The sequence below is a fragment of the Balaenoptera musculus genome, chromosome 3, assembly GCF_009873245.2.
Source record: "Balaenoptera musculus isolate JJ_BM4_2016_0621 chromosome 3, mBalMus1.pri.v3, whole genome shotgun sequence".
Lineage (NCBI taxonomy): Eukaryota > Metazoa > Chordata > Mammalia > Artiodactyla > Balaenopteridae > Balaenoptera > Balaenoptera musculus.
In genome coordinates this window covers 152,629,092-152,763,301 of record NC_045787.1, presented here as the reverse complement: position 1 = coordinate 152,763,301, position 134,210 = coordinate 152,629,092, and the positions used below count along the sequence as shown (strand labels likewise).

The 134,210-nt window shown below is 42.0% G+C and overlaps 3 protein-coding genes and 1 non-coding gene across 20 annotated transcripts; 2 read left to right on the top strand and 2 right to left on the bottom strand.

Moving 5' to 3' along the window:
* Positions 1–6,413: 6,413 nt before the first annotated feature.
* Positions 6,414–6,520, bottom strand: LOC118893680. Its single transcript, XR_005019538.1, has one exon. It is a non-coding gene; the product is annotated as a U6 spliceosomal RNA (small nuclear RNA).
* A 15,730-nt stretch (positions 6,521–22,250) lies between these two features.
* Positions 22,251–23,240, top strand: LOC118892713 (acidic leucine-rich nuclear phosphoprotein 32 family member A-like). Its single transcript, XM_036847549.1, has one exon. The coding sequence runs from the start codon at positions 22,301–22,303 to the stop codon at positions 23,048–23,050; it is 750 nt and encodes a 249-aa protein (XP_036703444.1). The 5' UTR covers positions 22,251–22,300; the 3' UTR covers positions 23,051–23,240.
* Positions 23,241–63,571: 40,331 nt separating this feature from the next.
* RUFY1 (RUN and FYVE domain containing 1) lies at positions 63,572–123,530 on the top strand. Of its 7 annotated transcripts, none has more exons than XM_036845399.1 (18): positions 63,572–64,342; positions 73,477–73,650; positions 75,023–75,140; positions 79,887–80,012; positions 81,452–81,575; positions 86,620–86,681; positions 89,754–89,819; positions 92,012–92,081; positions 95,983–96,084; positions 96,831–96,947; positions 97,349–97,516; positions 106,800–106,897; positions 112,036–112,155; positions 112,842–112,971; positions 114,671–114,765; positions 117,801–117,849; positions 119,583–119,660; positions 121,482–123,530. In XM_036845399.1, exons 1-18 carry the CDS (start codon positions 64,069–64,071, stop codon positions 121,623–121,625), a joined length of 2,115 nt encoding a protein of 704 aa, XP_036701294.1. In that variant the 5' UTR covers positions 63,572–64,068; the 3' UTR covers positions 121,626–123,530. The 7 variants fall into 7 exon arrangements, with proteins under 7 accessions (XP_036701294.1, XP_036701296.1, XP_036701293.1 ...); XM_036845398.1 differs by lacking the exon at positions 121,482–123,530 and adding an exon at positions 120,762–121,438 and having other exon boundaries at positions 63,575–64,342; XM_036845400.1 differs by lacking the exon at positions 121,482–123,530 and adding an exon at positions 120,762–121,395 and having other exon boundaries at positions 63,576–64,342; positions 79,911–80,012.
* HNRNPH1 (heterogeneous nuclear ribonucleoprotein H1) lies at positions 123,110–132,260 on the bottom strand. Of its 11 annotated transcripts, none has more exons than XM_036845413.1 (14): positions 132,180–132,259; positions 131,566–131,694; positions 130,111–130,266; positions 129,758–129,901; positions 128,131–128,269; positions 126,996–127,174; positions 126,845–126,916; positions 126,656–126,789; positions 126,375–126,510; positions 125,913–125,972; positions 125,762–125,821; positions 124,971–125,063; positions 124,460–124,509; positions 123,110–123,862 (listed from the first exon to the last, which is right to left on the bottom strand). In XM_036845413.1, the coding sequence occupies exons 2-13, from the start codon at positions 131,660–131,662 to the stop codon at positions 124,460–124,462; spliced, it is 1,320 nt and encodes a 439-aa protein (XP_036701308.1). In that variant the 5' UTR covers positions 131,663–131,694; positions 132,180–132,259; the 3' UTR covers positions 123,110–123,862. The 11 variants fall into 11 exon arrangements, with proteins under 11 accessions (XP_036701308.1, XP_036701307.1, XP_036701301.1 ...); XM_036845412.1 differs by having other exon boundaries at positions 125,732–125,821; positions 126,656–126,768; XM_036845410.1 differs by having other exon boundaries at positions 123,112–123,862; positions 125,732–125,821; positions 132,180–132,260.
* Between the last annotated feature and the right edge of the window lie 1,950 nt (positions 132,261–134,210).

The following is a 134,210-nucleotide window of genomic DNA, read 5'->3' as shown; positions in this document are numbered from 1 at the left end:
ATAAGCCCTAAATTCCAATCAGAATGAAAATGCTAAATTCTATGTTGGGGCTTGATTTAAAGGGCAAGGACACCCAGACTCCTAAGGTTTGTCATTAATCCATCACTACCCAGAGGAACAACCCCTCTCCCTGTCCTTGGAATGACAAGGCCAACAACCCAAGGCCACTGCCCACTCCAGAAATTTGAGGCTATTATCACAACATACCACCTTCTTGCTCTGGACAATTTGGGGTGCTTTTAATGGGCAGTTGGAATATAGTTCAGAAACTCACTGGGCCACACAAGGTCAGGAGACTGGGTGAGCAGAGCCCCCAGCCCTGCTCCAGGCTCAGTCCCAAGACCATGGTGACAACTAGCTGCCACCTCTGCCCAGGATCCCAGGGTCCCAAACAGGATCCAAGTGACTGGGGGCGGGGGGGGAGGCTCCTCGCTTTCTGCCAGATCTCTGCTCTCAGGCTCTCCTATCCTGGGACCCTGGCCTTTCAGCCACCCACACAGGCCTCCTCCCCAGTCCCTCCCAGGTCCCCAGGAGGGAGCCCGCGTGGAAAGGAAACACTGTGAGTGCAGTAGTCCTCTTCTGTCTGTGCAGGCCAGGCAGTGCATTCCTGATCAGGAAGGCTTTGAACCCTGTCTGAAATGTGGGCCCCAAGCACACTTTGCCTTCATGCCTTTGCAGTGCTGCTGTTGGACCAAAATGCCCCTCCCCATCTGCCCCTAGACCAGGACTGCACCCCTCACGGTGGCTTCCCTCACCTGCACCCCAGCAACCAAAGAAGATCAACTACCTCCATTCTGGGGTCCCCCACATCTCTGGTGTAGACAGCCCTGATGGGCTAGTCGTGCTCCCATGGTCAGCCGTTGCCTGTCCCCTCATGTAGGGAAGGCAATAATGGCTCACGGGGTGGGGCTGGGGTCAGGAACACAAGGAGAAATCTGCCCCGGAGGTTAGCTAGACCCATCACCTGCCTCTTGGTCACATCAGGCCCAGGGAACAGGAGGAGCTGGGCTGTCTTCTCAGGTGGAAGAGCAGTTTAAGGAAACGCTGTCTTTGTTCTTCCTTCCTCTAGGAGACTGCCAGAGAATGCAGTTTTTACAGGAGACAGAGTCAAAGGATAAAGGGAAGAGTGAGAGAATGAGGCAGAAGATAACTGCAAAGGAAAGGGACACTGGGACAGCAGCCCTGAGACAGCCAGTGATGCTCACTCCAAATAAGCTGCTTCCTGCTCCAAGCTCTGTGTCCCATCTGTAACCCAGCACCAAGGTTTTTGGTTTGGTTTGGTTAACAATACAAATGTATTACCTATTCACAAAATTAAATTTATCTTAAAAATATGTGTGGAAGCTTGAGGCTGGAACATACCAGGCCGGCCGCCAAAGCCCTTTGTTGCCCTTGGGCCCGGCAGGCATGTCTGGTGAGGGTGAGTGGTCTAGGTATGATTGGAGATGCCCCTGCTGGGTCAACGCCACCAGCTGCAACTAGGGGAAAGCAGGATGAAGTGGTCCAGCTTTTAGGATAGTCACTGCAGGGCAGCTTCCTACACCCTCTACTTCAGGGATCCCCAACCCCCATACCGGCCCGCAGCCTGTTAGAAACTGGCTGCGCAGCAGGAGGTGAGCGGTGGGCGAGTGAGCGAAGCTTCATCTGCCGCTCTCCATCACTCGCATTACCGCCTGAACCATCATATCCCCCCGCCACCAGGTCCGTGGAAAAATTGTCTTCCACGAAACCGGTCCCTGGCGCCAAAAAGGTTGGGGACCGCTGCTCTACTTAATATTCTCTTTAACTCAAGACATTCTGACTCTATCTTGGAGGCTGGTACCAGAAAATCCCACAGCAGAAGACTGTGTCTGAGGTGACAGCCCCAGGCTCCACCTTTTCTCTCCTCCATTGCCATGCTTGGGTTGGACCCAAGGCTGTTGGAACTGTGACATTTAAAAGCTCCTTGCAAAATATTTGTTGACTTTATTGTTAACCACCCCATATTTTTGTTGCCTTAGTAGATTTATTCATTTTCATTGTTTTTTGGAGTATATACAAAGGCAATTGATTTTTGTTTATTGATTATATATCCAGCAGCTTGCTAAACTACCTTATTAATTCCAGTCTTCTGTCTGTCAATGGAGGGAGGGGGTCTATTTATACAAGCATATCGTCAGACAATAATTACTATTTGGTTTCCTTTTTCTAATCCTTTATGTTGAATTTCTTTTTCTTCTTTGTCTGCACTGTCTGGGACCTATAGGACAATACTGGATGGAAAGAGCACACTGGGTATCCAATCTTATTCCTGATTGGCTAAGAACTACGTCTAGCATTTCACCCTGGAGTGTAATGTTTGCCACATAGTATATAGCTTCTTCTATTTCTAATTTGCCAGAAGTTCATTAGGGTTTTTTTTTTTAATCTATTTATTTATTTATTAATTTTTGGCTGTGTTGGGTCTTCGTTGCTGTGCATGGGCTTTCTCTAGTTGCCGAGCGGGGGCTACCCCTCGTTGTGGTGCACAGGCCCCTCACCACCGCGGCCTCTCCTGTTGCAGAGCACGGGCTCTAGGCGTATGGGCTTCAGTAGTTGTGGCTCACGGGCTTAGTTGCTCTGTGGCATGTGGGATCTCCCTGGACCAGGGCTCAAACCCGTGTCCCCTGCATTGGCAGGTGGATTCTTAACCACCGTGCCACCAGGAAAGCCCAGGTTTTTTTTTTTAATCATGAGCAGCTTTTGAATTTTATCAAATTCTTTGTCTGCATCTATTGAGAATATCATTTGCTATTTTCTCCCTCAGCCTATTAATGTGTTGAATTCACTAGTAGACTTTCTAATTCAACATTGAGTTTCTGGAATATTACAACCTAGACATGCTTATATTTTTATATATATTGCTTTGATTCAGTTTGCTGATATTTTACTTAGAAGGGTTTTGCACCCATGTTCAGGAGTAGATAGGCCTATGATTTACTTTTCTTCTAATTTTGTCTAGTTTTAGTATCTCCGTTATTTTAGTATTAAAATTTGAATTGGAGAGTATTTTTTTCCAGATTTTATATAACCCTGAAATGATCTTCTCCTTCAAAGTTTTCTTAAACTTACCTCAGTCTGTTGTTTCATTTACAAAGTATTGTTTACTAATAATTTAGTTTCTTTAAGTATTATTAGGTTTTTTTCTTCCTCCTTGAGCCAGCGTTGTTTAATTGTATTTTCTAGATGTTTTTAGAAAGTTCTGGATTTAAGGGCATCAAATCTTCCATGTTATTTTCCTATTGTCTTTGCTTTATCTTCTCTTCATTACTGAAATTTTTGGTGTGCATGTGTGCCTTTTTTTTCCAACTTTATCAGGATATATTTCATATAGCATAAAATTCACCATTTAAAGTGTAGAGTTCTGTGGTTTTAGCATATTCACAGAGTTGTGCAACCATCTCCACCATCTAATTTTAGAACATTTTCAATATCATTAAGAGAAACCCCATTCACATCAACAGTCATTCCCCATTCCCACTCCCTCCTTACCACCTGAATTGGCTTTTAATATGTTGAATGTTTACATTGGTTCAAAAGTCAAAAAACATTAAGTGGTATAAACTAAGTATAAAAATATACACAGAGAATTCTAACTCCCACCCCCTCTTTATAGGTAATCATTTCATTAGTTTTCTATTTATTTTTTCTGTATTTCTTTATGCAAACATAAGGAAATGCAAATACATTTATTCCTGTTTTCCATACTTTCCTTACAGAAAGATAACATAATTTACACACTATCTTGCACCTTGTTTTTTCACTTAGTAGCTAGAACTGCTGGTACTATGTTGAATAGCAGTGGTGAGAGCAGACATCTTTGCCTTGTTCCTGATCTTAAGGGGAAAGGATCTAATCTTTCACCATTAAGTACAATGTTAGCTACAGGTTTTTTGTAAATGTTCTCTTTCAAGTTGAAGAAGTTCTCCTCTATTCCTAGTTACCTAGGAGTTTTTATCATGAATAGATGTTGAAATGTGTCAAATGCTTTTCTATATCAATTGATACAATCTTGTGATTTTATTGATATAACAGATTACATTAATTGATTTTTGAATGTTGAACCAACCTTGCATCCTTAGAACAAACTTTATATGATCATGGTGTATAATTGTTTTTATATATTGTTGAAATCTGTTTGCTAATATTTTGTTAAGAATTTTTGAAATATCTTACAATTCTATATGTCAGTTATACCTCAATTAAACTGAAATTGTAAAATAAAACTAAATTAGCAGAGAAAAAAGAATTTTTGCATCTATATGCATGAGGGATATATACATTATGTCTATACGCATGAAGGATATATACACTAGTCTGTAGGTTTTTCTTTTTCTTTTTCATTTTCTTTTCCATTTTTTTTGGCATTGTTTTTGTTTTCTAAGTTTTGAGTGAAAACTTAGACTATTGATCTGAGACTTTCCCTCTTTTCTAATGTAAGCATTTGGTGCTACAAATTTCCTTTTCAGCACTGCTTTAGCAGCATCCCATGAATGTTGATGCTATATTTTCATTTTCAATGTATTTTTTTAATTTGCTTTAAGATTCCCTCTTTAATCCATGGATTATTTACAAGTGTGTTGTTTAGTTTCTAAGTGTTTGGAGATTTTCCTGTTATTTTTCTGTTACTGATCTCTAGTTTGATTCCAGCATAGTTGGAGAACATACTCTGTATGATTTCAGTTATTTTACATTTGTTGAGGTTTATTTTATGACACAAGATATGGTCTATCTTGGTATATAATCTGTGGGTGCTTGAGAAGAACGTGTATTCTGCTGTTGTTGTGTGGAAGGTTGTATAAATGTCAATTAGATCTTATTTGTTGATGGTATTACTGAATTCTTCTATATCTTTAATGCTTTTCTGTCTAACTGTTCTATTAATTGTTCAGAAGGGGTGTTGATGTCTCTAACTGTAATTGGGGTGTTGTCTATTCTTTCCATTTTTTCAGTTTTTGCTATGCATGTTTTACAGTTCTGTTATTTGATGCATACACATTTAGGACTGATATGTCTTCTTGACAGATTGGTCCTTTTGTTTGGTGGATTGGCTTTATTATCATTATGTGATTTCTCTCTCTGTCCCTGGTAATTTTATTTGCTCTGAACTCTACTTTATTTAATGTAAATATAGCCACTCTTGCTTTTTTTTAAATTAATGTTTGCATGGTATATATTTTTCTACACTTTTACTTTCAACTATATCATTATAGCTGAAGTGAGTTTCTTGTAAATAGATATAGTTGGGTCATGTTTTTTAATCCACTTTGCCAATCTCTGCCTTGTAGTTGGTATATTTAGACCATTTATATTTAATGTAACTATTTACATGTTAGGGCTTAGGTCCGTCATTTTATTTTTTCTGTTTATTCTCTCTTTTTCATTTCTGTTTTCCTGTTCCCATTTTCCTTTGGGTTACCAGGACTTTTTTTGTTTTTTGTTTTTTAGAATTCCATTTTGATATATCTCTGATGTTTTTGAATGTATATTTTTATAGAGCCCTTTGGTGGTTGCTGTAAGTATTACATTATATATACATAATTTATCACAGTCTAATGGTATTGCCATTTTACCAGTTTGAGTGAAAGAAACCTTACCTCCTTTAAAGTTCCTTTACCCTCCACCATTTATAGTTGTCTTAAATGTTACCTCTATATATATTGAGACCCACATTAGACAGTGTTATAATTTTTACTTCAACCATCAAAACTAATTTGGAAAACTCAAGAAGGAAAGTCTATTGTATTTATCTATATTTTTGTTCTTTCCATTGTTCTTGTTTTTCAATGTTCCAAGATTCCATCATTTTTAATTTCCTTTCTGTTTGGGGAACTTCCTTAGCCATTCTTTTATGTTAGGTCTGCTGGCAACAAATTCTCTTAGTTTTCCTTCATCTGAGAATATCTTGATTATCCCTCTATTCCTGAAGCATATTTTCATTGGGTTGACAGAATTCTGGGTTAACAGTCATTTTTTTTCAGCTCTTGAAAAATATTGTACCACTTTCTTCTAGTCTCCATGGTTTCTGGTGAGAAATCTGCTGTAATTTGAATTGTTTTTCTCCACAGGTAATACGTTGTTTCTCTCCAGCTGCTTTCAAGATTTTTTATTTGTCTTTATTTTTCAGATGTTTGACTCTAATGTGTATTGACATGGCTTTCTTCAGGTTTATCTTATTTAGAGTTGTTTCTTACATCTAGATGTATGTTTTTTGCCAAGTATGGGGATTTTTCAGCCATTATTTCTTCAAATACTTTTCAGTCCCATTCCTTCTCCTCTCCTGGGACTCTGATGTTATAGTCCCACATGTCCCTGAAGCTCTGTTCTTTTTTTTCCTTCTGTATTTTCTCTCTGTTATTTCAATTGGGTAATATATGTCATTCTATCTTTTTTTTTTTAATATGGAGCACTTGAGGAATTTGCACGTCATCCTTGCACAGGGGCCATGCTAATCTTCCCTGTATCATTCCAATTTTAGTATATGTGTTGCTGAAGTGAGCATTATATCATTCTATCTTTAAGTCAACTGATTTAATTGATTCTTTCCCCTATCCTCTCCAATCTGCTATTAAGCCCATCCATTGAGGTTTTTGTTGCTATTGTTATTGTATATTTTAGTTATAAAATTTTGCACTTAGTTCTCCTTTATATCTTCTATTTCTTTGCTGAGGCTTCCTATTTTCTCATTTGTTTCAAGCATATTCATAATTTGCACACTGCAGCATTTTTATGAAGGCTGCTTTAAATTTCTTGTCAGATAATTCTAACATCCATGTCATCTTGGTGTCGGTGTCCGTTGATTGGCTTTTCTCACTCGTGTTGAGATTTTATTGTTTCTTGGTGTGATGAATGATTTTCTGTTGAAACTTGGATGTTTTGGTGATTATGCTATAGGGCTCTGGATCTTATCTAAATATTGTATTTTAGCAGATTGCCTCTGACACTACTCCAGTGGGGAAGGGAATGCTGCCTCATTAATACCAAGTGGGGTAAAAGTTCAGGTTCTCCACTCAGCCTCCACTGACACCCAGGTTGGAGAAGGGGCTCCTTGTTACTGCTGGGCAGGGATGGGAGTTCAAGCTCCTTACTAAGCCTCCAATGAACCACCCTGCCAGGAGGGCAAGGATTACCTCATTACTGCAACCCACATCTGATCCCTTGAGGAGGCGGCCTCATTACTGCTGAGCAGTTGTTAAATTCCTGACCCTCCCTCAGGCCTCCTCTGACAACACCCCAACAAGGAGGCAAAGGTGTGCCCTGTTACTGCTGAAATGGAGGTGGAAGTCCAGGCTCCCCATGTGGTCTCCACTGACAAGCAGGGTGTTGGGGTGGCAATGCTTTGTTTTCACCCAACAAGGATAGAAGTCCTGGCTCCTCACTTGGTCTTCTCTGCCACGAAGCTTCTGATGGGGGCATAGATCGAGCTATCTCATTACAGTCTGGCAAGAATGAAGTCTAGGCTTTCTTCACAGCCTTTAATGATGGAGGTGGGGGTGAGGCCATCATTTTTTTTCTGTGGAGTTTGGCTGAAGTAAGGGGTTATTGTCTAAAAGTTTTCTGTCTTGCTAGGCTGTCTCTTTCTGGTCCTTTGGCCACAGAGAGCAGGCTTTGTTTAGTCTTTTAGTCGGTCTGCTTTTATCTCTCCACCTTTCAGAGTCTTCTTACATCTGTTTTATAAATAACTTCCAGGAGTTTTAGTTGTACTTAGCAGGAGGAGTAGGGAAAATTATATCTACTCCATCTTTCCAGAAGCAGACTGGAAGACTGTTTTAATATTGTCAAATGTATTTTACATTCCTACCAGCAATGTACAGGGTTGCATTTTTCTCCATGTCCATACTAACACTTGTTTTCTGTTTTTTCGATCATAGCCATTCTAATAGGTGTAAAGTGATATCTCATTGTGATTTTTATTTGCATTTCCCTTATGATTACTGATATTAAGCATCTTTCCATGTGCTTACTGGTCATTTATATATCTTCTTTGGATAAATGTCTATTCAAGTCTTTTGCTTATTTTTGAATTGGGTTGTTTGGGGGTTTTGTTATTGAATTTTAGGAGTTCTCCATACGTTCTGGATATCAATCTTTTATCAAACCAGTGCTTGCAAATATTTTCTCCCATCCCATTACTTTTTTACTTTGTTGGTGGTATCCTTTGATGCATAAAAGTTTTTAATTCTGATGAAATCTAATTTGTCCATTTTTTTCTTTTGTTGCCTGTTCCTTTGGTCTCATATCCAAGAAATCATTACCAAATCCCATGTCATGAAAATTCTCCCTATGTTTTCATCTAAGAGTTTTATAGTTGGGAGTTCCCTGGTGGTCTAGTGGTTAGGAATCTTTGCTTCCACTGCTGTGACCCAGGTTCAATTCCTGGTCAGGGAACTGAGATCCCACAAGCCATGCAGCCAAAAAAATAAATAAGAGTTTTACAGTTTTAGTTCTTACATTTAGGTCTTTTATCCATTTTGACTTAATTTTTGCCTATGTTAAGTAAGGGTAGAGTTCATTCTTTTTCATGTTGATATCCAATTTTCCCAGCACCATTTCACAACACTACTGAAAAGACTGCCCTTTCCCCAATTGAATGGTCTTGGCAACATTGTCAAAAATAACTTTTTTAAAAGACTGAAATCATGAATTCATAAAAATATAAAATAAATACATTTAAAATATTTAATTTAACTCATTGACTAATGATAAAATAGATAAGATGTTACAACCAGTTTAAAGGAGAATTCAAAGGACAGAGACATACATAGAGCATGAAATGAATCTACAAATAGATATAAAATTGACCTTTTTTAGGGGTGTATGTATTAGTTTCTTACTGCTGCTGTCACAAATTTACTGGCTTAAAACAACAAATTTATTATCTTACAATTCCAGAGGTCAAGAAGTCTAAAATGGGTGGGCAGGTCTTTTTCCCTCTGGAGGCTCTAGGGGAGAATCTATTTCCTGCCTTTTCCGCTTAGGCAGGTTGCCTTCATTCTTTGGCTCATGCCTGTGCATCACTCCAACCTCAGCTTCCATTGTCATGTCTCCTTCTCTAACACTGACCCTACCAGTCAAAAGGACCCTTATGATTACATTGGGCCCTCCTGGATAATTCAGGAGACTCTCCTCATCTCAAGATCATTAACTTATCACATCTGCAAAACCGCTTCGGCTATGGAAAGTAACACATTCACAGGTTACAAGGATTAGGACATGAACATTTGGGGGGGCATTATTCTGCCTACCAAAATGGGGAGTCAATTGTTCCTTCCATCATAAAGAATTAATTTGCATATGTACAGATTAAAATCATTTGCATTGCTATTGGTTATCTTTAATTTACAAAATTATAAAATAGCACAAAGACAATGAAAGGCGCAGACACAGGAGGTAATAATCCAGAAGGTAGTGCTTAGTTTTCTATCCCACTCCAAAGCATAGTTTTCCATTGAAGATACCCAATAATTCTTTTGGCCCATTTCAAAGTCTTTCACAGTTTGTACTGATTCTCTAATCTGTTTTATCACTTTATTTCTGTTTCAAGTTCTTTCCTCATTGATAACCTCTATATGCCTTATCATGCTTTCTGCTCTATTCTCCTTTGAGCTCCTTTTAATTTTGTGTTCATTTCTGATTTTGTATTTTCTTCTGCTTCTCTCCTAACTTCTACCAGGCCCTAATGTCCACTGACTATCGGCCCATCTCTTCCTCTTGTCTGGCTTTTTCTTTCCTAAGGTCTTAAATTTCTGCTTTTCTGTCTTTCTTCAAAGCTGCAAATACTTCATTGAGGTATTGTTATTATTATTAATATATGTTGTAAGGTTAGGGTACAATTTTCCCCCTCCTTCAGCAGCATTTTTTCTGATGTATTTTCTTCATCTGCAGAATAATTCTGTTGTCCCTTTTCAGGATTTTCCTTATGGTATTCTTATGAATGTGCTGCAATACCTATTATGTTGCTGATATTTAGGTGAGTTCTATTTTCTTGGACTAGCTATTAGCAGGGGAGTCCTGGGTGTTAGTGGGATTGGGGGGACATGGCTCCAGGGCTCCCTCCTCTGTGACTACAAAGGACAGTTTCTTTCACCTATATCTCTGCAGAGCCAGGCCACCAGACTAGAAGGGCTCCCCCAAGCTCACAAATACAACTAAACAACACACTCCCAGATAACCAATGGGTCAAAGAAGGAATTGAAAGTAAAATCAGAAAGTACTTCGAGATGAATAAAAATGAAGACACAACATACCACAACTTATGGTATGCAGCTAAAGCATGCTTAGAGGGAAATGTATACCTATTACTGCCTATATTAAGAAAGAAGAAAGATCTAAAATCAATAACCTAATGGTTTACATTAAGACACTGGAAAAAGGAGAGCAAACCATCCTAAGGAAGGGTGTCTTCCCAGCCTCTGAGCTCCTTCAGTTCCTTCACCAGCAGCTGCTGTTTCCAAGGGATACTGAGCCTGCCTTCCAGAGATCTACTCTTTCTCCAAAGCAGTTATCCCTAGGTTGGCCACATCTGGGCCTCCTCCAGGCCCATCCACATCTTCTCTCAACCTCCTCCAGCTGATTTTCAATCTTTATCACAGCAGCTTCTCCTCAGGGTGAGGCCTTCTCTTTCTAGGACCTGCTCGTTAGACTCTTCCCCACTCCCCCTGCTTCTCTGTCAGTCCTAGTGCTCCACTGTGAGAGCTTTTGGTCACAGTTAAATGCAGTTTGAGGCTTGGCGCTTTCTTCTTGTTCTTGGAGGGACAGTGGTCTTGAAGAAGGATCTTACTTCCCTGTTCAGGGATTGAACCTAGCTGCCAGTCTACCAGGGGCTAGAGGCTAGAAACAAAGTTCCCTGATTCTTACCCCATTTGAAAGCAAAAATGTTTCAAGGAGGCAAAAACTGAAAAACAGGTACAAAGTTTATTATTTAGAGACAGAGCACAACATATGGGAGAGCACACAGAGAAACAGTTTATTTATTTAAAGCAGAAATACACACCCGGAGAGGAGTGCGAGCGTCCTGAATGAAGAGTGCGTATGAAGAGGTGATTTAAATCACTTATATAGGACAGCTCTTCTGGGTCTTTTTTTACATTTGGCCAATTATCTTGTTTCTTTTTTTCACACCTGACTAGTCTTAGGACCCTCTCCAAGATGCCTGCACAACTCTTTTCTAAGATGGATCCCACTGCAGAGGCCTATGGGTGTATGTCCATACATATTATGGGGTGGCACCACCTCCCTTTCTGATCCCCAAGGAGCCTTCCTGCACATGTGCAGACAGGGAAGTTTTCCTTGACCCCAGGGGTGGGCACCTTATCTCTTTACTTTAGCAGAGCTCAGCTTCTGCCACTAGCTTTGTCCTTGGAGAGTCTGGGTGAGAACAAAGCTTCAATTTTACTCCACCTGACAAACACCAGCTGTCTGGCCCAGGGGCCCATCTATCTCCTACCTCACTCAGTCTCCTAGATTCACCGAAGGTGGAGCTTTGTTTTGTTATTGGGGGATGGGGGAAAGTTCAGGGTCTACACTGTTCTGCATGGTTTTTAGGACAAAAAGTGTGAAGGTCTGAACCCTCAGAATGGGAGAAAATATTTGCAAACGAATCAACGGACGAAGGATTAATCTCCAAAAAATATAAATAGCTCATGCAGCTCAATATTAAGAAAACAAAAAACCCAATCCAAAAATGGGCAGAAGACCTAAATAGACATTTCTCCAAAGAAATTATACAGATTATACCAACAAACACATGAAAGAATGCTCAACATCACTAATCATGAGAGAAATGCAAATCAAAACTACAATGAGGTATCACCTCACACCAGTTAGAATGGGCATCATCAGAAAATCTACAAACAACAAATGCTGGAGAGGGTGTGGAGAAAAGGGAACCCTCTTGCACTGTTGGTGGGAATGTAAATTGATACAGCCACTATGGAGAACAGTATGGAGGTTCCTTAAAAAACTAAAAATAGAATTACCATATGATCCAGCAATCCCACTACTGGGCATATACCCAGAGAAAACCATAATCAAAAAGACACATGCACCCCAATGTTCATTGCAGCACTATTTACAATAGCCAGGTCATGGAAGCAACCTAAATGCCCATCGACAGACGAATGGATAAAGAAGATGTGGTACATATATACAATGGAATATTACTCAGCCATAAAAAAAGAATAAAATTGAGTCATTTGTTGAAATGTGGATGGACCTAGAGTCTGTCATACAGAGTGAAGTAAGTCAGAAAGAGAAAAACAAATATCGTATATTAACGCATGTATGTGGAACCTAGAAAAATGGTACAGATGAACCGGTTTGCAGGGCAGAAGTTGAGACACAGACGTAGAGAACAAACGTATGGACACCAAGGGGGGGAAACCACGGTGGGGTGGGGATGGTGGTGTGCTGAATTGGGCAATTGGGATTGACATGTATACACTGATGTGTATAAAATTGATGACTAATTAGAACCTGCAGTATAAAAAACAAAACAAAACAAAAAAAAACCTGGGCCCTGCAGTGAAAGCACCAAGTCCTAATCTCTGGACCACCAGAGAATTCCCTATAACCTCTCATTTATTTATGGCAAATCAAGGTTTTTTCTTTTTTTTCTTTTTTTTTAATTTTAAAAGTCCACTAAGTGTATACTCATAAAAGAAATCATTTCTGGAGTAATAAATGTTCTGAACAGCTCAAAATAAATAAATAAAGCTAAAGTGAGCCCCCCCCCAAAAAAAAAGTGTGAAGGTCTGGAACTAAGCTGCTGCCAAACTCCTGCCTGAGCCCCTGCAGGTGTTCCAAGGAGCTTTATCACCACATAACTCAGTCTTGACCACAGCTCATGTGAGAGGGAACAGGGGGCTGTCCCAGCCCATGGTATTGGGGGTACCCTAGGTTACACTAACATGGCTCCCACACCAAGGAACAGAGGCTACTGTCCCCCTGCATGCTCAATGCCACATTTTTACTGGGATTATTGAGCCAGAGTGCAATACTTCAGTTAAGTTCTGATGCCAACCACCAAGAACTAGCATCAGATTCCACAAGCCTTTCCTTACTTCAGACACAAGCTGGCTACAAATTTGGGGGTTCTCATGACCCCCTCAGTTTCAGTAATTTACTAGAATGACTCAGATCTCAGGAAAGCACTAGACTTATAGCTTTATTATAAAGGATACAAATCAGGATCAGCCAAATGAAGAGACACATAAAACAAGGTCTGGGAGAGGCTCAAATGCAGAGCTTCCATAGCCTTTCTCCTGGAATCAGGACATATTACCCTCCTGTCACATCAAGGTGTTCACCAACCAGGAAGTTCACCTGAACTTCAGCGTCCAGAGTTTTTACTGGGGTTTCATTACATAGGGATGGTTGACTGAATCATTGGCCATGTGATTAAACTCAGTCTCCAGCCCCTCTTCCATCCCCGGAGGTTGGGAGTTTGGGCTAATATCCCATGGCTCAAAGCCCCAATTCCATGGTCTTCCTGCCATGACCAGCCCATCCTGAGTCATCTTTTTTTTTTTTACGTTTTTGTTTGTTTGTTTTTTATTTTGGCTGCATTGGGTCTTCGTTGCTGCACGCGGGCTTTCTCTAGTTGCGGCAAGCAGGGGCTACTCTTCATTTCAGTGCCCAGGCTTCTCATTGTGGTGGCTTCTCTTGTTGCAGAGCACAGGCTCTAGGTGCGCAGGCTTCAGTAGTTGCAAAGTGTGGGCTCAGTAGTTGCGGCGCACGAGCTTAGTTGCTCCACGGCATGTGGGATCTTCCCGGACCAAGGCTCAAACCCATGTCCCCTGCATTGGCAGGCAGATTCTTAACCACTGTGCCACCAGGGAAGTCCCCTGAGTCATCTTATTAGCATAAACTCAGGTGTGGTTCAAGGGTCACCATTAATAACAAAGACTCTCCTGTCATTTGGAAAATTTCAAGAGTTTAGAAGCTTCATCCCAGAAACCCAAGACAAAAACCAGACAAATTCTTTATCATAGAACATAAGGGCTACCAGATAAGTGTGCCCAAGACAGTGAGAAACTGAAACCTGTCTTCAGAGCAGTCAAGGGGACCAAGAAAGAAGGCCTGGGAAAGAGAGGATGGCAGACCAGAGAGCTGTGTCCATAAGAAGCTACAAGGGACTTATTCCTCTGGGCTCAGAAGAACAGGCAATTCCAGGCCCAGGAAACAGGCTGGTCACTAGGAGAAAATGTCCCTCCTACTTGAACCCCTCTGAGACAACAGTGGACTAGCATGTAAGCCAGTGGCTGCCATCTCTGGGCTCCCATGTGATGGGAGGCTAGAAAAGACCCTTCTTTAGGAAAGGAACCAGGTGACCTCTAAGGATCACTGAAACTCACAGGGGTCCCGCACAGTGCCCAGACCTCAATGCACACTCAGTAAACGTTTTGTTAGTCTGTGCTAACCTGCCCCTCCAGCTTTTGGAGTAATGGGGGAGGGTGGAGTAATGAGGGAGCCACTGTTGTATACAACAGGATGCAGCATCAAAATTGCATTATCTGCAAAAGCCCCTCTGAGCAGAGCTCACTGGCCATCTTTCCTCCTCACACCTCCTCTTGCCATGGTCTGGGTCTACTCTCTTCTTCTCCCACAGTATCAGCCTCTTATCCTCAAATTCCTGTACACAACCCCAAATGAGGCTCCAGGACAACCTCTACTCAACTATGAACTCACTAAGCTGAACCGTAAGCAAAACACCAAGGACCCTTAGTCTCTGCCCTCAGCAGCACAGAAAGGAAGATTTGACCCCTCCTCTTTCAACACACCTGGGTCTGTTCTTAGCAGGGCCCCCACTGCAAGGGTGGGCTAGGGTGAGGTGTTTCCTCCCACTTTACCAGCCAGACCAGAGACAAATAACACCATCCTCCCAGGGGCTCTTCTGTCTGTCCTTCTGCTGCTCACCCGGCCTGGTTTCTTGGGTACTTGCTCTGGACTTGCTCGCCGTGCACAAGCTGATTGGAATTCTGCTCCACGATGCCCCCTCTCTTGGTCCCCTGCCTGTCAAGTCCCCACCTGTGGTATCCTCAGAGTCTGTCCTTCTCTTCCTGTGTCTATGATTTTCACACTCTCCTTAGGTGCTCCTACCCAGTCCTATGGCTTCGCATCCTACCCAAATGCTAAAGACCTCTATTTTCTGCCCAGGTCCCTCTCCCATCTGTAGATGGACATACAGGAACTTTTAACTGTGGTTTCCTCTGGGGAGAAGTTCCAGGAGTTTGGGATGGGAAGAACATCCTTTTTACTTTACTCATTCCCTACTACTTGAATATTTCACGATTCTGTGGTTTGCCATCTATGAAGGTTAGTGTTATGTATCAACTTGGCTAAGCTGTAGTATCCAGTTATTCAACCCAACACTAATTGAGATATTGCTGTGAAAATATTTTGCAGATATGATTCACTTCTACAAGCAAGTGACTTTAAGTAAAGGGGATTATCCTTGATAACCTGGACGGGCCTCATCCAATCGGATGGAAGTCTTTAGAGTAAAACTGAAGTTTCCCTGAGGAAGAAATTCTGCCTGTGGATGCGGTGTCAGCTCCTCCCTGATGGTTGCAGCCTGCCGTTCCTCACAGCCTGCCCTACAGATTTCAGACTTGCCTAGGCAGCTCTACATGTAAGCCTTGCAATAAATCGACCTCTCTCTCTCTCTCTCTTTAATATCTTGCTGATTCTGTTTCTCTGGCAGAACCCTGACTGGTACACTGTTTAATACCATTAATTAAACTCAAACTCATTATTCTCGCTCCCTCTGCCCCACCACTGCTCCCACCCAGGTGCGCTCCCACGGTCCTATCCTGATGGACTGCACGGCCTGCTTGGCAGCTCCCCAAGTCAGAAGCCCTGGGGTGAGACCTGACTCCTCCCTCCCGCCCCTCATATACCCAGTCAGCCGGGCAGAGGGAGGGGGTGAGGGAGCGCGGTTCTCTCGAATCTGTGCCCACCCCTCCACCCCTACCCCAACCTCTTTTCCCTCTGGCTCTAGCAGTAGCCGTCTCACTGGGCTCCCTGCCCCCATGACAGCTTCACCCTCCCCATCCACCCACCAGCCACAGTGGCCTCTGAGAAACCCACTTTCCCTGTTCAAAGACACCTCCCTTGCACAGCATGGAGTCCACACCCCTAAGCCAGTGAGCTCTGCCCATCTCTCACCACACCTCCTACTTCAGCCACTGCCCGCTTCAGTTCCGTGCCTGGAATGGGCCTCCCTCTCTCACCTCTGCACCTTTTCTTCAACTTTCCCGCCTCCCCAACTGCTCCACGGATCTAAGCCCAAGTTGTCAGGCCTTGGGCTATCACCTGGCTGGTTGCTTACTTCCCTGAATCCCCAGCAAACTCAGCCCCTGGTGGCAAGGGCTTGGGTTGGCTTCACTCAGTTCCTACTTCAGAGCCAAGAACCACAGTAAGGGCTCAAAAAATGTCTACCCAAGGAGTCATCAAATGGACTAATTTACTCGCTCTTCCCTTCTCTCATTTTCCTTTTACTGGTCATGATACAGAACCAAAGAAATGTGTTTAATTAGTTTAGGGGGTTACCAAAGGGAATTTCATTGTCTCTCTTCATGACCTAACTGCAGATGATTTAGGATGAAGAATATTTTGTCCCTGAAGAAAACTAAATAAATTGCTTTGACTCATATATGGGCTTAAAATGAGTTTAATTTTTTGTTTCCCAGTGGCACTTGATACTAAAATACGTTCCACTCTGTTCAGTGATTCTTCAGTATGTCCAAGGAGAATATGTGGCTTCAGGGCCACTTCTTTAGGGTCTTAAGCAGTTGAGAAGAGCTTTGTTCTGCTCCATGTCCTGAAGGCCCCTGCTGTTTGTGCCACCGTGACTGTTTTGGATGGAACCCACTCCATCTTCATTTCCCAAGCCAAAGTCTTGTCCCTTACCTCAAGCCTTTGTCTCCATCCCCATCATGGAATTCTTTTAAGCATTAACTCATCAGATAAAGCCTGGTCCACCAGAACTTACCCCAAGGGCAGAGCGCTGAGCCTGGTGTCCTTGCTGGGCAGAGCCCACAGGGTCCCATGCCTGCAGAGCTGGCTGGTCCCAGACACCACAGGGCTGAAAACATAGCAACTGCAGCCTGCCAACGTGGAAACCAGAAGCACTTGCTGAAAAAGCGTTGGGGAACCGGGACCTGACTTTGACATCCTTCTCCATTTGAGATCCTTCATTTCCCTTGCATGACCCTGAGTTCCTAGTAATCCTGTGATAATGTGTCCTCACTGGAAAATTATGGACAATGATTGAACTGACATTTCTGTCAGCAAGTAACTGCAACACATACAATCTTCTGAAGTTAAATTTTTTTTTTTTTTTGCCTTGCCTTGCCTTGCCTTGCCTTGCCTTACCTTGCCTTGCCGCGGGGCCTGACGGATCCCAGTTCCCTGACCAGAGATCTAACTCAGGCCCCCTGCAGTGGAAGCACGGGGTCCTAACCACTGGACCGCCAGGGAATTCCCTGAAGTTAATTAAATGAAGAGATCCTATGAAACAAAGATGGCCAGACTCTTAATTCTAACAGCCCACGTGCCAATGACATCTGTGAAGAGAATCCCGTGGCCCTTTGGGGGCGACCCTGTCTTTCCTGCCACCCTTTGCTGGAAGCTCAGCCCTCAGAATCGGCCTCACCTCGGAGTTCCAGCCTCCATTCAGAGAGACGTGCTATCTTCCGGTACTTTTCCACCCTCGCATTCTGAATTCCTGCCATTCAATCGCTTAAAGTCGCACTTTTTATAAGCTCAGAACTTGAAGGTTCTCTCACACAGAGACCAGACTTATAAAAGGAGTAACAAAAGAAATTCTAAAGCTCCAGGAACTAAGAGGAGCGAAGAGGGCGGCTACCAACCGCAAAGCAGGTGAGCCAGCTCCGAGCGGAACGAGCCAGCCACCTGGCCTGTCCCCGCGGGCCTCCGCAGCCCAGTGCCATGGAAACCGCACACAGCATCGCGGCTTCTCGCACCCTCATGGAGCAGGCGACAGTGTTTGGCAAGGCCACTCGGTGGATAGAAAAGAGCTGAGCGAAACCTTGGGAAGCCGGCCTTCTTTTCTCCGGTCTGACACCCTCTCTTCTTATGTCTGGAACGAGGGATTGCCCCATCAGGAGGACCGCCTCTCCCTGGAGGATGGGAAATAATATCAAAAGAAGAGCGGATAAGAAATCCTGATTCAAAGGCACCAGCTGCTCCGTGAGCTTAAAGGGACTCAGTGTTTCGATTATTATGCATTGAATGACAATGATGAGGCCAACCCTTGAGGGGCCAAGTGGGAAAGTGGCCCCTTGCCCCTTCCAATCAGAAAGCATAATAGAGAAATTACCCCTCCTGACTAATGAATTCTCCCCGAACCCCCTGCACGTGATGTAACAGACAACTGCTAAATAGCAATATTACACATTTCTTACCATAGCAAGCCACAGCAGGTACATGTAAGAATTAAGAATTGCAGTCTTTAGTCTCTTCCCCCATTCTGAGGCCACTGGAATTAAAATCTGCCTTGACATGGCTCTAACCGTCTCCTCCCTCTACTGTGAAACCTTCCATGACTGCCTGTTGCCTGCAGGAAAAATCCAAAGCTTTTGGTGTCTGGCAGCCCAGGTTCTCCACAATCTGTCCCTGAGCTTCCTTCTCACTACTCAGCAGCTTGAACATGGACCCCAGCCACCCTGAACTCCACATCATCCCTTAAATATTCTGAGTTCAACAATTCCTCATCTGGCGTACCACAAAGCAAATATAACACATTGTCTACTTATGAGCAGCTATAAGAAACTTGTACTAAAAGAAACCCGGACAATACTGGAGAACAAAGACAACACTGCGAAGAAAAGGGGAAAAGGTATTATTTGGTACTAGATGACAAGAAAGGATTAGAAATATTCTCACCCAGGAGAAAGAGGTGCTGTCAGACATTGCTGGGAGAGGGGAAGATGTAAAGGGACAGCTCTGAAGGGACAGCTGGCAAAACCTGCCAAAGTATAGACGCAAGTACATTTTAATGCACCAATCCCACTTCCGGAAATCAATTCTGCAATTACCCCTGCACACATACAAATGACAGACACAAGATTATTCATTGGGGTGTTCACTGTAATTGCAAAAGATTGGAAACATCCCAAGTGGCCCTCAATAGGGGGCTGGTTAATGATACATCCACCGAGGGGACTACTAAGAGCTGTGAAAGACAACAAGGGAGATCTCTGTGGACCAATATGAAAAGATCTGCAGGGTATTTTGGTAAGTATATTGCATGTCACCCTTGTTAGGAAGGGAAAATTAAAATACGTTTCCATATATTATGCATAAGGAAATATTAGAAGTAGAAATAAGAATCTAATAAAAATGGTTAGCTAGAGGGAGTGGAAGATGAGGAAAGAGTGGATGGGGATAACTTTTCATGTCATTTTGATTTTTGAACCCTGTAAGGTACCTCCCATTTGAAAATTAAACATAATTTTTAAAGGATTATACCTACACAAACAAAACATTTTTAAATTCAGGAACCACAAAAATGTGTCAAGCTGGGCTGCACTTGCTGATGATCAATGGAATCTACGCATTTTGCATTTTCTTCCCTTGAGGGAAAGCATTTTGTCCTATTGATCTTTGTGTCTCTCGGTCCAAGCACATAGTAGGCATTCAACAAGTATTTATTGGTTAGATGGCAGTTGTTTTGTGGAAACTGACAGCCACAGATAAAATGCCAAATAAGGGCCATTCACATGATTAGGACTGTTCACTTTATTTAATGAGAATCTCCATAGTGATGAGAGACAAGTGAGACAAATGGCTCTGTGGTTGCTAACAGCAGCAGCCTGAGGCCGGCAGGCCCTCTGAGGCAAAACCTGGACAGCATTCGAATGAGGGGCTAATCGCTGGCTAGAACTTATGCTTTGGGGGGATTTTATTGTAAAGTTTTATTCATTTTAACAGCAAATGCTGAAAATGTTTAAATATGTATATCCTTAAAATGTGTAGCTAAAATATAGGAGCTTTGGTTTTCTTGCCATTTTTCCTTTGCTGATTAAAAAAAAAAAAAACAGGAAATGAAATCTGGTTTATATATAATTTGTCACACATGTAATATATCCAACTTTGTAAGCACTCCAAGTTTTCATTAACTCTGCTGAAATATATTTACATTAAGAAATCTCTCAGCCCTAGTGTCGTTAGTTTCAACCTTCCAAACTTAGTTGTTTTGCTAAAAATGCAGATCAGACCCAGATGGAGGACCAAGCACCCCCATTTGACCTCCTTCCTAATCAAAATCCCATAAATGATAGAAAAGACTTGTTTAATTAAAAGAAGCAAAAAAAAGGGGGGGGGGGAAGAAAAGGAAAGGAAAAAGAAATACATAATGGTAACCAAGAATCTCCAAACATTTGAGAAAAATCAACACCATGATAAAAAGATATCAAATATAACATAGAAGAACTACAACCAGTCAATAGGGAAAGTAAAGACATTATAATAACTATAATTTCTATCTTCAGAGAGATAAGAGAGGATATTTTACCCATAAAAATTAATTGCAAATAGTAAAAACTGAAGATTAAGTTCAAAAATAGGGTGTTGGGACTTCCCTGGCGGTGAAGTGGTTAAGAATCCTCCTGCCGATCCTTTTTGACCCACTTCATAGAGAAATGGAAATAAAAACAAAAATAAACAAATGGCACATAATGAAACTTAAAAGCTTTTGCACAGCAAAGGAAACCATAAACAAGACGAAAAGACAACCCACAGAATGGGAGAAAATATTTGCAAGTGAAGCAACTGACAAAGGATTAATCTCCAAATTTTACAAGCAGCTCATGCAGTTCAATATCAAAAAAACAAACAACCCAATCCAAAAATGGGCAGACCTAAATAGACATTTCTCCAAAGAAGATATACAGATTGCCAACAAACACGTAAAAGGATGCTCAACGTCACTAATCATTAGAGAAATGCAAATCAAAACTACAATGAGGTATCACCTCACACCAGTCAGAATGGCCCTCATCAAAAAATCTAGAAACAATAAATGCTGGAGAGGGTGTAGAGAAAAGGGAACCCTCTTGCACTGTTGGTGAGGAAGTAAATTGATACAGCCACTATGGAGAACAGTATGGAGGTTCCTTAGAAAACTAAAAATAGAACTACCATACGACCCAGCAATCCCACTACTGGGCATATACCTTGAGAAAATCATAATTCAAAAAGAGTCATGTACCACAATGTTCATTGCAGCTCTATTTACAATAGCCAGGACATGGAAGCAATCTAAGTGTCCATTGACAGATGAATGGATAAAGAAGATGTGGCACATATATACAATGGAATATTACTCAGCCATAAAAAGAAACGAAATTGAGTTATTTGTAGTGAGGTGGATGGACCTAGAGTCTGTCATACAGAGTGAAGTCAGAAAGAGAAACATAAGTACTGTATGCTAACACATATATATGGAATCTAAAAAAAAAAAGATTCTGAGGAACCCAGGGGTAGGACAGGAATAAAGACGCAGACGTAGAAAATGGACTTGAGGACACAGGGAGGGGGAAGCGTAAGCTAGGACGAAGTGAGAGAGTGGCATGGACATATATACACTATCAAATGTAAAATCGATAGCTAGTGGGAAGCAGCCACATAGCACAGGGAGATCAGCTCAGTGCTTTGTGACCACCTAGAGGGGTGGGATAGGGAGGGTGGGAGGGAGACACAAGAGGGAGGAGATATGGGGACATATGTATACGTATGGCTGATTCACTTTGTTATAAAACAGAAACTAACACACCATTGTAGAGCAATTATACTCCAATAAAGATGTTAAAAAAAAAAAGAATCCACCTGCCAATGCAGGGGACATGGGTTTGAGCCCTGGTCCGGGAAGATCCCACATGTCGCAGAGCAACTAAGCCCCGTGCGCCACAACTACTGAGCCTGCACTCTAAAGCCCACAGGCCACAACTACTGAGCCTGCACTCTAAAGCCCGCATGCTACAACTACTGAAGCCTGCTTGCCTAGAGCCCATGCTCTGCAACAAGAGAAGCCACCACCATGAGAAACCCATGCACTGCAACGAAGAGTAACCCCTGCTCTCCGCAACTAGAGAAAGCCCGCACACAGCAACGAAGACCCAATGCAGCCAAAAATAAATAAATTAAATAAATAAATTTTGAAAAATAGGCAAACTGAATTATACCTTTAAAAAAAAAAATAGGGTGATTGATTGAATTCCGCCGGCGCGGGAGCCTCTGCAGAGAGAGAGCGCGAGAGATGGACATGGACAAACGGATTCATTTAGAGCTGCGGAACAGGACGCCCTCTGATGTGAAAGAGCTTGTCCTGGACAACTGTCGGTCAAATGAAGGCAAAATCGAAGGCCTCACAGATGAATTTGAAGAACTGGAGTTCTTGAGTACAATCAACGTAGGCCTCACCTCAGTCGCAAACTTACCAAAGTTAAACAAACTTAAGAAGCTTGAACTAAGCGATAACAGAATCTCAGGGGGCCTGGAAGTATTGGCAGAAAAGTGTCCGAACCTCACGCATCTAAATTTAAGTGGCAACAAAATTAAAGACCTCAGCACAATAGAGACACTGAAAAAGTTAGAAAACCTCAAGAGCTTAGACCTTTTCAATTGCGAGGTGACCAACCTGAACGACTACCGAGAAAACGTGTTCAAGCTCCTTCCTCAGCTCACGTATCTCGATGGCTACGATCGGGACGACAAGGAGGCCCCCGACTCGGACGCCGAGGGCTACGTGGAGGGCCTGGAGGATGACGAGGAGGATGAGGATGAGGAAGAGTACGATGAAGATGCTCAGGTAGTGGAAGATGAGGAGGACGAGGAGGAGGAGGAGGAAGGTGAAGAGGAGGATGTGAGTGGAGAGGAAGAGGAGGATGAGGAGGGTTATAACGACGGGGAAGTAGACGATGAGGAAGATGAAGAGGAGCTTGGTGAAGAAGAAAGGGGTCAGAAGCGAAAACGAGAACCTGAAGATGAGGGAGAAGACGATGACTAAGTGGAATAACCTATTTTGAAAAATTCCTATTGTGATTTGACTGTTTTTACCCGTACCCCCCCCCAAATCCCGCTCCCCGAAACTTATTTTTTTCTGATTGTAACGTTGCTGTGGGAACGAGAGGGGGAAAGTGTACTGGGGGTTGTGGGGGGAGGGAGGGGGGAGGGGGTGGAATAAAATACTATTTTTACTGCCAAAAAAAAAAAAAAGGGTGTTACCAGAATACCACAGCTCAGAAGAAACTAGTGACATGAAGATCAAACAAAGGAATTCTCCTAAAGCTAAGTTTGAAGGATAAAAAAAATAGAAAATATGAGTTAAAAGTCATGAGATATGAACAGTAGACCCAGAAATTCCAGTATGTGTGTAACAGGAGTACCAAAAGGAAAGAACAGGTAAAATGGAAGTGAAGAAATACTCAAAGAAATAATGGGATGATGGGTGACAATTCAACAGCTGAAGAAAGACATCCATCTTCAGACTAATAGGGTTCATTGAGTGCTAAGCAGAGTGAATGAAAAGTAAAATAGAATTCCAAAAATCTAGACATATTGTGGTAAAATTTTGGAACACCAAGGGTGGAAGGAAAATCCTACTAGCTTTCAAAGAGAGAAAATAGGTTATCCCAATAGAATGAAAATCTGCTTGACATCAGACATCTCCATTATCAACCCTGAATGCTAGAAGATGGTAGGGCAATTTCTCTAATAATCTGAAGGAAAAATCATTTTTAACCTAGAATCTAATACCCAGCCAAACTAGCATTCAAGTGGGGATGCTAAATAAAGACATCTTCAAGCATGTGTCAGTTCATACTATTTAAAGCTTGCCCCAAAGAATCAAAGAAAGTGGAAGATATAGAATCCAATAAATAGTGGAGGGGGAAGTAAAGTAAAAACTTAGAGTTGGTGCACTAGGTTTAACAAAAAGTTAAATTTCAATCTGGAATTAAAATCTCAAATGAGCTCACTGTGGTAGGGAACTGGTTGCAGGGTTAATGGGAGCAGCTAGGAGGGAAAGAAGTGAAATCATTCTCAAAGTTCATATGATACTGACCAACTGCAAGAACAAATCTTTTACAAAGCATCCAATTATAACTGCCATGCTCTGTAAAAACTCAATTTTTGATTTTCAATAAATTGTTCTGATTTACTAAATAATTGGACTAGTAAACCAGGTTTGCTCTTTTAAGCTAATGAACATGTTTATAAATTTTGTCTTTGAACTCACTCAAGGCCAGAAGTAAGGTGGGGAGTACATCTAAGAATTCATTTAAATTATCACATTTCCTTTTCAGTAAATCAGATCATGCTAGGTGGAGAGCTGCCTGGGATGGAAGAGAGATCATATATGATCAGGAACTGTATAGGAAAAGTTGTATCCTGACAGGTTCTCCTAAAGAGAGTGTTGAATTGCTGACGTATGAAAAACTTCTAAAATAACTAATATATATTATATATATTACTAATATATCAACATATTAAGCTTAAAAGAAATCTATCCTTTATCCTTTTAAATCCAATAAAGAAGTTTCTTTTAACTTACAACAACAGGAAGCAGGGAGTGGTAAATTGAACTACTGGCCCCAGTTCTTCATCCTCCCTGCATCCACACCCTTGCCACAGTCTCCTTGTGAGTGAGATCCACTTTCCCACCACTTGACTTTGGGCTCAGCCAATGAGATATTAGCAGCTATGACACAAGCAAAAATTTCATATGTGTTTGAGTGGTCAGGTGTGCCCTCTCTCAGGTGCCTGTGATGAGTATGTCCCTGTTAGTCCCAGGAGGAGGGTGAGAGTCCCAGGAAGAATGAAACGGAGACACACAAGCCAATTTGCAAACTAATCAGTAGGAAATACTTATTACTGTATGTCATTGACATGTAGGGATGTTTTGTTAAGCAGCTTAACTGTGGCAATAGCTAACTGATACTGAACAGGTGTCAGGTGTCACTGCAGAAGATGTAGGGAGTAATTCCTGAGTCACTGCCTATTAACATGACTTCTCCCACTGTAGATAGAACATTCCACTATGGTAAAAAGTCAACACTTCTAGGAATGTTGTGGTGACAAAGACACTCTCATATGCTGCTGGTGGGAGGGTAAATGGGTTCCTTTTAGAGAGCAATTTGGGCATAGATATCAAGATTCTTAAAAATGCTCACATCTACTGACCCAGTAATCTCACTTTTGAATATTGATCCTAAAGGAGTAATCTTAAATAAGGGGAAAAGCTTTGTGCACAGGGTAATGTGGGTTATAACAGAAAGAATTTACTGCACATTACTCCACTAAGGTTTTCACATGCATTTTCTTATTCTATGCTCACAACATGCTCTCTGTAGAGGCTCAGAGAGATTGAGTCACTTTCCCTTCAAACCCAGACTGCTGCTTCCAGGGCCCATTGTTCTAACCTCCACGCATACTGCCTAAAACAGCCAAAAGAAAGTATACTATTCACTCATATTCTGGATTATTATGCAACCATTTAAAAATGCACAATAATTTTGTTCTTTTTGATGCAATGGTAAATGAGATTGTTTCCTTAATTTCTCTTTCTGATAGTTCGTTGTTAGTGTATAGAAACGCAACAAATTTCAGTATGTTAATTTTGTAACCTGCAACTTTACCAAATTTATTGATGAGCTCTAGTAGTTTTCTGGTGGCATCTTTAGGATTTTCTATGTACAGTATCATGTCATCTGCAAAGAGTGACAGTTTTGCTTCTTCCTTTCCCACTTAGATTCCTTTTATTTCTTTTTCTTCTCTGATTGCTGTGGCTAGGACTTCCAGAACTATGTTGAATAAAAGTGGTGAGAATAGGCATCGTTGTCCTATTCCTGATCTTAGAGGAAATGCTTTCAGCTTTTCACCACTGAGTATGATGTTAGCTGTGGGTTTGTTATCTGTGGCCTTTATTATGTTGAGGTATGTTTCCTCTATGCTCACTTTCTGGAGAGTTTTTATCATAAATGGACTTTGAATTTTGTCAAAATCAAAAGCTTTTTCTGCATATATTGTGATGATCATATGGTTTTTATTCTTCAATTTGTTAATGTGGTGTATCACATTAATTGATTTGTGGATATTAAAAATTCCTTGCATCCCTGGGAATACCTAAGAATAGACCTACCTAAGGAGGTAAAGGACCTGTACTCGGAAAAGTATAAGACACTGATGAAATAAATTGACACAAACAGATGGAAGGATAAACCATGTTCTTGGATTAGAAGAATTAATATTGTTAAAATGACCATACTACCCAAGGCAATCTACAGATTCAATGCAATTCCTATCAAAATACCAATGGCATTTTTCACAAAACTAGAACAAATAATTTTAAAATTTGTATGGAAGCACAAAAAACCCTGAATAGCCAAAACATCTTGAGAAAGAAGAACAGAGCTAGAGGAATCACACTCCCTGACTTCAGACTATACTACAACACTACAGTAAGCAAAACAGAATGGTACTGGCACAAAAACAGACCCACAGATCAATGGAACAGAATAGAGACCCCAGAAATAAATCCACACACTTATGGTCAATTAATCTACAACAAAGAAGGCAAAAATATACAATGGAGAAAAGACAGTCTCTTCAATAAGTGGTGCTCGGGACTTCCCTGGTGGCGCAGTGGTTGAGAATCTGCCTGCTAATGCAGGGGACACGGGTTCGAGCCCTGGTCTGGGAAGATCCCACATGCTGTGGAGCAACTAAGCCCGTGCGCCACAACTACTGAGCCTGTGCTCTAGAGCCCGTGAGCCACAACTACTGAAGCCTGAGCACCTAGAGCCTGTGCTCCGCAACAAGAGAAGCCACCGCAATGAGAAGCCCACGCACCACAATGAAGAGTAGCCCCCGCTCGCCACAACTAGAAAAAGCCCGCATGCAGCAACAAAGACCCAACACAGCCAAAAATAAATAAATAAATTTATCAAAAAAAAAAAATAGGGACTTCCCTGGTGGCACAGTGGTTAACAATCCACATGCCAATGCAGGGGACACAGGTTTGAGCCCTGGTCTGGGAAGATCCCACATGCTGCGGAGCAACTAAGCCTGTGCGTCACAACTACTGAGCCTGCGCTCTAGAGCCTGTGAGCCTCAACTACTGAGCCCACGTGCCACAACTACTGAAGCCCACATGCCTAGAGCCCGTGCTCCGCAACAAGAGAAGCCACCACAATGAGAATCCCGCACACTGCAAAGAAGAGTAGCCCCTGCTCACCACAACTAGAGAAAGCCTGCGCTCAGCAACAAAGACCCAATGCAGACAAAAAAAAAAATAAAATATAAAATAAATAAATAAATCTTAAAAAAAAGATAAGTGGTGCTGGAAAAACTGGACAGCCACATGTAAAAGAATAAAATTAGAACATTCTCTAATACCATATAAAATATGAACTCACAATGGATTAAAGACCTAAATATAAGGCCAAATACTATAAAACTCCTAGAAGAAAACATAGGCAGAACACTTTTTGACATAAATTGTAGGAATATTTTTTTGGATCTGTCTCCTAAAGCAAAGGAAATAAAAGCAAAAATAAACAAATGGGACCTAATTAAACTTAAAAGCTTTTGCACAGCAAAGGAAACCACCAACAAAATGAAAAGATAACCTAATGAATGGGAGAAAATATTTGCAAATGATATGACCTATAAGGGGTTAATATCCAACATATTAACCCCTAATACAACAGCTCATAAAACTCAACATCAAAAAAAAAACTGATTTTAAAATGGACTGAAGAACTGAATAGACATTTTTCCAAAGAGGAAATGCAGATGGCCAACAGGCACATGAAAAGATCCTCAACATCGCTAATCATCAGGGAAATGTAAATCAAAACCACAATGATATATCACCTCACACCTGTCAGAATGGCTATCATCAAAAAGACCAAAGATAACAAATGTCGCCGAGGATGTGGAGAAAAGGGAACCCTTGTACACTGTTGGTGGGAGTGTAAAGTGGTGCAGCCACTGTGAAAAACAGTATGGAGGTTTCTCAAGAAACTAAAAATAGAAATACCATATGACCCAGCAATTCTACTCCTGGGTATATATATGAAAAAAAACACTAATTCAAAAAGATACATGCACCACAATGTTCATAGCAGCATTATTTACAATTGCAAAGATATGGAAGCAACCTAAGTGTCCATCAACAGATGAATGGATCAAGAAGATGTGGCGTATATATGCAATGGAATACTACTCAGCCGTTAAAAAGGAATGAAATATTACCATTTGCAGCAAAATGGATGGACTTGGACGTTCTTATGCTAGGTGAAATAAGTCAGACAGAGAAAGACAAATACTGTATGATATCACTTATATGTGGAATCTAAAAAATACAATAAACTAGTGAATATAACAAAAAAGAAGTAGACTCACAAATATAGAGAACATACTAGTGGTTACCATTGGGAAGAGGGAAGAGGGGAGGAGCATTACAGGGGATTAAGAGGTACAAACTGTTCTAAAAAGTACACAATCATTTTTTAAATACTTTGAAAATACATTATGATATAAGGCAGTATATTATAGAAAAAATATAGAAAGCAAATTAACTGCCTGAAATCCTTCTTAGAATAAGGCAGAGTTTAAATACACTAATAAGTAAAATATATATATATAAAATTGAACATATGTGTAAATTAAAACTATTGGATATTACTACACACACACTAAGATGTTCACATTAAAAAGATGTATAGGGGCTTCCCTGGTGGCACAGTGGTTGAGAATCTGCCTGCCAATGAAGGGGACGCGGGTTCGAGCTCTGGTCTGGGAAGATCCCACATGCCGCGGAGCAACTAGGCCCGTGAGCCACAATTACTGAGCCTGCGCGTCTGGAGCCTGTGCTCCGCAACGAGAGGCCGTGATAGTGAGAGCCCCGCGCACCGCGATGAAGAGTGGCCCCCGCTTGCCGCAACTAGAGAAAGCCCTCGCACAGAAACGAAGACCCAACACAGCCATACATACATACATAAATAAAAGAATGTAAGCAGACAAGAATCTCATTAAAAATATTTTTTTAAAAAGATGTATAAATTGATACAAGTATTGTGGAAAAGTTTGACAGCTTCTTATACTGTTAAACATTCTCTTACCTTATGACCCAGCAATTCCACCCCTAGGTATTGACCCAAGAGAAATGAAAACATGTGTCCACACAAATCCTGTACAAGAATGTTGATTGCAACTTTATTCATAATAGAAAAAATTGAAAACAACTCAAATGCTCCTCAACAAGAAAATGGATAAACAAATTGTGGTATATTCATACGATGGAACACTACTTGACAATTTTAAAAAGGAATGGTTTACTGATACAAGCAAAAACAAGGAAGAACCTAAAAAAAACAGTGTTTTGAGCTAAAGGAGTCAGATCCAAAAGAGTACATACTTTATGATACATTAATATGAAGTTCAAACCAGGAAAAAAAAAAACTAATCTTTTGGAATAGAAATCAGAATAGTGGTTGCTTGGGGAGCAGGATGGGGGCAGGGGGGAGATGGATACACTGGAAAGGGGCTGATGGAAATTTTTCTAGAGTGATGACGATGTTCTGTATCTTGATTGGGGAGTTGGCTACACAGATATATAAAAATTTGTCAAAAATCATCTATCTATACACTTAAGATCTGTGCATTTGACTGAACTATACCTCAATTTTAAAATGTATATGTGTGGAGTTGGATATGGTATCCGGCTGAAGCTGAGGGACAGACAGGCCCATCTGTGGAGCTGGACAGCCCCCAACACACAGCGGGCTCTCAGCAGACAAAGCTCGGTGCTCTCGTGAAGAGTCTGGAACACTTTTCGTGGGGTTCAGGGTCTGGGCCCATCTCTAGGTTTTTCTGAGGGCCCAGACGAATCATAGGAAAGAACTTCCACTGGGCTCACAATCACATTGAAACATGTCTGCTGCGTGGGAGGGAAGGAGGCTGAAGAAGGCAGGTGAGCAGAGGGAGCAACAGGGCATGTGCTGGCGAGCAGAGTATCAGTAGCAGGAGGTTGGCCCTGAACCCTCCTGGGCAGCCCTGCCTGGAGTCCCATGGGCCCTGGGGAGGCAGGGTGGAGTCCCCCTTCACTGGCTGCTCTGTTCAAGGAACCTCCTTCCCACCTTGGCTCGCCAAGAGTCTTATGTAACTCTGCAGTTCCAGCAATCTATACCTTCTGAGAGGTGAACGTGGGCCAGGCAGGCTTTTCTCAGCTCTGTCATAGAAGAGAGATGCATGGGAAGGTCCTGGGAGCTGGCCCTGCCACAGGTGCTAAAGAGGTGGACACCATGGGGCCCACAGAGAGCCTGAAAATAGCATCAGTGGAGCAGCAGGTCATGGCAGGGGCCCCGACCCGGGAGGGCAGAGTGAGCAGAGGCCAGAGGAGCAGGAACAGGGCACCACAAGGCCATGGCCCCCTCACAGGATGGTAGACACCCTCCACACCCCACAGAGGCCAAGAGGGACAAAGGCAGGGGGCCTGAGGGCTGCTGCCTGCAGGTAAAAACACCTGGGGACACGCCTTAGCCAGAACGCACAGGTGACAACCTAGAGGCAACTAGGGTTATTCAAGTAAGACCCATTGAAGGCCATTAAAATACTGAGGGGCATGGCCCGCCTAGGATCCTGGGCTGCAGCTTGAGCAGGTGAAGGCTCCAAGCCGCCACATGCACATGTCAACATCAACAAGATCGGACTTGGCTGATGCAACCTGGGACTCTGAGCTTATATCCAGAACACCTGAGCTGTGCAGAAATATGTGCAGAAACACTGGGTCAAAACATGGCAAAACATCAGTAGCAATTGTCTCTCGTCTCTTGGCCATACCCTGGAACCAGTCCACCCCTGTGTGTCTTCCCATGAACAGGAGACCTTCCCAAGTGGCCTCCAAATGGGTAGGCAAGTCACAGCCATCATAGCAAATAACTCATATTAGTTTTGCATACGATCTTAATTTGTATATTTTTGTGATTTATTTTGGCATTGTTATGAGTTTGATTCTCAGGGAGTTTTGTTGTTACAACCCTTGTGTCTTTTGTCACAAAACAATGATAATATTTGCTAGACAATATATGGAATTTATTTTTGATTGGTAATAATGAAATATGTATTTTTTAAAAGCGATTTTCCCTTTCTCTGTAATGTGTTGGTACTTTATAAATTTATAATAAAAGAAAAACCTTGAAATGTATCTATGGACGTGTGATTACATATAGAACAGTGACTGTCAAATGTTTTTGCCTCAGGATACATTTATACTCTTAAAAAAATATATTGCAGACCCCCTAAATAACTTTTGTTTATGTGAGTTATATCTATCAATTTTAACTGTATTAGTAAAACTGAGGAGATTTTGAAATATTTATTTATTTATTTTAAAATATCAATAATAAACCCGGTACATGTTAATATAAATAACACTTTTATGAAAAATAACTATGTCTTCTAAAAATGTAGTGAGAAGGGTGGCATTGTTTTACATTTACAAACCTCTTTAATGTCTGGCTTAGTAGAAGACAGCTGGATTCTCAGATCTGCCTCAGCCTTCAATCTGTTGCAATGTCACACAACATGGAGTCTCTGGAAAATTCCACTGTATACTCCTGGGAGAAACAGTGAAAAAAGGCAAATGGCATCTTAGTGTTATTAGGAAAATAGTTTTGGCCACATTTGAGAACTAATAGAGAGTATAATCACAACTATATAAAAACAGACAAGTAAAAATGCCTGATTAAAAGTGTCATGATGCCACTTGGTGGTATCTCTAATTATTGCAATTCCTGGTTACCACACTTGTGTGTATGCATGGAGTGTATGGAGTGTATGTACGTGTGTGTGGTGGAGTATGTGCATGTGTGTGTGTTCACATAGGTCATATGTGTGATGTGTATTGTGTGTGCATGTGATACAAGTGTGTGGGTGGGTGGTATGTGACATATGTGAGGTTGTGGCATGTGTGCATGTGTTGCATGTGTGTGGTGTGTGTGCATGTATTGTATATCTAGGTGTCTGTGTGTGCATGCATGTATGTGGTGTCTGTGTATGCACATGCACCATGTCTATAGTATGCATGTTTGTGGTATGTGTGCCTGCAGTGTGTACTGCTGGGGTGCATGTGTTGTGTGTATGTGGTGTGTGTGCATGTGGTGTGTGTGTTGTGTGTGTACATGGGAGAACAGAATTACTCTTTCACTGTCTTCTGCATGTGTTCCTGGTCCTATGCTAGTTGCTCTACTGTTTAAAAAACTCCTATTAAATTGCCAAGCACAGCTCCAGGTAGGTAGGTATAAGCAATCAAGAGACATTCATTGCTGTCCACCAGCTTCGTGAATCAGGCATTATCTCCATTGACAAGGAAGCCTTTTGGAGATAAAGTACTTGCTCAAGGTTCCACACCTAGTGAGTGGTGAGCCCAGGATTCAGACCTAGGTCTTCTGATCAACTAGGAATTTAATCATCTGTACTAATGATTACCTCTAAGTTATAAAAATCATCTACACGGTATGATCCAAAATGTGCTAAAAGGCAAACAAATTTCTGAGTGAAAATAGTATGACAGGGGCTTCCCTGGTGGCGCAGTGGTTAAGAATCTGCCTGCCAATGCAAGGGACACGGGTTTGAGCCTTGGTCCAGGAAGATCCCACATGCCGCGGAACAACTAAGCCCGTGCGCCACAACTACTGAGCCTGTGCTCCAGAGCCCGTGAGCCACAACTACTGAGCCCGCGTGCCACAACTACTGAAGCCCGCATGCCTAGAGTCCGTGCTCCACAACAAGAGAAGCCATCGCAATGGGAAGCCCGCGCACCACAACAAAGAGTGGCCCCCGCTCACCACAACTAGAGAAAGCCTGTGCACAGCAACAAAAGACCCAACGCAGCCAAAATAAATAAATAAATAAATAATAAAATAAATAAATTTATTTTTAAAAAAATAGTATGACAGCATCACCTGGGCATTTTCTCTGCTCCATTACCCTTTCCACTGATGTGTGGGCACATATCTAGGCTCTGTGCATAAATGAAAAGACATTAACGAGTACCTACTGGGCACCAATTGTATGCACGATATTTTCACATTCAAGTATAAATGTAACAAGTACAAATTCTCAGTCTCAAAGTTACATGTTCAAAACCTAATGCTCTATTCTTCATAATGCAATCTGAATTTCTGATTCCAGTTTCTGTACACCTCATCTAGTCCCCTGAAGGAAAACTCAGTCCCATCTAAGGTTACTCAGACATTTCAGGCAGATTCATCCCACCCTGTCCCCCTTTCCTCAGGTGGAGCCCCGGCTGCAAGGAGATGGATGCCTGGTCCCAGCTCCACCAGCATCCTCCAAGGCAGCACAAGATGGACTGGTATCTGTGCCCACTGCCTCCACTGAAGCTCACCCCCAGCCATGGCCACCTGCTGGGGAAGCACTCTTCGTGTTTTGTCACCACTGAGAACGTCCCTGAGGTTCTCTCTCAAGAGACCCAGGCTGTTCAGCTGCTCTCCCTGTCCCCAGCCCTTGGGGTGCTGGAGTGCTGGGACCCTGCAGCCAGCAGGCTTTCCAGGCTCATGGCACTTCTTGCACACACTCACAGCCCACACACAGTCCCGCCAGGCTCCCAGCCAGTGGACTTATCTCTCAGCTCCTACATCAGCCTGCAATCTTCCCCACTCAGTTCTTCACACAGAAAAATGTTTAGACAAGAGTCCTTCAGGATTAGCCTAAGCAAATCAAAAAAAAAAAAAACAACTTGATTTTCAAATTAGTCTTTCCTCGGTTGTAAGTTCTTTTTTTTTTTTTTAATTTATTTTATCTATTTATTTTGGCTGCGTTGGGTCTTCATTGCTGCGCGCAGGCTTTCTCTAGTTGCAGCGAGTGGGGGCTACTCTTCGTTGCGGTGCGGGGGCTTCTCATTGCGGTGGCTTCTCTTGTTGTGGAGCATGGGCTCTAGGCACCTGGGCTTCAGTAGTTGTGGCACGTGGCTCAGTAGTTGTGGCTCGTGGGCTCTAGAGTACAGGCTCAGTAGTTGTGGCGCATGGGCTTAGTTGCTCCGAGGCATGTGGGATCTTTCCGGACCAGGGCTCGAACCCATGTCCCCTACATTGGCAGGCGGATTCTTAACCACTGCGCCACCAGGGAAGCCCGTAAGTTCTTTACATCCATTTTGAAACTCAGCTGACTTTGTGTTATATCTGGCTCTGAGACCTCAGTGTCCTACCTTTGTTGGGCCAGGAAGAGGCCCGAGAAAGCCCTCAAGGATCACAGTGAGAACAGTGAGGTAAGAACAGTAATTAACATGCACAGGGCTGGCTGGGTGCCAACTCAACCCAAAACATACACATGGAGAAGTGGAGAAATGGGGAGCCAGACCTTTGTTGGCCAGCTCACTCACCATTCTCTTGTCCCCACACCCCTAACAGAAGGAAGGACTTGCTTCCATGCCTCATGCCAGCTCCCCAGTGCAGATGGCCAAGAGCCCCCGATCCTCACTAGTGCAGGTCTGGAGGGGCCCACATTCCTCACATGAGTAGGAGAGTAAAGGCCACAGGGATATAAGCAGCAGTTCTCAACAGAATCCCTGGGGAGCTAGTAAATATGCACATTCCTGGGCCCTGCCCCCAGAGATTTGATTCAGGGGGTCTCCAGCGGAGCCTGAGCATCTGCATTCCCAACAAGCTCCCAAGTGATGCTAATGTCCCGGTCCAGGACCACAGCGAGAGCACTGATACAAAGGACCCAGTGGCTTGAGGGAAGGGGACAGAGGCCCACCATCAGAGCAGGTGGCTCCAGGAGAGGCAGACTTCAGAGAGGAAACAAAAATAGCTTTGAGAGAAACACGAGAAATACTGTAATGAGAACCCTTAAGAAGATAGTTATGTCTATATAAGTAGATAGAGATAGAGACAGAAATTAGATATAGATTTGGAATAGATATATTCCAAAATCTTTGTTTTTTCTTATTGTTTCTTTGTGATATCTTCTTGACTCTCCTTAAGAGTTCTCATTACAATTATTTTTTAGATTTTTGTTACAATTTTAACTTTATTTATACATTTTTATATATTTGTATACTTTATATTTTATTTTATTTTATTTTATTCATTTTTATTTTTGGCTGCCTTGGGTCTTCGTTTATGTGCGAGGGCTTTCTCTAGCTGCAGCAAGCAGGGGCCTCTCTTCATCGCGGTGCGCGGGCCTCTCACTATCGCGGCCTCTCTTGTTGCGGAGCACAGGCTCCAGACGCGCAGGCTCAGTAGTTGTGGCTCACGGGCCTAGTTGCTCCGCGGCATGTGGGATCTTCCCAGACCAGGGCTCGAACCCGTGTCCCCTGCATTGGCAGGCAGATTCTCAACCACTGCGCCACCAGGGAAGCCCTATATTTTATTTTTAATACAGTTTTTATTCTATATACATACATACATAACATATATACATACATTCAAATTATAAAATTCAGTAGAGGTAATGTAAAATAAAATGGATGCGGCTGGCAACATAATTCATGATCCAAAGGTCAAAAAGAAGAGCTAACATTATCATGATTATCACTCCCTTGCATACACCCCAAACTCCTGCCCCTCCTCACTTCCTTGAACTCTCTTGATGAAACCTTAACCATGTTAAATCCAACTCTCCAGCAGAAGATGGCTGGGAAAATCACAAGCCACATGGACCTGACGGGCTTCACTCCAATTCCAGACCATGAACCTCAAGAGGCAATTTGTCCTGCCCAGGTCACGCTGCATTTCCCTGGTCTGTCCAATCCCCAGTCTCCAGAGGCTGTTTCACACTTTCCCCTCTCTTCCCAAACCCCCAATATTCTGCCTTTGCCAGCCCCCTTCCACCAGAGTCTGTCCAACTTTTCTACCTTCCACCCACTCCCTGAGATGGACTGTCCAGGCTGCCACCCACAGACAGTCCCTCCTTATCTATTCAAGTGCCCTGTTCCAACAACATTGCTCTCTCTCTGCTACATCATCAGTTCTCATTCTTTCATTCTACTAGATCTTCTTCAACAGTATATAAAAATGCTGTTACCTCTCCCAGCTGAAAAGAACCAGCAAAAACACCCTAGTCTTTTTTGTTTGTTTTGTTTTGTTTTTCGGGGTTTTTATTTTGGCCACGCAGCACAGCATGAGGGATCTTAGTTCCCCGACCAGGGATCGAACCCACACCCACTGCAGTGGAAGCGAGGAGTCTTAACCACTGGACCACCAGGGAAGTCCCCAAAACACCCTAGTCTTGAACTTACTTCTGCTGCCAACATCTGTCCCATTTCTTGTCTATACTTGTCTCAAACTCCTCCCCACCCACCATCTCTCTTTAACTCACTTCAACCAGGCTTTTGCACACGGCAGTAATAAATTTCTCTCCTCAAGGTTACAGATCATTTCCACCTAGATCCAATGGCCTGTCCTCATCTTACTGTCCCATCTTGGTCACCCCCTCCTCCTTGTAACATTTTCATCCTTGGGTTCCAGGATACCATCTCCTGGAACTCCTTCCACCCCCTGAACATTTCTTCTCTGTCTCCTTTGCTGGTTCCTCTTCCTCTCCATGACCTTCTTTTCCCTCTATCTACTTGCCTTCCCTGGGGATATCCACATCTCCTCCCACATCTTCCCAGCAAATAGAAAACCATATGGGACTGGTTCTGGCCAATAGACTGAGCATAAGAGATGGGTCACTTCCCAGCAAAGCCTGGCATACAACTCTCCAGCTGTCTTTTCTCCTGCTGCAGCTATATAGAGAAATCCTCATGTTGACGTGTGGGACCAAATAACCAAAGCAGCCTGATCACTGAGTCACTCTATAAGACAGATGTCCTGGAAGTGAGCCCAGACCTGCATCAAGCTTCATATCATTGAGCAATAAACATCTGTGTGTCAGCCACTGGGATTTGGGAGCTATTTGTTACCAAGGCAGAAGCCTAGCCTATCCTGAGCAATAAAGTTACCTCATCCAGCTTTATAGCTTTAAATACTATCTCTATGCCAATAACTCCCAAATTTGTAGATTCAGCCAAATTTGTCTCCTGGATTCTAGACTCAAATATCCAACTACCTACTCAACATCTCCACTTGGGATGTTAGACTTCTCAAACTTAACATATTCAAAACCAAATTCTTGGGCTTCCCTGGTGGCGCAGTGGTTAAGAATCCGCCTGCCAACACAGGGAACATAGGTTCAAGCCCTGGTCCGGGATGATCCCACATGCCTTTGAACAACTAAGCCCATGTGCCACAGCTACTGAGCCTGCACTCTGAAGCCCACATGCCACAACTACTGAGCCCACGTGCCACAACTACTGAAGCCCGCACGCCTAGAGCCCATGCTCCGCAACAAGAGAAGCCACCGCAATGAGAAGCACGTGCACCACAGCGAAGAGTAACCCCCACTCGCTGCAACTAGAGAAAGCCCGCGCACAGCAACAAAGACCCAACGCAGCCAAAAATTAAATAAATAAATTTATTTATTTTTTAATTATAGATTTACTCTCATAGCATTCCGCATTTCAGCTGGTGGCAACTCTACTAACCATTAGAGTCCACTGCTACCAACCTCCACAGCTACCACCCTGATCCCAGCCCCTATCACCTATTGTTAAAGAAGCACTTCCTATTAGGTCTCCTGCTTCTACCTTTACAATCTATTCCTATACAATCTATACTTGTACAGTCTATGCCTAATATGTTAGCCAGAGAGATCCTCTGATTTTTTTATGAATCTATACTACAAAGTTTTTTTTACTGAAGTGTAGTTGATTTACAATGTTGTGTTAATTTCTGCTGTACAGCAAAGTGACTCAGTTATACACATATATGCATTCTTTTTTTATATTCTTTTCCATTATGGTTTATCATAGGATACTGAATATAGTTTTCTGTGCTATACAGTAGGACCTTGTTGTTTATCCATTCTATATATAATAGCTTACATCTGCTAACCCCTACCTCCCACTCCATCCCTCCCCTAATCTCCTCCCCCTTTTATAATAAGTCAGATCAAGTTATTCTTCTGTCTCAAAACACTACAATGGCTTCCCATTTTAGCAGGAGTAAATGCAAAGTCTTTACTGTGGCCTACAAGACCCTACAGGTTCTGTTACCCATCAGAACCCCCATACCCACTCTGTATCAGTCACACCAGCATCCTTGCTCTTCATCCAACACACAAGGTACACTCCCTTCTTAGGGCCTTTGCACTAGCTGCCTCATAGAACGTTCTTCCCCCAGGTCCTGCAAGGCTCACTCCCTCACCTTGTTTTATTAACTCTCACCTTCTCAAGAGGCCTACCCTGAACACCCCATTTTAAATTGCAGATCATCCCTATATCACCAATCCCAACCATCCTTACCCTCCCCTACTTGTCTCTTTCTTCCTTAGTACTCATCATCTTCAAATATTTAATATATTATGGAATCTACTTCTTTACTTATCATCTGTCTCTTCCCACTAAAATGTAAGTTCCGTGAAGGCAGGGTTCTCTGTATTGTTCATGATATAACCCAAGTGCCTGAATTTGGGCAAAGAGGAGGTGCTCAAAAATGTTTGTTAAGTAAATACATAAATAAATAACTCCACAAACACAATAAAAGGTAAAGAAATCATTCATGAAAAGAAAAGAAACACGGAGAACAAACAATGAATAATAGTAGTTCCAAAATGAAAGAAAGGAACAGTAGAGAAAATAATAAGATATAATACATGAAAACTTCCCTTATCTGAAAAAAAGGCTTGAATTTTTTGATTGAAAATGCCAAGCTAAGTACCAAGCAGAGTTAATTTTTAAAGTCATAAGTATAGACATTTCCTGTAAAATTTTTGAACTATGATTGTCAAAAGAAAGTCTTAGGAGTTTCCAGGAAGAAAGAACAGGATACTTGCCAAAGATAATCACACACTTCCAACATATTTCTCATAAAGTCCACCATAAATATGCCCTTTCTGAGGAAATAACTCAAGAATAGTCCAATGAACATGAAAATTAAATCAGAACAATGACCTCAAGATAGGAGAAGCCAAACTATACAAGAAATATCAGTGAATGATAAATCTAATTAAAAATATAACCTCTTTATGAAATAATTTTACCAAACTGCCCATTAGGAACTGGGTGCTATCTGACCCACCAAATCATAAAACTGGGTGTTCCCAGAAGCATTCCATTATAACATGGAAGTGGTACATACTAGACAGGTCTGAGTGGCTCCAGAAGTCCCAAATAAACTACCTATGGGTCACATCCCACAGGACCTGTCCCTACTGCTTTGCTGCCATGCCTGCAGCTATTCCATGATCTCATGGGGACTCCCTGTGACCATAAAATGAAGAGGAAAAAAGCACAATATGCCAGCACCAGCCTGAAGTGGACAGCCACTCAGGGAAAACTCTGAAAGACAGTAGGGAGGGGAGATCTTCCCAAAGGCAGAATTTCAGACAAGGCATCTGGTGGTCCATGTTGTATGGAAGGAAAGATGGCCTATGATATGGGTCTACAGTGGTTCATGGGCAGTGGCTAACAGACTGGTCAGCTGGTCAGGGACTTGGAACGAAGCAGACTACGTAGAAGACGGCACCCATCCCCTGAAGAGAATGTTCTCATAACCCTTCTATGGATGTCAGTCAGCCTCTTCCCCAGCCACCCAGTGCTTGTTCATTAGGTCTAAGTACAAAGTGGCCATGGAAGCAAGGTGCAGGCTCTTGTGTAGACTTTCCTTCATAGAGACTGCTCTGGCCACAGCCACTGCTGAGTGCCTACCCTGCCAAAGGCAGATGCAATGATGGCACCACTTCCCAGGGAGACCACTCAGCCCACGCCAGGTGATTACACTGGGCACTTCTATCATGGAGGGGACAGAGATTTGTCCTAACAGAGACAGACACATATTTGGGGTATAAATTTGCCTTCCCTGACCACAAGATTCTTGGAGGCTGCCATAATCATGACACCAAAACTAGACAAACAAAGATGTTTTTTAAAAGGAAGTAAGATGGACAGAGGGAAGAAAAGAAAGAGAAGAAGGAAGGAGGGAAGGAAGGAAGAAAGGGAAGACAGGAAGAAGGGAGGAAGAAAGGAAAAGGAGGAAAAACAAATCTCCTTACAAACCAAATGCAAAATTTCTAAATAAAATATTAGTTAATAGAATCCAGCATTCTATTAAAAGAATAATAGTAATAACCAAGTGGAACTTATTTCAAGAATATAAGCATGGGGCTTCCCTGGTGGTGCAGTGGTTAAGAATCCACCTGCCAATGCAGGGGACATGGGTTCAAGCCCTGGTCCGGGAAGATCCCACATGCCGTGGAGCAACTAAGCCCGTGCGCCACAACTACTGAGCCCGCATGCCACAACCATTGAAGCTCGCGCGCCTAGAGCCTGTGCTCTGCAACAAGAGAAGCCACCAAGATGAGAAGCCCACGCACCGCAACGAAGAGTAGCCCCACTTGCCTCAACTAGAGAAAGCCCAGGCACAGCAACAAAGACCCAACGCAGCCAAAAATAAATTAATTTTTTTAAAAAAAAGGAATATAAGAATGGTTCAAGAGTTAAAAATCTCTTCTTACCACATTAACAGATCAGTGAGAAAAATTCCATTACTATCTTGATAAACACAGGTTTCTCCTACTATCCAAAAGTAGAGCATTCCTATGAAACCTTTCGTAAAACAAAAAAAGGGGGCAATAAAGCTAGGAAGCGATTACCTTAGGATACATCTTGCTAAAGGACGCACAGAATAAATCGAGATAAAGCACAGATGCTGGGCTTCCCTGGTGGCGCAGTGGTTGGGAATCTGCCTGCCAATGCAGGGGACACGGGTCGGGCCCTGGTCTGGGAAGATCCCACATGCCGCGGTGCAACTGGGCCTGTGAGCCACAACTACTGAGCCTGCGCGTCTGGAGCTTGTGCTCCACAACAAGAGAGGCCGCGACAGTGAGAGGCCCGTGCACCGTGATGAAGAGTGGCCCCGGCTTGCTGCAACTAGAGAAAGCCCTCGCACAGAAACGAAGACCCAACACAGCCAAAAATAAATAAATAAATATTTTTTTTTTAAAAAAGCACAGATGCTCACAGACATGGTTCACAGCTTCAGCAGCTCCATGCTGAGGTGCTGAGTATCTTTCCCAGGGAGGGAGCTTGGTGGGGCCGTTCTATGCTCAGGGAAGCGGCTGCCTCTATACCAGCTCATCTGGCTGCAAAACAAATGCTGAATGCTAGTTTCGATTCTTGCCTGTTTTGTAAAAGCAAAAATCCTCTTCAGATTTCTTTCAGTTCAAAGCAAAAACAGATCATTGTAATGCAAGTCTTTGTAAAAGTGAAGTGGTGTAAAGCGGGGGATACCTGTGTCTATAAGGCATTTTATACCGGTTGATCCCATTCCTGATTTTATTTTAAAGTTGAAGAATAGAAAGAAGCTTGTTTAACTTCATAAAATTAAAAAATGTCTCGGGGCTTCCCTGGTGGCTCGGTGGTTGAGAATCTGCCTGCCGAGGCAGGGGACACGGGTTCGAGCCCTGGTCTGGGAAGATCCCACATGCCGCGGAGCAACTAGGCCCGTGAGCCACAACTACTGAGCCTGCGCATCTGGAGCCTGTGTTCCACAACAAGAGAGGCCCCGATAGTGAGAGGCCTGCGCACCGCGATGAAGAGTGGCCCCCGCTTGCCGCAACTGGAGAAAGCCCTCACACAGAAACGAAGACCCACACAGCCATAAGTAAATAAATAAATAAATAAATAAATAATTTAAAAAAAAAAAAAAAAAAAAAATGTCTCCCCACAAACCTATAGCAAGAAACAAATGCCATAGCCTGAAGTATTCAATCAGCAAAAGACAAAGATATAAATGTTGGAAAAGAAAAAAAAACTGACAATATTTTGCAAAAGATGTGATTGCCTGCCTAGAAAGTTCAAGAGAATCAATTGGTAAGTGAAGAATTAATAAAAGAATAAAATAGAGAGCTATAATCTCAACATACAAAATATCAATATTTTGCATTTCAAGTAAGTGGAAGAAAGATGGACTATTGAACAAATGTTTTGAATAAATGGCTAACATTTGGGGGAGAAGTTTATATCTTGTATCATATCAGACACAAAAATAAATTTCAGACAGATCAATATATCAATATAAAGGATAAAACTATAATAGTACTAAAGCAAAATATAGGAGTGTTTAGAATCTTGAGATGGTGGGGCAGGGGGATGGATTTTAAGAAAACCCCAAAGACATAAAATAAAAGAATAATATAAATTCCAGAAACAGAAATCCAAGAAAACTAAGCAGGCAGGATTATCAAAGATATAATCTGAAACCAGTCCCAGAAAAGCAGGATACGAGTTTCCAGATTAAAAGTGTCCACTAGATGGAAGAAAGGCCTTTCAAACCATAATTCAAAATCCACTGGGGATGAAATATACAACATGATGACTATAGTTTACACTGCTGTATAGTCTATTTGAAAGCTAAGATAAGAGAGTAGATCCTAAAGTTTTCATCACAAGAAAAAAAATTTTTTTTCTCTTTTTTTCTTCTATCTATATGAGATGATGGATGTTAAGTAAACTTATTATTTTGCAATATATGTAAGTCAAGTTATCACATTGTATACCTTAAACTTATACAATGCAGTATGTCAATTATATCTCAATAAAACTGAAATTAAAAAAATAAAATAAAATTGGAATTTTAAAGATAAAGAAAAAATCCAGAGGCCACAATGGCCCTGCTTCCTGCCAACTTGGCAAGCCAAAGCTGCAGACTTGCTCCCAAGAATGGAGAAGGAAGCATGAATACCAGGAACTAACCATCCCCCTCTCCCAAAAAAATCTCTGAGAAAGCTCTGAAAAGACAAAAACTTAAGTAAAGCCAGAAGTTGCAATGAGAAGGCAGGTTGGAGAGAGCTTTTTACTTCATCCCCCAGCCCCCAACCCACCCATTTTCTTGGGACACCACGTCCTCCCTAGAAACCCGTGGTAACTGCCTGGACCATGGGTGCTACAGATCGTGAGGTGGTGTCAGGGCAGTGTAAAACTCTGCTGAGATAAAAGCTGACGGAGAAATACTATTCCACCATAAAAAGGAATGAAAATTTTCCAGCAGTATTGAAACATTACTGATATATAACATTGTATTAGTTTAAGGTGTATAACATAATGGCTTGAAATACATATATATTGCAAAATGATTGCCACAATCAATTTAGTTAAATTTTGACATGGATGGATCTTGAAAATATGCTTAGTGAAATACGCCAGACACAGAAGGACAAATATTATCTGATTCCACTTACATCAGGTACCTAGAATAGGCAAATTCATAGAGACAGAAAGTGGAATAGAGGTTATCAGCGGCTGTGGGGAGGGGGAAAGGGAAACTAGTGTTTAATGGGTACAGAGTTTATGTTGGCGATGATGAAAAAATTTGTGGTATAGATACTGGTGCTGGATATACAACATTGTGAATGTATTTAATTATTTAAGGCCACTGAATTCTATGCTTACAAAGGGTTAAAATGGTAACTGTTATCACATTATAAAATATTGTGTATATTTTATCACAATAAGAAACATATTGCTAGGAAAAAAAGTTGATGAAGAGAGGTGTAGGCTCACAGGGCATCACTCCTCCACTTTTCCGCTCCAGTCCTCATGGCTAGAGGATTACAACCTATAGAAACTGCCTCTTCTTGGTGCTGCCTTTAAACACGGGGATTCGAAGGTAAAATTCAGAGCTGAGGAGATGCCCGGTGGTGGCAGCAAACAAGGAGTGATCAGTGGTGGTTCTGTGGTATCTCAGAGTCCATCTTGGGGCCCATCCCCTTTCACTCCTTAATCACCAATCTAGAACCTCACCTTCATCCAGCCCTTCTTCAATCTCATGGCCAGCTTAAGTGTCCGATACCCTCAAAATAGCTAGACATGCAAGGAGTACAACCAGCTCAAAAGGCACCAACATGTACTAGAGAGAGAGAGAGAGAGACGGATAACATATATCATCTGAAGCAAAAGTGTTAGAGAGGACAAACAGAGACTTTAAATAAGCTTAAGGAAACTTCAGGGGACTATATTAGCAACAGGAAATGAGAACAAAAAGTACTATAAAACATAAGTGGAAATATTAGGTATCAAAAATGTAATAGTAGAAATAAAGATCACAATAGATGGTGTAAATAATACAAGAGGTAGTACTGAAAAGAGAATTGGTCATTTGGAATATCAGATAAAGGAGTTCTCCCAGAAGGAAGCTGGAAAGGGTAATGGGTTAGAAAATATTAAAAGGAACAGAAAGAGATTTAGAGGATAGAGGTAGAAATGTCAATATTTAGATGATAACAGACCCACAAAAGAAAGATAAGAAGGAATCAGAAGAAATTCCTGAAAACAAAAATGGATATAAATTTCCCAGAATCAAAGCAAGATGGAAGTTCTTGAATTGAAAAAGTCACAGGGTGACACAGAGGAGATGTAAGGAAAAACACCACGCTAGATACAGTATAATGACATTTAAGCAGATCAAAGACAATGAGAATATTTGAAAACTTCTAAACAAAAGAACAGTTCACCTACTACTGAATAAGAATCTGATTGACATCAGACTTTTCAATAGAACACTGAGTGACACAAAACGAGCAAGTCAAATTTTTCAAAGTAAAAGAAACTTGAACCTAGCCAAATATCCAGGCAAATTTTCACTCCAGTATGAGAGCGTAACAAAAAAAAGAAATCATTTCAGGCAAAGGTCCTCAGAGGTTTTCTCACACAATGATTCCCATCTGAAACAAAATTCTGATTTCCTAAATATGACTCAAAATCCAAAACCAATAAGGACAAAGACGTATATATTTGATTACATTAAAGTATGAATTGCATGGCAAAAACCACCACAAAGTGAAAAGATAAATGAGAAAAAAAATTGAAACTTATAATACAAGGGATTATTATGGTTAATATATGAGGATCTTCTAAATGTTGAAAAGAAAAAATATCAACAACCCAATAGAGAAATGGACAAAAGAACTGAAGAGACAGGTCACAGAAAAAGAAATGGAAATGCCACTCAAATCTATGAAAAAAACTCAACTTAGCTTATAATAAGAGGAGTGCAACTTAAAACTACATTGAGATATAATTTCTCATCCATCACGGTAACAAAAATCTAAAAACTTAACCATACACCCTATTGCAAGGTTTTGGGGAAACTGTCACTCTCGTATACTTTGGGTAGGAGCCCACATTTTATAACCCTGTGGAGCAGAAATTGACAATATCTAGCAAAATTACATATACATTTACCCTAATAGAAAAAAATATATCCACACAGACATATTTGGCCCAAACTTAGAATCTTGAGTTATGGAAAGCCACAACTGGAAGAATTTTTGAGAGAAATAATAAGTCAATAATGCTAGCATACATTCTCAGAAACTGAGAGAACGGTAGGAAGTAATAGAATCAATAATTTTAACACACCTCTCTCAGAAACCAATAAACCCAGCAGATAAAAAAAATAAGCAGAGATATGAAAGACCTGCACAATGCTTTTTAAATGTATATGTGTGTATGTGTCTAGAGCCACAATAAACCGAATCTTATAATTTTCAAGCACATTCAGAACACTTATAAGAATTAAACATATGATTGCACCGTAAAGGACACTTTAATAATTCCAAAAATTCAATATCATACCAACTGTGTTCTCCAACTCTAATGGAAATGGAAAGAAAGAAAGAGAGAGAAGAAGGAAGGGAGAGAGAGAAGGAGGAGGAAGGGAGCTGAGAGGGAAAAAAGAAAAGGAAAAACAAAGAAAGAAAGAAAGTAAATAATGTATTACTAAATAACTCTTAGCAGAAAGCAAACTAAGAAATATTTAAAACTGAACCATAGAGATGTTAAAATTTGTGGGACTCAACTAACACAGTACTTGAAGGAAAATATATATCTCTAGATACATTTATTGGGAAACAAGTAATGTTAAAAATAAATGAGATGAGCATTCAACTCAAAAAGTTGGAAAAAGAACAATAGACCAAATCCAAAGAAATGAGAGGGGGAATACAATAGAGATAATTGTAGATTAAAAGATAATAGGAAAGATTAGTAAAGGAACAGATATTTATAGCTTATAAAATGCTAATAATTTTTAAACCTAAACAAAATGGATAAATCCAGAGACAAAATTTAAGATACCAAAACTGCACAAGAGGAAAGATAATTTGAATAAATTGGTAATTATTTTTTAATTGAAATGGTCATCAAAGACCTCCTCCAACTCAAGACTAGACCAAAAAAAACCAAAACCTATTTTATAGGTGAGTCCTTCCAAATTTGCAAGGCAGAACTGGTTCTTCTCCTTATACTAGTTGTTCTAGAACTGCATTTCTAATACAGTAGCCACTAGCCACCTGTGGTTATGGGCCCTTGAAATGTGGCTAGTATGACTGGGGAACTGAATTTTTTAGTTTTATTTCACTTTAATTAATTTTAAGTTCAAACTGAACAACTGATACTCAATTCCATTATAGGAAAACTTTTTTTAATGTTGTTAACTTCAGCATTTATTAAACTTATTCAGTTGTGGAGTCTTTTTTATTTTTTTTTAATTTACATGAAGTTAATTAAAATTTACTGCCTTTGGTGTACAGTTCTGTGAGTTTTGATACATGCACAGAGCAGTAAAACCGACACCACAATTCCAATACAAAACAGTTCTCTTGCCCCAAAACTGTCCCTCATACATCTCCTTTTTAGTTAAACCCTTCCTCCACCCCTCACCTCCAGCAACCACTAATCTGTTCTCTGTTCTCATAGTTTTGCCTTTTCCAGAATGTCCTGTAAGTGGAATAATAAGCATGTAACCTATGGATGTACCTATTAGAAAGCTTTTACGGACGTCTGAAATAACTCAGGTATGTGGATCTACTTTTTCAATTATAAATTTATGAAATCTAAATACAGATCATATATTTCTTATAAAAATATACAAATTAATTACATTTGTTCACACTAGCTTAAACCAACACAAAATTAATGTAAATAAGATATCACACACAATGGCAAAGATATATGTGGATATAAAAATTATTTATAAATTAACCAAGTGGTACAAGTATGTACAAGACCACTATGAAGGAAATTTAAACACTCTTTTAAAAGACATAAAAGATCATCTGGGGCTTCCCTGGTGGCGCAGTGGTTGAGAATCTGCCTGCCAATGCAGGGGACACGGGTTCGAGCCCTGGTCTGGGAAGATCCCACATGCCGCGGAGCAACTAGGCCCGTGAGCCACAATTGCTGAGCCTGCGCGTCTGGAGCCTGTGCTCCGCAACAGGAGAGGCCGTGATGGTGAGAGGCCCGCGCACCGCGATGAAGAGTGGCCCCCACTTGCCGCAACTAGAGAAAGCCCTCGCACAGAAACGAAGACCCAACACAGCCAAAAATAAATAAATTAATTAAATAAAATAAAAAAAATAATAATAATAATAGCTTTAAAAAAAAAAAAAAAAAAAAAAAGATCATCTGAAGAAGTGAAGAAACACACCAACGTCTCCTTCATATTAATCTATAAATTTAATGCAATTCCATTATAATTTCAGTTGAATTTATTACAGAACTTAAACTTACTCTGAAATATTTTGATACTAGTAATGGCAGTTTATTCAAACAAAGCTTCCCACCAGGAAAAATTATAATGCAACTTCAAATGTTTCTTAAATCTTCTTTAAAACAATTGAGAGATTCTGATTCCAAGTAAGATAGAGTCAGCACAGCCCTCTCTGTCTCTCCCACTGAATGAAGCTAAAAACTCTGGATACAATCTGTGGGGCGGCTCTCTGAGGGTCTGAAAAATAAGTGGTGATGGACAGATTGAAGAATCCAGAACTCAAGTACAAATGATCTGGAGGTGGATTGCCTGGGGTTCTTGGCCTCCATAGCTCCTGGTCTGGATTCAAAGGCAGCACAAATCCTGGAACTGGATACTGGGCACCAACAGAAATTGCTCCAAGAGAAGCCCTCCCTTTCTTGTCTGAGGAGCAGGAAGAGAATCCCTAATGGAAAGAGAGAATGGAGAGTACGCCCAGGTTGGTTGGTTGGTTTTCTATCATGGCCCTGGCCCCAAGTGATTTCAGTCTTGAAGCTGCAGTCCTGTGCTTTTTTATTCCTCTCTCTCCTTCCACCACTTAACCATGAAGACAGACTTCTTCACAGAAAGTGTGCAGAGAAGGGAGACTGCAGTCCTGATATTCTAGCCAGAGGACAAGGAAGGGGGCTCCTAGGAGTGAGAGAGTGTAGAGGAGATTGTGAATAGGGGTCCCCTAAAGTGGTATATGAACTCCTAGGCTCACCCTCCAAGTCGCACATGCGTGGATCTGACCCCAAACAGGATACCAAAGGCTTTGAGAACTGAATTACAAGTTAGGTCAGTGACCAGGGCTCAAGTCAGCTATGAAAACTGAACAGATATCAGAACCCACAGAGGGCAGGTTGGAACTTGTAGTCTAAACCTAACCAAGTGAATTGCCTGCTAAGAAAAAACAAATCTCCACAAGATTTAAATAATACTCAGAGTCTCATAGGATATTATACTCGAAATGCCCAGGATACAATCCAAAATTGTTTAACACACAAAGAACCAGCAAGTTGTGATCAATTTTCCAAAAAAAGGGCAATTAACACACCAATTCATGATGACCCAGGTGCTGGAATTATCAGATCTTAAAACAGTTATTATAACCAGGTTCCAAGATGTAAGGGCAAGCATTCTTGAAACAAGTAGAACACAGACTATCTCAGCAGATAAACAGAAGCTTAAAGAAAAGAAGCCAAGTAAAATTTTTATAACGAAAAGTATAATCACTGAAATGAAAATTTACTGGATGAGCTCAAGAGCAGACTGTAGAAGAAAGTGGAAAGAATCAGTGAACTTAACGACAGACCAATAGATGTTACCCAATCTGAAGAGAGAAACTAAAAAAGATTGATATAAATGAACAGAGCCTCAGGGACCTGTGAGACAATAAGACAATACCTAGTGGTCTAAAATCCATGTCATTGGAATTACAGGAGAGGCAAAAGGATGCACTACTGAAAAAATATTTGAATAAATAATGATTGAAAATTTCCCAAATTTGGTGAAAGACCTAAATCTACAGATTCAGGAACCTCAGTGAAGACCCAAGCTGAATAAACCCAAAGAAATCCATGCTCAGAAATATAAAAATCAAACTGCTAAAAATCAAAGACAAAAAATTTTAAAGCAGCCATAAAAAAGACACACAATGTAAAGGGAAACAATTATCCAAATGACTGGAATTTCTCATAGCAGATTTATTTGGAAAAACTGGAAATAATCCAAGTGTCCATCAAGAGGGTGAATAGGTAAATTTTGGTGTATTCATACAATGGAAAACTGCTCAGCAATAATAAGGAAGGAACTGTTGATGCACACAACAACAAAGATAAATCTCAGAATAATTATGCCGAGTGAAAAAAGCCAGACATAAAAGTGTACATAGTGGGGCTTCCCTGGTGGCGCAGTGGTTGAGAATCTGCCTGCCAATGCAGGGGACACGGGTTCGAGCCCTGGTCTGGGAAGATCCCACATGCCGCGGAGCAACTAGGCCCGTGAGTCACAACTACTGAGCCTGCGCGTCTGGAGCCTGTGCTCCACAACAGGAGAGGCCGCGATAGTGAGAGGCCCGCGCAGCGCGATGAGGAGTGGCCCCCGCTTGCCACAACTAGAGAAAGCCCTCGCACAGAAACGAAGACCCAACACAGCCATAAATAAAATAAATAAATAAATAAATATTTTTTTTAAAAAAAATCTGTGAGGCAGAGAAAGGTGACTGCCTACTTCCAAAGTTTAAAAAAAAAAAAAAAAGTGTACATAGTGTATGATTCCATTTATATAAAAATCTAGAAAATGCAAACTACCTATAGTGACAGAAAGCCAGGGCTGGGAGGATTATGCAGGAATGACTGGAGAAAGGGATTATAATGAGGCATGGGGAAAATATGGGGGGGTGATGTTCGTTATCTTGATCATGGTGATAGTTTCAAAGGTATTTGCATTATGTCAAAATTTAAAGTAATTACTAGTTCATTCATATGGATGAATCTCAAAAATATCATGCTGAGTGAAAGAAGCCACATATAAAAGAATACATGCTGTATGATTCCATTTACACAACATTCTAGAACAGGAAAAACTGATCTATAGGACCTCCCTCGTGGTGAGGTGGTTAAGAATCTGCCTGCCAATGCAGGGGACACAGGTTCGATCCCTGGTTCAAGAAGATCGCCACTGCAATGAGAAGTCTGCACACTGCAACTAAGAGTAGCCCCCGTTCACTGCAACTAGAGAAAGCCTGCACAGAGCAACAAAGACCCAACACAGCCAAAAAACAAAAACTGATCTATACTAATAAGAAGGAGGAGGAGAGAATGGTTGCCTGCCCCTGGAGTGTGGGGACAGAAATTGACCAGAAAGGGGCATGAAGGTGATGATAATGTTCTTGATACAGGTTTAGGTTACATGAGTATATTCATTTGTCAAAACTTACAGAATGGAAACTCTAGATTGGTGCAATTCACTGTATGCTAAAGTGTTTACAAATGAAGTGTCCTGATATCAAAAACTTACTTTAAAATATACTTTTTAAAAAAAGATGAATTGATGGATGAATAAGGGGAAATAAGGATAAATGGATCAACATGTGATAAAGCGATATAGCAAAATGTAAATTCTAGAATCTGGGTGGTTTGAGGGTGTTGATTCTATAATTCTCTCAACTTTTCTGTACATTGAAATTTTTCATAATAAAATGTTGGGAGGAAACACCAAAAACAAAACTATTTGTGTATCTCAGTCTATACACATATAAGTAAATGCAAAGGAAACAGTCTATATGGACACCCAGAAAGCTTTTAAGAGTGGTTATTGCTGGAGAAGGGAAGGATGGGGGGAGACAAAAAGTGGAACTTTTTTCTTTTTTGTGTTTTGATTTTTACAGTGAACATATAGACATGTAACCATGTGTAATTTTTTAAGAAAAAAATCACCATGTGAGCTTCCCATAAACTCACATTGCAGGTATCATTCTGGCACAGAAGAGCAAATCTAGGGCTAGATGGATGTAGTGGTCCATGCAAGGTTCCCAGAGAGACTGGGAGATCAGGAACGAGAACCCGTCCTGTGATCCCGCAGGTAAAGAGACCTTGATGGAAAGGCCTCAAGTGGGTTCATCACATCTCCCACAGCCCCCTCCTTCACAAATAGCTGGAGTTAACATTTAACACCAGCATTCCTTCGCTACTATTCACATGGCAGGAGACACACTCGGCCAGGCTCTCTGAGCTCTGGGCCACACGTCCTACCCCATTCTGGACTGCTCCACCTGAACATTTCTTCTCTCCCACTCCACCACACATCCACTCACCTGGGTCAGAAAGCTGAGCATATCCTTCAATTCTCCCTCCCCCTCACCCCCATGTCTCACCAATATCCAAGTCCTCTAGACCCTCCTTCTCAAACATCTCTGACGTTAGACTGCTTTTTGTAATCCCCACTGTTTCTGTCTCATTTCAGATCTCCTCATCTCTCACCTGGATGACCATGAATGGTCTTCCAACTGGCCTACCTGTCTTTGATCTCATATGCCCTCAAACCACGCTGCCTGCCATCATACTTTAATTTCTAGAGCACAATCCTGAACAAGTCACTCCCCTGCTTTACAAGCATCACTGTCCCTGTTACTCACAGGATAACATCAGCATCCTCCAAGGTCTGCACTCAGGCATTTTTCCACACCCACTATTACCCATTCCATCAGTCAAAGCCCACATCCCATTCTGCACAAGTTGCAGGTCTTAGAGCTATTTCAGGCCTCTGTGCTTTACTCTGACTGCTTCCTCTGCCTACCCCCAGCTCTGATGGAGGTGAGCAACTGCTCGTCTTTCAAGACTCAGGCCACATTAGCTCCCTGTGCATCCTTTTTGGCACTTCCCCACCACCGCCCAAGAGGGTGACCACTGCTCCTCTGTGGATCAGGAGGTATTGTGCTCTGCTACCCCTTCTAGCAGAGCCCCTCATGGCACTTTTTGTTTGTGTCTATCTCACTAAGGTGGAAATCATCAGTCTTGGTCACCTCCAGTTCTGGTTCTTCTAGAACCATGGCATGCATCCACTCTCACAGATGAAATATGAGCAGAAGAGCATATGGGTCACTTCTGTGAGGAAGCCTTTAGGAGCAGGTCACTTGGTCACTTTTCTCTCTGTTCCCTTCCTCCTGCGGAGGTAATAAAGGAAGTTCCAGAGTCAGGGGCACTCAGCCAACTGGGAGAACTCTAAGTGAGAAGAACAGAGGACAACTCTGCCAATCAAGGTGGCTGTGTGATGTAAGCATGAAATAACAATAATTTTTGTTGTTTAAAATCACTAACATATGGGGGTAGTTTGTTCTGAGCACTGGTGATACAGCAGTGAACAAGAGAAATAAGCTTCCCTCGGAGCTACATTCCAGTGAGGGGAGGAAACAATACCAAAAAAAAACAATACCGAAAAACAGGAAGATGTCTGAAAATGTCGTAAGTATTAATGTTATGAAGGAAGTAAAACTGTGTGAAGTGACAAAGAAGGCCTGGAGGCTGGAAGGGTGTATATATTTTAGAGTGATTAGGAAAGGTCTCTCTGAAAAGCTGAATTGAGCTTGGATATGAAGGATGATGATCAAAAGTCAGTAAGGCTAAGCCTGGGAGAAAAATCATTCCAAGCAGAGGGAGAAAAGCATATGCAAAGAATAAGCCTGATGTGTTTAAGGAACAAAAAATTCATGTATAACTTAACAAATCCACATATAATGATACAAAATGGGATCAGAAAGATTCGCAAGTATCAGATCACATAGGGCCTTGTAGACTGTGATGGCTACATGGATGGAAAAATGCATATGAATGGATTGAAGGTTGGATGGGAGGATGAATGGATGGATGGGTGGGAAGATGGATATGGATGAATGGAGGATGGATAAAGATAAATGGGTGGGTAAGAATGGATGGATGGATGCAAACTGTCAAATCCTGGATTGTTAGAAACCCAGATCCATTTTAGACCTCTAGATGGAGCCAAACATTGATATTTGTTACATAGTCGTGTGTGTCTTTCTTTTGGCATAAATTTTAAAGTATTCATGATATTTCTCACTGGGAAGTAGAAAAGCCTTCACCTCTCCTTAGAGCAGAGCAGAGCTTCCAGACTAGTGAAGCTATTGGGCAAGTAGCTGTTCAGAGATGCTGATGTTTTTGGCCCAGGGGTGACCCAGTGAAGTCTGGAGAAGCCAGACTCCCCAAGTGCTACTTCTGCAGCAAAAAGCCCTCCATCCATCTACAATGCTGTGTTGTACAACAAACATTATCATGTTCTAAGTGAGTCATGATATGAAAAAGATTAGGAGGCACAGCCTTAGAGAATGAGAATCTCTCATACTGATAAAGGAGTAAAAAGACCAAAGAGTTTGAGAATACTGGTTCAGGAAATGACCTGGAGGAGCCATCTATCCTAACAAGTAAATATCCATCCTGGACTCTCCATTTTAAAAATAATTTGCATATGGGGGACTTCCCTCGTGGCCCAGTGGTTAAGAATCTGCCTTCCAATGCAGGGGACGGGGGTTTGATCCCTGGTCGGGGAACTAAGATCCCACATGCTGCAGGGCAACTAAGCCCATGCACGGCAACTACTGAGCCCACGTGCTCTAGAGCCCATGCGTCACAACTAGAGAGCCTGCACACCACAACGAAAGATCCCACATGCCACAATGAAGATCCTGCATGCTGCAACTAAGACCCAATGCAGCCAAATAAATAAAAAAATAATCATTTTTAAAAATAAAAATAATTTGCATATGGAATTAAATGATATCATTCATTCCTTCAAGACACACTTAATAAGCACTCAATCTGTGTCTGCTCTGTCATAAGAGTGAGTGTTATTGTCAGGTGGTCGCTTTTCTCAAGGAGCTCCCACTATAGAGAGGAGCCAGACAGGCAAACCAAGGATTATCATACAGCAGTAAACAAACTGTGCAACTAGCACACAAAATGAAGTTCAGGTTCACTAGGTATACATCATTTAGAAATACTTGCAGCTGCAAGTAAGAGATTTACTGTGGCTTAAACAAATAGAGTTATTTACTTGACTATTCCCTCATGCTTGTCACATTATGATGCCAAAATAGCTGCCATAGCTCCAGGCATCATGTCTACATTCAAGGCAGGAAAAAAAGAGAAAGGAAGTGGATCATCAGCTGATGAATACATAGACAGACATGGTAAATGTTATAGGTTTTTCCCACTTATCAGGAAAAGCAAAAGACTTCCCAAAAGCCCCAATACATTAGTTACAGTTCATTGGTCAGAACTATGCCGCATGGCACCCCTGGCTACCAGGGAGGTAATAAACATGAGTATCCCGTGTAGGGCTTAGTCTACTAACAAAATCAGCATTCAATTAGCAAAAAAGAAGAGGGAATTGATATTGGGCGTGCAATTAACAGTGCATCTATACTTAATAATCAAAGAAATGCAACTTAAGATGAGACATCTTTCTCATTTATCAAATTGGCCCACTTTTCTAAAGGTTGATAAATATCTAGTGTTGGAAAGATGGAGGAAAGTGAACATTTTCATAACTCCTTGGTAGCAGTGTACAGTCTTCATTTGACAATCTACTGCAAATCAAGATTTTTTTTAATGTTAATATTTTGACCCAAAATTCCATTCCCAGAAAGTTATCTAGGAGATAAGTACGCAAAGATAGAGTGGTATTTAAATATTGAAAATTAGGAAACTATCCACATATCCAACAGTAGGGAATTGATAAAATAAATGAAGATACCTCCATGTAACTGAGCTGGAACTTATGGGGACAGACCCCCTCCCCCATATCCTCTGCTTTAGCTCCTCTCTGAAGTACCCAGATAATAGTATCTGATGCACATGATGAATATTTCCTGAGTTTTTCAGATGCTAAAGCCACCAGGGAATGGAAGCAATTAATTACTTGATGATCATGAGCACAGAGCAGCCCCCAGAACTTCAGGAGCCTAAGGATTGATAACATTAACCACCTTTTTACATCAACCAATCAGAGGATTGTACACGATCTGATCACGTACCCTGGGATGCCCCTCCCTCACCTTGCCTTTAAAAATGCTTTGCTGAGGACTTCCCTGGTGGTGCAGTGGCTAAGAATCCGCCTGCCAATGCAGGGGGCACGGGCTCGAGCCCTGATCAGGGAAGATCCCACATGCCGCGGAGCAACTAAGACCATGCGCCACCACTACTAAGGCTGCGCTCTAGAGCCTGGGAGCCACAACTACTGAAGCCCGCGCGCCTAGGGCCCGTGCTCTGCAACAAGAGAAGCCACCGCAACGAGAAGCCCGTGCACCGCAACGAAGAGTAGCCCCCCGTTCGCCGCAACTAGAAGAAGCCTGCCCTCAGCAACAAAGACCCAGCACAGCCAAAAATAAATAAATAAAATAAAATTAATTAATTTAAAAAAAAATGCTTTGCTGAAACACTTTGAGGAGTTTAGGAGTAACCCATTCTCCTTGCTCAGGCCTGCAATAAACCTTTCTCTGCTCCAAACGCCAACATTTCAGTTTGTTTGGCCTCACTGTGCGTCGGGCACACAAACTTTCATTCAATAACATCCATACCATGTTGTGTGATCAATTTTTTTAATTAATTAATTAATTAATCTGGCTACATCGGGTTGCCTGCATGTGGGATCGTTTTTTTGTTGCTGCACACGGACTCTTCATTGCAGTGCGGATGCTTAGTTTTCACGCAGCATATGGGATCTTAGTTCCCCAACCAGGGATCGAACCCGCGCCCCCTGCATTGGAAGGCAGACTCTTAACCACTGGACCACCAGGGAAGTCCCTGTACAATCATTTTTTTAAGTTAGGATTTGATATAAATGTTCAGTGTTAAATATGATAACTTTACCATGGTTATGTAAGAGAATATCCCAGTTTTTAAGAAATATATCCTGAAGGATTTAAGTGTAACAGGTCATAATTGTACGTAATATACCCCCAAAAAAGTTCAGGGTAAAAATGTACATATATAAATACAGATAGAGAGACAGCACATGCAAATGATAACACATATAGAGTGAAATGTTAACCACAGGTGAATCTGGGTAAAGGGTATACAGTTGTACTCTGTGCCATCTTTATTCTTTGCAACTTTTCTTAAGATTGAAATTATTTCTAGATAAAAAGGTTTTTTAAGTATTAGGATCTGGAATCTCCTTTAAAGTACATCAAAAAATAAGATGGATTAATGGATGGACACAGGGATAAATACATAGACATGGTAAGTGTTATACGTACTCTGTTTAAATTTTTTCATAATAAAATGTGGGGCAGGGGAGAGTACTAGGTAAATTTATATGATCTGTTATGGAAAAATGTTACCAAAACAGAAAGTCCATTGTTTTTGAAGTCCCTGGCAGGCGCTTTAAAGCCCACCTTTCTGGCCCTTGGTATTTCCTCCGAAAGCATGAGCTGGGCTGCACTCAAGATTCTCTCCACTGTTCCATGGTGACTGCAAGGTGCTAAGCAGGGAAAGGACAGGTCACTCATTGACATAATGAGGGCTCTCTCCCTTAGGGACACATTATGCAAATTCATTATGCAAATTCATTATGCAAATGCTCAGGTTAACTTTTTTATAAGTGAGCTATCTATTTTTAATTAATACAAGATTATTTTCATAAAATAATTGTGATACATAATAAGAAAGTTATATTTGATCTCTGCTCCTGGTTCCCAGCACAGAGCACTTAAAACTCGTGTAATTTCCTGAATGAAAGAGAGATGGGAGCATCTTTTGTTATTCCTAATAAGCCCCTTTCAAACATACCTGAGTTTATGTTAATGAGGTGACCCTTAGAGGATAAGGGCTGGTTGCCAGAAGAACCAACCCTGTGATTAGAGAGTTGGAACTTTCATGCCCACCCCACCCCCGCCTCCTGGGAGGGGGAAGGAGCTGGAGATTGAGTTCAGTCACCTATGGTCAATAATCAATCATGTAATTGAACCTTCATTAAAACCCTAAACAATAGGGTTCACATCAAGGTGCTGACAGGGTAATGCACCCAGAGAGGGCGTGGAAGCTCCAAACCCCTTCCCACATACCTTGCCCTATGCATCACTTCCATTTGGCTGTTTCTGAGTTATATCTTTACCATAAACAGTAATTAAGTTAGGCATTTTCCTCAGTTCCGTCATTCTAGCAAGTTATGAAACCTGAGGAGGGGGTTGTGGGAACTGCCTATTTATAGCCAGTCAGTCAGAAGTACCTGTGTCACTAAGCAAGGGCTCTTATGCCCTCAGCACAGAAAGCCAAACTCCGACAGCAGGTGTTTGCAGCAAAGTAAGGGTTATTTGCAGGCATCAAGCAAGGGAGTGGGAGACAAGCCTCAGATCCACTCCAACCTTACCTTTGAGTTGGGGGTGTTTTTGAAGGGAAGAACAAGAAGCTGGGATTAATCATCGTCTCTGTGACATTTCTTAATCGTAATTCAGGGGTCAGGACTGTCTCCAGTTTGAAATTCTCTAGCCAGGTGGTCCATGGCTTGGGGGTCTGTTAGCTCATCTTGCCCTGGAGAACAACCTGAGTTTGTACATTAATGATGATATCAGTCTTAGGGGGACTCAGTCACTGGAGGCCTAGATTGGCATCTGAATTGAGGGAACAGTCTTGTAGGACTGAGCCCTTACCCTGTGGGATCTGCACTAACTCTGGGCAGTTAGCGTCAGAAGTATGTGAGTAGGAAAACTGAGTTTCCTTTCAGCTGGTTACCCTTTCAACTGCCATACTTTGACGCCATCTCAGCAACAGCACCTACATCCCATTCAGTTATAACCAACCACCACAACAAGTTCTACAGTCCTAAACTCATCATCTTGAGGATATTTTACCCAAGTCCCTGCAGTACGAGGCCATTCAGAGAAGCAGAAGTCTCGGTAATGTTAAAATATTCACTAATGAGTATATTAATATTATCACTTATAAAATATATTACCACTTATAAAATCCATCCCTACTCAAAGCTCATTTCCTGCTGAACCCCAAAGCATCATACCTCATGTACTGGGCCAATGGCTAGCCAGTCTCTAGCTGAATGTCAGATGTCCACAATGCAAATCAATTGTACAGTGAAGCCGTAAATCTGCACACAATGCAAGAATTCAACAGAAGGTAAACAAAAGTGATGCTCAAGTCCCACCCAATCCCACACAAAGCCACTGACCCGTAAGATCGGCAGAAAAGAAAACCAATGCTGCTGATCCAACAGGAGCTTCAACACAGAATGGTTGAAAACAATAGTAAATTTAGAACATATTAAAAGTGAAGAGTGAGCTTAGATGGGCTCAAACATAGAGTAATAATATTGCAAAATAGCTTGTTTGTTCCTATGAGACATCCCACAAAAATATCTAGAAGGACGATAGCATGGTGAATGGGATAATTACTTTTCCACTTTGGGCCAACTAGCTTGAGTACTAGCTACATGAAAAGAGATACAAATAAAATGAAAAGGTAGCCAAAATAAGGTATGGTTTATCTATCGCAGGATTAAAGAGGCCTTGAGAAAAAATATGAAGCCTAAATATTTTTGGACCCTCTTTCTGACTCCACTGTGAGTCAGATGTGAAATGAATAAAGCTATATAATGTGATTTTCTTCAGAAAAATTGTGCAAAAAAAATTAGCACTTATTCATTCTTTACTCATTATAAAAATAGTACATGGCTGCAAACACATTCTAAATTTTGATAAATATATGATAAAGGTAACATATTTTTGTTTTCATTATTCAAAATAAAATCTCAATCAAGCCTTTTGTGAGGATTTTTCAGTCTTTTTGTTTTGTGGCCACACTGTGCGGCTTGCGGGATCTTATTACCCCGACCAGGGATTGAACCCGGCTCCTCGGCAGTGAAAGCACTGAGTCCTAACCACTGGACCACCAGGGAACTCCCTAGGATTTTTCAGTCTTTATGAAACATTGGCTTCTATTTCATATGGATTCACTTTTTTATATATCTTTTTCCTTTTTATTATGAAAAGTCAGACATTCAGAAAAGTAGAGAGAGTACATAATAACTCTCCTACACTCATTACCTAGATTTCAAAACTGTCAAGATCTTGCCATGTTTGCAACAAATATTTTCTTGTGCTGAAGTATTTTAAAGTAAATTACAGACATCATGAGGTGTTACCACTTGATACTCTAAATCAGCTCTAAAAACTAAAGGCGTTTTCGGGCATACCCACAACCCATTATCACATTGAACAAAATTAACAATAATTCCATAATATCTAATATGCAATCTGTATTCAAATGTTCCCAACTGACAAAAAGAAGTCTTTCCAGCAGGTAGTTCCAGTCTCATCAGGGTTGCCTGTTCCACCAGGTGCAGGGGGTGCTGCCCCTTCCGGGAGTGTCTCACTGTTTACTACAGGTGCTGTCTCCCTTCTTCCTTTCTCCCCTAGGTTTCCTAAAACCCAGTCACACGCGCTTCATTGCAAGTGCTCAGTGGCCACCTGTGGCTCCTGGCCACCGTACAGAACAGCACAGATCTAGAACATTTACATCCAAGGGTTCTATCAGACAGTGCTGTTCTAAAAGCTTGTTTTGTTTATAGGTAAACACTTATGGCAGAAGACCATAGCCAATTGTGTGTGCTTCATATTGCATTGTTCAGAAAAATGATTTGACCTTAATTGGCCATTCTTGGCTCCAGGGTACCAACTATGTCCAGATAGTGAAACTCTCCTAGATTATGAAATGCAAGTCAAAGTGTACAAAATATATACATGTGAGACAAAATTAGTAAAGTACTCCCTACTGATAGGCCAACTCACAATCCCAATGAAGCCACGAGGATCCATCTCTTTGGCTACCACTTCGGTCTCAAGCAAGTCACCCAAACATCCTGGGATGCTGCATAACTCAACCTCTAGTCCACACCAAGGAGAAAATGAGCAATCTGCAACTGCAGCACAAAGACAAGACAAAGCCTCCTGCCACAGAGAAGCAAAGGGAGACTTGAAAGCAGGAAGGTGAAAGGATCAGCCCTGGGTCTTGGAAGTCCTTGGCTGAGGTGTCTAGAACAGATGGAGGAGGTAAAGCTGCAAGGCACAAGGAGGTGTCCTGGAGAGTGACTACAAACCAGGCAAGAATCCACTCAGGCAGTGGTACTGGGCATAGACGGGCAGGGCCTGATTTGAGAGATGGAGTCTGAGAATCCTCCAAAAGATTTTTTTTTTTTTCAGAAGATTTTTTTTTAAGTGAGAGTGATGGCAATGGGCAGAGGAAGGAATCACACTCAGCAGGAGGCAGCAGACCAATGAAATCCAAGACACGACAAACAAGTCTGAGAAGGGAGGAGAAAAGGACTAGGTCCAACCACACAGAAGGCATTTGTTAAAATGCTCTTCTGGGCATATATCCAGAACAGACAAAAACTCTAATCTGAAAAGATACGTGCACCCCATATTCATAGCAGGACTGTTCACAATAGCCAAGTCATGGAAGCAACCTAAGTGTCCATCAACAGATGAATGGATAAAGAAGATGTGAGATAGATAGATAGATAGATAGACAGATAGATAGATAGATATGAAATAGAATATTACTCAGCCATAAAAATGAGTGAAATATTGCCATTTGCAGCAACATGGATGGACCTAGAGATTATCATACTAAGTGAAGTAAGTCAGACAAAGACAAATACTATATGATACCACTTATACGTGGAATCTAAAAAATAGTACAAATGAACTTATGTACAAACAAATACAGACTCACAGACATAGAAAACAAAACTTACGGTTACCAAAGGAGAAGCAGAGGGGGAGGATAAATTAGGAGTATGGGATAACAGATACACACTACCATATATAAAACAGATAAATACAATGATTTTACTGTATAGCACAGCAACTATATTCAATATCTCGATAAGAAAAGGACTTCTGTTATGTTAAACCACGAAGATTTGGGGGTTATTTGTTACAGCAGCATAACCTAGCCTGACAGAATATTAAAACTACTCCCCAAAAAAAGTTTACGTTTTTATGCAAAATGGAATTAGGTTCCAGCCTCTGATCATTATAAACAAGCTTTTCACCTACATGATTGTCCGGCGACACTGGAAAGTAATGAAGGATGCAGACAGTTCTTCCAGACTACCCAATACCCCGTCTACCCTATTCCAGTAAAGACCAGTAGCATCCCCTCAAACATTGTGAAATTCAAACAGCAAGCCCACAAATTCCTCAGTCACTCCCCACCCCACTCTCCCCACAGAAAGCAACTGGCCTCCAGGGACCAGACAGATAATAAAAACTAGTTAAAGGAGCTAGACCAAGATGCCAGAAGAACCTGGCTTCTAAAAGGGCAGCCATCTACAAACAATAAATGCTGGAGAGAGTGTGGAGAAAAGGGAACCCCCTCCTACACTGTTGGTGGGAATGTAAATTGGTACAGCCACTACGGAGAACAGTATGGAGGTTCCTTAAAAAACTAAAAATAGAGCTATTGGGTTGGCCAAAATGTTCTTTCAGTTTTTTCTGTAAGATGGCTCTAGTAGCACTTAGTTGTCTTTAACTTCATTCGAAACAATCGAACATGTCAAAAGTGGTTTGCGAAGTATCATGATGGAGATTTCTCACTGGATGATGCGCCACGGTCAGGTAGACCAGTTGAAGTTGATAGCGATCAAATCGAGACATTAATTGAGATCAACATTATACCACGCGGGAGATAGCCTACCTACTCAAAATATCCAAATCAAGCATTGAAAATCATTTGCACCAGCTTGGTTATGTTAATCACAATGTCATCTTTGATGACCAGGCAAAAACTGTCACAGTTCTGATCCATCCGCTGTATTCACCAGACATTGCACCTTTGGATTTACATTTATTTCGGTCTTTACAAAATTCTCTTAATGGAAAAAATTTCAATTCCCTGGAAGACTGTAAACGGTGCCTGGAACAGTTCTTTGCTCAAAAAGATAAAAGTTTTGGGAAGATGGAATTACGAAGTTGCCTGAAAAATGGCAGAGGGTAGTGGAACAAACGGGTGAATATTGTTCAATAAAGTTCTTGGTGAAAATGAAAAAAGTGTCTTTTATTTTTACTTAAAAACCGAAGGCACTTTTTGGCCAACCCAATACCATATTATCCAGCAATCCCACTCCTGGGCATATACCTGGAGAAAACCATACTTCAAAAAGATACATGTACCCCAATGTTCATTGCAGCCCTATTTACAACAGCCAAGACATAGAAGCAACCTAAATGCCCATCAACAGATGAATGGATAAAGAAGATGTGGTACATATATACAATGGACTATTACTCAGCCATAAAAATAAAATAATGCCATTTGCAGCAAGATGGAATGACCTAGAGATTATCATACTAATTGAAGTAAAACAAAGACAAATATCATATGATATCACTTATATGTGAAATCTAAAAAAATGATACAAATGAACTTATTTACGAAATAGAAACAGACTCACAGACTCAGAAAACAAACTTATGGGGACTTCTCTGGTGGCGCAATGGTTAAGACTCTGCCTGCCAATGCAGGGAACACGGGTTCGACCCCTAGACCAGGAAGATCCCATATGCCACAGAGCAACTAAGCCCATGAGCCACAACTACTGAGCCGGTGTGCTGCGACTACAGAAGCCCCACGTGCCGAGAGGTGCTCTGCAACAAGAGAAGCCACCGCAATGCAACGCCCACACACCACAACAAAGAGTATCCTCCACTCGTGCAACTAGAGAAAGCCCACATGCAGCAACAAAGACCCAATGCAGCCAAAATAAATTAACATATATACACGATACTATATATAAAATAGATAATCAATAAGGACCTACTGCATAGCACAGGGAAGTCTACTCAATACTCTGTAATAACCTAAATTGGAAAAGAATCTGAAGAAGAATACATATATGTATAACGAAATCACTTTGTTGTACACTTGAAACTAACACAACATTGCAAATCAACTACACTCTGATAAAAAACAATTTTTTAATTAAAAAAAAAAAAAAAAAGGGCAGCCAACATCCAATCCACCAGTTTGTTGCCATCAGAGAGTATACTGAGTTGCAAAAGACTTCTTATGTCTCAAGAGAAGGCCAATATCCAAATTTTAATGTAAAAATTTTTTGATTTCTAAATATCTGCAACTTAAATTCTTTTTTTTTTAATTTTATTTATTTATTTTTATTTTTGGCTGTGTTGGGTCCTCACTGCTGCGCGCGGGCTTTCTCTAGTTGCTGGGAGCGTCTGGCCCAAGCCACATAGTTGAGTAACAGATAATCATCACAATTATTCACGTCTGCCATGTGCTCCTTATTTAATTGGTTTTATTATTTTTATTATTATCACCATTTAACTAATTAATAGCAGAGTCCGGATCTTCTGATTCCCAGTCCACCACAGTGTGCTCGTTCCTGCCAAGCTGTAGATTTGTTATTTTTTTTAAAAAGTCCTGCTTTCCTGCCTCACCTGTCCCACAGTTTCCTTACCCGCTCTTTTAGGGCTTATTCTGAAAACTGCTGCAGAAAAATCACTAAGTAGAAGTAAAGCATGAAATGAAAATGAAAAAGAGGAAATAGTGTCACAAAAAAAACTACGGCCATGTGGGCTGTGCCCAAGCCAGGTTGGATGCACCACAACAAAAGGAGAAAGCCCAAGAATAACTTCCACGAAAACAAGTCGTCCCAGGTGATGAGAACGTGGGTGCTTCTTATGATTTGCACTTTCCCGAGCTTTTTTAAAATGAAAGAAAAGAAAGGAGGGCGGTAATAAGGAAGTCCCGTCGCGAACACGAAAAACTAGTAGCAAGGGCGCAAAAGCGCCCGCCCGCGCCGAGTCCGCTGCCTGCTGGGGCCACGTGACAAGACCAAGATGGCCGACGGGGAAGACCGCTGCCGGGCGGGGCAGGAGCCGGGGCCGGAGCCGGGAGAAGAGTTTGAGATCGTGGACCGGAGCCAGCTGCCGGGCCCAGGCGAACTGCGGAGGGCGGCGAAGCCGCGTGCGGCGGCGGAAGGCTGGTCGGCGCCCATCCTGACCCTGGCGCGGAAGGCCACTGGCAACCTGTCGGCGAGCTGCGGAAGCGCGCTGCGCGCAGCCGCTGGGCTGGGCGGTGCGGACGGCGGCGCGGAGGGCGCGGCGCGCGCAGGTAGGCTCCGGCCGGGCGCGACCCACGATGTTTCCGTGGGACGGGTGGCCGTTTTACGGTGGGAGCCAGGCTGGCAAGGGTGCTTAACCGACTCAGCCTGTTAGACAGGTTGTTAAAAAAACAGCCTGTTAACTCGCGTAACTACTCGTCTGTTTTCTTTATACCGTGTGTCCATGCCAAGATAAATACGTGGGCGTGGGTGGCCTGAGATTGGGGCGACTTCACTACTAGTTGTGTTCCCCAGGCAGCATTCTTATTCTCACTGGTGAACTTTATACTTTAAAATGTACGAGTTTAAGCTTAGGTAGTCCTTATTAATTTTTAAAGGACTTACTTAAGAAATGAAACCGTACTGTTCTCTGCTTTAAATCTCAAAATGCCATCCTGGCTCACACCTCCAGTTGTTGACGGCGCATCTCGACTCACAGGGGAGTCAAAGCACCAATGCGGAAGTAAGGGGGTGAGGGTTCCAGGTGAGCTCTACAACCAACTAGCTGTGTCATGCAGAAAAGTCACCACATTTCCCAGCCTGTTAAATAGGAACTTTGTGGTTCACCCAATGATCTCTTATAGTCCTTTTAAGCCTTTGTCATCTATAATAGAGTTTCAGCAAATGAGTGAGAATGGAAACATTAAATGATTATGATATTTAGAGTGTGACTTAGCCCTGTAAAGCCAAATATTTAGAGCTGTGCCAACCAATACAGTAGCCACTACCCACATGTGATGTTTAAATGTTAAAAGTTCAGTTCCTCAGTCACAACAGCCACATTTGAAGTGCTCAGTAGTCTACACGTGGCTAGTGGCTACTGTATTGGATTGTGCAGTGAGAACATTTTCATCACACAAAGTGCTGTGGGGCAGAGTTCACTAAAGACTGTGGAGTGCTCTCTAAGAAGCATTACATTATAGTGTGCCTTTGAGGTTCCTTTTTTTTTTTTTTAACAAGTACTCTTTTTTAATATTTATTTAATTTATTTTTTTGGCTGCGTCAGGTCTTAGTTGCAGCACTTGAGATCTTCATTGAGGCGCACACGATTCTCTCTAGTTGTGGCGCGCAGACTCCAGGGCACCTGGGCTTAGTGGTTTGCAGCATGGGGGCTCTCTCATTGAGGCATACGGGCTTAGTTGCCCCGCAGCATGTGGGATCTTAGTTCCCCAGCCAGGGATCCAACCAGCGTCCCCTGCGTTGGAAGGCGGATTCTTTACCGCTGGACCACCAGGGAAGTCCCTGCCTTTGAGGTTTCTTGATTCCATCCTGTCCAATGTATATTTGATGTAGAAGTCAGCACTGGCACCAGGATAGTGAATTGTGAGAGTTTCATTGGTTAAGAAAGATTAATGAGTAAAGTTTAAAATCTGACTTGAGATAGAAAACAATATTTCTTTGGCGATGGAAACTAGGACTAGAAGGTAATGAAGGAGCCTGTTTAACTCAGGAATCTAGTTCCCACTAGCTCGCTACCTTTACACACATCAATGGGTGTTTGACTCTATGCCCACCATTGGTGGTCAGTCCTGAGAGTCAAGGCATGGGGTCTTCTGGAGGCTTCTTAGTAAGCAAATAATACATGTTAGCTGTTTGGTGATAAATAAAATGTGCCAGTGCCTAGAACTGTGCCTAGCACAGAATAATAAATATTTGTTGAACAAATGCATATTTGAAAAATACTTGTTTTCTATTTATGGTAATGCTATAAATAATACCCAGCACTTATATTGTGCTTCCTAGGTGCCAGATATTAGTCTTAGGTCTGTACATACATTAGTTCATTTAATCTTCACAATAATCCTAGGTGATCGCTGAACTGGCTTCATGATGTGCAATCAATGCAGGCTTTAATCAGTGTGATTGTGCAGGGCCAGGTACTCAGAAGTGCCCCATGATAGAAATTCTTACTAATTTTATCTTTGAATTTGCATTAAGTGAAGTCTGATGGGACAAAGGAGCATGTGTGGGGGCCTTGGAGCCGGGCTTTTGTGTGGTCCCATCTTCCACTGTCTTCCTGGGACAGGTTCTCTGCCTCTCTGGTCCACTTGAACTGCCCTGGGGCTTCTCCCTACCCCTCCCTGACCACACTGCATGACCAGTGCTGCCCCAGGGAGGGTTGGGGTTATGCTGTCTGACTCTCAGGGCGGGGCCAGGTATGCACTGGCCTGCCCCAGGCTGGCAGCGGCACAGCACATTAGGCAGGCACTGGGCAGCAGCCTCTCACCCACCCAACCAGATAGGGACTGCATCCCTGCAGGAAATTGCTGTCACTTACGGCCATGGGAGGGAGAGGTTGACTTCATGCCTCCGCCCACGTAGCCTGCCCCACGTGGTAGGTACCGTTATTATCCCCTATTTATAAAGAGGGAAACTGCATTAAAGAGAAGTAATTTGACAAAGTTACTTAGAAATGGCAGAGCCAGGACTTGAACCAAGACAGGCTGCCTCTCAAGCCTGTGCTCTTAGTCACATCACCTCAATGCCTTGATGCCTTTAAATAATTTTATAAGTAAAATGCTGTAATATATACATACGGATTTTTAATTAGTCAATTTAAAGAAAATATTAAGTAAATAACTGCCACTCAAATCTGGCGAAAATTGTGAACATGGCTTACTGAGGGCAGAAGTGTGGGGAACAGCTGGGATGAGCTGTGTGGCTGGTCTCCGAGAGTAACCCAGATTTGAAGCCATCAGGTAGGACAGGAGTGGGGATGGGGAAAAGGAACTGAGCCCTGGGTAGCATGCTCTGCAGAGGCCTCAGAAAAGCAGGTCAGGAGAAGATGGCGGCCACCACTCCAGTCAGGGCTGGCTCATTTCATCTCTTTTCCATTGATCTGCGTATCTGCTTACAAAAGCAGTGAGAACAGAGATTATTCAGAGGGAGTGGTGAAGGAGCGGAGACTGAATGTGAGCAGCACTATTGCCAGATAAAATTTTTTTTTGGTGATACAAGTTTAAGGAAAATGCTGTGGAATGTCGTGGAATGTGGAACGCTTTGAATACTTGCTTTAAAATGTTATCCCACGTGGGGTCTGGTAGCACAACTTGCCACAATGATTGCATTCTCTGTAGTTATCTTGTTTGGTTTTTTGGTATTTTTTCTAAAGGTAATACACATGGTAAAACAAAAACAAAAAGCAAACTGTACTAAAGGACACTCAGTGTAGAATAAGTCCTCCTTCCCAGAAACTGTCCCCAATCCTATTGTATTTCAGAGTGTCTGTGCATGTAACATGTGCTTTCATCTCTATACACACAGTTTTCACACAAACCACAGTATACACACACAGGGTTCTACATCGTGCTTTTTAAAGTAATGCCTCCTCCTAAAGCAGCGGTCCCCAACCTTTTTGGCACCAGGGACCGGTTTCATGGAAGACAATTTTTCCACAGACTTGGTCAGGGGGCAAGGTGGGGGGAATGGTTTCGGGATGATTCAAGCACATTACATTTATTGGGCACTTTATTTCTATTATTATTACATTGTAATATACAATGAAATAATTATACAACTCACCATAATGCAGAATCAGTGGGAGCCCTGAGCTTGTCTTCACTTGCCACTCACTGATACGGTTTTGATATGAGTCTGCAAGCAATTGATTATGGTCTCTGTGCAGTCAAACCTCTCTGCTAATGATAATCTGTATTTGCAGCCACTCCACAGCACTAGCATCACTGCCTCAGATCATCAGGCATTAGATTCTCATAAGGAGCACACAACCTAGATCCCACGCATACACAGTTCACAGTAGGGTTCGTGCTCCTATGAGAGAATCCAATGCCGCCGCTGATCTGACAGGAGGCAGGGCTCAGGTGGTAATGCGAGCGATGGGGAGCAGCTGTAAATACAGATGAAACTTCGCTCGTTCACCCGCCACTCACCTCCTGCTGTGTGGCCCACTTCCTAACAGGCCACAGACCAGTACCGGTCCGTGGCCCGGGGGATAGGGACCCCTGTCCTAAAGGATGAATAACAAAACTCACTGAAGAAGTCATTCTTTAATTTTAAAAGTATTTAGATATATATTTGGCATTAGGTAGGTGATATGTATTATGCCTTTCTCTGTTGTCTTCCATGGCAAATTTTTTTTCCATGTGTCAGAGCACCTCTGCACAAGTGATATTGCTCCTTCCAAAATGAAGTACAATGACTTTTTCATTTCACATTGCTGAACTCCTTAAGCTAGCCATTGAGATAAGTGAAAATTCCGGAAAATTAGGAAAGTGTAAAATGGTTTTCTTCATTGTCAGTACAGGGTAACACCATACTGTATTATAAGATCTTTCAAGACACCAAAGGGCTAATCAAAACTAAAACTCAAATTTATAAAGAATCTAGTTAATTCTCTATAATTCAGAACCCGATCAAAAAAAAAAAAAATCTGTAGAATCCACTCCCTGAAGTGAATACTTATTCTCTACACCAAAGGTATAGAGCAGCCCTTTGAGATGTTTGTGGCTGGTAGTTGCATTTTTTTCCATCCTGCATAGTTTATACTTAAATGCTTTTATAAGCATTTAAAATTTTTTTAGCCAATTACCAGGTTTTCCATAAAAATCCAGATCACCAGCTTCTCCTGAAAACTCCCATCTGGCACATATGATCAGTCAGCATTCCTCCAGCAAGAAGGTGGCTGCACGTTCTCTCCAGCTTGTCCTCTCACTGCGTCACTCTTTTATGTTACAGGCCCAGCCCCTCTACAACAGTCAAGGTTGAGATCCCTGATCAGACCATTTACTTAGCAATTCAATAAGTATAGAATTTTGTGACATTCTGTGTGTTGTGTTGAACTATTATTAACAAAGCTTAGAGATGTGAATAGCTTAGCCAAGGTCACAAAGCTAATAAAATTGAGAGATGAAACAGCTTAAAGATCCTTCCAGCTCCAATTTTCCATGACCCTAAATTGAGCTCAAATGGGAATAGGTGACTAACCCAACCAGGGGATGGACACTGCTGTGTTCCCAGGAACGATGGTAGGAGCCACTGCCTTAAGCACTAGTCTTCACATTTTTTGTTCACATGACCCCCTAAAAAAAAATCTTCAGCTTTTAAAGTTGATACATAAAATTCTTCATCATAATTTTAAAGTTTAGAATACATTTTCTGGTTTATTGTAAAATTGACTTTTTAAAATAAAACCATGATATCATTCTTTTAAGTGTATCAAGTGGTATATAATTACCTTAATGATTTGATAACACTACCATCCATCTTACAAATAAATAACAAGTTAATTAATATTTGAAAATTTTACATTTTTCCCTTTTATTCCTTGGACTTGAATTTCCAATCCACTTATGTACGTTTTAAATTTTTTTTATTGGTCATCCTATCATACATCTCAGAAAAAATATGTAAATTAATTAAAATGTAATAAACTTTTCTTGTGACTAAAGCTGAGTGTATAAAATATTTTTTCTTGGGCTTCCCTGGTGGCGCAGTGGTTAAGACTCCGCCTGCCAAGGCAGGGGACACGGGTTCGAGCCCTGGTCCGGGAAGATCCTACATGCCACGAGCAACTAAGCCCGTGCACCACAACTACTGAGCCTGCGCTCTAGAGCCTGTGAGCCACAACTACTGAAGCCCGCGGGCCTAGACCCCATGCTCTGCAACAAGAGAAGCCACCACAATGAGAAGCTCACGCACCGCAACGAAGAGTAGCCCCCTCTCGCCACAACTAGAGAAAGCCTGTGCTCAGCAACAAGGATCCAATGCAGCCAAAAATACATAAATAAAATAAATAAATTTAAAAAAAATTTTTTTTTCTTCTGGAACGAATTACCATTAGAATTATTAGTAATGCTAAGTTGATTAAAGGAATATAAATATAATTTTATAAGTAATTATACATAAATTTTTCTTGGAATTACTTCTCTTCATGAGCTGGTGTTGGTTTTTTAATTAGCATGTACTTGTAGATGAATATATATATTTACTGATAAAATGTGATAAGACTCAATCAATTTTATTCCTCTTTTTTGATTTTCTATAGATGTGATCCTTGAGAAATCTGGCTCATATAAATAAGAAATAGAAATGGACAGGTTTTTTTTTCCCATTGGTAAATTCTACCAAACTTTTTTTTAAGTTTTATTGAAGTATAGTTGATTTACAATGTTGTGTTCATTTCTGCTGTACAGCAAAGTGACTCAGGTATGAAATGGACAGTTTTGTTATAGTAATGTTGTTCAAGTCTTTGAACTCCTTCTAAGTTATATGCCCCAAATCACATTGATCTAATGTCAAAAAAAATTTTTGCTCATTTTTGTTCAAATGAAAATCACCTTACTTGCAAAAGGATGCAACCTAGTCACATTAAAGAAATTTCTCTACCTCTGGGAAGTTCCCCAAAAAAGGCTTTATCAAGACTTATCAGATGATAATTATGCCTTATAATTCTTTCACTTTAACTCAGAACACTCAAAATGGTTGGGGATATCTAAACATTGCTTATTTCATTACACCTTGCCAATACAATATTTTTTGACAAAAAGAGTTAGTTTAGGGAATTCCCTGGCTGTCCAGTGGTTGGGACTGCACACTTCCACTGGAGGGGACACAGGTTTGATCCCTAGTCAGGGAACTAAGTCTAAGTCCCATATGGCCAAAATTAATTAATTAATTTTTAAAAAGTTAGTTTACATGTACTTGAAATCCATTTTCATTAAAAACTTGTAGCTGCAGTTTGGCTCATTTAATTTATTGAACGTGTCCATCAAGTTAATGGCATATCCAGGGGATGAGTATTGAGACTGACTGAAAACAATTAAATATATTCATATTTGTGGGGGAAAATTTTTTTTAACTCTCTAAATTCAGGATACCCAGCAGAGGGCTGGAGACCAACCCTCTCTCCCAAGACCAAGTTTAACTAAGTTCAACAAAACAATGAGAGACTGGAAGCTCTTCATGTTTTGGGTGACTTGATTAATCATCAAAGGAGGTTTCACCTCCATTTGGTGTGTGAGACTTTCTGCACCCCAGGTCAGTGCATCAAGAGGAAGATATGGGGGCTTCCCTGGTGGCGCAGTGGTTAAGAATCCGCCTGCCAATGCAGGGGACACGGGTTCGCGCCCTGGTCCGGGAAGATCCCACATGCTACGGAGCAACTAAGCCCGTGTGCCACAACTACTGAGCCTGCGCTCTAGAGCCCATGAGCCATAACTACTGAAGCCCGTGTGCCACACCTACTGAAGCCCGCGTGCCTAGAGCCCATGCTACGCAACAAGAGAAGCCACTGCAATGAGAAGCCCGCACACCGCAACAAAGAGTAGCCCCCACTCTCAGCAACTAGAGAAAACCCGCGTGCAGCAGCGAAGACACAATGCAGCCAAAAATTAAATAAATGAATAAATAAATAAGTTTATTTTTTTAAAAAAGAGGAAGATATGGGACAAGGAGTGAATTGCGGTTCTTCTGTAGAGTGGAAGAAGAAAGAGTGCCTGTGAAACTTGAGGATCTAGAAATCGACTTCCTTAAAATATCTGGGCCTGCCTAGCCCTCCGTAGGACTTGCTGCGTACGTATTCCCATTCGAACAACACTAGACTTCGTTTTTAGACCGGGGATTGGTATCTTCTCTAAGAATAAATCTTTACAAATTGCTTCTGTGGTTATTGGTCTATTCAGGATTTCCCCCTCTTCTTGATGGGGTTTTACATTTTCTATTCCCTTTGCCTATCATCCATTTCATTAAACTTTTCAAATTTATAAATGTAATACATAGGATTCTCTCAAAATTTAAAAATAATTATACCACTCCCACCCAAATGCTTTACTTAAAGTCCATTTTTCTTTTTCCACACCAAGATGAAAGGTTTAGACCGATTTTTTTTTCCCAGCAGCTGTCCTCTTGGGTTTTGATGAGAATTTAGAATTTTCAGTCCCAGGCTGTCTCTAGTCGCAACCATATTTACTTAATACCTGTATTATGAATTCACAGTCATAATATCATTCATTTCGATTTAGCTACACATACATATGCTCTTTTAACTATTTATATGTCCATATTATTTACTGCCCATGAAATAAAGCAGGTAGACAAAGGATTAATATCCAGAATATACGGACCAATAAAACAAAGGCAAACAAATCAAGAAAGTTGAAAGATTTAACAGGCAATTCATAGAAGGAATACTAGGAGACAAACATGAAAAGCTGCTTAACATCTGTAATGAACAACTGCAAACTAAAACAGTAAGATCCCCACCCCACCCCAATCCATTTAAAAGACCGAACGATGGCGCAGGTGCGGAGAGAGGGGCGCGCTGGCCCGGGGTATTTTTCCTGCCGGGAGTAGGTTATAGTTTGGGGTCTATGTTTTTAATTTCTCGAGTGACAGTTTCCTGGGCTTGAGATGACACTTGGTAAGAATTTGTCATGGATAGCTGATATTGACTACAAACTTTTACTCTCAAAGTGACAAGGTTAATGGAGTTGAAAAGCAGCTGAGTTCATTTTATTCTAACGGTTTTATTTACAAAAGAAGTGTAAAACTCGTAATTGTCCACTAATTGTGGACGAAAGATGGGTAACAACGAAAATTTGAGTCCATTACTGAGGAACTGATGCTTCCCCGAGGGCTCCGGCTGGCACTCTCAGGCAAAACAACCGGCTCAGAAAGCCCTGTGGCCGGTGGGCGGACCAACCCAACCAAGCCCGGAAGCCGCTACCTCCGTCCTGGCGGAAAAGTCAAAATGGCGCCCGTGCGCTCCATGGGCGTGGCCTCGAGCTGGACTCCTCCAATAGGAACGAGAGGGGGTGGAGCACTTTCCCAGCAAGCCTTCTAGCTTGGGGCAGGGCTTCCTGGAGTTTGCGCCCTTCCATTAGTCAAAAATGGAATGGGGGTGTGGGAGAAGCCGTTCGCGGTGAGTCTTGGAAGGGTCGTCGCCGTAGCAACGCGCTGAGCTACCAGGGAGAGGCCTCTAGAGTCTGACCCTCGGCCCCCGCCGCCCACATGCGGCTGTGACCTCCCGGGGTCAGGGCCCAGTTGGCTGCGATCTCCACTTAACCCGCACGTCCGCGCTCCGAGCAGACCGCCTGGCCGGTCTTCCCTCCATTGTTCCGCGTCCAGCCTCCTCACCCCGGGCTACTCTCAGTCCACTAACGAAGCTGTACCCGCTTCTGTCCTCCAGCTTCCAAGTGCCAGATGATGGAGGAGCGTGTCAACCTGATGCACATGATGAAACTCAGCATCAAGGTCTTACTCCAGTCTGCCCTGAGCCTGGGCCGCAGCCTGGATGCAGACCATGCCCCCTTGCAGCAGTTCTTTGTAGTGATGGAGCACTGCCTCAAACATGGGCTGAAAGGTGAGCCTGAGGGCGGGGTCGGGGGCTTGAAAAATTCGGGCTAGCTGTTTCCCAGCATCATCAATGCCAAACGTTCTGGGTGCTGGTGTTGTTCTTGTGCACACAAGACAAACAAGGTCCCTGCCCACAAGACGCGACATTCTAGAGCAGCGCTGTCCAATAGAAATGCCATGCAAGCCACATGTGTAATTTCTAATGTTCTAGTAGACACGTTTAAAAAAACCGAAAAGAAACAGATGAAATTACTTTTAGTAATTTATCCCAATATAGCCAAAATATTATCATTTTGACACATATAATCAGTATAAACCTTACTAATGAGATATTTTGCATTCTTTTTTACACTGAGGCTTAAAGATCCACTGTGTGTTTTACACTTACAGCACATCTCAATTGCACTGGCTACATTTCAGTAGCACTTGTGGCTAGTGACTACCTTGGACAGCACAGTTCTAGAAGAGGAGACAGACAACAAACTCAGAAGCAAACATAATTACAAAATGCTACAAATTCAGGGACGCAAAATAGGTTAAATGATAGAGAATCAAGGGAAAAACCTTTCAACTAGGGTGAGAGGTAAAGGTCTTTCTGGGGAGGTGAAATGTGAGCTGAGACCTAAAAGAGAAGAAGGAGTCAACCTTGCAAATGTTTGGGGCAAGAGCCTTCCTAGAAAGACAGAACAAAACAGGTGCAAAGTCCTGAGTGGGACCAACCTTGGTTTCAGGAAGACACCAGGTAACTGAGGCATGCTGAGAAGGAGGAGGTGAGGTCAGGGCAGTTGGGATGGGCTGGATCATGTAGGCCTTTATAGGTCAGGTGAGGAGCTGGATTTTATTCTAAGAGTATTTAGAGGATTTTCAGCAAGGGAAAAACAAGATCTAACTTACATTTTTAAAAGAAGTTCCAGCTATGTGGAGGACAGATTAGAAAGGTGGGGAGGTGATGGTATTAGGAGCAGGGAAACCCATTAGGAGATTATTGCAGCAGTTCAGATGAGAGATGGTGGTGGTGATTTGAAATCAAGAATTGACTTTGGCATCATGGTGGTGATGATTTGAAATCAAGAATTGACTTTGGCATAGGAGGGAGAAAGGGCAAGTATTTCACAGGTGATCATTTGAGCACTTGTTTTATTTCATGGTCAATAAATACTTGAAAGAAAGAGCCTAGTGGGTATATCAGAGAAACCCTTTCATTAGAGGAAGGGAGAGCTCATTTGGTACCTGGCCTCTCCCAGTCCCCAAGACTGAATCAGAATGAGTAAGCAGTGCAGCTCCACAGCATTCATTCGGCTTTTGGGAGAGAGACTGTGGGACCCTGAAGACATTTTGCAACCTGTTCTTATGAATAACACTTCTGTTTTCCCTTTTAGTTAAGAAGAGTTTTATTGGCCAAAATAAATCTTTCTTTGGTCCTTTGGAGCTGGTGGAGAAACTTTGTCCAGAAGCGTCAGATATAGCCACTAGTGTCAGAAATCTGCCAGAATTAAAGTGAGTGAGAAGTAGTTACATCGATTTGATGTTTTAAGAAAACTTCCTTGTATTTATCAATTTCTCTATTTCTTGCTGATAAAGCGTTTTCTAATTTAGAACAAATTGTAGCAAAAGCTACACTCTACTTAGACTTTAGTCCCAGCTCTGCTGCTCATTCTCCACATAAGCTTGAGAAAATTTGCCCCTCTCTGAGCCTCAGTTTCCTTTTCTTTAAAATGGGGACAATGATTTCTGCTTGTCATACAAGGTCAAATAGTGGAAAGGTGTTGTCACCCAAAGAGCAGTTACAGGAGGAAAAGGAGTTGTTACACTCCTGGAATTGCTGCTTCAGATGCATGTGGGTGCTCTGTGACCACCTAGAGGGGTGGGATAGGGAGGGTGGGAGGGAGACGCAAGAGGGAGGAGATATGGGGATATATGTATATGTAGAGCTGATTCACTTTGTTATAAAGCAGAGACTAACACACCATTATAAAGCAATTATACTCCAATAAAGATGTTAAAAAAAAAAAAAAAAAAGACTCACAGATGCACCTGGGCAGTTTTCTGAATAATACAGTTTGGAACAGATTTTAGATTCCAGGACAAAAGACATTTGTGGAAAGGCTGGCACTAATGAATCGTTTGCCTTATCTGTGTTTGCCCTTGGGATCCCTACGTATAGGGGTCATATGTTTATCTGCCTAACAGTTTAGGGAACAATTTGGCAATTTTGTGGATTTTGAGATTATCGTTCTCTTAAAGTGCCAGTGTTTTAAAATAGCGTTCTTGTAATTTTACACGCTTTTGTGATGGAGTGCTGTTTTGTTATATAATTTTGACTTGGATTCTTTCCATTTGCATTTGTTTTATGTAATTTCAGGAAGAATACTGAACGTCTGAGTCCTGGATGATACTAATAAACTAATAATTGCAGAGATTTAAAAAAAAAAAAACTGAATGGAACACAAAAAGGCGTATCATGGAATCTGCATTTAGAAAGGGCCCTGGAGATCCTTAGGCCAATGCAAAAGTTCTCCCGGCAGAGTCTTTCACAGGGGACTCAACTGTCCAGCCTCTGTTTGACCTTCTCCTGCAGAGCCAGCTTATTCCATTTTCAGATAATAATAATAGCCACCACCATTAACTAAGGGCCTGCCATGTGCCAGGCATTGTGCTAAGGACATTTCATTATCTCATTTTATCCTCCACAAATCCCTAGGAACTAAGCTGTTGGTGTCCCCATCTACAAGTGCAGAAACTGAGACTCAGAGTAGTTAAGTAACTTCCTCAAGGTCCCTCAGCAAGGGAGTGGTGGAACCAGGAAGAAAACACAGGTCTGATGTCCTCTGAAACCCTCTAAATCCCACTAAACTCCATCGTTGCTGAGCCCTGTGCATTCATAGGACTTAAGCCTTCTGTCTCTGTCCCTGGTTCATCCCTTTGGGCCTATACCACCTAAGGTGAAAACCTTTAGCAGGTGACAACCTTTCATATATTTATTTGGTGACCCCTCATGAGCCTCCTTCTGCCTTGTTTCTTCAGTTCTTTTTTTTTAAATTTATTTATTTATTTTTGGCGGCTTTGGGTCTTCATTGCAGTGTGCGGGCTCCTCACTGCAGTGGCTTCTCTTGTTGCAGAGCACGGGCTCTAGGCACGCAGGCTTCAGTAACTGTGGCTCGCGAGTTCTAGAGCGCGGGCTCAGTAGTTGTGGCGCACAGGCTTTGTTGCTCCGTGGCATGTGGGATCTTCCCGGACCAGGGATCGAACCCGTGTCCCCTGCATTGGCAGGCGGATTCTTAACCGCTGCGCCACCAGGGAAGTCCCTCCACTTGTTCTTTATGTGGTCCTATTGTCCATCCCCTTCCAGTGAGCTCACTCCCTCAGGAGTGCAGCACTAGACCGTGTCCCTGGGCGGCCTGGTTGGATGGAGCAGGGCTCTCCCTCCTCCTGCACTCAGGCTGTTTCCACTTAGGCACGGGAGGCATTTTTGAAGTCTTGTTGTGCTAACAAAGAGCTTATTGTCAGCTAAACTCACTGCTTCTGTTCCCTGTGGATGCTAAACAAGTAAGTAGCTTAAGTACCAGAATCCTCCCTCTGTCTGCCAAAAAGGAGATACACAGTAGCTCCCTCCTCTTGATGCCTCTGGAGGACTAGCCTTGTTGGGAGCCACGTGAGAAAAGGCTACTGCTTTGCTCTATAAAGAGCTGCAGTGTTTTTACTATTTCATTAAATAGTAACAAAAGTTCTAAAATTTCTGCAGTTATTTTGGAACTTATGACCAGAATTTTTTTTGAGGGTAGAGACTATTTGCTCTAAGGTGGTTTGAAACTTGCAGGACGAACTTTGCATCCTGAGAGACATCCCTCTAGAGTTTAATGTCCTTGTCTAATTGAGATAAAAATATCTTTTACAATATGGCCTATCACCCAAAATATTTCATTGTTTTCATGTCATGGTTTATTATTAAACATACTGTTACACACTGAATAAGATTACACTTAAGATTGGCACTTAAACCCAGACAACAGACAAAGCTTGTCTCTCTCTTTTTTGAAAATTAAAAACAACCTCTTTGGGGACTTCCCTGGTGGCGCAGTGGTTAAGAATCCGCCTGCCAATGCAGGAAACATGGGTTCGATCCCTGGTCTGGGAAGATCCCACATGCCGCGGAGCAACGAAGCCTGTGCTCTAGAGCCCGTGTGCCACAACTACTGAAGCACACATGCCTAGAGCCCAGGCTCTGCAACAAGAGAAGCCACCACAATGAGAAGCACGCACACTGCAACGAAGAGTAACCCCCGTTCACCGCAACTAGAGAAAGCCCGCGCGCAGCAACAAGGACCCAACACAGCCAAAAATAAATAAATTCTAAAAAAACAAAATAACAAAAAAAACAACCTTTTTTTCTTATTACATAACTTTTAATTAAGAAACAAAAAAGGTGCTTCTGTTAGCTTACTACTCAGAAAAAAAAAACTACAATTACTATCTTGGTCAGTATCCTTCTAGATCCTTTCAGTGCATAGTCGGACAGACAAATAGATAAGATTCTATTTTTATGCCCCTCCACCTCCCCCAGTGACCTCATTATTGCACTGCTTCTCATGGAAGACAGTTTGGCACTATCCACGAAAACCACCAATACATCTACCCTTTGACCCAGCAATTCCACTTCTAGGAGTTTTATCTCGTAGATCTAACACATGAAAATGACACATGTACAGAAATACCTGTTGCAGCATTATTTGTAACAGCGGAAGATTAGAAACAGCCTAGATAAAAACCAGCTAAATAAATTATAGTGCAGTCCAATACTGAAACACTCTAAAGCTATGAAAAAATGAACGAAAAATTCCGTGTCTGGAAAGAATTTCAAAATGACAGATATTCAGTGAAATAAGCAAGTTGCAGAACGGCATATATAGCATACTAATTCTTTTGTGAAAAGGAGAGAAAAATAGAATTTACATTTATTTTCACATGCATAAAAATGTTTTGGAAGTGAGCCTAAACTAAGAGCAGTATATTGTACAGAGGTGGGGAACTGGGGGAAAAAAAATCAAGTATTAAATTGTACGTACTGTTTTGTAGCTTTTTTTCCCATTTAATATTAGATTTTAAACCTTTTGCCATGATAGTCATCCACATCATTTTTGTATAGCTCCTCCCACTTTGCGCTTTGTGGTTGTCTTCAAATTCTCATTATCCAAACAGTGCAGTGGTGACCATCCCCAAACATACGTCCTTGTGTACCTCCTAAATTATTTCCTTATATTACTAGATGTAGAATTTTGATAACCTGCTGTCATTAAATTGCCTGCTAGAAGAATTGTACCAGTTTGCACTCCCACCAAGTAGCACATGTCAGTGTCCATTTTTCCTATCATGCCAACATCAGATATCTTTTTTTTTTTCCTACTTTATTTCCTTTCTTTTTTACTCTGGCTTTACATCATTTATTGAAGGGAGAAGAGGGGAATCCAGTCTTTTGTATTGATTAAGTTGGGTGCCCTCTGACCCTTTGAGGCTGATATTGATTACAGCAGTACCTCTAATACTCTCTTGGGTGTTACAAATGCAGTTACTCTGCTTAGAACAGGATCTTTTTTTCCTTGAATAATGTTAGGTCTACAACTGGGAGGCCTTTTTTTTTCTTTTAATGTTTAAATCAGATCTTTTCAAAATCACACCTTTGAGATTGGTTGCACAACAACGTGAATGTACCTAACAGTACCTAACAGTTAAAAATGGGTAAGGTGGTAAACTTTATGTTATGTGTATTTTACCACATCAGAAATAAAATTGTACCTTTGAGCTAACGCCCTAGAAATCTTGTGAGACTTCAGCCCTTTAACAACTACGTTCTATATTCGTCTTTTGAAAGAGAATTTATCCATTATACAATCTAACCTGGTATTTCCTGGCTACCTGTGAAATTTTATGAATACATGCAAAGTTTTATCTAATTGTATTTGTTCCAGAAATCAGATGTTTGTGGCTTAAATTTTTTTTCCTATTTTTTTTGGGGGGGGGGTTGCAGAATACATGCCCATGATACAGACTTAAAACAGTACCCAAAAGAATGCAGTGAGCCATTTCCTCAGCCTTCCCAGGCAGTGCGCTCCCCCAGCCCCCAGGGCAGCTCTATTACAGCGTTCTCTGCATTCACAAGCATGTGTCTGCGTGAACATGTGTTTCTCCTTGGCTAAGTTGGTTTTTTTCCCTTTGTTTTTTGTTGTTATTATTGTTATGCCATAATAGTTTGATTCTCTGTTTGAATTCCAGGACAGCTGTGGGAAGGGGCAGAGCTTGGCTTTATCTTGCACTCATGCAGAAGAAACTGGCAGATTATCTGAAAGTGCTTATAGACAATAAACATCTCTTAAGGTATTTCATCACCTATCTTGGCTTAGCTTTTGCTTCGTAATTAGAACACAGTTCTGTAGATCATTCGGCATTAAAACAAGAATGTATAATGTACAGTTTTTATTCAAATTATTATTAAGTGTAACTATTCTGTGGCTTAGTTTTAAAATAGCAGTATTTTATTTTTTGATAGTTTTAAAATAGCAGTATTTTATTTTTTGAGCACTGATGTCTGGAAGTCTTTATGAATGAAGATGTATATTTTCATTTTGAAAAGTCATTTTGAAGATAGTTCTTCAAAAATACCTAAGATTAGGTACCCTGACAGCATACTACATTAAGTTTCAACAAAATGGTATTTGATTGGATGATAATAGGGGAAAAATGACTTGAACTAGATTCAGTGGGCAATCTTAAAGTATAAAAACCCTGCTTTTTGTAAAAGAACATATCTAGATTACCTGTTTTAGGATTCCACATTCAGTTTGTAAACTTTTATATCTCTTGGCATCAGTAAAGACGAACTGTCTATCTCTGAAATTTATGACTGGGTTCATTTTTTATATTTATAACTCTATAAACAAAAGTAACCATTATAAGAGGAATTTTCTCCAGGATATGAGCATTTACAAGGAACAGATCTCTCCAGAGATAATTCTCTTATGTAACTGAAATAAAAATGTCTTTTACAGTATGGCCTGTCACCCAAAATTTTCCATTGTTTTCAAGTCATGGCTTATTATTGAACATATCTTTTCATGATAAATACTGATTTCAAATAGTTCACGTACTTTGTACTCTTCTTTGAGTGCCGCTATACTGAGTAACACTGAGGTACACATTTTGTTCTAAACAACTAATTCTTAGGATAATAAGTTCTCATGTACTCACACACACGATGGTACATTAGCTGATCGCTGGTGACCAGAGCAGTCATGGGCGGAGCCTCACTGTAATGGCTGAGGTGACTTGGAGGTAAGGAAGTAAAAGCAGCCAGTGTTGTTCCATGGGACACAGGGAAGAGGGAAGAGTTTTATCCTTGGATGGGTGGTGGGGGAGGCTGTGGGATCCCACTTTATGCTGACATGAATGTAAGTGTAGAAGTAGTTCATAGCAACACAAAAGAAGGAGCCAGGGTGGACAGGAGGGGCAGAGTGATGTTCAGGAACACAGGAGCCAAGCGATGAGAAGGACTGGGGTCCAGGGTCCAAACAGAGGAGTTAACCCTAGACCAGAGGTAGGAGGAGTCCATTTTAAGCCACGGGAAGAGAGGAGAGGCCAGAGAAGAGATAGCAGCACTTAAAGTGGGAGAGGAAATAGAAGGAAGAAGGGAATTCACACAAGGGAGCCTCTGGCTCCTGATGAAGTTGGCAGCCAGGCCATGAGCTAAGAGGTGAAAAGGCAGAGTAGGTCCAAGAGAAGGGTGGTGAAGGTGTTGCTGTTGTATCAATCTCTTTCAGTGAGTTCTATGAGCCTGAGGCATTAATGATGGAGGAAGAAGGGATGGTGATTGTTGGTCTGCTGGTGGGACTCAATGTGCTTGATGCCAACCTCTGTTTAAAAGGAGAAGACTTGGATTCTCAGGTAAAATGGGAATTTTGACGCCAGATCGAATGCCTTGTTTGGGCCAGGGATTTTACATAGGCTCTGGAGGCATATGCTGAACCTAAGGAAGGGGCAGATGGCAGGGGGCATCTGGCACAGGGCCGTGCAAGGTGCTGTGCTGGACCAGAGCGGGGAGCAGCTGGCAAAGGTCTTGGGGAAGGGTGAAAAATAGCTTGGGCAAAGGCACAGAGGCACACACAGAGAGCATGGCATGTTTGGGAACGGGAAACAGTTCTCCATGGCTAGAACACAGGATGCTCGATGAGTGAAGTGAAGGTGGAGGCTGGCCCAGTTGTTAGGCCATCAGTGCCATGTTAGAGGCTTCAGTTTTTGTCCCTGGAACTTTGGAACTTAAAAACCTTTGGAGGTATTTAAGCAGTACACTGAAATGATCAGGCCTGGGATTGAGAAAGATCAAGCTAGCAACCATCCAGTTCCTGAGTTAGAAGCAGCCAAGAATAGGGAAAGCACAAACATTGAGCAGACAAGTCTGGAAGCCCCAGGTTGCATGGGGAGTGGGAAAATAGACTCAGGAGAGATTTGGGAAGTCAGATGGTAAAACGGAGCACAAATGAAAGTAGGCAGTAAGATGCAGAGTGCCCCATGGGGTGGGACAGCCCTCTTGCCATGGGCTTTCCTCTTGCACGGGAGCTGGTGACCAGGGCTGAGGCCTAAACTCGTGGTGGCAGGGACTGTAAATCAGGACACCCTGCCCCACCGTCACCTCCACCTCTTCAGGGCATCTGTAACTGGGCAGTGGCCCAGGCTTCTTCCCACTACATGTTTGGGCATGACTCTAAAGTTTCCCCAATCTCTGCATGACCAGGTCAGCTTTTTTTTTTTTTTTTTTTTCTTCCCAGTAGTTTTCTTGTTTTTGCCTGTTAAATATTTCTCAAAAAATACAAAGAAGTTTTTTTGAAAAGAAACAAAATATCACATATAATCCCATTACACAGAAAGAGCTAATTCAGTGTTACATTTCAGGATACATCCTTGCAGCACATGAAGAAAGGTGTATGTGTGTATTTATGTTTCAGAGACAGATGTTTGGAGTTTTCTTTTTTCATTAAACCAAAATATGATTATTCCAAGCACACCATTTTGCAATTTTTTTATTTAATAATATGGTCCACATAGCTCTTGATGTCAAGAGATATAAACGATTTTAAACAACTGCATAGTAATCCATTTTATGAATGTACCATAATTTATTTAACCAATACTTATTAATGTAAGTTGTTTCCATGTTATAACAATGATGTTATAAACATCCTCATACTTCTTTTTACTCATGTCTGTTTATTTTTTTAGGATAAGTTTTGAGGTTGCTGTGTCAGAGTGTACACATTCTGCATGAGTGTTGTGATGATATGTGAGCATTCTTGGTCTTTTTTAATCTGAGAGAAAAACAACTCTTCATCTCAAATTTATATTTTTGAGAACTAGGAAGATGAAGTATTTTTTTCATGTTTTGTTTGCCGTTGGTGGTTCACCTGTTCATATCCTTTGCCCATTTTTTTAAGTTTTCCACCTTTTTCCACTCCTTTATTATAGATAAAGGATATTTACCATTTGTCAGAATATTTGTTATAAATTTTTTTTTTCTGCTGTCTCGGGGCTTGTTTTCCCTGTAGACTTTTTTTTTTTTTTTTTTTTTTTTGGCGGTCATATTTAATGTACTTTTCCTTTATACCTTATAAGGTATTGTGCTTAGAAGGTCCTTCCACGTCTAAAAATTAACCTAATTTTTTAAATCACATGTATATTTTTTACACTTAAATAATCTGCCTGTTATTCGTTTTTGTTTTTTTTTTTTTAATTTTTATTTATTTATTTGGTTGCACCGGGTCTTATTTATTTATTTATTTTTATATTTATTTTTGGCTGTGTTGGGTCTTCGTTTCTGTGCGAGGGCCTTCTCCAGCTGCGGCAAGCGGGGACCACTCTTCATCGCAGTGCGTGGGCCTCTTCACTATCGCGGCCTCTCTTGTTGCGGAGCACAGGCTCCAGACGCGCAGGCTCAGTAGCTGTGGCTCACGGGCCCAGTTGCTCCGCGGCATGTGGGATCTTCCCAGACCAGGGCTCGAACCCGTGTCCCCTGCACTAGCAGGCAGATTCTCAACCACTGCGCCACCAGGGAAGCCCCTGTTATTCGTTTTGACATAGTATGAAGTAGAAGTCTAGACTTCTTATATAAGTACAGTAGTAAACCAGTTTTCTCAATATCATGTATCAAATATTATTTTCCTACTAATTTAAAATTCCACCTTTATCATGTGTTGAAATATCCATTATGCTCTGAGGCTTATTTCTGGACTCTCTATTTAGTCTCTGGATCTTTTTATTTCTGCCAGTAATGTAGTGTTTTAATTACCAAAACCACATAGTGTGTTTTATGCTCTGGCAGTTCACCTCTTGCCTACTTTGTTGTACTTCTTTTTCAGATATAGTTGAGGCTGTCCATTCTGCCAGATGACCTTGAACATCATTTTGTCAGATTCCAAAATAAAAATTTAATTGGGATTTTTGTTAAGCGATAGATGTGATTGAGCCCCCTGGCCTATTCTTATCTTTAATACCTCTCGTATGTCACCATAAAGTATGAGTATTTGCTACTGCACCCTGAGGGATCCTCTTTCTCATGTTTAGGAAGTACTGTTCTATTCTAACTTACTTTATATTTTTATTTAAAAATGAACATTGAATGCTATCAAATACCTTTTTTGGCATCTATTGAGATGTCATATCCATTTTTAACCCATAGTTTTAATTGAATTAATTCTTAGGTTTCCTATTGTGATATCATAAAATAAACCTTACTTGGTCATCGTGCATTATTCTTTTAGTATACTCCTAGATTTAATATGTCTGGGGTTTATTTGGAAATTTTGTATTTCTACTTAAAAGTGACACTGGTCTGAATTTTCCTTTTCTATACTGTTTTTGTCACTTTTCAGTGTCAGGATTGTATGACCTCATAAAATAAACTGGATGATATTCTTTTCTTTCTTGTTTTCCACAACAGTTTATTAGAGCAGGAATTATTTTTCTTTAAAGGTTTGTTAAAACTTGCTGGTATGACAGTTTCAGCTTTATGCAAAAGCTTTATGGTCCTCATGCTTTGACCACTTTAATTTTTGCATAGCTTTGGTCAATTTATTGGTTTCCTAAGTCTTAGAAAAATTTTTAGTCATTTATATTTTTCCAGAAATCATTTGTTTCATTCAGATCTATTAGTTGCATGAGAGTATTTTCTTACAGCTTTTTAAAATCTCACTTTTCTAAATTGTAATATTGTGCACTTGGTAGAGATTTGTCTACTGTGTTGAGCTCGAAGAACCAGGTCTTGCTTTTACCCATCACTTCTGCTTTGAGAGGAGAGCTTTATCTGTTTTCTAGTCCATTAATTTCTACTTTGGATATTCTTTCTCATTCCCTCTATTGTTGCTTTTTTTTCCAGTCAAATATATATTTCTTTTTAAATTATTTTTGTATTACAAAAGAAATGCATGCTTGTTGAAAAAAAGTTAAGCAATTACAGAAGCATGTAAAGTGAAAAGTGAAATTCAAGCTCCCCTTCTCCTCTCCCCCTTCAGTCCCACTCTTGTCCCCACAGATAATGGTAAAAATTTGAGGGACTTTTTCTACTTTTCCTATGCATTTATGTATACATAGGTTTTGTTTTTAATTAAATCTTTTCTGGTTTTCTGTTGCAGTGTAACAAATTAACAGTCACATAAATGATTACAGTCCCTCATATTTGAGGGATGGCTGAGCTCAGCACGGCGACTCTTAAGCACGCCTGTGATCACAGGCAGTTGGTGGCTGGGGCTGGAGTGGCTGAAGGCATATGCACTCTCACTCTGTCCTCTGGGCTGAGAAGGCTCAGGGAGCTGAGGCTGGAGCAGCAGGGGCTTCTTGGGCATCTCTGTCTACACGTGGTCTCTCCACGTGGCCTCCAGCGTGGTGCCTCAAGGTTAGCCAGACTTTTCCCATGGAAGCTCAGAACTTCAAAGGTTCTGGCCCAAGGGAAAGAGCCAGGAGGAAGCTTGTACTGCCTTTGTTAACCTAGCTGCAGAAGTCACAGCATCCTTTCTGCTGCTTTCTGCTCATAAAGACAGGCCTTACTAGCCACCCAGGTTCAAGGGTCAGGAATATAGATTGGTGGGAGGCGCAACAGAGGAGTTGCAGAAAACATCATGTATAGCTTTGGTTTTAACATAAGTGAGGTTACTATAAGGGGTTAATGCTGTACATAGTATTCTTTGAGTTAAAATTTTATCCTGGAGCTTTCTTCATTTCATTACATATTCATTCCCTGCATTCTTTGTTATGGTTGCATAGGGTTCTGCAATATGGCTATAACGTGACTGATTTAAATATTTCTCTATTGATGGACCCAATTTTCCTATATTTCAAAGGAATGGCTGCACTTACTCACATTAGAGTGGATGGTGGCAGACTAGGGCTCTCATTCACTCTCTCTGAAGTGCTTTATTTCTGGACAAAGCCCCTGACTTTGAGATGTTGAGGGGTCTTGGAGCCCCTAGTTCCCCACAACAGCAGAGAATTTTCCCTGAAATACTGACTGGACCTTTTCACCCCAGTTTGGGGGAAGAAGGAGTCAGAGTTATCAGTTAAGGTCACCACTTTAGAGATCCAGGTCTCTTTTTTTTTATTACTTTGTACCCAAAGAACTTTGTTGATCTTTGTCAACAATTTGATTGTTGAATAAATGCAAGAAACAAATCATAACTAGGTGGTAAAATTTCAGAATATTCCCTTAAATTCTGATTTTTAGTAAGTTTTTCTTCTAGAAAGTGATGGGGTTATTTTTCTTTTGGTTTGTTTGACTGATTGCTGCTTTAAGCTGGTTAACCTAACTGATTGTCAGGTTATCCTAACAATCCTATTGTTTTATCCTGAGATAGGAAGGTAAATACCCTGAATTTTAGACTGTAAGGTTTGTGGAAAGTACGAAAAGTTATTTTTCATTTAAACTGGTACATTTTATTTCTATCAGGTTGGAGTGATCGATTTTTCTCTCTACATTAAAGATGTGCAGGATCTTGATGGTGGCAAAGAGTAAGTTCTGTATTGTATGCTGTTCTTCACGTTTTTAATGAAATTCTGGCAAAGAATGCTACTTTTTAAAATTGAGGTATAATTAACATATAACATTATATTAGTTTCAAGTGTACAACATAATGATCTGATATTTGTATATATTGCAAAATGATCACCACAATAAGTCTAGTTAACATCCATCACCATACATAGTTACAAAAAATTTATTTTCTTGTGATAAGAATTTTTAGGATCCACTCTCTTAGCAACTTTCAAATATGCAATACAGTATTATTAACTACAGTCACCATGCTGTACATTACATCCCCAGGACTTACTTATTTTATAACTGGAAGTTTGTGCCTTATGGCCCCATTCACCCACTCCCCCACCCCCCCACCTCTGGCAACCACCAGTCCCTGTATCTGTGAGTTTGGTTTTGTGTTTATTTTAGATTCCACATATAAGTAAGATCATAAGGTATTTGTCTTTTACTGTTTTACATATTTCACTTAGCATAATGCCCTCAAAGTCCATTCATGTTGTCAGAAATGGTAGGATTTCCTTCTTTTTTATGGATGAATATAGTATTTTATTATATGAATATACCACATCCATTGATGGACAGTTAGGTTGTTTCCATATCTCGACTGTTATAAATAATGCTACAATGAACATGGGGGTGCATATACATTTTCAAGTTAGTTTTCATTTTCTTTGGCTAAATACCCAGAAGTGGAATTGCTGGATCATTTAGTAACTCTATTTTTTAATTTTTTGAGGAATTGCCATACTGTTTTCCATAGTGGCTGCACCAATTTACATTCCCACCAACAGTGCACAAGTGTTCCCTTTTCTCTGCATCCTGGCCTACACTTATTACTTCTTGTCTTTTCGGTGATAGCCATTCTAATGGGTATGACATGATAGTATATTGTGGTTTTTGATTTGCATTCCCCTGATGATTAGTGATGTTGCATCTTTTCAGGTAACTATTGACAAAGAATGCTACTTTTGTTTTTGCGTTGTTTGAATTTTTATTTTTTATTTAGCTATTTTTAATTACAGTGGCAATACATTCCTATTCCCATTGTTTAAGGAATTAGGCTCTGTGGAAGAATAGAGAGTACAAGGCAAATTTCCCCATTAACACTATCCCCTCGTCTCCATCTCAATCCCACTCCCCCTGCTTCTTCAGAGGAAGCTACTCATGCATGACTCCTTCCAAGCCTTTCTTTACTGCCTTGCAGGTATATATTTGTTGGTAGTGTAATTTGCTTTATGGTTTGGATGTAAATGGAAAGGTACTATTATATATTTAAGTTGCCACTAGACTTATTCTTTGATCCTACTGTGTCTTGGATGTCTTTTCATGCCACATTGTAGCTCTACCTCATCCTTGTTAACAAGAGCATTAAAAGAAGTTATCCTGGGAAAAAAAAAGCAAACAATGTATATAACATGCTACCATTTATGTTATAACAAAAAAGACATACAACCATATTTATATGTTGTACTTCCATATACATGGATCATTTCTAGAGAGGCGCATCGACCTGAAAACACGACCACCTGTGGGGAAGAGGTCAGGAGGCAGGCATGGGAGGGAGTTTCACTGTAAACCCTTGCACTGTGTTTGAATATTTTACCACATACATCTGTTACCTGTCTTTCACACGTCTTTGTAATGAGAACTCTTCCTTCTCAGTGCCCTGGCAGTGCACCTTACCAAGGAAGGGACCAGCGGGAATCCCATTAATGCTTCATGCACCCACAGTACAAGGATTCACTCACTTGAAATTTAAAATATATTCTTAATGTCAAAAAGAACTGGAAATAAACTGATTATCCACTATTAAAGGAATACAGTCAGCCCTTCAACCTGCAGATGTGGAACCCACAGATATAGAGGGTCAGCTGTGCTATGCCATTTGTATAAGGGACTTGAGCATCTGCAGATTTTGGTATCCACAGAGGTTCTGGAACTAGTCCCCCGTGGATATCTAGGGACATCTGCAATTGAATGAATTGTAGAACATCTGAAGTATTCCACACTGTGTATTATACAGACATGAAAGAAAAGAAATTTGACCTACTGTGTAGTAGATTTAGAGGGATTTCCACAGGTATTATTGAGTGAGAAAAGTATAATACTGAGAAGTATATATATCCCATTTTTTAAAACCCCAAAATTCTCTAACATATATTTTATATTTTAATTGCATATACTATATGTAAAAACATACGTAGATATTATGATTATATACACAAAGGATACTCAACAAGCTGTCAGTATGTGTTACCTGGGAGAGCTATGTAAAGGGCAGAAAGGTAAAAGAAAAAAAATGACTGCACTGACCAGCAGATCCAGCACCTGTGGCATGAACCTGGGTCAGATGATCCCATTTATGTACATATGTATGTAAAGAAATTGGTGGGGGGAGCCGAACTTTAAAATGATGAAGTCTTTTTTGCTTTTTTTATAAAGATGTATGAAGTTTTGTCTTGTTGTGTTTTGTTTTTTGCTTTTTGCTTTTTTTTTTTTTTTTTTTTCATGCTGCACAGCTTGCAGGATCTTAGTTCCTTGACCAGGGATTGAACCTACCCCCTTGGCAGTGAAAGCGCGTAGTCCTAACCACTGGACCGCCAGAGTTCCCAGAGTCTTTTTTTTTAACCCAGACTAATCAGCTTTGTGTTTTGAAGAGTCTTGTGGTCTTCTTTTCTGAGGCAGCTTCTTTTCCTTCAGTATAACAAGGGCTGCTTCATCTCCTAACTCGAGAGCCATTTACATGTGGCTTTTGGTGTTTCTACCTTGCATGCCAGTGGCTTTCTCAAATGCTAGGGGAGAGGTGGGAGGAGCGTCTGCAGGGAGGTTCCTCTCCAGGCAGCCTGTTTCCAGTGTGTCCCATGTCTTCCCAGCCCACCTTGCTGGTTCACTCAGGACTGTGCAGATATTACTAAGCTCTAACCATCTCTTGGTTTCCTGATGACATTTGTACTCCTACAAGGTGACTGGAAGGTTGGGGGACAGTTACAAAGTATTAACCCTGAGTAAAAAGAATTTCTCTCTTTTTATGTTCTTTTTAAAAGACATGAAAGAATTACTGATGTCCTTGATCAAAAAAATTATGTGGAAGAACTTAACCGGCACTTAAGGTAGGACTTCCTCCTTTTTCCAGTGTTGCGGTTCATTCTCAGTGCCCGATAATTGCCTCATGGAACCTTTTTGAGTTGCCATATATTTATAACTAACTTTTTTCCAAACCAAGAAAAAAGGTTGTCGTTCAGTGCTCATGTGTACAGACTGTAGAAGTATGATTTCTTGATAGAGAGCTTTGGGGAATCCTTTGATCTTTTGTTCTGTGTAGTTATGCAAATTAGGGAGTAATAAATGAAACCTCTCCACCCCTTAGCCCACCGCAACTTAGTTGGAAATCACTGCATGGGAAGCATTATTGCTGCTGGGAATCAACACACATCCCTCCAACGTTCTGGGCAGGAAAAAGGGGTTGAAAACCACTGGGCTAGACCTTTGAGACCAATTCAATAGTGATAGCAGGTATCTTTATCTTGAATTTTCATTTTAATTGGAAAGCTGCTCCTGTGTTTCATGAAACACTAGTTGTCGCGGGTGTTGATGGAGAATGGATGGAGATTCTCAGCCTAACGTGTTTGGGAAATATAATTCTCTCTCTGAACCCTCTTTAGAGAGTACACTGTGCACATTAGCAGTTCTCTGCGGGAGCAGCCTGTCTGGCCCCCGAAGCCAATGAAACAGGCAAAGGAGCTAGTGTGTTCTTCAGAACATACCTAGGGTAGTGCTGCTCTGAGCTTTCCTGAGGTGTGACGCTGGCTTTTATTTTGAGAGTGAGATTCTTAATCCATTCTTAGTTTATTGAGAACTTTTATAAGGAATAGATGTTGAATTTTATCAAATGCCTTTTAGCATCCATTAAGTTAATCATGACTTTTATCCCTTAATCTATTGATGTAATATAGTTTATTAATGGATTTCTTCGTAGGGATAAACTCTACTTGATCATAGCTTTAATAATTTAATCATTCTCTTAACATGTAACCTAACATAGTTGTTCCATAGTTTCCCCTCTGGCATGGTATCAGGGTTATGCAGCTTCACAAAATGAATCAGGAAGCTTTGCCTTGTTTCTGTGCCTGGGAACACCTTCTAGTTCATGAGCATTATTTGCTCCTTAAAAATTTGAAGCTTAAAGCCTGTTTGGAAGCAGTACTTTGCCAGCTTTTCAGTTTTTCCTTAGCTGTTCTAGCTTTTCTCCTCGTGAGGATATATCTTTTTTGATAATTTATGTTTTCTAAGGAAAAATAGAAATTTTATTGATATTTTCTGAGTTATGTAGCTGGTACAGAATTGAAAATGGCATACTCTTAAAACTTGTAATTCCTTCTATATGTTTTGTTTTGTTGACTTTTTCATTTTGTGTCAATTTGTATTTTTATTTTTCTCCCGCCCAATTCTTGAACCTTGGTTCATTAGCCTTGTCAGGTTTGTTTCTTGGTAGCCCCCCTCACCGGCAAAAAGCCCCAGTTTTTGGCAGTAGGGTCTGTTGCCTAAAAGTGCAGGCTCTGGAGCCAGACCACCTGGGTTCATAGGGGTATGAAGTTAAGTGAGTTTTTCAATATAAAGTTATGGTTTCCTCATCTGTAAAACAGATTAACAATAAGATTTGCCTCACAGAATTGTGGGGAGTTGATGCATTTAAAGTGCTTAGAACAAAGAGGGCCTGACACATTGTCCAAAAAGAAAACTACTACTATTATTGTTGTGGTTATTATTGTTGTTTGTCAAGTCTACATTAGCTTTTTACGTATTTTTCGGTATGAAAGTAGTGCATATTACTTAAAGAATATGTGAAAAATGGGACAAAGTATAAAAAAGATTTAAAAATCACCTTTGCTCCTACTACCCAAAAGTACCAATATCTTGTTATGAATATTACTTTAGATATATGACTGCCAGCGCGTTTTGGTTCCCATATATTGTGTTGGGGGAAACGCTGTTTTCTTTCCAGTTGTCTAAACAAGAAATGGGTAGCATATTTGGAGAAAACATTGAAAACTTTTCAGTAAAAAAAAAAAAAAAAAATATATATATATATATACACAGCACACACACACACACACACACACACACACACACACACACACTGCATACATATATATTTAGAATTCTCATCTATGAGTTAATTGGAGGCCCTTTGACTCTCCATTTCATACAGGAAATCTAGGAATCTCTATCCTCATTGTTTACAGATTGGGAAAACAGTCAGCTTTTATAAGTTCACATTTACTTAATATTTTCTTTTTTACAGCTGCACAGTTGGGGATCTTCAAACCAAGATAGAAGGGTTGGAAAAGACTAATTCAAAGCTTCAAGAAGAGGTTTGTAACTTACTGAAATTCTTAAAACAGAATGATCCAAGAAGAGAAATGGTATGGTTGGTATATCTGACCAGAGCTTCTCACTGGTAGGAATGGGAATTGCTAACCTTGGGTTGAGCTGCACAGGACAGACATTCTCAGAATTTCATATCCTCAGAATGTCCGTGTTCTGCCCTGGCCGGGGCTCCCATGAGCCAGTGCAACTGATCATGAGCCAGTTCTAAGTGACTTAGGTTTTATCACCTCACAGTGGTCCAGTAGAAGACAAGTCCTAGTTGGAAAAGCCCTACTCCTTTTGTGAACGTGCTGTTCTCTTCCTCTTTTCCCACCTTTCCTGTGATGTAGTGTGTCTCCCTGCTGCCCAGAAGGCACAGGCTCTTTTATGGGGTAAAAGTATCCTCGCCCACCCCTTCCTTGTTTCGGCCTCTCCAGTGTGGTCTTTCTCTGCTTTCTCACTAGGAAGAGAGAGAATGAAAGGACAGGAAGAAGGAGGGCTGAGGCCGAGGAAGAAAGCTTGCTGCCAGCTGCCCGGCAGTCTCCTTGGTGGACACATCTTGTCTCCTGTTAGCAGGAGGGGGGTTGCTCAGCCTTTCTGAGGCTTTCCACAGGTAGCGGTCCCTGGCTGCTCGGCCCTCCCCACCAAGTCTCACCGGGAAGGAAGAGGGCTGTGAGGGGGGCCAGAGAGTGACCCCCCCACAGTGTGGAGGCAGGTTACAGCTGAAAGGAGAGTCGCAGAGCACACCTTTGTAATGGAGGACCCAGTTTAAGGCTCACTTTAGACTTCCTGCGCCCTCCTGAGGGGCCAGGCCTGAACAGCTTTCAGGAGAGGAGCTCAGATTTGTAACAGAAGAAAGAAATTCAAAGATGGGCATCATGGGAGAGACTTCATCGCCCTTAGAGCTGAAGGACTCGAATTCACCTGGGGGGTGGAGTGGGCCTTTGGGCCTCACTTTCCTCATCTCTAAATTGGGTGATAATTCAACACACTTACAATAGTATTGTAAAGATTAAATTAGGTTAATACCATTTAAATGCGCCTTGCCCAACACTTAGCATGTGGAGGCACCCAAGGAGACCTTAGTTGATTTTATTTTATTTATTTTTTAAATTTTTTTATTTTATTTTATTTTATTTATTTTTGGCTGCGTTGGGTCTTCGTTGCTGCACACAGGCTTTCTCTAGTTGCGGTGAGTGGGGGCTACTCTTCGTTGTGATGCAGGGGCTTCTCATTGCGGTGGCTTCTCTTGTTGTGGAGCACGGGCTCTAGGCGTGCGGGCTTCAGTCGTTGTGGTGCACGGGCTCAGTAGGTGTGGCTCGCAGGCTCTAGAGTGCAGGCTCAGTAGTTGTGGCGCACGGGCTTAGTTGCTCCACGGCATGTGGGATCTTCCTGGACCAGGGCTCAAACCCATGTCCCCTGCATTGACAGGCGGATCCTTAACCACTGCACCACCAGGGAAGTCCCCTTAGTTGATTTTAGAACGAGCGGATTCACTCTTTGTTCTCCCAGATGAGGTGGCATACTTTGTTTTTTTTTTATAATTTTTATTGGAGTATAGTTGATTTACAATGTTGTGTTAGTTTCAGGTGTACAGCAAAGCGAATCAACTATACATATACATACATCCACTCTTTTTTAGATTCTTTTCCCATATAGGCCATTACATAGTAATAAGTAGAGTTCCCTGTGCTATACAGTAGGTCCTTACTAGTTATCTGTTTTATATATAGTAGTTTGTATATGTCAATCCCAGTCTTCCAGTTTATCTCTCCCCGCCCTTTACCCCCTGGTAACCGTAAGTTTGTTTTCTACATCTGTAACTCTATTTCTCTTTTGTAGATAAGTTCATTTATACCCTTTTTTAGATTCCACGTATAAGCGATACTGTATGATATTTGTCTTTCTCTGTCTGACTTACTTCACTCAGTCTGACAATCTCTAGGTCAATCCATGTTTCTGCAGATGGCATTATTTCATTCTTTTTTGTGGCTGAGTAATATTCCACTGTGTATATGTACTACCTCTTCTTTATCCATTCCTCTGTTGATGGACATTTAGGTTGCTTCCATGTCCTGGCTACTGTAAGTAATGCTGCAATGAACATTGGGGTACATATATCTTTTAGAATTATGGTTTTCTCTGGATATATGCCCAGGAGTGGGATTGCTGGATCATATGGTAGCTCTATTTTTAGCTTTTTAAGGAACCTCCATACTGTTCTCCATAGTGGCTGTATCAATTTGCATTCCCACCAACAGTATAGGAGGGTTGCCTTTTCTCCACACCCTCTCCAGCAATTATTGTTTGTAGATTTTTTGATGATGGCCATTCTGACCGGTGTAAGGTGATACCTCATTGTAGTTTTGATTTGCATTTCTCTAATAATTAGTGATGTTGACCATCTTTTCATGTGCTTTTTGGCCATCTGTATGTCTTCTTTGGAGAAATGTCTATTTAGATCTTCCGCCCGTTTTTCAATTGGGTTGTTTTTTTGATATTGAGCTGCATGAGCTGTTTGTATATTTTGGAGATTAATCCCTGGTCTGTTGCTTCATCTGCAAATATTTTCTCCCATTCTGAGGGGAGGTGGCATGCTTTGAATGAAAGTCTAATTTAGCTTTTGAAACTGAACAACTAGCTTATTTTTCCTTCAAAGGCAAACAGGTGTAATAGAAAATGTACTTCAGAGAAAAGTATATCTCTCACTTCAGGGTGTGCTCCCTACGTCTTCAGAGAGTAGGATGGGAATTAGCTTATGGTTTTTGCCTGCTTCTTCCCTTGCAGCAACTAGCACCTTGTTTCAAGCCTTAAAGTTTCTTACTTGGGCACAGCAGTTATGTTTAGAAACCCCAGTCCTGGGTTCTGAGTCTGAGTGGACCTAGATGCTGTTGACCAAGAGGAGGTGAGGAGTTCAGTGCTTCAGGGCCCCCTGTTAGTGAATGATGCTAAGAGCGCAGCCAAGTATCGAGGGCAAATGTCTGGCCTCTTTCTCCTTCTCCGGCCTCACCTTCTCTCTCCAGGCTGGCTCAGAGGCTGGGAAAGGACAGTTTGGTTGGGGTATTTACTCGCCTCTCCTGCTAGCCTCTCCTCAGCAGGTACATGAAGGCACCTGCTCCTATACACTTTTCCCTAAACTACGTTAACTCGTTCAGGGCAAGGAAGATGTTTTCCTGGGGCACATCTTTAATGGTTTGGTTGTGATTCCTCTCCCAGATTCTTTGATTCTCTCTCTAGTGGTAAGATATCCTTTTGCTCATTGGCTAGAAAAACTAAAAAGAATGAAGAATCAGGGGGAAAAAAGCCCATTATCCCTTGGCTAAGTGACAGCTGTATATAGAGTCCCCATCTCTTCTTAAGCTTTTTTTGTTTGTTTTCGTTTTTCCTCTTAAGGATTTTTAACATAGTTAAGTTTTTTTCTTTAAACTAGACGTGAGAACATACTGTATAACCTGCTTTTTTATTTTTATTATATCATAAGTATGTTCTCAAGGCATTAAAAGCTTTTGTAAGTATTTTAATAACTACATATTTCTGTTTTATGCTTTTACTGTGATTTGTTAAACCATTTCTAGTATTGGACATTTAAGCTGTTTCTAATATTTTGTGTCCATAAATCTTTGCCCACGTGAAGTAGTATGCTATCATTTTTGTAAAAGAAGAATATCTGGGGAGGGCAGAGATGGCTAGGGGCAGGGGTAAGAGAGAGATTTTACTGTTTATGTTTTTATATCTTTGGAATTTTGAACCATATGAATGTATTACCTATTCAAAACAAGGATAAAAAATAAAATATCACATATGTGAAAATACATTGTCAATTGTGAAGATGCCAAATGTTAGCTTTTAATTTGAACAGTAAGATTCATTTTGATGTTAAGAAATCTAAAACTCTTTCTTAATCAGCTTTCAGCTGCAACAGACCGAATTTGTTCACTTCAAGAAGAACAGCAACAATTAAGAGAACAAAATGAATTAATTCGTGAGAAAAGCGAAAAAAGCGTAGAGGTGAGAAGTAGGCCTTGCAGCTGGGCGGCATGTTCCTCACTCAGACATGTCCATCAGAGATCTCAAGCTCAAAACGTGCAAAGATGCCTTGTTTGACACCAGAAAATCCTGCCGCAGTGCCCTTCCGTGTCACTCTCAGGCCACCTGGACCACTTGGGGTTTCCCAAGTGCACTGCTCCCTTGCCTCTGGGCCTTTGCGAGTGAAAGTTCCTGTTCTCTCTTCAGCTTCTCTCATGAGCCCGGTCCCCTGTGATGCTGCCTCTGGCACCCATCAGTAGGTCTGGACCCTTCTTCTCCCATGTTTCCATAGCTCTTTGCACCTCCCTCCATTATAGAATCCACTTGCTGTTGTGTAGAATTGCTGGCTTGCAGCTGTCTCACCTGATGACTTGAGAGTAGAGACCATATCTGATTCGTCTCGAAATTCACCCAGTGCTAAAAATGTGCTAGATAAATACTGAATGGGGACCTTTCCCACTCAGAACTAAAACAGACTATTCTGTTTTAAAGAAGATTAAATTGTTTTCTGCACGTACCTTTTCAAAAATCTATTGGCTTGCTCTCATCCTTCATGTTCAAAGATATTTCAAAATACCTTTAAAATTTTAACCTTTCTCTATTATGCTTAAAAAAATAGAAATTATGCTACTGTTTAAAATATATATATATGTTATATTTTTAAATACTTTGTAGTTAGCTTGCTTCTGTAAGCAAACCATTCCTCTGGTGCTCTTGTTTGATCACAGATAACAAAACAGGATACAAAAGTTGAGCTGGAGACTTACAAGCAGACTCGGCAAGGTCTGGATGAAATGTACAATGACGTGTGGAAGCAGCTGAAGGAGGAGAAGAAAGCCCGTTTGGTGAGTTTGCGAGCCTGAGAGTTATCAGAAAGATTCCTCAGTTTGTTCCTTCTACGTCACTTCTGTCAGCACTTTGCACACACATGCTTCAACCTGCTTTTAAAAACAAGTGAGTTTTTATGCAAATAAAGTTTTTAACGTGTGAAAAAAAATACTCATGGAGTATCCCTCATTGCCACCTACCCGCTTTCTGTTGACTTGATGCAGAGCCAGTGTTCACTGTAAAATGAGGAAAGGGGAAAAACTTAATCTAGTTAACGCTCCAGACAGACTTGTCTACATCTCCCTAACCTATTCTGACCTTCCATTTGTATTTTCAGCACTGCCCAAGATACAACATCAGTTAAGTTCATTTCTGTGATCTACTTTAATAATATTTTCCTTATTAATATCCTTTTCAGGAACTAGAAAAAGAACTGGAGCTACAAATTGGAATGAAAACCGAAATGGAAATCGCAATGAAGTTACTAGAAAAGGACACGCACGAGAAGCAGGACACTCTAGTTGCCCTTCGCCAGCAGCTGGAGGAAGTCAAAGCAATTAACTTACAGATGTTTCACAAAGTTCAGGTGGGACTTGGCTTTATGTCCACATCACAACCCGGTTTCCTGCTGCTTGTCTACAATGGTAGAGCTTGTCACGTGCTGCCTTTCCAGTCTTGGGTCATTCTTCCTGCAGAAGGAGAGAATAGACACATCTGTGAGGGCCTAGTATTTGCAGACCTGGTCCTAGGCCATCTTACATGTTATTGCATTTATTTTATTTGTTTATTTATTGATTTTTAATTTTTTTTTTTTTTGGCTGTGTTGGGTCTCCGTTTCTGTGCGAGGGCTTTCTCTAGTTGTGGCAAGCGGGGGCCACTCTTCATCGCAGTGCGTGAGCCTCTCACTATCACGGCCTCTCTTGTTGCCGAGCACAGGCTCCAGACGCGCAGGCTCAGTAATTGTGGCTCACGGGCCCAGCTGCTCCACGGCATGTGGGATCCTCCCAGACCAGGGCCGGAACCCGCGTCCCCTGCACTGGCAGGCAGACTCCCAACCACTGCGCCACCAGGGAAGCCCCGCATTTATTTTATTTGAGTCTCCCGGCAATCCCTGACAAAAGTTTATAAAATGGGGGAAAATACAAGTGACAAGGCAAAATCAAATGGCTAAGTCACATGTCCCTGGTGGCACAGCTAATAAATAGAGCTGAAAACTGAACTGTGTCTCTTGAATCTAAACCTGAACTTTGCCTGTCATACGTTCACTGTCCCCTTGCTGTCTGTTTCTGTCTACTTCAGGTACTAATTGTTTGCCCCAAGAAATGGAGAAGTGGATTAAGGATATTAGTTAGTATTGCCTTTTCAAGCTTTGCCAATAAATTAATCTTGCTGAGTCTCCAAGATCACCTCCCTCGTCATTTCAGAGTGGTCAAGGGGAGCTAGCCCAGAAAGAACCGGTCACGCCAGAGTTTGAAAGACAGCATCTAAACACTGCAACACTTTCTTGCCCAGAAGCTACCCAGAAGGATTCCATTCTGTGTCCTCAAAACTTTTCCTTTTTTGAAGTTCTCTTTCCTATTTTATTGCCGAAACAGTCCCACTTCCTTTTGCATAGAGTGGTTTCAGTCTTACTAGTAGTAACATCTATGTCAAAGATAATGTGAGAGCAGACGGTACAAATAAACTGTGCTATTTTGTCCATCTTTTTTTAAATTATTACAAAATTAATGTTTTTGTAATTGCAACAATGAAAATTGAAGCAAAAAGAGAAAAGGAAGAAAATAGTTTTACCCTCCCAACAAATTATCTGTTTTAATTTTTTCATGTTTTCTTCTGGTTTTGGTTGGCATATAGACATACTGTTAATACACGTTAGGGGAAACTAAACTACTGTAATAGCTTAAAGCATTTCAGACCAGCGGTTTTTCTCCCCACAGTCATTCAGGGATTCAGACTAATGGCAGCTCCAGCTCTCAAAGCCACTTGAGTTGTCACCATTCTTGGCAGCAGAAGTGGGGAGAAGAGCAAAAGTCCAGAGCCGGGGATTTGTCCTCAAACAGTGAGACAGCAGTTGCACCCACCATTTCTTCCGATCACATAGGAAAGGGCTAGTCAGCATGGCCAGGCCTGGCTGCAAGGGGAGCCTGGGGCTGTTGTTTCTGGGCTGCAGGCCAGGTGAAGGGGAAAGTAGGTGTGGGTAGATGTAGCTGTCACTACCAGTCGACCCCACTGAGCTACCGGCAAGCCCTGCTTCCTCCGAGTCCACAACCCTGGGCGATGAGCAGCAGTCTCCTTCAAGCCCACAGGGCCTGTGTTCCAACTAGAAGACTATCTGTCAGTCACGTTAGCCTGTCCTGCCCAGGGCGAACTGGTAGAGCAGAAACAGGATAACCACGATGAAATGCCTATTGGGAAAGAGGAAACAAGGGACACACCTGGCAGTCCCTGGCCCTTGGTGGTCATTGCATCCTCTGGGCAGGAACCGTGAAGGCTGCCCGGGGTACCGAGGACTCCATTTCTTAGCATGTCTGGCTACCGCTTCTGCCTTCCAGAGAGCATGTCCGCTGACCTCCGTGGCCCCTGAGGCCACCATCTTCGATGGCTCATGGGAAGTGGGTTCTCGTGGAGTGGGCTACACAGCTTTGACGGCCAGCTTCTTGCCAGTGTCGGTCTGCTGGCCTGGAGGTTGTATAAGGGATCCAACAGTCAGATATGTTTCAGGCCAGACTGGTGGTCTCTTGGACAGTCCAGTTCCCTCTGTCACAGCCTCTGGTCTGCTTGCAACCACTTGATCCACGTGTCAGTGACCGTAGTTATGAGTAAACACAGTTCCCACACCTGCTCCGTTTCTTTGCTCTGTCAGTCTTTCTCATGTTAGTGGCCAGTCATCTGGAACAACAGCCTGAGGCATGAGGAAAGCAGCCTACTCTGATCTTCGCTGCAGGATGTCACAGGGCCATCTGGCTCACTCTTCAGTCCTCTCTCTTCCTTCTGAGTCCAGAAGCAGTTGACTTTTCTAACCTGTGAGGCCCCTACCTTTGGCCTCTGTATCCCTGTCCATCTCTCCCTGCAAACCCCTTGCTTATAGCACCTGTTCACATGGCAAGCCCCACTGCACATCCTAGCATTCTGGGGCCCTGGCACAGTTGCGTGGATTCCATCTTCCAAGTTTGGGCAAGCGACAGTTTGACTAAATGTTTGCCATAACTAACGAGGGTCACAACATCTGCTTTGACAGTGCCAAACCCCTGGCTGCTGAGTCAGCACAGCATACGTTGGGTTACCTGGGGAAGCAGCACCCCCAAGTCCGGCTCTGGTGCTGCTGGAATTCTGGCTTCATACCCTTTTCTCCCTCTGAGCTTCAGATGCAGAAGGTTGAGTCAGTCATATCCCTCCGTTTGGGGCACTATAATAAGACACCCCTCCTGTTTTCTTATTTCCTTTTATCCCCCACCCCTACTCCCATCCTCTTTCCTCTAGGCCAACATTCTAAAGTGTTTATCTTTTTATTTATATTTGTCATTCTAAAACATGTTGTATCATTTTGAGGACATGAATTTTAATTTACCTAAGTGGTATTGTGCTGTGGATCTCATTCTATTCCTTACTTTTTCTCCCTCAGTGCTACATTCATCCGCATGTATATCTGCTGTTGGCTTCTTAGTGCAGTTTAGCTTCCCAGCGTTTGTACCCACTGTGTTTTCTTGCCCATTCCCCCGGTGACGGACAAACAGTTTTCCTCCACTGCGCTAGCACAAGCAACACCTTGGCAGCTAGTGTACCCATCTCCCTCTGAAATCTCTCTGGCAGACATAATTGTAGTGTCCTCCCAGCCAGACACTTCCTTTCTTCCTTTGTGTCCTCGGTTTGCATAAGCCCAGCCACACTGCTTTCCAGAAGGGCTGCACCAACACACGCTCCCTCCAGCTGTGTCCTGTGGTGCCTGTATTGGGAGGGTACAGTTGATTTAATGTTCATTTCTCAGTCTAGTGAGCTTGAGCATCACTTCATGTTGGTTAGCCATTTATGTTTCTTCTTTGTGGCTTGCCTATTCATATTTTTTGTCCTTTTTTCTTTTGGGTTTCCTATGTTTTCCTTGTTGATTAGTAGTAATTCCATGTATGGTCTAAATATTAGTCCTTTACTGGTTTACAGATTGTAAATATCTTCTCCTAGTCTGTCCTCTACTGTCCTTAAGTCCCTTTTTTTTTTTTTTTTTAATTAATTTATTTATTTATATATATTTTGGCTGTGTTGGGTCTTCGTTTCTGTGCGAGGGCTTTCTCTAGCTGCGGCAAGTGGGGGCCACTCTTCATCGCGGTACGCGGGCCTCTCACTGTCGTGGCCTCTCTTGTTGCGGAGCACAGGCTCCAGACGCGCAGGCTCAGTAGTTGTGGCTCACGGGCCTAGTCGCTCCGCGGCATGTGGGATCTTCCCAGACCAGGGCTCGAACCCGTGTCCCCTGCATTGGCAGGCAGATTCTCAACCACTGCACCACCAGGGAAGCCCAGTCCCTATTTTTGATGTAGTCTAATGTGTTGATTTTTCACATATGGTTTGCAGTTTGGGGGTTTTGTTTTAGAACTCTTTCTCATGCCTAGATGTCAAAGATATTCCACACTAGTTGTCTAAACCTTTCACATTTAGGTTTTTAATGTATCTAGAGTTAACCTTTGTATATGGCCTTACCTAGGGATCCAGTTTTCTTTTTCTCCATATAGTAAGCTGCTTAAAAGCTAATCATACTTTTCTCGTTGGTATGTTGTGCCACCTTTATCATATATCAAGTTCCTATGTAAATGTAACTATCTCTTAGGTCTCTATTCTGCTTGATGGTTTATTTGTCTGTTTTAATTGCCATAGCTTTGTAGTATGTTTTACTGTCTGGTTGGTTCTGTTAGTTTGCTAGGGCTACTGCAACAAAGTACCACAAACTGAGTGGCTTTACAAAAATTTGCCGTCTCACAGTACTGGAGGCCAGAAGTTTCAGAGTAAGGTGTTGGCAGGAGAGGTTTCCTCTGAGGGCTGTGAGGAAGTCAGTCCCATCCGTCTCTCCTAGCTTCTGGTGGTTGCTGGCAATATTTGGGGTTCCTTCACTTGGAGAAGTTATCACCTCCATCTCTGCCCTCATCTTCACACAGCTTTCTCCCTGTGTGTGCATGCCTGTGCCCACATTTCCCCTTTGTATAAGGACACCAGTCATATTGGATTAGGAGCCCACCGTACTCCAGTGTGACCTCATCTTAACTAATTATGTCTGCGGTGAGTGACCCTTTTTCCAAATAAGATCCTGGGTGGTACTGGGGGTTAGGACTTCAACATAATGGATTTGGGAGGGACACACTCGACCCATAACATAGGTCAAGACTGCCCACTTTTCCCCCTTTTTTCCCTCTTCTTTTTTTGTTTGACTTATCTATTTGTAAACATTTATCCTTTTTTTTCTTTTCTTTTTTAATTGAAGTATAATTAATTTACAGTGTTGTGTTAGTTTCAGGTGTACAGCAAGGTGATTCTTTTTCAGATTCTTTTCTATTATAGGTTATTACAAAATACTGAATATAGTTCCCTGTGCTATACAGTAGGTCCTTATTTATCTATTTTATATACAGTGGTGTGTATCTGTTAATCCCAAATTTCTAATTTATCCCTCCTCACCCCTTTCCCCTTTGGTAACCATAAGTTTCTTTTCTAAGTCTGTGAGTCTGTTTCTGTGTTGTAAATAAGTTCATTTGTATCATTTTTTTAGATTTCTATGTGTGATATATGATATTTGTCTTTGTCTGTCTAACTTCACTTTAGTATGATGATCTCTAGGTCCATCCATATTGCTGCAAATGGCATTATTCCCTTCTTTCTTATGGCTGAATAATATTCCAATGTATATATATACCATATCTTCTTTATCCATTCATCTATTTTTTTTTTATTTTTATTTTTGGCCGCATTAGGTCTTTGTTGCTGTGCATGGGCTTTCTCTGGTTGCAGCGAGTGGGGGCTACTCTTCGTTGCAGTGCACAGGCTTCCCATTGCAGTGGCTTCTCTTGTTGCGGAGCACGCGCTGTAGGCACGCGGGCTTCAGTAGTTGTGGCGCACGAGCTCTAGAGTGCAAGCTCAGTAGTTGTGGCGAATGGACTTAGTTGCTCCGCGGCATGTGGGATCTTCCCGGACCAGGGCTTGAACCCTTGTCCCCTGCATTGACAGGCGGATTCTTAACCACTGCGCCACCAGGGAAGCCCCTATCCATTCATCTGTTGATGGACATTTAGGTTGCTTCCATGTCTCAGTTATTGTAAATAGTATTGCTGTGAACATTGAGGTGCATGTATCTTTTTGAATTAGAGCTTTCGTCTTTGCGGATATATGCCCAGGAGTGGGACTGCTGGATCATATGGTAACTCCATTTTTAGTTTTTTAAGGAGCCACCATACTGTCTTCCACAGTGGCTGCACCAATTTACATTCCCACCAACAGTGTAGGATTTATTATTTGCAGACTTTTTGATGATTACCATTCTGACTGGTGTGAGGTGATACTTCATTGTAGTTTTTATTTGCATTTCTCTAATAATTAGCCAAGTTGAGCATCTTTTCATGTGCCTATTGGCCATCTGTATGTTTTCTTTGGAGAAATGTCTATTTAGGTCTTCTGCCCATTTTTTGATTGGGTTGTTTGGGTTTTTTGATATTGAGCTGTATAAGCTGTTTGTATATTTTCAAAATTAATCCCTTGTCAGTCACATCATTTGCAAATGTTTTCTCCCATTCCATAGGTTATCTTTTCATTTTGTTTATGGTTTCCTTTGCTGTGCAAAAGCTTATAAGTTTAATTAGGTCCCATTTGTTTATTTTTGCTTTTGTTTCCATTACTCTAGGAGACAGATCAAAAAAAATATTGCTCTGATTTATGTCAAAGAGTGCTCTGCCTATGTTTTCCTCTAGGAGTCTTATAGTATCCAGTATTACATTTAGGTCTTTAATCCATTTCAAGTTTATTTTTGTATATGGTGTTAGAAAATGTTCTAATTTCATTCTTTTACATGTAGCTGTGCACTTTTCCCAGCACCACTTACTGAAGAGACTGTCTTTTCTCCATTGTATATTCTTGCCTCCTTTGCTGTAGATTAATTGACCATAAGTGCGTGGGTTTATTTCTGGGCTTTCTATCCTGTTCCATTGATCTATGTGCTGTTTTTGTGCCAGTATCATGCTGTTTTGGTTACTGTAGCTTTGTAGTACAGTCTGATTCTTGACAAAAATTTTAGAATGAGGTATAAATTTCCTTTTTAAAAAATCCAGCTGAATTTCTTAAATGGGAATTGCATTGAATTTATAGATTACTCTTTTTTTGTCCTTTTTATTCCATAAGAGTTGCATTTTCTCTAGGTGAACTTCTCAATTCTGTCTAGTTCTTGTCGCTAGTGTGATGGGTGCCTTATTTTGGCTGCATCCCCTAGTGAGGTCTTGCTGATGTAGAGAAGTGCTTTTGTGCTTTATAGGTTGATCTTGTGTTTGACAGCCTTGCTCACCACCTAGTTCTAATAGTTTGTCTATTAATACTGTTGGTTTTAGATGTAATTGATTGATCATATCATAGGCAAATAAAGACAGTTTAATTTCTTCACTCTCAGGTTTTGTACTCCTCATTCTTTTTTGTTTCTTTTAGCATTGGCCAGGACCTCCATGACTACATTAAACAGTAGTAGGAATAGTAAGCAGACTTGTGGTCCTGATCTTAAAAGTAATGCATGTAAAAACTTCTCCATCAAGAATAATGCTTACTAGATGGTTGATGTATAATCTTTACTTAGTTAAGGAAGTTCTTTTCTATTTCTTGTTTGCTCAGATGTTTTCTCATAAATAAATATTGAATCTTATTAAATGTTTTGGGCTTTTTTGCATTTTATCTGTTGTGATAGTCCTGTTCTTTTTCTCCCTTATTTATGTGGCAATTTATACATTTACGTTCCTGGATTCCTGCTTGATTGTGATATATTTAAATATACTCTTAACTCAGTTAGCTAATATGTTATATGTAATCTGTGTGTTTATATATGAGACAGACCTCTTTCTTTCCTTTTACTAGCCTTATTTGGCTTCAGAATCATGGTTGGACTGGTACTATAAAATAAGATTTCCTGTTCTCTTTCTCTGAAATAACGCTTATAAGATAGAAAGTGTCTATTCTCCAAAAGTTTTGAGAACCCACCCATGTTGTAGGATTCATCTGGGCTGGGCCTTTTGGGCAGGGAGACTATGACTACCATTTCTATTTATTGAATGTTTACTGGCTTATTCATATTTTCCATTTCTTCTCAGACCAATTTTAGTATATTTTTATATTTTTTTCCAAAATATATCTTATTTGTTTAGGTTTTCAAATGTTTTAGTTCATAGTTGTTTATAACATTCTTTTGCAGAATTTTTAAATCTCTTTTATTCAGCATTTTCTTTTTGCATTTTCTGTCTTCCTTATCTGGTCTTGCCAGAGGTGTGTCTGTTCTCATAATCTTTTCAGAGAACCAGCTTTTTTTCTAATATTCTTTATTGTGTATTGTTATTATTTCTTTTTCATTGATTTCTACTCTCACTTTTATTATTTTCTTTCTTATTTCTTTGGGTTTGCTCTGTGGCTCATTTTCAACTTCTGAAATGCATGCTTAGCTCATCTGTTTTATCTTTTTTAATTTCATTAAACATTTTATTTAAAGTTTAAAATTACCTGCAATTACTGCTTTAGCTATGGCCCTCAAATTTCGACAGAAGTATTTCACCTAAAAAGCATGTTTTTCACATTTGTCATCTCTGAAATCAAGATGCATCTTATAGTCAATGGCATGACATGTTTCAAGTAGCAGTTTTTTCCTTCATAGTGGTATATAAAATTAGGGTGCATCTTCAATATAGTAAAATATTGCAGAGCGTTTTCATTGTCTTTCACCTCTAAGTATTTCATAATCTCTCTTCTGGTTTTTTTTTTTTCTTTTTTTTTTTTACCTCAATAGTTTTTAGTAATATGCTATTCCATTTCCAGATATGAGGTGTTTAGCTATTCTTTTGTTGCTTATGTCTAGTTTTATTACTTTAAAGCCAGACACTACAGTCTATATATTCTTAAGAATTTATCAGGACTTCTTTCTGTCTTCAGCCTTTCTGTATCCTTGTATTTTAAGAGTGTCTCTTGTAGGCACACAGAAACATGTTGCTCTTTTGCTGCCTCCTAGTCACTCAGCATCTGCCATGGTTAAAAGCCTGGACTCAGAAAGTCACATGGTTGTGAGTAAGAACCCAGCTGCACCATATTTGTGCTCTAACCTTTTCCCAGGTGCTTTCTATTTCTGAGCCTCCCTCTCTTGCTCAGAGAAGTGGAGGCTAACAACGCCCACCATGAGAACTCTGCAAGAGTCAGGTGAACACATGGATGTGCCTGACACATGAGAAGACTCAGTAACATTGAGTCAGATCTGACTCTGAAGTTCCTTTTCAAAAAGGGGCATGGACTGTTCAAACAGAGGGCTTCAGTATCTCCCTCTCTGCCTTTTTTTTTTTCTTTTTTTCTTTTTTTGGCCCGGTGGCTTGCAGAATCTTAATTCCCCAACCAGGGGTTGAACCTGCACCACAGCAGTGAAAACACCGAGTCCTAACCACTGGAACTCCAGGAAATTCCCCATTTGCCTTTCTTTATGTTGATGACGTGGGAGCCTTGGCTCAGTTTGTCTTCCAGGGCTCTGGGGGAAGAGCAGCAATTAATGAAACGCTCTTGAACGTGTTATAAAAACAGTACAAGAATAGTTGAACCCACTTGTAATCCAGAGCAGGCAGGGGGGTGAGGGAGAAGCAGAAAATGACCCTCTTTCCTTGCTTTTATAGAATGCGGAGAGCAGTTTACAACAGAAGAATGAAGCCATCACATCTTTTGAAGAAAAAACCAATCAAGTTATGTCCAGCATGAAACAAATGGAAGAAAGGTAAACACTTCCCCCTGGCAGATATTCCCTAGAAGGTGCTGTGCATTATCTGGGCCTGGGGACTTACTCAGAGTCTCTCAAAAGTACAGACAAGTTAGGATGACTGTCCTTCAGGTCTGTAGTCTTGCCCAGCAAGGGGACTGGATTCTCCAGCCTTGCCTAAGCATGTATTCATTTAATCAACCTTAGGGCTACATCACATTGTCCTCTCAGGGGGTCAGAACTATCCAGTGAGCTCAAATTTAAATATCAGGTCAGGACTTCCCTGGTGGTGCAGTGGTTAAGAATCCACCTGCCAATGCAGGGGACACAGGTTCAAGCCCTGGCCCAGGAAGATCCCACATGCCGTGGAGCAACTAAGCCCATGCGCCACAACTACTGAGCCTGCACTCTAGAGCCCGCGAGCCACAACTACTGAGCCTGCGCCCCTAGAGCCTGTGCTCCACAACAAGAGTAGCCACAACAATGAGAAGCCCGCACACCGCAACAGAGAGTAGCCCCTGCTCGCCACAACTAGAGAAAGCCTGTGCACAGCAACGAAGACCAAACGCAGCCAAAAGAATAAATAAATAAATAAATTTTTAAAAATAAATAAATACATTTAAATAAATAAATACATTTAAATAAATAAACAAATATCAGGTCAGAGACTTCCCTGGTGGTCCAGTGGTTAAGACTCTGTGCTTCCACTGCAGTGGGCACGGGTTCAATCCCTGGTTGAAGAAGTAAGATCCCACATGCCGCACCAAAAAATAAAAATTTTAAAAATAAATAAGTAAATGTCAGGTCAGTAGGGGATCAGAATAGGGTCAAAAAATAGACTCACACAAATACAGGTGGCTGATTTTTTTACAAAAGTGCAAAGGTAGTTCAATGGAGAAAGGATAATCTTTTCAATGAATGATATTGGAACAATTGGATATCCATACACCAAAAAATGAACCTCAATTTAGACCTCACACCTTTATACAAAAGTTAACTCAAAATGGATCATAAATCTACATGTAAAACTTAAAACTATAAACTTTTAGAAGAAAAAATAGGAGAAAATCTTTGTGGCCTTGGGTTAGACAGAGAGCTCTTAGACGTGACATAAAAGCACGATCCATAAGAGAAAACTTGATAAATTGGACTTTATCAAAATTTAAAACTTTGTTCTGTGGAAGACACACTTGAGAGAATAAAAAGACAAGTTATAGATTTGGAGAAAATTTGCAAATCACATATCTGACAAAGGACTTATATCCAGAATATATAAAGAACTCTCAGAACTCAACGAACAATCCAATCTAAAATGGACAAAGGACTTCCCTGGTGGTCCAGTGGGTAAGACTCCACGCTCCCAATGCAGGGGGCCTGGTTTCAATCCAGGGATCGCACTGGGGATCCAGGGATCGATTGGTCAACTAGATCCCACATGCATGCCGCAACTAAGAAGGCTGCATGCCACAACTATGAGCCTGCATGCCGCAGCTAAAAGATCCCGCATTCCACAACTAAGATTCAGTGCAGCCTTAAATAAATAAATAAATACATTTTTTAAATGGACAAAAGACTTAAACAGACCCTTCACCAAACAGGACATATGGATGGCAAATAAGCACATGAAAGGATTGTCAAGGTAGCAGGATACAAGATTAATATACAGAAATATGTTGTATTTCTTTACCCTAACAATGAAATGTCAGAAAGAGAAAGTAAAAAAAAAAAAAAAAAAAAAAAATGCTGTTGAAAATTGCATCAAAAAAAAAAAACAAAATACCTAGGAATAAACCTAACCAAGGAGGTGAAAGACTTATATGCAGAGAACTACAAAACATTGATAAAAGAAATCGAAAATCGAAGATGATTCAAAGAAATGTAAAGATATCCTGTGCTCTTGGACTGGAAGAATTAATATAGTTAAAATGATCGTACTACCCAAAGCAATCTACAGATTTAATGTGATCACTATCAAATTACCCATGACATTTTTCACAAAACTACAACATATAATCCTAAAATTTATGTGGAACCACAAAAGACCCTGAATTGCCAAAGCAATCCTGAGGAAAAAGAACAAAGCTGGAGGCATAACCCTTCCAGACTTCAAACGATACTACAAAGCTATAGTAGTCAAAACAGCATGGTATTGGCACAAAAACAGACATATGGATCATTGGAATAGAGAGCCCAGAAATAAATCCACACACCTACATCAATTAATCTTTGACAGAGGAGGCAAGGATATACAATGGAGAAAACACAGTCTCTTCAGCAAGTGGTGTTGGGAAAGCTGGACAGCCTCATGTAAATCATTGAAGTTAGAACACTCCCTCACATCATACACAGAAATAAACTCGAAATGGCTTAAAGACTTAAATATAAGACATGACACCATAAAACTCTTAGAAGAGAACATAGGCAAAACATTCTCTGACATAAATTGTAGCAATGGTTTCTTAGGTCAGTCTCCTAAGGCAAAAGAAATAAAAGCAAAAGTAAACAAATGGGACCTAATCAAACTTACAAACTTTTGCACACCAAAGGAAACCATAAACAAAATGAAAAGACAACCTACAGACTGGGAGAAAATATTTGCAAAATGATGCAACTGACAAGGGCTTAATTTCCAAAACATACAAACACCTCAAATGACTCAATAACAGAGAAGCAACACAATCAAAAAATTGGCAGAAGGGACTTCCCTGGTGGCTCAGTGGTTAAGAATCTGCCTGCCAATATAAGGGACACGGGTTCGATCCCTGGTCCGGGAAGATCCCACATGCTGCAGAGCAGCTAAGCCCGTGCACCACAACTGCTGAGCCTGCTCTCTAGAGCCTGGCAGCCACAACTGCTGAGCCCGTGTGCCACAACTACTGAAGCCCACGCACCTAGAGCCCATGCTCTGCAACAAGAGAAGCTACCACGATGAGAAGCCCGCACACCACAACAAAGAGTAGCCCCCACTCACCGCAACTAGAGAAAGCCCGTGTGAAGCAACAAAGACCCAACGCAGCCATAAATAAATAAATACAATACAATACAATACCAAAAAAAAAAAATGGGCAGAAGACCTAAGTAAGCATGTCTCCAAAGAAGACATACAGTTGGCCAATAGGCACATGAAAAGATGCTCAACATGGCTAATTATTAGAGAAATGCAAATCGAAACTACAATGAAGTATTACCTCACACCGGTCAGAACGGCCATCATCAAAAGTCTACAAATAAATGCAGGAGCGGGTGTGAAGAAAAGAGAACCCTTGTACACTGTTGGTGGGAATATAAATTGGTGCAGCCACTATGGAAAACAATATGGTGGTTCCTTAAAAAACTAAAAATAGAGTTGCCATATGATCCAGCAGTCCCACTTCTGGGCATATATCCAGAAAAGATGAAAGCTCTAATTTCAAAAGATATGTGCACCCCAATGTTGATAGCAATACTACTATTTACAATAGCCGAGACATGGAAGCAACCTAAATGTCCATCAGTAGACGAATGGATAAAGAAGATGTGAGATACATATATACACACACACACACACACACACACACACACACACACACACACACACACACTGGAATATTACTCAGCAATAAAAAAGAATGAAATAATGCCATTTGCAGCAACATGGATGAACCTAGAGATTATCATACTAAGTGTGCGTGAGTCAGGAAAAGAAAGACAAATACATGATATCACTTACATGTGGAATCTAAAAATGATACAAATGAACTTATTTACAGCACAGAAACAGACTCACAGATTTAGAAAACAAACTTATGGTTACCAAAGGGGAAGGGGAGGAGGGATAAATTGGGAGTACGGAATTAACAGAGATACGCCACTATATATAAACTAGATAAACAACAGAGATTTACTGTGTAGCACAGGGAACTATACTCAATATCTTGTAATAACCTATAAGGGAAAAGAATTGGAAAAAAAAGAATATAGATGTATACATATATATGTATGGTATAACCAAATTACTGTACACCTGAAACTAACACAATATTGTAAATCAACAATACTTCAGTTAAAAAAAAAAAAAAAAAGATGTTCAGCATCATTAGCCATTAGGGAAGTGCATGTTAAAATCACAATGAGATGCCACTGCACACCTATTAGAACAGCTATTTTTTTTTTTTTTTTTTTTTTTATGGCTGTGTTGGGTCTTCGTTTCTGTGCAAGGGCTTTCTCTAGTTGCAGCAAGTGGGGGCCACTCTTAATCGCGGCGCGCAGGCCTCTCATTATCGCGGCCTCTTTTGTTGCGGAGCACAGGCTCCAGACGCGCAGGCTCAGTAATTGTGGCTCACGGGCCTAGTTGCTCCGCGGCATGTGGAATCTTCCCAGACCAGGGCTCGAACCCGTGTCCCCTGCATTGGCAGGCAGATTCTCAACCACTGCGCCACCAGGGAAGCCCGAGAACAGCTACATATTTTTTTAATGACAGTACCAGGTGCTGGAGAGGCTACAAAGCAACTGGAACACTCATACATTACCAGTGGGAATGCAGAATGGTACAACCACTTTGGAGAACAGTTTCTTAAAAAGCCAAACATACTCTTACCATATGATCCAATAATCCCACTCCTGGCTGTTTGCCCAAAAGAAATAAAAACTCATGTTCACACAAAAACCTGTACACAAATGCTTATAGCAGCTCTGTTCATAATTGCCAAAAACTAAAAGCAGCTCAGATATCTTTCATCAAATGAATGGATAAACTGGTACATCTATGCAATGAAATTCTACTCAGCCATAAAAAGGAATGACCACTGATACACACAAAAACTTGATTGATCGCAAAGATATGCTGAAAGAAGCCAGTCTCAAAAGGTTATATGAAGTATAATTTCATGTGTATGACATTAGGGGTGGAGAGAAGGTGTGACTCAGAGGAGCAGTGCCAAGGTGTTTTGTGGGGTGATGGAACTCTTCTGTATCACCTGGTAGAATGGATTGTGGTAATGGTTACATGAATTTATGCCTGTGCTAAAAAAACTCCAGGAGCTATTCACAAAAAGGAGTCAATTTCACCACATATTAATTTTTAAATGTAAAAGAAAGCCGGCAAGAATATGCAAAAATTATATGGTAAATGTGAGGATTGATCCTTTCCTTACAAAGATTTGGTTCATTTGGTCTAGGTTACAGCACTCAGAGAGGGCAAGGCAGGGGGCCGAGGAGCGGAGCCACAAGCTGCAGCAGGAGCTCGGCGGGAGGAGCAGCGCTTTGCAGCAGCAGCTCTCCCAGCTGCACGAGCAGTGGTAGGAGCCCTGGCGGCAGCAGGTGGCCGAGCGGTGCGGGAAGGACTGGGAAGGCCATCTCCCAACTGGGGCAGACAGTGTCCCAGTGTCCACTTCAGAGGTGGCCCCTGCAAGGCTAGGATTCAGATGAGAGAAGAGATGTCTATGCCCTGTTTCACGAATGAGAAAAACGATTGCAGGGGGTTCAGTATAGTCCCCAGGGCTACTCAGCTGGTGAGAAGGGCATCAGGATTTAGCTGCGGTTCACTTCCTACCCCTCTGTAGCTTTCTCTTTGCCCCCAACCCCCCAGTATCCTCCATTGTCAGCTGGCTCTGGGTTGGAAAAAGCAGGATAAATGTTGCAGAATAAATGTCTCTTTTCCTCAGGTCTCCATCTCAGTAGAGGGTTCTGTGTGTGTGACCCCAAGTGTTAGAGCTCTTTTCCTCCCTCTCCCTTCGCCTAACTGTCAAGTGTGTGCCTGTGCCTGCTTTCCATGACATGTTCCTGGTCTTTCCTGTGGAGGTGCAGATGGCCCTGCGGGAGAGGGAGCCTTATTTCCATGCTTCGTTGAAAGGTCTAGATGCTCACGTGGCAATTCAGATTCCTGTGAACCCCCCATTTCTTGAGTGGTGACCTGGGTTGTGGATTGTGGACCTCCATGAAAACCTCTCATTGAGACTAACTCAAGTTCATTTTGCGAAAACAGCTCAAGTCTAGAGAAAGAGCTGAAATCAGAAAAAGAGCAAAGACAGGCTCTTCAGCGAGAATTACAGCATGAGAAAGACACTTCCTCTCTACTCCGAGCAGAGCTACAGCAAGTAGAAGGATTAAAAAAGGTAAGGCAGACTGTCTTGGGGAGAAAAAGAGCCTCTGGCATCTCCAGAAACTCCTGCTCAGGAGCCTCCCGTTGGGCAAGTGAGCCACACGCACGACTCGTGAATCCGCAGCTGCAGGGCCAGTCCCCGCTGTGCGCCAGCCGGCTCCGGGCCTGGGACACTGTTCCCACATCTGCTCTAGGAGGAAAAGGCAAAGACGCATCATAATCCAGTGAGCAAACCAGAGAGACTCGGTAACGAGGACAGTGAAGAGAGTAAAACAGGAAAATGTCCCCACACTGGCGTGGCGGGTGGCCTGGGAAGAGAGTGACAGTTAAGCAGACAATTGAATGCTGAACAAGGGCCAGCCATGCAGAGCCACCAGGAAGTGTGAGGGTCTGTCGCAGCAAAGGAGCAGAAAGAAGGGCTGTGTGGCTGAGGTGTGATAGCAGAGGAAGGAGGGCTTGAACGGAGGCCTCAGGCGGCCTTCCTGCACCACACCTTCCCTGGAGGAGGATCCCTGCAGCGGGGGCAGTTCCCAGACCTAGATTTTGTCTTGTTGAGCACGGTAATGGGTACCGCCGCAATCTGAGAGAAAGGCCCTTTGATTTCCATTGGAAAGTACCTAGAGCCCCTCATGGGAGAGCCTGCTAGGCCCAGTGTGGGGATTGCTAGGGAGGGGAGAGCTTCCTCAAGAGCCACTCCAGCTCAGAGGTGGGAGGAGAGGACTTCTAGAAAGCTCTGCTGCATGATGGAACATGCCCCCTTTACTTCAGAATACTTTGATCTAAGATTTGAATTACACACACCCCTGCAAAAGAAACAAAATAATGTGTCTAACATCACTGGGAAGCCTCAGCATGCCCTTGTGAGCCTGTGTTAATAGGCTCTGGAGCACAGGGCCCAGGAGCGGCTAAGGGGGAACGGCCACCACTCAGGCCTAAGCCCTGCTGCTGCCCTGGGGTCAGCCCTGAAAACCCAAGTTACTTTTCTGGGTCTTCGTCTCTGCCCTTGCCAGCCTGTGTCCTCAAGGCGTGCTGGCCCCAGATTACAAATAGTCATCAGCATCATCCCCAGCGAGTTTCACTCCATGGCTCGGGGCCCCCGGAAGGGCTCGCCACTCTCGGGGCCATGAAAGAGATCCCAGATCTTGGCCTTCATCAGCCTTGCTCATTCATTCTCAGGAAGTTTTGACCAGCCCTTTCCGAAAAACAGTTTATTCCTAAACTAGCTTGCCCTGATGCAAATCTGTCTTTTCATAGAAACTCAGATAGACAAAGCCTTTTTTGCACTGTGAGGGTCTGTTTTGAACGTTTCTCGCCCCATGTCACTGTGTGCACTGCAGAGCCACTCCTGAAGCGCTCACCTTCCAGTTGCCCATTCTGGTGAAACATGAGGGAACCCATGAAATAACCCTGTCTTGAAGAAGGTTAATACAACAAAACTGTTTCTTGCTCTTGAAAAACATTGCAGGGACTTCCCTGGCGGTCCAGTGATTAAGACTTGGCGCTTCCACTGCAGGGGGCACAGGTTCGATCCCTGATCAGGGAACGAAGATCCTGCATGCCTTGTGGCGTGGCCAAAAAAAAAAAAAAAAACACAACAGAAAAAAAAAACGAAAAACATTGCAACCTGCTTGTCACTATTATTACTAAACCTTAAAAAAAAAAAAAAAAACGACTTTCAAGTCTGTGTCAAGCACCTGGTTTGTTCATTTTAGGAGCTGCGGGAGCTCCAGGATGAGAAGACAGAGTTACAGAAGGTTTGTGACGAGCAGGAACAAGCCCTCCAGGAAATGGGTCTGCACCTCAGCCAGTAAGAACCCCACTCCCTTTGTCTGCCGCCTCCATTAGGGCCACTAGGCCTCCCTCCCCCTGGAGAGTCACACCAGCCTGCCCACTGCATCACTCAAGCCCCAAACCTGTGTCCTCTTGTTAGAGGAGGGAAGACCAGTCGGGGAGGCCTGCCAGCTATTCAAGGGTGACCCCCACCACCAAACCCAGGAAGTCAGGCCCCAGGGACGCAGCACCGGTTTGGGTTAATTAATTCATCAAGAATATCCTTTGCTAGTGACTGGAACCCTCATGTTCACAAACTTAGTATCTGTGTCCCAAGGGAACAAGACGGGTGATGAGAGGGTTGTGTGTTTGGCTCCAGAGGGAGGACTATGGCTTGAGAATGTAAGCCTGCCACAGTGCAAGTATGGTGACCGCTGAACCTCTCTTGAGACTGGATACTCACATCTAGCAGAGTCTGTCTGTCTGTCTCCAATGGGTGATGCTGAAGGAGTGTAGACCCTGCTGGTTCTGTCTCCCCTTCGACTTGACAGCCGTCCTTCCTGGTGTGCCAGTCCTGCCAGGTTGCTCTGGACAGTCTGATAGGTCACACTGCAGACTGTGGAACTTGCCCGTTTGTGTGATGATTGCATTTTTAAACCCAGTGTGTAGCTTTTTCTCTTCAAGTCAGGACTCTTGGTTGCCGGTGACAGATATCCAACTCACACTGGCTTGCTTAACCAAAAAAAAATCATCAGGAATCAGTCTCTACCTCCAGCTCTGTCTGTCACTTACCTCACAGGTGGGTCTGGCCCCCACGGGGGCAGGGTGGCACCCAGCAGGGCTGTCCGTCAGAGAAGCGAAAGTTCCTCTTTCCCCATCACTCACACAGAGACCCCAGGTTGACTCACTGCTCCCACCTGAGTCCTGGTGCAGGCACAGTGAGCAGCACAACCCCGGGCTCAGGCCCAGTGCAGAAGACACTGTGACCAGAAAAGGTCCAGAGATGGGAACTAACGTGAGGATAAACCAGAAACACACTAAAGTAGTCCACACATGTGCACAACCTTAGGATTCTTCTGTCTGGAAAATTGGAAGGTTTCAAGCAGTGCTCTGGGCTGGCCCACAAAAGTATGAAGAAAAACAAGAAAGGAAAATGTTATGACTCTGGTGGGAATGTGGTCTTTTCAGTAGTTTGACGTGAAGATGCTGCCCATTCGCCATCCTCTCCCACTCACCATATCTTTCTAGATCAGCTCAGGGCTGCTGGTCCCTTGTGCTCTGAGGGCTGCCTGCCACCTCTCAGGCCGAGTGCCCTGTGCTGCTGCCCGCACCGTGGGGAGAGCTCCTGGAGAGCGGGCAAGGCCAGGAGTCAGCCCCACACTCAGAGCACAGGCCAGCTCTGAGGGCGTCCCTGAGACTAATGAGAACCAGATGTGGAGGCTGGCGTGGTGCTGGCTTCTTGGATTTGCAGTGGTGTTTAGACAGACGGATAGGGAGGTGTCCTCGGGGTGCCCTCCCCCCTTCTCAGGTGGCCAGCCCCACCTTTTCTCCTGCCTGTCCTCTTCATGTTGGACAGACAGCAAACAGAGTCAGAGACACACTCCTTCCTAGTAGGCCCCAGGCCTCAGAAAAGCGGACAGGCTCTGGTCTTGAAAACGCACCCCTGCACTTGGCAGCCTCCCAGCACTGCTGCCTGACCCAGCTTCAGAATGTCCTTCACAGCCGGGTTGTGTAGGTGTTGCCATGTCAGGGATACGTACCACGGCAAGGCTAGTGCTTTCTCCCCTCCTCCCTTCTTTTTGCAAGCCAACACCAGATGACAGAGAAGCCTGTTCTCAGATGCCTCCACCAACTACAGGCACAGCTGCCCAGTTTATCTCGGGAACATCTGGATTCTTTTCAAATTGTATTTCCCAGGAAAGTTCTTATATGTTGAGGCTGCCATCTTGACCTTGTCCATCCCAGGCAGCCTCTGGCCCTGTCAGCCCACTGGCCTATTTCTGCAGCCAGTCAGGGGACAGAAGGAGCACCTCCAAGCATTCCTGAAGGCCACAGGGTTTTTTCTTTTAAAGGCCTTGATGTTTGGTTTCCTAATCCTTCCCTAGAAGTCTAGCCTGTGTCTCAGAGGCCTGCCTCTCTGGCACTTAGATTAGGCTAATCCAGTGGCAGTTTAGGCTAATCTCAGCTTTTAAAAAAAGGCTTTGACAAATACACATGTTTCGTTTTATCTGGTTTAATTCTTCCAGTTTAGACAATGTTCAGTCCTGTCTTTTATGTGGAGAACTAAGGAATTATTCTTGCACTAACAAGAATGCAACAAGGGGACTTCCCTGGTGGCACAGTTGTTAGGACTCTCAATGCCGGGAGCCCGGGTTCGATCCCTGGTCAAGGAACTAGATCCAGTATGCATGCCGCAACTAAGAGTTCGCATGCCACAACTAAGGACCCCGCGAGCTGCAACTAAGGAGCCCACATGCTGCAACTAAGATCCGGTGCAACCAAATAAATAAATAAATATTTTAAAAAAGAATGGAACAAGAACAAACAATCATGCCCCCTGAGCCTGGCCATTCTAGACAGAGCAGGCAGCAGGAAAGGGGCTGGTGAGAGGCCTACAGATTCAGGTTCCTGCCATGGGGGAGCCCACGCCTGATACGGGAGCTCCCCCCTCCCCCACCCCGACTTAAAGCACATGTCACACTCAGGAATAGTTGCCCAGAGAAGCCAGAAACATGGGCTTTTATGAGATAATTCTCGATTTTTAAATGCTTGCAACTATTTCAAAGTCTTTTTAAATCCTTGCCAATTCAACAGTTTGTTCTTAGGCCAGATTCGGTCCGCAGGCTCAGCCTCAGACTGCGCCAGACATGAGCCAATACAGTGAGATGACTCTGGGATTATAAAAAGGTGGAAAGAAATAATTTTACAAGAACTCATGTTATCACACTCCCCCTCTTACAAGTCTTGTTGACTTCACAAAGCCAAAAAGTTTTTGTGGGTTTACTTCGAGTTTGAAAGCCCCTCTAGTGAGGCTATGAATCTCTCTCTTTCTCGCTCTCTTTTTTTTTTAAGGTCAAAGCTGAAGATGGAAGACATCAAAGAAGTAAATAAGGCACTGAAGGTACTGGATTATTAATGTTATTAACATAAGAATCACTACTCGTAGCTATTAGTCAGCTCGTGCTAATATCCTAGCGTGCTCTTAGGTTTTCTCACAAAAATCAGGTGAGAATGTGTGGTTGATTGGTGGTTATTGTCACTTATTTACAGATAAGAAAATGCTGCTCAGAGCCATGTAACTTGGCTGAGATGACGATGCTGCAAGTGGCAGGGCCCAAGCTGGAACCGAGGTCCTCTGGTTCTGGTTTCTCTGCTGTCAGCTGTAGTTTGACATTAGGCCTAGATCATAGGTGCCCTAATGAAGGAAATGAAAAGTGACAGAAAGAGATCCAGGTTTGTTTTTTTCTTTTAATAGTGAGAGTAAGACCTTTCCCTCCAGGTGAGGGGCCAGAGGCCACACTGGCCCACTAAAGTGCCCTGTGCTATTTCTGGGAACCACTTAAGCCCTGAGCTGGGCCAAGTTTCTGGACCATTTCGGGTAGGGCAGAGTGGCACACACAGCTTAAGGAGAGCAGGAACATGTGGTCCAGGTGACCTCGTGCAGTACCGAGCTGGCCTGCTGGGGCTGAGAGAGTGGAGAGGAGGGGGCAGGAGCTCCTAGCCTTCAGCCTCAGCTCTGCTGTGGCAGCACTGCAGAAACACCCTCTTCACAAGGCACCCTCCAGCATATGCTAGAGCAGAGATCCTAATGCCTCTGACTACCAGGGCACCTCAGGTCAGAAGCAGCAAATTGTCACAGCAACTAACAGCAGCCTGGACTTGTAGTTCACATCAGTTTGCTGTATCCTCCCTTGTAGACTGAAAGCTCCTTGGATGTCATTGCTGTGAGCTGTTTATCTTTGTATCCCCTGCACTGCACAGAAGTGTTTGCACAAAATGTCAGCTGACAGTGCCAGAGGGAGGATAAAAATCATAAAATGGGACTCTAGAGCTGCGTGGAACTAGTGGACTCAAGGTTGAAAGCCCTGGGTGCGGTGCTGCAGCTCCCAATCATAAGGTCTCTCTGTGTCATCAGGAAAGTGATGGCCAACAAAAGCCAAGGAGCCATGAAAGTACACAGGGCCCTTGACCCCTGACCACCTCAGTCCCTGAGGCTGAATAAATCGCATATCCTAGTTTTCCCTTAGAAAGACCTCCAAAAAGGCATCTCTCTAAGCCTCAATTGGCTCCTGGGCAGAATGGAGACATCTGCCTCCCACGATGCCCTGAGGACTGGGGGCTCAGCGTGTTGTGGAGAAGGGCTTCCTGTCTCCACAGCACGTTGCCTTCTGTCTCACGGTGGGGACTGTTGTCACGGATTTTCTAGTCTGGCTGACAGGGTTTGCCCTTCTTCCTCCTGCCAGTTCAGGAGGCACTTTGGATGATGTCTCAGCCAGGGTTGGAATTAACCAGATCCTGATTCTGGTTACCTCAGCCACAGGGCATTTATTGAAACGGGGTGGCTGAGTCTCAGGTTAACGGAAGGCTGGAGAATCTGGCTTGAGGACTGGGGGCAACCTGTAGAGAACAGGAACCAAGAGGGCAGGCAGGCTGCAGCACATGAGCTCCAACTGTGGTCAGGGTGGGGGACAGCCCCGTGAGGCCACTTCTAGTGGAGAAGAGGCAGTCCCGCAAAAGCAAACCAGGCGCTATTAGGAAGGGACAGTGGATGCTGGGTTGAAGGATGAACACAGCTAAAGGTTCATCGGGAGCCAAGCCGTAAAGTGGGATTCTGTGGTGTTCTTTCCTCCTCAGGGCCATACTTGGCTGAAAGACGATGAAGCCACGCACTGTAAGCAGTGTGAAAAGGAGTTCTCCATTTCCCGGAGAAAGGTATGTGGGGCTGCCCTCCACTCGCTCGCCCAGGGGCCGAGTTCGTGCCCTGCCTGGGCTCTCCTTCCTCTGGTTCTGGAAAAGGCCTGTGGGACTAGGCCCCCTGCATTGTGTTCATGCCCACTGGTCTGCTGGCCCATGCAGACCACCTTCCAGCCTGCCCCCTCTCAGGGACCCCAGCCAGTAAGTTACAGGCCTTGTCTCCATCACAGTCCTCTCAATGATTTGGGAGTTGGGGCTGCTTGTTTGCAGAAATGGTCTAAGTGTGTACATCAACTGAAAATTCTTTGGGAGCAATAGGACCAAAATCTAAGTTAGGCAAAAACAGAATCTATGGGGAACCTATGGGCAATAAGTCTCAGGACAGGCATCCAGGTGGCACCAAAAGGTAACTGGCAATCTGGGCAGGGCACTTGCGCCGGATGAATGCCTGTGTAGCCTGCCTTCAGGTTCCGGGAACAGAAGGTCTTGGGCCCAGCCTCTGGTCCAGGGTTGACAGGGCCTTTATTGACCAGTGGGGCAGGATATAGATCTCACACAAAATACAGAGCCTTTACTAAGGCTCCCCACACTGAATGGCCCAGTTCAAGGTCCATTGTCTAGCCTGACTGTGGGAGTGGGGGGGCAGTTGGCAGAAGTGATGTATAGAACCTGGAAGAACAGGGGACACACACGTCCTTGTCTTGGTGTCTGCCATGTGCCCAAGGTTCATGACAGCCCTGTTTACAAAAGCAAGATGCCCTTCTCAGGAGGGGCTGGCTAAAGAAACCTTGGGTCACCACCATGGAATGTAGCAATTGCAGAGAATGAACCCGGGCTCTTTAAGTAGCACAGACTACCAACTCAGTTAAGAGCTGTCAAGTCCAATAAAACACAAAGAAAAAGAACCTTAACTCACCCCTCCAAAACTCCATGGATTTTACAGGAACATAAATGTAGAAACGAGGTCTACAAGAACCCCTTCCAAATTGGTACACGCCTCACTGATACATGAGGGAGGGATTTTAAAGCATTAAACTTTTAAGGTTGATAAACTAGAGCGGGTGTGCAGACCCAGGCAGCTCAGCGTGTTCTGAGCGCGAGCTCTTTTCCATCCTCCAGCACCACTGCCGGAACTGTGGCCACATCTTCTGCAACACGTGCTCCAGTAATGAGCTGGCCCTGCCCTCCTACCCCAAGCCAGTACGTGTGTGCGACAGCTGCCACACCCTGCTCCTTCAGCGCTGCTCCTCCTCCACAGGCTCCTAAGGTGGGGGCATCAGCAGGGCCTGCTTTCTGGACCAGTTGCCAGCCTGTCTTCATGGGCGTGGGCGGCCTCAGAGCAGTGCCAAACACTTTCGGTCTCGAGGTGGCCAGGGGCTTGGGAGGTTAGTTTCCCAGGAGAACAAGATCCTCGCCTGGGCTGCTGACACTCTGGAACACAGCACGTGGGACCAGAAGCTGCGCTCCTCTCATTTCCAAATTGTATGGATTCAGCTCCTCTGGATTGAAATTCTTCTCCCTTGACACCACTGGCTTTGGTTCAGATATAACTTCATGATTTTGCTATTGTCATTTTTCAGTTTCCAAAGAATTAACCTATTTTGCAGCAGACCCACTAGTGTAGCGAGTAGTCAATTCCCTTCCCTCCCCGCCACCCCAGCATGCCTTCCCTGCTTCACAGTCAAGAAATCTGCTATTTCACACCCTTGTGAATATCCATCATTAGCCCTGCAATAAAATCATTTATTTTTCATAGTCAAGAAATTTGCTGTTTCACACTCTTGTGAATACCCATCACTAGCCTTGCAATAAAATCATTTATTTTTCATTCTGGTGCAGAAAATGAAGGAGCTGTGTCAGCTTCACAGGATGCCCCGAGCAACCCCCATTTCAGGACTAGAGGCCCTTGGTGAGGGCGGCTGCATTCAAGGTGAAGACCTGAGCCTGCTGTGTCCTGGGGTGCAGGCTGCTCTGCCCAGTTGAGCCAAAGACAAGTTGGGCTGTTAAGTCCAACAAGCACAGAGAAAGTACCTGTCACCAAAGCCCAAAAGTTGTTCCCTTATATGTTTGGGTTGGCCAGAAAGTTCACTCGGGTTTTTCCTAACATCTTAAAGAAAAACACGAATCTGTATGGCCAGCCTCCAAAACTGTGTGCCCAGCTCCAAAGCTGCATTCATTCCAAACTGCAGATTTCCACAAGGTTCCAAATAACCACAATGTTTCTAGAGTTCTTTCAAGTTTCTAATTCTAGTCCCTTTTCTTCCTCCAATAAGGCATGGTTTTCAAAAACTAGAGGACCAGGGGAAGGAACCCTCCTTGTGTCCAATTCCCCAGACATGGAGTAACTCAGTAAGATCTCAGGGGCAGCAGCTGAACACCAGTGTTCAACAGTGCCTCCCCAGAAAATTATCAAGTACAACACTTCGGTATCCCCAACCCAACTGAAGGTATGCACCCAGCCTTCAGAGAGCGTGTGGCAGGGCAGGCGGACTGCAGGGCCCTTCGTGCATACCTTCCACAATGCTGCCATCTACAGTCTGTAAATTAACGACTATCATTCCAAGCAGTTTTTCAGAGTATACTCACCATACTCACCTCACCCAAGAGGAAACCTTCAGCAGTCACAGCAAGTAAAAATGTACACATGTGGCTTCAAACAGCACAAGCCTATATTCACAGCTCCGATTCTTAATTCTAACCTCAATACAGCGAACTTTTTCTATTAGAGGGATGATGAATGAGTGGCAATTCCCAAACTAGTGTTAAGTATCTGAAGGGAAACCTAGAACTACACTTGTAAGAACTGCTTACTACTTTCCTAGCAAATGTCTGAGTTCTCACCTACGATAATGGTTTCAATTACTGATTTAAACGAATCATTTGTTCTCCTAAAGTACAACTTGGTATTCTACTTCAGAAGCTTTGTAAATAAATGGAATAATGTCACTCTTAAGTAGACTTGATCTTGAGGAATGAGGCAAAAATAAAGGTTGAAACCTCAATGTGAAAGTCCTCTATGAGCTAGCTCCTTCTAGAAGATACCCCATATAAGCAAAATTCGAAAGATGCCACCAGACTAGGAAGGGCAGCTCTAGTCAGCCACCCCTTGCCTCTGGCACTTCCTCAGCCATGCTCAAAGACTTCCATGGACATGCACAGCATGCAGTCAGGAGACTTCTGCCTCCCCCTTGGCTTTGTGCAAGTGCTTAGCAAGTCAAAGGCAATTCAGATCAGATCCTGTGCAGCCAGGCCAGACATACAAGTCCTTCCACAGGGCCCCAGAGCTACATTTACCTTCAGTTGCACTGGAGGGAAGAGAGATCTGAAGACATCTACAAAACGGCCACAACTGCCGAGCCTGTCTGCCACAGCCAGAGACGTGGGCCACTGTTCACCTACGCCCCAGGCAGGAATAGATCACCAAGAAACAGTCCACATGACACTGAAGCACAGACAAGACAAAGTGCAGTTTTTAAAAGGAAGATTTATTCAACAAGTTTCACTTAGCGCAATACACCTAAAAGGAAAATCACAATACAATGAAAAGATTTAAATCAAGGCCTCAGAATTTCATACGAACACCAAGACCAAAATCCTAAAGTACTGGTATTGCGTCTCAAATTTTCCCCATTAACTTAAAAAAAAAGCTTAAACTTACGTGCCATAGAGGTTATTAAATGAAACTAGAATTAACAAACATGCCAAATGTTTCACTTTTAATTGTAGACACAGCTATATTGAGTTTTACAAAAAAGCATGTCTTTCAACAATGCATCCAACAGTGTTCAATGTAATGTGGTGTAAGCAACATTTAACATAATTCAACTGCTTTAACCTAAATACACCTACTGCTTAAGTACATCCTACAATATAACTAATGTGAGAAAAGCTGAAAATTATTTAACAGTAATAGATTACTCAACCTAGTTACATCCTAAATGAATGTTTGTGTTCAAAAATACTGAACCTTAAGTCTTTAAAACAATCCTGATTTCCACTTAGAGTAAGCATAAATCACAAGCTTGTATTGCAAAACTGTTAAAACTTAAGTTTTGTTTTTCTTTTAAAAAATGTTGACCAAGAGTCAGTGATCAGGATCAATTACATTCCCCATCCACCACTCATACTGGACATGCTAGACATCCCTCCCATTCCGTTCACTCCCATAGATGCTCGGCTTCCACTACTGTAGTAGCTGCTGTTCACTGCTCCTTGGCTGCCTGCAAAGAGATCAATTTGACAAGTCAGGGTAAGTATCAGATTATCAGTCAACTAAAATATAGCATTCCAAGAAAAAGTTTAAAAAGTATACGAGTACAAATGGCTGCTGTCCAAGTGGCGAGAAGCATGTTTGGGAAAAGGGACTCCCGACGCCAAACAAGTCTCAATTAACCCCTTTTCTCTGCAGTACCAACTTGCCAGACTCTTGTGCTACCATTTAATTGGATGCTTCAGGATCAACGTGGAAAATTAAGTTTAAAGGAAAACTAGTGTTTTTCAAAAATTGCAAAATTACTTCATGTTGTTTTTAAAGCTAAACAAAGCATTTTAAAAAAAAAATTTACCATAAACATTCACAATGTGTCCATCGAATGGCATGTATGAATAGGGAGCACAGGGGCAATCTCTTGCTTTTCCTATTCATGGCGGGCAGGAAGTGAGACGACGAAGTTGGACTAAAGGCAACTCACTGTGCCCAAAATGGCAGCCTCCATGGAGTTAAATCAGAGCCATTGACTGCTATAGAAAGTGTTACTACAACATATCAGTATTTGCTATTGGGAATTTTAAATTATACTTTTTGAGAAAATATTTACCTATGCAATGTTTGATTGAAAATCACTGGAGTTTTCCTGTAAAACTTGGTCTGCAAAAGGATTTTGTAGGGTAAGACTATAATACCAAAATCACCATTCTTTAGACCAATTGAAAAAATTAATTAATAAAACCAATCCTAGGTTAACTGACTAGTAAATACGGTCCTAAACCCAACCACCATTCTATTATTTAAAATTCTCCCTCCATCTAAAATGGATTTATTGCTAACAAAAAGACAGAAAAAGTGAACAATTTTATTTAATGTTTTAACAAATGGAGGCAGATGTTTTCTGGCTCGACATTATTCAAAGTTGCAATAATGACTATTTTGAATTCATACAATACTTCCCCCTCCCAATGATTGATTCTGAAAGTTAAGCTATTTGAACAGTTATATTAGGATCAAGAGCATACATTTAATAACCCAATTTCACCATAAAGGAGCCTGAATATTCCCAACTAAAGAAACCTGCCTGAAACTTATTCAAGTATATAAAAAAACACACTTACCATATCCACTCATGCTGCTCTGGCCACCATAGCCGCCTCCATAACCACCACTCAGCTGCTGGCTGGCTGGGCCGCCATAACTGGACTGGTTTGCTGTTAAGTTAAGAGAACATTAGAACCTTGTTCCTTATGTAATGTGGTACCTGGTGGTACCGGGCTTGTAATTCTAAATCTATTATTTTCCAGTCTTGATCTTACATCACTATATATAACCCTCTGTGCCTCCTTCTGCCTATTGTCTATGACCAGACTACCTTTCTATCCATCATTTGAGCTAGTCAAACAGTTATAAACCACAAGGCCAACAGCATACACATCAGCAGTACTGAATCCACGTTTCCGTAAGTAGAGGCATTTTGACAAGACCTTATGAAAATGCTTAACTGGATTTAGTGGGACTTTCCCCCATAATTCGATATATTAAGGGTAGGTCAATACACAGGTATCACTAAACACCTGATTATGCCCCAAAATTTATTTTGATCCTGTGCTTTTTGCTAAATATTACTTTAGATTTATACCTCATATACAATTCAACTAGTTTCTTTCTGTAGTCCCCTCCCCCAAAAGTACTTCAAACTAATTTGTTATCTAACAGTTTTATTTAACTCACAAGGATTTAAGGCACATATACTATTCAAATCAAAACTTTTCTTTGCCTAAATTATGCTAAACTCCTTACATATAAATTAACTTAACTTATATAATTGACTTATATAGATATAAATGTTTTGGTTTTTAAAAAAACTAACGATATTTACACAAGCCCATGCCTCCCATCATTTGGCTACCATAAGCACCACCGCTTGCTCCTGCTGTAGAATTCAAGAAGAGTTCTACATATCTGTGTTCTGAAATGAGAGAAAAGGCATACAAGGTTAGCTTAAAAAAAGACACTAAAGTGATATTTACACAAACCCATGCCTCCTAGCATTTGGCTACCGTAAGCACCACCGCTTGCTCCTGCTGTAGAATTCAAGAAGAGTTCTACATATCTGTGTTCTGAAATGAGAAAAAAAAGTTGAAAATGTTTGTTGGTGAAATAAAAGGATAAGCACTTTTAGTTCTTTTAAGTAGATCTGTGAACTATAAATACTTTTAGTAAAAAAAAAAAATTCTAGCTGCTTCTTTCAGCTGATTTACTTCATGCAAGTTTCAAAAAGCAATCTTAAACATTCATGTAAATTGCTTTAAGTTTGTCAATTAAGCATATACCTTAGTCAGTGTTCTTATCACAAATTTTTTTTAATCATACTAACTTTAAAAATCCACGCACTTTTTAAACATCCCATAGAACCCTATTATTGAATTACAGATTTTTCTCATCCTTACTATTCCTTTATCATAATCATTAGTCACACAACTACCTATAAAGAGGCCTGAAGATCCTTAAATCACACTTACGCATATTTGCTTTGTCTTTTGACATAGCTGCCACAGCATCTTCATGAGTTGCGAACTCGACATCTGCTTCACCAGTTACTCTGCCATCGGGACCAATTTCAATATGTACTCTCACAGGGTTGAGTGGTGAAAAAAACTAAATATAAGGTATTTCAGAGAATCAAGTCAAATACTGTTACAGAAAACAAAATTTTAACATGCTGCTTCACTTAAGTAGAATAAGAACCATGTTTTTACTGTTATACTGAAATATACAACTTATGAATTTATCCTACACTTACATTATAAATGTCGTTCTCAGTAGCTCTGTAAGGTAATCCCCGCATGTGTACACAGTGTCCTGTTGTGCTCTGGAAAGTAGAGCCACCATCCCCGTATCTGTGATCTGACATTCCTGAAAAACAATAATTGAGGTCTAGATGAACAAGAGTTAAGTATCCCTCAGATGAGAAATTCAATTCTTACCTTACCTCTTCCAAATCTATCTGACCCAAATCCATAGCCATCATTATAGCCATTATAATCATCATAGCCTCCATAACCTGAAAGGCAAGAAGTACAATCACTAAATGAAAAGTCACATAAAGAACAGACCTTGTGACACCTGCGCAATACACATACCTCCACCATAAGCACCACGCCTCATCCTTTCAAAGCCAGCTCCTCTTCCAATGCTGTTATACCCTCTGCCAGCCCCAGGTCTGTCATAGGGACCTGGCCGCTGCATGGCCATAAGTTTTCGTGGTGGATCATAGTGAGTTCTAACTTCAGCTCGACTGCTCTTAAAGATTTCGATATACCTAAAGCATTGTTCATGAGGAAAGGGAGTGGGGAAGGGAGAGAAAACATTAGTTCATTTCATACAGGTATTCAGTTACACAAGAAAACAATGTAGTCATAGCCATGAAACTGACTAATATTTAAAGCCAGATTTCTTATATTTGTATAGGCAATGACCAGAAATTCACTCAATTTTAAGATTTAATGTAAACTTTATAGAAAAAAAATTCACTCCTCTAAGGCAGAGAGCCCAACCTTAGGGGTAGAGAGGAGTACTGTAAATAAATGTCTTAGGAGGGAAAGAATTCCACTCAACTTTCAACATTTCATGTCTTAATAAATCCATTGGCATCATGTATAGCAAGTGAGCTAAAAAGCCAGTCTCCACCAACAGTCTAGCCCACACTACACATTTCCTTCTGCCAATAAATACCCCAGCCTATGCTTTTAGTAGGAATCAGCATAGGTAAGCGCATGCTTCAATGAAAAATAGTCACAAGCAAAGAGAATAAAACCTTTTGTGACAATTTCTTGAAAGCTATGCTTATTAATACATATGCAGAAAACATTTATACAGCAAGAAAGTTTGTTGCATTTCAACTTTAAAAACAAGATCAGAAAGTATCACATTTTCTTATGGTAATATTAATTTACTAGGTGGAATTATTACAGCTAAAGCCAGGTTTGCATTAACATTTTTAAAACCATAGTCTCTCAACTCCAGTGACTGGGCTTAATGAGGAATCCTACAAAATTGTAAAGCAGACCAAATTAACTGGGGACAATTTCAAAACCTAAAATTTAATCTGAAAGCACTATGGGACTTTGACATAGGAAAAGTTTGAAAACTGTGGCAAAACATCAAATAATTGGGACTAGGAATCAGATTTTCTTCCTTGATTCTAAGCAGAGAGAATATGGATTTAATTGTTTACCATAAGAAAAGTGACAAATCCAACCAACCATCCATCCCCACCTGTGCCCTATTCTTTCCTTGTGTTTCTTTAGAGCCTTTTCAGCTATTTCCTGTGAAGCAAACTGCACGAAGGCCTCCCCCGTACTCCTCCCCTGGAAGTCCACCGGCAATGTTATCCCATTTGGCACGATTTCCAACCCTTCAACCCAAGGACAAATAACCCCAGTAGGGGGGCAATATTAACATCACAAGCCCAGAAATGATTCTTCTTATAGCTTTAAATACACCAGAATTTTAACTTTAGGTGAACGGTATGCTTTCAACAAGTACTCTTTAAAAATTCATTGCAGTAATATGAAGTTCCATTATAACAAACTATTAACTCAATTCTTAACACACCCCATGACATGGTATGTAAGAAAAAACTTGCTGAACACAGGATGCATTAAGAATTCAACAATTAAGAACACTTATTTATCTATGCAACTTAATGTTGAAAATTATACAAGAATTTAACAAATTTTCAAGCATTAAAGACAACAGTTTTACTAAATTCAAGATACACCTTTTACCTCATTTCATATTGCAATGTTTTAAAGTTAGTGGAACTTCAGTTTTAAGAAATTACATATTTAAACATTTAATATACAAATTGAAACATTGTTTAGTCATATAATTGACAAACATACAATCTAAGCTTTCAACAAACAACTGATCTAACACAGCACAATCATGCACTCTTATGCTCTAATAGTAGTAAGATTCACTTCTGGAAATTCCGTCTATGAAAAATCCTTTCCGTGGAAACATTCCCAAGCTTACAAAAAGGACTTAAAGCACTTTCCTAGAAGATATGAAATTATGTTCATATTTAACGATGTTGACAGATAGCATTCAATTCTCACCAATTTAGACAAAAACAATAAAAACAGACTTGATTGCAAAAATTCTGGCAAAATATTAGGACTTGATATGTATCTAGTTAAGTCAAGATTTTAACACATACTACACTAAACCATGAAAGGATTTCTTGTTAATTCCAGTTTATCACAACATGAATATTAAGCAACAGTATTTAAAATATATACTCTAACATTCTGCTAAACATTCAAATACTTTAGGCCCAAAACAATTTCAAAACACTTTCTGTACTTCAGATACTAAGACTACATTCAACCTACACTTATATTAGATTGACTTTCAGTAAGTTTAATTCCCTGGCTAAACCAATTGTTTCCGTAAGTTTTTTTTTTGTATAAACAGAATGAGATGATTAGAGAATTTCTGGTCCCATGACCCAGTGTCTCTTACAATATAGACACTTGCCATAAATTATAACAACCTAACATATTAATCTAATGTTAAGGGATCTTACCTTTAACTTGAAGTACTTAGCTGTACAGCAATGTGAGGAAAGTAGTTAAGTTGTTGAGGACAATCCTCAAAGATCTACTCTGAACTACAATACTAAATATAGGCAGTTAGCATTTTGGAAGTACTTAATTAATCCACCTTTAAGATGGGCTTAAATTATTTGAAGGTCTCCAGGAAGAAGAAAACATTAATTCATCTGCATATACTCACAACCTGTTTAAATATCTAAGCTACTCAACTTAAGGTCTATTCAATCACATGTTGCCAGAGGCTAGCCAGAACTCACTGCTCAGCAACAAACAGGACTACATACCTGAGAAGAACTGAACAATTTCTTCCTTGCTACATCCAAAGGGGAGTCCTCTAAGCCGTACAAAGCCATCATTGGCCGTGTCAGGACTATTTGGACCAGTATGCTTCAACACCCAATCCATTTCAACGTTGTTTGACTTGAATACTGAAAGAGGTGCTTAGAATTAGTCAACTTTGGAAAGTTAGAAAACCAAGTTCAGACTTCCTGGGTCTTTAGATAATCTAGGTAGAGCTGCCATAAACTCTTAGATGACCATTTCCATGCGGTCAAATACCTAAAATTCAGAAGGGGTAAGATAGATTTCTATTTGTTTAATGTTTTATTTACTGTTACTAGGGCAATGTAAATCAAACCTTCAACATATCTGTGTCCCATAGTTTCTCTGTCTTTTTTCAGGGCCAATTTGACTTCATCTTCTGATTCAAGTTCAACAAAAGCCTCGCCACTCGGTCTGCCTTCTCTGGTGTAGATGAAACGAATACCTTGAGCCCCATTTTGAATTTTGCAGTCTGGAAAGAAAACAACCGTTAATACAGAATTTAAAACTAAAAACCACCTCTGGGTGATGAAATGCCTATACACAACCCCACTACAAAGCAGACATTTGCAAAGCCTAAAATGAGCAAGGTATTACTAACTCCTAGGGTGTCTCTTTCAGTAATTAAGCAGTTTTCCTCTCATGACCAAACTTTCTTATTCCCTAGATATATTCCCAATCCATCAAGAAAATCCAGTATTCAAAGCACTTTCTTAATGAAATTATCTCCAAGTCCTCACTATTCAAGTGTCCATTAATCATCCTTTTTATAACTCCTCAGTAAACTTTTAAGTCTGGACCTTGTGATTTTATGGCATTTTCTGAATAAATGTAGTTTGGAGTTTTGATTTGGGGTATCTGACAGTTTTACCTTACTAGCAGCAACATTACAATTTCTTGCTCGAATCCGAATTGCAGGGCCAATACTCACCTGAAAGGGGATCAATGTTACCAAGCTAAAATGCTCCAAGTTGCACAGCTGAAGCCAAACCCAGTCTTGCCCACTGCAAGGTGGCTTCCAGTGTACTTGGTTCTTGTTTTACAGGTCGTTTTCCGTTACACACGCTAAATTCAGATAGTAAGTCAATACTACAAATATCCTTCCAAAACCTGTAAATTTCTCCCAAATGTATCTTTCAATCTAATCTTACACTAATAATGAGAACAAGAACATTTGGCAGACATTATTCAGGAAACCTACATACTGGGGAAAAAACTACATAGGCAAGAAAACTTTCCTGGGCTTCAGTGTCCTCAACTGTAAAGTGAGCCAGATCAAGAACTATGAGAAATAACTCTTCAGTTACAAAATCTTGATGAGGGAAATTGTCTGAAATTAAGAGATGACATTTTATCTTTCCAAAGTAGAATGCCCCTTTTCAAATAAACGCCAAAACTGGAAAGGTGTTATTATATTTGTTCAGCTGCTGGGCAAAGTTCTCAAGATTGAAGGGGAAATCCCATCTTTCCCCATTTATCCTTTCTAAAAGACATCCACAGAATGACTAGTACTTAAAGTAAAAAAAAAAAAAAAAATCCGCCAGAGGGGCCGCATTCCCCCAAGAGGGCCGGGCGGGCGGGGCTTTCGCAATTTCCATTGCGTAACAGCGGCCGGCCAGGCGCGAGCAGGACAGCGGGAACCGCTGCCGCCCGCGCCCCACCAGGGGGCGCCCTGGGCTCGGCCCCCCCCTACCCCCCACCCCGCCGCCGCCGCCGCCTCCCCGCCCGCCCTGAAGCCCGGGCTGAACTCCCGCCTCCGCTTCAGACTCACCAGAAAAAAACCGCTGCACTTCGTCGGCCGAACAAGACCAAGGCAAGCCCCGGACCTTCACCACGAATCCCTCCCCGCCTTCGGTGCCCAACATCATCGTCTCTTACGGGGTCCTGGCGTCGAAACAGCCTGCAAGACGAAGATGAGGATCAGACCTAAGAAATGTTAAAATTAATCAGCCCTCCAATCTCGAAACGCCCTGCCGGCCCGCGGCGCCTCCGTATAGGTCGAGCCCGTGCGGACGTTCCGACCCAGACGACTCCAACACCGAACGCCCAGTTGGCCAGCGGCCGGGTCCCCGAAGCCGCTCTGCGCACCAGGTACCAGTGCCCCAAGCCGAGGGGGCACCCGGCCTAGCGCCAGCGTGGAGGCAAGGAAATGGCGGCGACCGCTTCCGCTCCGCCTCCTCAGACATCTCACACAATAGAGTCGGCGCGGCCTGCAGGCCTCAGCGGCCCTGCCACGACTCGGCGAACCATTCCTGGTGTCTAACGGCAGCCCGCACCTTGCTAAAGCCCCCGCAGCCTCTACAGAGACCTTGGGACAAGCAATCCTCGCAAAACTAGCATCGTCGGGGGCCGCTAGGTGGTAAATACGGAACACCAAACACTCACCTGCAAACACAACTTCGGCGCGGCTGCGAAGAAATGGCTAGCAGGCGCCTGCGCAACCTAAATAAGGCCCTTTGAACAAGCTCTGCGCACGCGCAGCTAGGTGCCCGCACCGCCCCCTTGCGTCACACAGAGCTCGGGCGCATGCGTAATATTATGAGCCGGCCCACCTCCCGCCAGTAAATTACTAGACGCATGCGTATTTGGGTCAGCCCCGCCCACCTCCTTAAACCCGCCGGGCTTTTTTGCGCCTGCGCCTTGCCGCGATTATTCGAGCCTTAGCGGTTTGAGTTCCACGCGCATGCGTCTTCCTTCAAACCGTTCGCTCGACTTACCCGCTAGAAGGGGGAGGGGTATGGCGGCAATTAGTTCTCTACAGGAACCGTACCGGGCTCTGGGTTGTGATGAGGTGTCCCTAGCCTATTATCCGCAGTCCTAGCTGACCTGAAAGTACAAGCGCTCCCCTCCCTCGCGCCGCCTATACTCCTTTTCTCCCTAGATCCACCCCGTGACAAACTGGGGGCTGCGGGACTGCATACTTCCTGCACCCGAAGCCACCCCCGCGGCGCCGGGAGCATGTCCAAGTCCTTCGTGCCGCCACTGCCCCTTACCTGCCGCCGTTGGGCCTGGGGCCCGGAACCCAGTCCCGTACCCCGCTTTTGCCCTAACGAACTCCCACCCTGCGACCCCCGCTGCCTCGCCCCGGGGTCGGCCGGCTGGGTGCTCGCACGAGAGGGGGGCGCCGGATGCGCGTCCCGTCGCGCCTCGTGAGCGCAGGGTGAGCCGCCGGTGCACGACGGACTTCGCTCTCCCGAGCAGGTTCCCCCTTAATTCTCCCAAAGCTAAGTAGATACCGTTATGTCCATTCCCCAGGTGGAGGCGTTCAGTTCGGCGAGACTCCAGGGTCACCCCATGTGCGCATATGGCCCGAGACTAGTGATGTTCGTGATTTCCGGCAGCACTGCGGAAACTGGGACCATTCCCGTAGCCTTCCAGTCCTCCCCTTGTGTGATGCCGGCTGTCCTCCCCACCTCGGCCACATGCAATAAACACAGGGGTACCACAGCGAAGGCCTCTCTGAGTGCCACCACGGGAAGATGCAAGTAAAGCACGTTTTCGCCCCTACAATGGTCTGGAGGTCGTATCCGGTTTTAACAGGTTTGAGAAAACTGGAGAGGACATCAATGGAACAGGGAGAAGATGACCCAAGATAAGGTCCCAGAGGTAGGCGAGGCCCGATCCTGAAAGGCCATTTAGGCCTTGGCAAGGGTGATAACTCCAAGCACACGAGAAGGCTTTGGCAGGTCTTCAGCAGGGCGCAATAGGACCTGTTTGAAAAGGAAAACTCTGTTGCTGGGTGTGAAGGGGACTCAGACGGGTCAAGCATGGTGAATGATGCTCCTTGCTCTCAATTGCAAAAAGAGCTAGAGGAAATAGAGGGCATTTCGGCTGAAGTCACCAAGATGTGGGATTCCCAAGTCTTCCAGATTGAAGGTCTATCTCTGAGTGATTCAAAAGCAAGAACAGTTTTTGCTCTTGGGTGCTATCTCTCCAGGACATCACTAGGATATCTCTCAAGGTTTCTTAATAGGTTACAGCATTTGAGAGCTCTGGTCTAATTAAATGACTTAAGAAGGGAGTTCCCTGGCGGTCCAGTGGTTGGGACGCCACGCAGAGGGCCTGTTCAGGGAACTAGGATTCTGGAAACCGCAGGGCAAGGGCAAAAAAAAAAATGACCTAAGAACACTAGTTTCTGATTAGATGAGGGAAAAGCCCTGATCCCCTTGGTAGTGCATTATAAAATCATGTTTTCGGGAATTCCCTTGTAGTCCAGTGGTTAGGACTTGGCACTTTTGCTGCCGTGGCCTGGGTTGAATCCCTGGTCCTGGAACTAAGATCCCGCAAGCTGCGCGGCCAAAAAAAACCCTAAAAAGATACACAGTATATCATGTTTTCGCCTTTTAACAACACGGCTACACTTCTAAGATTTGTTTGTTTGTTTTTTGGCAGCCTGGCTCGCGGGATCTTAGTTCC

Excerpts from the sequence above, each read along its gene's own strand:
- LOC118892713 (XM_036847549.1), top strand. The coding sequence starts at position 22,301 with ATGGACATGGACAAACGGATTCATTTAGAGCTGCGGAACAGGACGCCC.
- RUFY1 (XM_036845398.1), top strand. The coding sequence starts at position 64,069 with ATGGCCGACGGGGAAGACCGCTGCCGGGCGGGGCAGGAGCCGGGGCCG. Across the intron at positions 64,343-73,476 it reads GGAGGGCGCGGCGCGCGCAG|CTTCCAAGTGCCAGATGATG; the intron begins GTAGGCTCCGGC and ends TCTGTCCTCCAG. Across the intron at positions 119,661-120,761 it reads TCTCCATTTCCCGGAGAAAG|CACCACTGCCGGAACTGTGG; the intron begins GTATGTGGGGCT and ends TCCATCCTCCAG.
- HNRNPH1 (XM_036845406.1), bottom strand. The coding sequence starts at position 131,662 with ATGATGTTGGGCACCGAAGGCGGGGAGGGATTCGTGGTGAAGGTCCGG. Across the intron at positions 130,267-131,565 it reads AGTGCAGCGGTTTTTTTCTG|ACTGCAAAATTCAAAATGGG; the intron begins GTGAGTCTGAAG and ends TTTTCTTTCCAG. Across the intron at positions 123,863-124,970 it reads GAGCAGCATGAGTGGATATG|GCAGCCAAGGAGCAGTGAAC; the intron begins GTAAGTGTGTTT and ends ATCTCTTTGCAG.